Raw genomic sequence first — 144,179 nt, forward strand, 5'->3', positions numbered from 1 at the left:
TAGAATAGCACTTTAGTCTACCTTACCACATAGGAATGCCATGACAGTGTGTATCTAGAGTGTTGAAGTCTTTGGCTGCATGGTTATTTTTTAAAATAACTAGAACCAGAGATAAATGACATGGATGCAGGCTGATTCATAAAGCTATAGAACTATAAAACTAAGTTGGAGGTGGGCTAGTTAAGGACCATACTTTAACAGCTGATGATCTGCCTAGTCCCAAAGTGAGATACAGATGTGTTGCTTTGATGAACAAAGAAGAAACAACATCCTGGAGTTTAAGACATTATGTGGAAAAAATAGTGGAATCTATCAGGATACTAATATGACAGAGCACATTCAAAATTGATTAGCAGGAAGAAAACTTCAATGTGCTTGTACTTTTGAGGTGGCACACCCAGATCAGATGATAATGACTCTTAGGGAAGGTCTTTTAACTGAAAATTTGTGAAATCTTGGAAGTTTCTGTTAGGACATTTTTAATTAGACAGACACTCTTGAATATGTAAGTGCATCAAAATCAGCACACATAAACATTAGTAATGTCATTTACTAACAGTCCATAGTAATTGTTGTGAACTAGTTATCAATACTCTAAATATAGAGGTAATTTTGCATTATGCTTCTCTCTGAAATGACAACATAAAGTTGCTCTAATAAGTAACCTGCTGGAGATATAGAGAAAAGAATGTGCATTTCATGAAAGAGAAAGGAAACTGCCCTTTGATGACCCTTCACCACATGCTTCTTCTACATATCAGATAATGTGATACATTTCATTAACACTAAATTGAAGAATGAAATCCTGAAATTGCAAAAGTTCTAATGGAGAGTCAATGGCTCTCTCTCTCATGTGACTTTGCATATTGCCAATTCCCTTTCTCTTTCATCTGCATCGAATTAGTCAGAACATCTTAGCTGTTCCTTCAGAATGCATTCAGAATCTCATTACTTCTCATCCTCTTTGTTACCATCCTTAGGGTCCTAGCACCATTGTATCTTACCTGGATTGTAAGAGGCTGTTTACTGGTCTCCTTGCTTCTACCCAGCTCAGCTTGTGAATCAGGTCATGATGCTCCACTAATGGAAGTTCTCCAATGTCTCTTCACATCCTGCTCAGAGTAAATGTCTAAGTCCTTGTGATGACCTGTAAGCTCTTTACCATCCCTTTTCCCTCCCCTCTTATAACATCTGTTATTTGTCTGTCTTAGTTCACCAGTGCCTAGAGCAGTGGCTGGCATATAGTAGACTCACACTAAATATCTGTTGAATGAATGAATGAATGGCAATCAATTTATCAGCAGTTCCTGGCATTTACTATATGCTTGGTGCTATGATTGCTTCTTTTAGAAGGTACATAAAAAATAAACATAAATCTTGGTCCTTTCCTCTTAAGGACTCATTGGTTACATGCAAAAGAAATCCCACTCAGACTCAGGAAAAGGGAACTTATCTCCCAGAATCAATATTCAGACAGCACAGGGGTGAAACTGGGACCCATGATGTTTTCCCCCTATTCTGTGTGTTGGCTTCATTCTCTCCACTGGAGTGCCTTGAGTCTGAAACCACAGCCATATGATTTTCTAGGGCTGCTGTAAAAGATTACTGCAAACTCGGTGGCTTAACACAGCAAAAATTTACTCTCACACAGTTCTCGAGGCCAGAAGCCCACAATTATTATCATTCAGCCAAAATCAAGGTGCCGACAGAGCTGGGCTCCATCTGGAGGCTCTAGGGGCGAATCCATGCCTGACCTCTTCCTTGGCTAGCAGCCACATCACTCCCATCTCTGTCTCTGTGGTGGACACTTCACCTTTGCCTCTACTGTGTGTGCGAGATCTCTCTGCCTGCCTCATCTCAACATGCTCAACTTAATCACATCTGCAAAGACACCCCCCCCTCATTTGCCATATGTGGTAATGTTCACCACTTCCAATGATTAGGTTGAGGACATCTTTGGGGCGGGGACATTTTCCAGCCTATCATAGAGATAATCCTTTAACATCCATGATGACTGGAGAAAGAAGAGAAGACTTTTCCACCAGCTCCATTTAGCAAAGTCCTGACTCTGACTGGCCCAGCTCTGCGTCCCATTCCCTGGACCAGTTAAGGAGGGCAAACACTGGGGTCAGGGGCAGGCCCAATCAGAGCTACTTGGTTGGAGTGAGGAAGGGAGCTGTTATTCCCCAAAGAAGGGTGGTTATTAGTTAGAGTTCTCTAGGGAAACAGAACCAACAAGATATATCTGTAAATATAAGATTTTATAAAAGTGTCTCACGTAACTTTGGGGATGCACGAATCCAGATTCCGTAGGTTAGGAAGTGAACTGGCAACTCCGATGAAGGTGTTCGACGAACTCCTTAGGAAACACTTCGCTGGCTAGCCGAAGAAGAAGTGAAGGTCCTCTCTCTCCCTCAACTGATTGGAGTAAATCCAGCTGATCGAATTCTCTCATTGCAGAAGACACGCCCTTTGTTGATGTAATCAGTCATGGGTGCAGTCAATTGACTGATGATTTAACAAACCAGCCACAAATGTTGTTGCAGTAATGGTTAGGCCAGTGCTTGCTTGGCCGGACACCTGGACTTTCATCACCTGGCCAAGTTGACACATGAACCTAACTATCACAGCTAGGAAGTATTCTGGGCAGACAAAACTCTTGCTCCATGGAATGGCATGTGGGAAAACATTAAAATATTAGGGAGCAATGTAAGAAAGTGTTTAATATTTAAACATTAAAATGTTTGCAAATGACAAGACCTCTGGCAGCTCACAGAACTTGGAAGGTGAACGTAGAATGACTTCTTCCTTGGGAACCAGGAGAAAGCTATCCCAAAAGAAAGGCCCTGGAGTTAAGACTTCCGACTTTCGTGGATGCTCAAATTAGGCTAGAGGCCCCAGCCGGGGTTTTACGGTCATGAAAGTTGTGCTTCTGTTGTTTTGTTTCAGAAAAGAGATACCGCCTTTCTACTTTTTCTGTCTGTTAATGATCTAATATTAGTTTAGTTTTTTTTCCTCCCTCTCTGCAGAAAGACATAAATCTGGTTAAGCTTTGGGTTGCCAAGATGGACAGGCTGACCCTGGGGGAGGTCGGGAGCTTCAGCGGGATCAGGTCCGCAGAGCGCGCTGAGCTCGGAACAGGCGGCCTTCCAGCGCAGGTGTCCGCGACGCCTCCGGGGGCGCTCTCAGCCCGTGCACAGGGTCAGGGAGCTGTTCCAAACTAGGTCGGAATCCGGAATCCGGGGATCCTAAGGCAGTGTTAAATGTATAGAAATCCGAGGAGGCGAGGTCGGTTAAGTCCTTGGCCTGAACTACAAAGCCCCCTCACCGACTGCTTCCTTTACAACTAGCGTCACGCGCTGCACAGAAAATGATACCAGGAGCAACAGTGTGTCTAAGGCCATTAAAACAATTCCTTTCTCCGGCGCGCTGGGTGTGTTGGAAGGACGGGGTGAGCCGCAGACACGACTGCAATGTGTAGATGGAGGTGAAGGGTCTTGGCCCTGGCTCCCAACATTCAAACCAGACGTATTTATTCTAGAGGACAAAGCGCATTCCTGGGGTTGGAAGCGATTGGAAACAATGGGCCATTTCTCGAGCCAGAGAACGAGAGAGGTTAGACAAGGGGAGGAACTTCCCTGGCTGCTTGCCCCGGCACATTAACCACGGAATCCTCAGACATACCGCCCCGGCACCCACTCCTTCAGGGGCCCCCGCGCAGCCCCGCGCCATCCCCACGCGCCGGGAGGGGGCGCCCGAGCGCGGCTAGAAAGGCCCGGGCGCGGCGGGGCCCCCTCAGTGGCCGGGCGCGGCGGCGGGGTGCGCGGGCCAGGGCGCAGCGGGCACCGCGCGAAACTGCGCAGAGCTACACAGACTCGCGGCGGGGACCCGACGGCTGCGCCTCGGTGTTCCCGGGAACCCCGGCCCAACGCCCTTCGGTCAGCTGCCCACCCACACCCCGGGCTCTCCGATGGCGCCCGAGGCCGGTGCGCTCCGGCGCCCGCTGTCCTGGGCGACGCTGCTGCTCCTGGCCGCGCTGCTCCCCGTCGCCTCCTCGGCGGGAGTCCCAGGTACGCGCCCCGCCCCAGGGCTGGGGTGCCCTGAGTTCTTCCACACTCTTCTCGCCGCTTCTCTTTCCACCGCTTCATGCACCACCCGCCCCGTCTGTCGCTCCGGGGGTCGCCGCCCCACGTTGTGCTGGCTGCGTGTCTTATTACTAACCCGTGCATCCTCATCGCCCGCGGGATCGGACGCGCGGAGGGGGCGGCTGGGGACAGACGCGGAGTCGGGACACTACGCGCTCTGCGCGGGCGGCGGGCATGGGGACATCGTCCCTGCCAGGGGACCTGGCACCTTCGGTTTTTACCTTGCTGTCTAACGGGGGTGGTGGTGGTGACCTGGGCCATGTCCCTCCCAGGGAGATTCGGGCAACCACACACACAAAAACTCCTTTTTGACGTGGCGGAGGAAAATGCTTTTCTTTGCTCAGAATTTCCCCGGCGACGCCGAGGGCTTGTGTGCCTGTGCGGGCATCCTTTTCCTTGCGTTCACGTGTTCTGAGGCAGGGCTGGTTGTTGGAGGGGGCACTCGGAGACAGAAGGGAGAGAGTGAGACAGGACAGGTCTAGAAGAGCAGAGAGAGAGAGAGAGAAACTGGGATTCTTTGGCGCCCTGGAAGAAGCCACACTCTCGTGGACTTCGTGGGAAGCCCAGCTTGAAGGGGCTGAGGGCACCATCCGCGAGGGGAATTTTCTATCCAGGAGATGTTTGTCTCCAGAGGAGGGAGAGGGTAGTGGGAGAGTCGGTGCAGGGAAAGCTTCCCTTCTCGGGAAGGCCAAGGTTGGAGCAGGGATGGATGCTGTTTGGGGGGGGGCCTCAAATGTGAGCAGTGCTTTTCAGAAAATGCCCGTGTGCTGCTGTTGCATTTCTTGCACATTTCCCAGAGACAGAGACAAATCTGTGGTGGGTTTTTCATCCCTTAGCCTTTGTCAGCCCTTGTTCCCATCATCTGTGCGGGCATTTCATTAAACTGAGTGGCTTTTATTTTGAGCATGTTTGTAGGAATCCAAGAAGTTATGTTTGTTGAAACTCTTCATTCCCAGCTGGGTTATAAAAATTCAGATGCTGTTCCAATGAGGGCTACTGGCTTCGTGATGCTAGTTGATGTCTATAGTGCTCTCTTACTACAATGCAAAAGGGGGAAATGTTGGGGAGCTACTCTTTGTTGGACACATGCATTATGCTTGGTTCAGGTACAAAGCCAAGAGCTCTGATGCCAAATACCACTTTTTTTTCCTAAAAGACAGTGCCAGCTGTAGGTCCCCACCCCCCCACCCCCTTAGTAATCTCTAGGAAAGCATTCACTGAATATTTTGTACAGTACAGGAAGAAAACCATTTTAAAGGCTTCTAGCGTCCACACCTACAATCCAAGCTTTTCTTTCCCCCTCTTGAAACTTTCTGAGTGTTGAAAGAGTTTTTGTTTCAGAGAAGGGATTGAACTTGGAACCAATGCTAAATTGGCTTCCCGGTGATTCCTGCTTTATTCCTTTTATGTATTTATTTAATTTATCATTCCTTTTAGATTATACTCCACCTGCTAAATTTGAGTGTGCTTGAAGTCAGGTTTGTTTGTGATGCCTCCCTGAATCCTGCCATATACTGCACTGCTCCTTCTTTTGCCTTCTGCTCTGTAGATCACTGGTCTGTGGAATGTTGGAACTGGACCACTTGCTGGCACTTCTCTCTACTGTGTTGACGTGGGATTTGCAGTAAAATGATGACCAGACTAGAAATGGACAAAGGAGGACAGGCATATTTTGAAACAGATATCTATCACATTAAAATTAAATCATAGGAGGAACGAAGCAGGCATTAGCAACCTGTGGAGGGCTCCCCATGCTGTGGAAGGAATCATGGGGATGTAATTTATTTCATCAGCTTCTTCAGAAGGCTTCCTGTGTGTCTTGCCAGTGCACAGCTATAGTCATTGCTCTCTGACTTGTTCCAGGTCTTAAGGCCAGGCCCCAGGCAGACTGCTCCCTCTCAGATTGAATTACTGTTTGGAGACCACTGAGCTGCCTGGGTCAGGCGTCCCCCTCCAATGCGTTGGGGCTAGAATCTCTGTAAGAAAATCACTTCAGAGCAACATTTATAGTGGCAGACAATCACAATTCCAGAGGTACTTTCCTTAAGTAGAGGTGACTTACAGGGTACCCTGAAGATCTAAACAAACACTTCAACTTTGGGTAAATTGAAAAGCAAAACAAAATAAACAAGAAATGGTTCCCCACCACCACCCCTGTCCAGCCCAACATGCCTTCCTCTAATGGACTGCTATGCAACCATTAAATTATGATGGTGCTTGCTAGTCTGATAGGATACATTTTTCTAAAAGCATATGGATACCCACCATATATAGTGGTTATCTCAGAGGTGTTATGGGTAAATTTTATTTTATTTTTAAGAGTTTCTGTATTTTGCCAATATTTTACCATTAGCGGGTCTTCATTTAATACCAAAAACACAATAAAGATATTTCAATGAAAATAAACCAAGTCTAAACATAATATTAAATAATTTTTGATTTCCATATTGTTGCTCCTATAATTAATGAATAAATTTCCCTTCAAATGAATGAGAAAGTATTCAGTGAGAGCCCATACATTGACATAGCCCAAGAGCGAGGTTCCTAAGTGAAAACCTGGAGGTTCTGTTTCAGATTTATGCACAGCTCAGTAGAAGAGTACTATTTTATTATTTTCTCCTTTGCGGTGAGATTGGTATCTTGGCATGACATTTCAAGAAAATGCTTTTTAGGGGAAGAATAAAGAGCGAAAGGTTGGGGAGGCATTGGTGATTGTTGAATATCCTTTGGTCCTTTTGGTGCTTGCCAGTCTGATGAACTCACCCACCCCATTGTGTTTGCCTTTTATGGGGGAACAGTTGGCTGTCGCCTTTTTGGCACAGTTGAAGACATGCTAAGAATGGCCCAGATCTTTCCAACAGGACCAAGCCTTGCCTGATAATCCATTATTAAGAGCTGTTCCTCTGGATTGAACAATGCACTTTTAGAATACACATGGCCCAGGGACAGGTAGCACATTAAGCTAAAGCTAGACATGTATATATTGTTGTAAATGTATTTGGTAAGTTGGTTGGGACATTGCAAAAAGGAGGTGAAGAGGAGGAGAACTTTGTGCAGTATGACACAGGAAAGACAGACTTTAGCAAGAGATTTGGCAGTTTGGGAACTTAGTTCCCTGAAGGAGGAGAAATGGGGCCTGAGTAGGAGGTGGGTGGACTAAGAGACTGCAGGTGGGAGGTCACCAAAGACACCATGGTAGCTTGTAATGTAGCAGGTGTTCTTGTGGTATGGCTTGCGGGCCCCTGGGGTGGTTCCCAAGACCTTTTCAGAGGTTTCATGAGGTCTAAAACTATTTTCAAAATAATACCAAGATATTATGTGCCCTTTTCACTGTGTTGGTATTTGCACCGAGGGTGCAAAAGCTTGGGAAGTCAATCTGTTGGTGCCTGAGCACACTGGTAGTTGTTGATTTTTTCACGTCTTTGCCATTAAGAGAAGATGCCAGTTTCAATTAAGAATGGCTTGGAGGCAACCCTAAAATTTATTAATTTTATCAAATCTCTAGACTTGGATGCTTGCCTTTTTAATATTCTATTTGAAGAAATGGGAAATGTGTATAAAGCTCTTCTGCTGGCTACAGAAGTACAATAGCCAGCCCAAGGAAAAGTGCGTGTGTGATAGCTTCCATTACCAGCTGAACTAGCTACTTTTTTCCTGGCACACCACGTTTACCTGAAAGAATGTAACAGTCAAACTGTAATTATTCTTACTTAGGCATGTAGCAAACATTTTCTTGAAAATAAGCACAGTGAGCCTGCCATGTCTAGAAAGAAAATTTTAGCATTTATTACCAGTGACAAAATTGGAGCTTTTAAGTGAAAATCAGAAATTTTCCAAATTCGTTGTCATCACCATGAGCTTCAAAGCTTCCCAAGACTTAACAACTTTTCTGATAAGATTGGTGGTGATATAAAGGAATGTGATTTTGACCTATTGTGTTATAAAATGTGTCAAAATTTGGATGATCTGCATAACTAAGTGAACCAATAAATCCATATACCCAGTGCATGGTATTAGAAAACCATGCATGGGAAAAAGATCCATTCAGAGTGCAAAAGAGCCCAATGGTTTTCAGGGTAACAAAATATAAAAAATTGTTTATATTGTTTTAGATTCTGCATTGCAGCTAATGTTTAAGAATTGCTTCTTGATGAGTTTTGGGGTAGGATAAAAATTTTTCCAAAATTACCCAAAAAAGCTATTAAAATACTTTTCTCTTTTCCATTTACAAATCTCTGTGAAGACTGGTTTTCTTCAGGTACTTCAACTAGAACAATTTATTGCAATAGATTGCATGCATAAAAAGACAGGAGATTCCAACTGTCTTCTATTAAGGGGATTTGTGGAAATATAAAACTGTTTTCCAAAACTGTTTCTCTTTTTTTTGGAAAACAGTTATTTTTCATAAAAAAATATGTTATGTCAACATGTAATGATTTATTATTGTATTTTAAAAATGAATCAATGAATATTTTAAAATTTTCTCAATTTTAATTTTGAATACAGTAGATATTGATAAATAAAATCCATATAAACAAAACTTCTTTGGGCTTCTCATTAATTTAAAAGTACGAAGGAATCCTAAGACCAAAAATTTGAGAACCACTGGAATGTGGTAAGGGAAGTGGGTTAAAAATCAAGACACCTGTGTTTGAGCCTCAGCACTGTCAGTCACCCACTCGGGGCCTTCAGCTTAGTCAATGTCAAGTGAATGGGGTCTCCTCCCATCCCCCAAAAGCCCCTTAGGGGCTTTTCCCTGTGGCCTGGTCTGCCTCCAGCTCTGTAGGGTGAGTGGTAGAGAAGAGTGTTCTTTCTCATTTCTATTTCTGACATCTTTGAGAGCAGGGTGTGGACATACCTCTTCCTTTCATCTTGTGCATTGGAGCCCACCAAATGGAAGACCTGTTTCATTCATCAACCGAGCATGAAATTCATTATGGAATTAGATGTTAAAGTAGAGGTGGATCAATATGGCTAAGACAGTTAACACTGTGACAATTCATGTTATCACCAGATGGTTCCAGAACATTATCAAATGTGTCCTGTCAACCTCTTTCATGTCTATATTTAAGTCATAAAGGCCCACTCCCCCAAAACAGGTAGGGGGGTGCAGGGAGTAGAGGATTGTTTGTTTCCAGTGGCTGTTGTAAAAAATCACCACAAATTCAATGGCTTAGAACAACTCAGATTTATTATCCTAGGTTTCTGGAGGTCGGAAGTCCAAAGCGGGTCTCGAAGGGCTAAAATCAAGGGCTGTATTCCTTCTGGAGGCTCTAGGAGAGAATCCACTTCCTTGCCTTTCGAGTTTCCACCCACATCCCACGGTCCATGGCCCTGCCCTACTCCCACCTCTGCTCTGTCCTCACATCGCCTTCTCCGACTCTGACCCTCCTGCCTCCCTCTTGCACTTACATTGGGCCCACCCGGATAATCCAGTGTAATCTCTCCTTGATTTGATCATATCTGCAAAGTCCCTTTTTGCCATGGAAGGTAACATACAGGTTCCAGGAATTAGGACGTGGACAATTTTGGGGGGCTATTATTCTGCATACCCACAAGGGGTGAAGGTAGGGTGGGGAGCCTGTAAGCAAACATTTTGGGAAAGGCCCCATTACCTTTTGCTGATTAAGGAGCCAGCCTTCTTTTCCTTATTCCTTGTGGAATTTAGGGATTTCTTGAGTTATAATTAAACCTGCTATCAAGAGCTTTTATTTCAGTTGGAAAATATAGAGGTGAGTATTTAAGGATATAAAAGAAAAGGGGAAAAGAAAATATATGTGTGTGTATATATGTATTTGTGAATGCATAAAATTTTATGTTAGGATAGGTAAGAACCGAAACCTTTGGAGAGGAGGGCATGGTGGTGGATAAATTGTTTCATCACAACTTTTATCAACTTTAGAAGACGCCTATAAAAGAACTGGGAATCAGGGAGGTACTGGTAATTCATGTGAGTGAGCATAGCTATTTCCTTCCTCCTTAAAGTTGTCCTTATTTTAGTTACAAAGAATCTGAATTGAATTTAATTTGGGGGAATGGTATTATTTCTTTGTTAAGGGAACCTTTTCGATCTGAACCAGATGGTTAAAATTTAGAAATTCTGAATAACGAATTTTTGCGCCTTTCAGTAGAAGGTGATGTCATTTGGAAGACACACTTTTCCCCAAGCAGCGGTCCGGAGTCAGGTTCTCAGCCAATTCCTGCCTTTTCCTCCCTCGCTCCCGGGCGAGGCGGCGGCGGCGGCGCCTGCGCTCTGCGGCCCTTAGAGGGCGCTCCGGGCCTTCGGTGGCGTTTCCATCTTCCGTTCCTGCCCTAGTTTGAGAGAAGCCATAAGCAGTAGCTGTGGTTTTATAGAGATCGGAAGATGCACACAAACTTTCAGTTATCTGCGTTGGTTTTTTTCCCTTAGAGCTTGCCTTTTTGCAATCTGACTACTCATTGGAACTTCCTTCAGCTATGAAGTTGGGAAGGGCAAATTCCTCACTTAGAGTCAATTTGACAGCATGTTAGTAATGTTCATGTAAGCCTTGTAAGAAAGGATTTTGAAGCCTAAACCTAAAGCTGGGGTCCACATCCCTTTAGGGGCTGGGCACCCCTTGTCTCTGGCAGGCCTGAGCTGCAGCTATTAATCATTCTCAGTTTCTCCCCTCCCTCAATGTTCATTTTTGCATCAAGGGGGAGTAATGCAAATTCTAAAAGCATGTCTGTAAATGTAGCAAAATAATTTGAGAGCTGTGAATGTTGATTAGAAAAGTGATAATACAATTTTCTAACTGAGATCTTCTATAGGTGTAGGAAATGATGGAATGAGAACATCACTGTAATCTATAAAGTACATTCTACGTGATTCCATTTCCATCTCTGTGAGTTTTAGGTGCATGTTTTTATCTGCTTTTACTGATAACAGGCAATTAGTGTGTACCATTTCCCTATATGTGATTTCATTTAATTTTCACAACAATCTTGGGAAATAGGTAATATCCTCATCTTCCTTCTGAAGGAACTGAGTTCGAAGAGGTTAAATGTTTTTTAAAATCTAGTATGTGGTAGTTTAGGATTTGGACCCTGAGCTCTTGGATCCAAATACCATGGACGTTTCTGCAGATGACCCCAGCTCTTGTTGGCTTGGGAATTTATTGTATTTTCCTCGTGTTCTTCATTGGGTTGGAGGTGAGAGCTAGCATTTCTGGTTTGCTCAGAATGCCCTTCTAAGCCTACTCTTGTGACATTGCTGTTGGCTCTTCAGAAGCAATCCTGCCACACACTGAAATAAGTCAACTCAACTGGGACTTAAGTTGAAGCAGAGTGAACCTTATTCTCTGTTACAAAATATATTTGACAGCAAGATCCTCACTGTGGGAAGTGTTCATCCCTTAGTGGGCCTGTTAAAACTTGCAGTGCAGTCTCCTTGAGGCTGAGTGCTATGCCTAACTTGTTACATAAAACTGTAACTTTAATACAGTGATTCTCTGTGACTCTTTGATCCTGCTAATGGTAATCAAAACATTGAATCTGTCCGAGCTGTATTTTAACCAGAAGGCACCCAGAAGTCTCACCTTGTGTCAAGAGATTCAAGTTTATTTACTGAGTACCCTTTAAATCAGGGAACAATGCTGAAAGCATTAGTTGTTAATAGGTAGGGTAGACAAATCTTTCCCTCTCATAGAGGTGGTGACACTATAATTACTAATAGTATTAAAGTGTTTTGCACTGTTCAAAAGAAATGTGTCATTTAAATGCTGAGTTTTGTTTTCCGGAGATATTTTATAGTGTCACATGTCTTCATCTGCTTTATTAGGCTGAACCCAGCCAATAAAGGGTGACTTTGGGCAAGTCATAACTTTCAGACCTCTGCTTTCTCATTTGAAATATGAGGAGATTGACCTAGCTATCCTGCAGGTTCCCTTTCAACTCTAACCTTGGTAGTTTGCATTTGGTTCAGTCAGTCGTCCAGCATTTACCCAGTTCAGACACAGTGTCAAAGAGTGCTAGGTACCAGGATATGAAATCAAATAAACGTAGTACCTACCATTAGAGAGTGCAGGCTGGAGGAGAGGAGCGATGAGAGAAATGTTAGGACGGAGGTATGCACAGGTGCTACAGGAGTGAATCAGGGTGGAATGTCAAAGAAAACTTCCTGAATGAGGTGGTTTCTGAGCTGGTCTTTGAAGAGGGAATAGGCATCAGAGAAAGGAGGTGAGTGTGTCAGATTCCTAGGGCTTCTGTGACAAACTACCACCAATTAGGCATCTTAAAACCACAGAAATGTATTCTCTCACAGTTCTGGAGGCCAGAAGTGTGAAGTCAAGGTGTTGGCAGGAACATGCACCCTGTGAAGGTTGTAGGGAAGGCTCCTTCCTGGACTCTTCCAGCTTCAGGTGTTTGCCAGCCATCCTCAGCAGTCCTTGGCTTGCGGGTACATCTCTGCTTGTGTCGCCACGTGGCCTTCTTTCTCCTCTCCATAGTCACATCACGTTTTCCTCTGTGTGTGTCTGTGCCCAAATGTCCTCTTCTTGTAAGGACACCAGTCATATTGGATTAGGGCCCACCCTCATCCAGTTTGGCTTCATTTTCAGCGACTTTGTTTCCCAATAAAGTCGCATTCACAGAACTGTGGGTTAGGACATCAGTGTATATTTTGGAGGGTGCCCCATTCATCCCATAACGTGAGGAAGGATATTTCTGTGGAGGGACCAGCAGTCTTTGCATGGAAAGGCACAGCGGCCTGGAACAGAGTGATGTGTGCTGGGGACTGCAAGTATTGTGGGCAGCTGCTGCAGCACAGCCGTCAGCAGAAATGGTGGGATTCGGGGTGGGAGGGGTCAGCAGCAGCCAGACCAGGAGGGCCCTGGAGTTTGCTCTTAATTCAAAGCAATGGCCGTCAGAGGAGGAGTTTAAATGTGCACAGTCATTGGGCTAGCGGGAGGCTGTGCTGGTTACAGATTGGAGGGCTGTGCCTGGAATTGGGCCATTGCACAGTCCATGCTTTGGTTCATTGTGTTCAGGACAGGGCATTGGGGAGGGGCTCATTTATAGTTGCTTATTCATTTGGGGCTTTCAGAGTTTCTTATTTATGTCAAGAAACAGCTACCTACTATTCTGTTTGTCTTTGCTTATATCTCCTTTGAAGAATCCTCTTTGTTTCACGGTTTTTGAAATGGCTTATGCATTCCTACATCAATCTTTATTTTTGGAAAGGGTTCCAAGTTACTTTGAGACTTGTGTCCTCTGGGAAGTCCGGTAGGATTTATGATTAAAGGAAGAGCACTGAATAGTTGAGTGAATTAACTTTGAGGGGTGAGGGTGGGATCTGTGGGCAGAAATCAGTGTGGTTTCCAATATGGGAAACCATTCAAGGAATTTTAGGGTTCCATGGGGGTAGAGGGAGAAGGAATAAGTTTGATTTAAAGGGGAAGTCAATGGATACAATTTATTTAGACTTGCAGAGAGCCTTTTATGATGCGCCACTCCAAAGATTATTAAAAAATGGAATTACTTAAGGATTAGAAAGCGGTTTTGTCCTGGATCGATCCTTGGCTTAAAGGCAGGAAGCTCAGTGTGTTGTCCTTGGAGGGAGCATGAACCATGGAGTCCCTTAAGGATCATTTTAGTAAACAGTCTGAGCAAAGGAGTGTGCAGCAGGTGTCCTCATTCGTGATGACACTGCGTCTGTCTGGAGAGGGAATAGTCTTCAGCTCATAGGCAGCCAGAGCTCAGAGACCACGTAGTGGTCCAGGGCAGTCGGTTTGAGCCGTGTGACCCAGGGTGGCCCGGGGCAGGATGGGGTCACCGTGGACCATGCTGGACGGGGGGGTGGGGATGGCGGGGTGGGGATGGGGGGGTGGGAGGTGGTTGACAAAAGCTCCATGAAGCTGGCCTTGCTGGGGGAATGGGGGTGGTGGGGGTGGGGAGTGTGTTCCACGACCGTTCTGAGCAGATCTCTCAGAGTAGCACTCTAGTAGCATGTTAGCAGCATAGCATAATCAGGTTGAATTATAATGTCATAATAAGATATATTAGTTTTAATTTTAGTTTTGTTTCAAAGGATGCATCAAATAATAATTCATCGGTAGTCTGTTCTGTCTGTGTCCTTTTGTCCCTTCCGACCCAAGGCTCAGGTTTTTGGACTTGGCCATAGGCTTAAAAGCCTATTTTAAAAATAGCTTCATTTAAATTTTTTTATTTGTATTTTGAGATAGTTGTCAGTTCATGTGCAATTGCAAGAAATAATGCAGAGAGATCCTTTGTGCCCTTTCTCCCTGTCCCCTGTGATAATGTATGGCGTAACTATGGGGTACTCTCAACATCAATACATTCCACTGACCTTATTCAGACATATTCAGTTTTATGGACTTTTGGGTGTGTATGTGTAGTCTAAGTAACTTCACCACGTGTGTAGATTTGCATAGCCACCACCACAGTCCAGGAACAGAACCGTTCCACCACACCAGGACCCCTCGTGCTACCTTTTTATAGAGAGAAATAGCTGCATCTCTCTTTTCCACCCCCTCCCCCCATAGCACCTGCAACCACAAATCTATTCTTTCATCTCCACAATTTTATCATTTCAAGTTTCAAGAATTTCATATAAATGGAATTATACACTGTGTAACCTTTTGAGATGGGTAAAAGCCTATTTTTAAAAAAGCGTGCATTTTGCCCGTTCTGCTTGGGGTCGCTACGTTGGCTTGCAGATACGTTTGTGTGCACTGCTATTTCACGGCACACATTTGGCAGAGCAGGGAAGGACTGCTTCCCCCAGTCCAAGCCACCTTACACTTTTGCAATAGCCTCTTCACTACCTGCTTCTGCCTTCTTCCCCCTCCACCTCCCCATCACTTTATTCTCAAACCAGCAGCCGTGGTGAGCCTCATGATGCTGGAGCCGCAGAATCTTCCAGCACTTCCCGTCTCCCTCAGGGGACACACCAGACTCCTAACAAGTTCACAAGGCTCCACCTCCCTCTGGGCTCCTGCCTCACTGCCTCTGCCCTTGCTGTGGCCTGGGCCTGAAGAGCTCGCTCCACAAATATCTGCGGGTGGACCCCTCACCCTCTTCACGTGCTTTCTGCAACATCGTCTTCTCATGAGGTCTTCATTTTACAGTGAAACTCTCCCCACCCCCCAGCACTTCTTAGCCCCCCTCCACAGCCCTTATCACCTTCTGATATTTTATAAATTTTAGCTGTGTATTTGGTAACTGCCTGTCTTTTGCCAAAAGGAAGAGCCCCATGAGGGTAGGACACATGTCAGTTTCATTCACTGCCAAGAATGCTGCCCTCAATTATTTGAGTGCTCAGGAAATGTTTGCTGAATGACTGGATGTGCTTTCTTTGGTATTGGTTCCATTAATTCTCTCTGATATACATTAAATATCTTCATTGTGTGTTGACCTGACACCAGCAGGGTGTGCGCTTCAAATTCTCTTCCTGGAGGGTGAGGGTGGTGGGTGATGTGTGTGTGACAGTCCCATGCTTTCTGCTCACTTTACCTGTGTGGGAGCAGCAGGTGCATTTCTAAGAGTGTCAGCTTGTGTTGGAAGTGCAGTGTGCGTCTGTGTGGTATGGAATGCCTCCTTCCATGACTCCTGCTTCTTGCAGTGAATGAGTTCATGAAGCTTCCCACAGCAGGCCATAGTTGATGTGTGGCTACCATGTTGTCTCGTGTGTGCTGCTTGTCCGCCCAGAGTTCCAAAGACTTCCAGGCATTGAAGTGGGCCTAGGTCTTGGATCAAGCCTGGCTAGGTCCTTCATGCTTAAACTAAGTGATTAATTCAGATCTTCTATGAGCCAGTCACTGTGGTAGGTTCTAAGGCACAGGCTGCAAAGATTTGATGATAAAGAAGAAGGGATTGATGTGGCATTAAATAATGAAATTGAATGTGATAAATGTAGCAACGCAGGGTCATCTGGTACTTTGTAATTAACTTCTACTTCCAGATATAGTAAGTGCAAGCTATTTGTATATTGATATACAGATTTGTACATTGATATATATTGATATAGGTTCAGCAAGAGAAATCACCAGATTTGTCTGAGGACTTTACCTGGCAGGAACTCTTTGGTGTTGACTCCATCTATAGTAAAACTTGGGATGTGCCATTGTCTTTATTTTATCTACATTGTATTCTTTGATTGAGATCTTCTAGGTGAATAGAGGAGGGCAGACTTACTCCCCATGAATTCCCATGGGCCATGGGTCCAACCCCCTTTGACATTTTTCATGTTGTTCTGTAGCTGTGATAGCAGCATGTTTCCTTTCTCCTGAAACACATGCACTGGACCCACTCTGTTTTTTCATGCAATTTTCTACTCCACCCACCAACTTCCTTCTATTCTATTCTCATAGACTGGGAGAAGCCAAGCATCATCTTGTGGTCAACAACTCTTAGAATCTTCATAGGCACTAACAGAGCCCTGAGGAAAGCACACCCAAAGGGAAGAGAAGGCAGAGGGCTTACATAATTGTCCTCTTGGAATTCAGCTCACAGAAGGCAGTGACCTGTTGCTCCCACACAGGGACAAAATCATCAGTAAAAGGCTTTCCCTGAGCCCCACCAATGCCAGCCATTGTTCTCTGATCAAATGGGCTGGGGGAAAACTCCCTTTCCCCCCACTTCTCTGGGCCATATAATGTCTATTGTTAGTAGCACTCAGCTGATATTAAATACCTGATACAGATGCGCTTCCTTTCATGTGTCAACATAGTGTTCCCCTCTGTAGATTAAGGCCTGTTGCCTTCTTCATATCCTTAAATTAATTCACTTGTACCCCCAGGGCAGCATCTTGCTTAGCAACTCTGTGTTGCCTAACTGAATAATCTATGAATTGAATATTCATTGATGTTTACCTTTGAAGTTAGGGGAATTTTGTTGGGATTTGGCTGGGTATAACTGCCTAGTCATGAAAGCATTAAAGTCTATTTTGGACACAAAATTGATAGGCAGCTTGAAGACGGGAGGTTGGATCAGGTTATCTAAGTTTCCTTTCAACTCTCAAGATTTTAAAATTGTAATTCAAAGTGTATTTCCCAAGATTGAGAAAAATGAGGATCCAAAGTCATCTGCTGCTGTGTAAGGATGGAGAATTGGTTGAGAGCCAAATTTCTATTGGTTTTAATTGGTGATCTATCACAGCATTATAACTGATATTATTTCACATTTGTGGAGTGCTTTATGATTTTTTTTCATATTGGATTCTTCTCCTCTGATGTAACTAGTGTAGTTGTTAGCTCCATTTATAGTAAAAGTGCTAATTATGTATGATATTTGCAGAGAGACTCTTCAGTGGTATCTTTGCTTTGTTTGGTGTCCTCAAGTGGGGGGTGGGGTGGGTACTCTCCTAGTTACAAAAGGGGGAAAATAGGCTTTTCTCAGCCTTTACCTCACTTGACACTGATGACCCTTGTCTTTCTCCTGAAAATCTCCTGGCTCCTGTTTTCTGTTTCTCCTCTTTAGCACTACTGTAGCTGATTTTAAATGTCTCCTCTTCCCTCAGTCATCCCTGAGACAATTTGTGTTCTGTGGGTGGAGCGATCAGCACTTAGATGGCTTTGTAAGTGCTAACTTAGAGAAGGCAGAGGGAATGCTTGTAGAGAAGAGGGAAGCCCACAGGCTGGGCTCTCAGACACTCTTTAACTTTAGAGCTCTGGTACAGGAGGAGGAGCCAGCCAAGGAGACTAAGAACAAGTGGCTAAAGATGTGAAACTAGGAGATGGTGGCTCATCCTGGAAGGCAGGAGACTGTCCTGCCAGGGAAGACGGGAGAAGAGGTGTTTTTCAGGAGGAGAAGCAGCCAGCTGTTGTTGGAAGTAGAGTACATTAAAAACCAAAAGATGAGGATTTGGCAAGATGGAGTCTTCTTGACATTCACAAGAGCTTATTTAGTGCAATGAGCTCATGGGTACCCATGAATTCAGCTGCCTCTTGTGACTTTCAATTTTATACCTTCTGTTCTGTCTTAGTTTGCCAGAGCTGCTATGACAAATACCATAAAATGGATTGGCTTAAATATCAAACATTTACTGTCTCATGGTCTTGCAGGCTGGAAGTCCAAAATCAAAATGCCAGCCAGGTCATGCTTTCTCTTGCGGTCGGGAGGGTTTTGGTGATGGCAGTCCTACATCACATGGAGATCTCTCTCTCCTGATTTCTGCTGACATTTGGCTTCTGGCTTCTTCCTCTTGCTTTCTGTAACTGCACCTGAATCATCTCTCTTTCTAAGGTCATATGGACTAATGCCCGAGCCTGATTCAATTTGGCCACATCTTAACTAATAGTAACACCTACAAATGGGTTCCCACCCACAGCAAGGGGGGATGAAGATTTGAGCATGTGTTTTATGGGGGACATGATTCAATCCCAGCAATTCTCATTTGTCTCCACTCCTACATTTATCTCTTTGAGCTATAATTATAGCTGCGAGGCAGCAAAGTATAGTAGAAGCACGGTCTGTGGTTTCAGATAAGTCTGGGGTTGACCATTATCATTTACTAGCTGTGTGCCTTTGAGCAAATCACCTAACCCTCTAAGACTCAGTTTCCTCATTAGTAAAAATGGGAATAACCAAGCCTAGTTCACAGAGTTGTTATGGAGATTTAAGAGCTAATAGTTATAAGAAGGTAGACTTCTTTTTCATCACCTGTGTATCCCAAGTGTCTAGCCCAGAATTTGACACAGAGTAGTTACTCAATAGATATCTGCTGGTTAAATGAATGAAATGGCTGGCACTATGTAGGTATTCAACAAATATTCATTTGCATTCTTCTCCTAACTTCCTTACATTTTTTACTTTATCCCAAAGACACCCACTGTAAAAACTTAAATTCTTTGCTTATGAGGTTATGTGTCTTGTGTATTTTTTTCCTCCTGACGGATAGATTGTCCATTCATAACCTAAAAGCAGTGATATCAAATATCAAAAAGTGGTTCATTGGCAATCCTGGTTGTCACTGGGTCCCTGTTGTGGTCTGCCCTGCTCGGTTCTGCTTCACTTACGCTTTTGTACCTACTTCTCCACAACATTTGCTTGGCTTCTCTTCTAAGGGTACTTTTAGGGGAGATTTTTGAGTGAGATGACTGCTGATTTCAGGGACAGTAATGCCCAGGTGTCTAACAGATTTAGACCAAGACTTTCATATTTTGGGAAAAGGAATCAATTTTCAGGTTTTTTTTTTTTTTTTTTTTCCCCCTTGGCTGGCATGTCAAGCAGTTTCTAGTAGGCTGAGTTTAAGTTGGACCAAGAAACAATGGTGATCCTTTGAGAAACTATTTCTCAGTTGTGAACTGAATTTGAAGAATGTGCAAAAGATACCACAAAAACCTGGAAACTGCTGGTTTCCAATTTCTGATTCCCTTCAACAGTAGGGCTGGGTCCTGTATTTCCTTCTCATCCATTAGGCTGTTGCTGTTCAGGGTCCCTTGTTTTGTTTTTTTTTTATTATTGTTAAAACTAAATATATGTATGGATTTCCTCCAATTCCATTTTCCTAAGTGGTTCTGGAAAGGCTGGTGAATTAGATGGGGGAAAAAAATCTTGCCCACCCCCCCACTGACACACACACGCCCGAACAGTAGCTTTGCTTACATTGGTTCCTGAATAAAATGGCCAAGAGCTTTAAAACCTTAAACTCTAACGATCAAATTCTACCAGCTTTGCTGGGTGACTCTATTTTTGGCTGTATCATTTTCTGGATGGAGATACTCACTAAAGTCGATGGCATACTGACAAGTAAACCAATGATATTGGCAAAATTAAGATTCCCAGAGTGGGTCCCTTAAAATCAGTAAGCAGACAGAAATTAAAGTTAAAACGAAGCAGCTCTCATTTAGAAATCCAGTGGAAAGTTATCTTGATTTTATGAATCCAGATATGAAGTGGCAATGGATTGGGCTGCTAAAAACACAATATCTGATGAACAGTGGCATAAACAAATAAAGGAACTGTTCATCTCACTTACCAATACACTTGGAAGCAGAGAGGCCAGAGCTGGTGTAGTGGTCCAACAAGGCTATCAGGGACCCAGGATTTTTCCTTCCCCGGCCAGGTCATCATTCATCATGCTTAGGTTTGTCACCTCATATTCCAAGAAGGCTGCTGCATCTCTAGCTATCATGTTGACATCACAGGCCAAAAAAAAAAAAAAAAAAGGAGAAGGAAATAGGGCCAGAAGTGCATTACAGCTGAGCCTGATTACTTAAAATGCTTTCTTGGAAGTGGCAGGCAGGAACTTCCTCGTATATCTCATTGACTAGAATTGATTACAAGGCCATCCCTAGCTGCAAGGGAGGCTGATGAGTCATGAATTTTGTGTTCCAGCCTCTAGAGTAGAGGATGGCAAGGAGAAAGAAGCTGGGGATGGCTCTTGGGTCATCAATCCACAATGTCTGCCATGGCAGTTTCTGAATTTGATGCAAGCTGCTAAAATGTTATAAATTAGTTGGGAAACTTGACTGGAATGGCCCATTAGAAATCCAACTTAAAATGTGTCAGAAAACGTCTTGAGGGAGGAGCAGATGTGTTTAGCGAGTATCATCTGGGCAAACTACTGTCAGTTCCTTTTGGCCTGAGATTCTGATTTTAGTTTTGTCACTTGCTGTTTATTTTGGAACAGAGTTCCTTAATGCTTCGTTTAATTCTTCTACTTTTGTTTTCCTGCTGTGTAGCTCTTTCTCGAGTTAGAGTGGAGATGGGGGGGTGGGGGAGAAGGAAGATAGTGAAAGGAAATAATGGGAAGTAAACTACATTAATGAATATTCTTTCTTTCTCTCTTCACTCCATTTCCCCCTAAAATAAAAATAAACAAACTAGAATCTTAAACACTTGAGGACACACTTTGTTGGTAAGGAGCCATTAACCCTTGAGGTGATGAGAGAACATCTGCAGGAGAGCCTTTATTTACCAGCACCATGGGATTGTAGCTGCAGGTGGGATTCCAGTGGCCTTGGGTGGGAAGATGTGGAGAAGCCCTGAGGAGAAGGGGGCCAAAGGAGGGAAAGAGCTGTGGATGTGGCATTGGGACTCTTTCCTTGGGGGTTGCCCTGTACTGGCGGAACGTGCCTGGCAGATTTCTGTGCCCACCTTAATGCAAGACCCAGGTGGAGCCAGATGATACCAGGAATTTGAATGGAGTTTACTGAAGCCCAGGTACCAGGACCACCTCTTTGCTTGACATGGGGCCACTTGGAGCTCACCAAAGGTGGAAAATGCTTGCACAGAGACTGGGGTGGGTGGTAGCAGCACTGACAGTCTCGCGAGTCTGGAGATGGACTCTGACAAACTCGATTTAAAGATTAGCCAGTGGCTCCCCTTTTGAGATTTGGACGGCTTCATCATTGGGCTTGTTGGAGCTGATGAAGAAAAATGTGATTCACAATTGTATTCAGTGACCATTAAGTGCCTTTATAAGCACTTTGGCATGTGAACTTGGCCTTTGAGTCTGATTGAAATGATGCTTTGTTAGCAAAACTCTGGAAAATGCTGTGGGTGCTGTAGACCATGGCAGGGGATTCAGGTTTAGCTGAGACCCTCGGCAGGCAGCAGGAGAGGGAGCCCCTGAGAGCCTTGTGGTCCAGGGGGCAGCTTTGCTCACCTGTAAGTGCTGGTGGCAGCAAGTAATGGGGTCCTTCCAGTTCCACAGGCAAGAGCAGCCCAAGGCTTGTGAATGTCTTTAGCTTCTCACTCAGTTATAAGTACACAGCCTCACCAGGTAAATCCAGCAGGGGCGATTTTGGGAATTAATTGATTGGGCTTTTTTTTTTTTTTTTGTAAATCAAAGTCCACATGAAATTTACTTGCACAAACATTCTTTCTGTAAAGCCAAATTACACATATGGAATCAAACACTAAAAAATACACAACTACACTGTAGGCTGAAAAAGAGATAAATGCTAATTTCAGTCATGACCCAAATGCTTTTTGTGTGATTATATCACATACACTAACTGAAACAGACACACATAACCCATCTGTAGACAAGTAGATATGCATACACAATCAACTCACTGCAAATAAACATAGTCCTTTGGATTACTGTCATAACCCCACATGTGGTTTTCTACTGTTTTTTTTTCCTAAGTATGAAGGAAAAAGTCTCACATTCTACTTGGGAAAAAAGGACTATTATAACCTCTCCTTTTCAAATATACTTTACCATATGATCTACCAAGCAGGAAAAAAAAAAAAAAAAAAAAAAAAAAAAAGAGGGGGGGATGGTAAGCAGATAGGGCAAGGATTTTTTTTGTTATAATTATTTGGCAAATGTAATTCCAACATCTATTTGAAAAATTATTAGGAATTCAGGCATTTACCTCCATGTTTTATTCACATGTTGCCCGTCTGGATGTTTCTGAATTTCTGTGCTGCCTGTTATCATATGGATAATAGTCAGATTTTCCCGCCTTTTCTTTGAATAGTCAGAAGTTTTATATCCTCTTTCTTCCTACCCCAAGCTATTCTGGAATTTTTAGTACATCCTAACCTGTTTTGGCTTATCTACTGGATTTTTGGTTATAGATTTGTGATTTCACTGAGATCTGTGTTTTCTTCATTTCAAATTCTGGGGTAGTATTTGGCAGTTTCCAGTGGAAAGTACAACTTGAATTTCAAACAATGATGAAATAGAAAGACTTATGTAAACATGAAGCTTTTGTTGCATTACTTTTTTTTGTTGGTATACTTAAATAATTTTAGCATTTTTGGGGTTTTAAGGGACCAGTTTATTTCAAAAGCATTTAACATTTCCTTAGGTGTTTTCTGCCTAACTAAGGTTGTCCTTACCTGCTCTTCAGCATCTCCTGCCAAAGTGGGTGGGCTGCGGAGTGAGCAGTGTGGAACAGTGGGCAGGACCAGATGGGATTTGCCTTATTATTATTCTTTTTTTGGATGTGTCTGCACTGGTGGCCTTTTGTGACCAAAGGTGCTGGCTGCTGAGGTAGCTTCAAAAAGTCATTTTTGACTTTAGTAGAAGATCTTGATTAATAAGTGTACTAATCCATTTGGCTTTGACTGCAAATGGCAAAGCCGGAGTTGAACCAACTTAAATCCTGGGATTCATTGTCCTGTGTAGCCAAACCATGGAAGGGCAAGGGGTGAGCTGGCCTTGGGAGGACCAAGCCCAGGGCTCTAAACATCAGCCATACTCTCCCAATTTGGTCTCTTCTCTGTGTGATAACTAGGGTTGTGTGACCCCAGCCACAGCAATTCCAGGATTCCACCATCACAGCCTCCCCACCAGAAAGCAAAGACAGCATCTCTCATCCAGCTCCAGGAAAGCCCAATTCCAGGAAAGTCTCCTGGGCTGGCTGGGGTCACAAGGTCAAGGTCAAGAGTCATGGGTCATTAACCAGAAGAATCCAGGAGGCTTTATGGGTAGACAAAAATAATATATGTCCTTTACACAGCTCAATTTGGATTTGCTGCCTTATAGCCATTTTAAGGTTTTGGGAGTCTTTAAAAATTTAGGCCAGCAGGAGATTTTGGATTCATTTATTTTTACTTCAGGGAATCCTGAAGAATCTACTTCAATTCCAGTGAACAGGGGCAGAGGCTAGAGTTACTCTGTCTAAACATTTTCATGAATAAGAAGAGAGGAAAAGATATGTGGGCTTTAATTTCTATAGCTTTTAACTAATAAGAGGATTTTCCCTGGGAATTTTGAAGTGGGAGGGATTTATATTAAAATTGGGGCATTTTTATACTGCTGGTATTGTGTTATCAGACTATCTTTATGCTTTCATTTAATCTCATTGCTTAAAATTTGGTGAGCTCCTTTGGACAACGTGAGCTGGGCAAAGTTTGGGATTAGATTAGAATTGGCCGGGCATGGATTTTCATCCTAGAGTTCAACTTGGCTTCAGGGTTTGTTAAAGCATGAGTCTTACTCATTTTAGAGCCTTCTGGGAGGTGAGGGCAACTCTTACCTATAACCCCAGGAAGATACATGATAGGGCAGGAGTTAGGACTGGGGGAAACTCATGAAGGTGGGCAAGACGGTCCTGAGCAACTCCCCTGAGGGGCAGCCACAGCCCTGCTTGACCACAGCTTGAGGGCAACCTGCTGGGGAATGCCAAGGGGGACTTCCATTTTCTTCTCCTTACGTTTCGCCAAGAGGATGTCACTGGAGTGACACTCTGGTCTCTCTCCTCATGCCCTATTCCCTCCACTCCATGAAGTAAGCTGTATCTGATGGGTGATTTGGGAGAGCCTGACATGCGTTGGTCTACCCTTCCTACCTGGTGGTGGTAATGGATCAGAAGCCGCAGACCCGTGTCCCTCCTCCTGGGGTATGTGTTCCTGCGGAAGGCTGCACCTGTCCACTCCTGGTTCCGTGTGTTAGCACACTGGGCAGAGGCCAGGCCTGTTGTGCTCTGTCCCCACCCTGTGAGGCAGTTGTTCTGGGGATTTGCCCTGCAGGTCTAATCTCCCTTCTTTGTTCATCCAAAGGGCCAGGATTGGAGAGGGGAGAAGGGTAAGTAGGACCCATGACGGTGTTAGAGTCACATTTTCCAATTCAACCTTATCCATAATAAACCTGCTGTTTTGATTTCTACCTGACTACTTTTTCTATTTTCTCAAATTGCTACTGAACTCAAATGTTAATAATAAGCTCTTTTGTGCCCCATGTGTTTAAAATTCAGGAAAAGCTGCTTCATATATTTAGACATGTCAAATAAAATTGATTTGTTATTTATCAGAGCAGTAGAGACATATAGCCCCTTTCTTATTACTTGCCCAAATATATTCCATTTTCTATTTAAACTATAACAGATGTGTTCTAAGACTGATAGGATTGGGTAGTAGAGTATGTATATGAGTTTTGAGATCCAAACTAAGCATAACTCAAGTCTGTTTTTCAAAAATGATTTTCAAATCTACTCAAACTTCTTTTTAGTTTCTTGAGTAATGTTCTTCAGAGGTATTTGGTAGAAAAACTAGGAAATAGCATTCACTTTTCTTGCAGCCATTGCATCAGTAATTGCCTCATTTTCTTGGATTTATCTATCTCAGCTGTGACTTTAGCGTTACTATCTACAGTGATTGTGTGAAGTTAGCTCTGTTTCAGTGCAATCATGGTAATTAAAAGATTTAACCATGTTTATCATTGCTGTTTTGTTTCAAGATTGTAGATTGACTGTAAACCAAACTAGAAGTACTCATTCATTCATCTAATATTTGTTAAATTCCGACTTCATGCCAGCACTTTCATTGGTATAGCGTATTTCGCTTAATCAGTCAACTTCAAAAGTTATAATTGAACAAATACAAATTAAGCATGCCAAGTAGGAGACAGTTCTTTCTTTGTTTCTCCCCAGCTACTAATACTGTCCTAGCCTCTCTCTGTCTCACATCTGCTATCCATCTTCCTTTCTCTTTGTAGCTACCTGGAGAACTTAATGAAGTTAAGTATATGCAATTTAAAAAATGAAACAAAACCAACAGAGAAAGAAACAAACAGAAACAACACTGGATCCAGGAAGGTTCAGTTACTATTTTGAATCATAATCTTCTAAGCATGTTTTCTCCATGAATTGCGTCATTATTGGATTACTTTGATCATTAATTATTTTTATTAATTGATTCTGAGCTTCCCTTATCTTTATTCTGAGAGATAGTTCTTGTCAAAATTTTCTTTCTCGGAAACATATTTAGTTATATCCACTTGAAATATTTTTGTACTCTTGGGGATAGCCGTTAGCATTTAATTTGGCTGCTTGGTGATGCTTGAACCAAGATATGGAGCAGAAAGGTATTGGGTTTAATTTTGAAAAAGTTGAGTTTGAAACTCACATGAGACTGTCAAACAGGCAGTAGGAAATATTGATCTGGAAAATGGTTATCCCGCAGATGAACAAGTGGAAATAAGCAGTATTGTTAGTAGTTGAAGCATGTGTTGCATCTCATATCCCCACCCCCAAAGGAGTCCTGATATGGTTCTTTCTTGTTTCCTTGGAGCCCAGGACAGTTTCTTTTTCTCGTAGACTTTGGGTCTCCCAAAGGAGAGAGGGCGGTCTGGAGATGGGGTTTGACTCCTTGAATAGATCTTTACCTAAAGCTCTAAGGTGTTGGGATAGTTCTAGGTCTTCTCCAGCCTTTGCTTTAATCTTGATCCTTAAACCCTTCCCACTAAGACTAGACTTGAGTCATTTAGGCTCAGAGGAGTTTCAGTATGAAATAGGACAAGGGGAAGTTGTCTTGATAAGCAACCAGAGGGGTTTTTCCTAAGGCCAAGACAGAGGTCATTGACTGACAGCCAGTGGTCAGCTGGTGTGTGTGTGTGTGTGTGTGTGTGTGTCCCTGCATGGTTGAATGAATTACCAATTGTATTAGTCAGGGTCCTCTGGAGAAACTGACAGGGTCGGTCGATCTGTCTGTCTGTCTGTCCGTCCGTCTGTCCATCCTTCCATCCATCCATCCATATGTGTGGGTGTGTACGATTTGGCTCATACGACCATGGGGATTGGCAAGTCCAAATTCCACAGGGCAGCTGCACGTCAGGAACTTGCATAAAGGTTTTGATGAATTCCCAAGGGGAAGCTGGCTGGCTGAAGTAAAGATGGAAATTCTTATTTCTCACTGTTGAAATAATCAGTTCTCCCTATAAGGCCTTCAACTGACTGGATCAGACTCCTCTCATTGCTGAAGGCAATCTCCTTTGTTGATTGTGTATGCAATCAGCTGTAAATGCAATCAACTGACCGATGATTTACATTCAGGAAATATCCTCAGGCCGGTACTTGCTTGACCAAAAACTGGGCACCATAACCTAGCCAAGTTAGCAAATGAACGTAACCATCACACAAATTAATGTAAAACTTGGGAGATTTCATGCAAAATTCATGATTTCTAACTTCTTAGGAAAAAAGTCAGAATATCTGACAATATGGGGCTTGCATTCATTTTTGTCAACAGGTGCCTGGAACAAAGATGGGGTATATGCACTGCTTTTTTTTTTTTTTTTTTATTAAATTCAGTTTTATTGAAATACATTCACACACCATACAATCATCCATGGTATACAATCCACTGTCCACAGTTTGATAACATAGTTATGCGTTCATCACCACAATCTATCTCTGAACATTTTCCTTACATCAGAAAGAACCAGAACAAGAATAAAAAATGAAAGTGAAAAAAGACACCCAAATCATCCCCCCATCCCATCTCATTTGTCCTTTGGTTTTATCCCCATTTTTCTACTCATCCATACACTAGATAAAGGGGGTGTGATCCACAAGGTCTTCACAATCACACTGTCACCCCTTGTAATGTACATTATTATATAATTGTCTTCAGGAGTCCAGACTGCTGGGTTGGAGTTTGGTAGTTTCAGGTATTTACTTCTAGCTATTCCAATACATTAAAACCTAAGAGGTGTTATCTATATAGTGCATAAGAATGTCCACTAGAGTGACCTCTCGACAACATTTGAAATCTCTCAGCCACTGAAACTATTTCGTCTCATTTTGCATCCCCCTTTTGGTCAAGAAGATACTCTCAGTCCCACGATGCCGGGTCCACATTCATCCCCGGGAGTCATATTCTGCATTGCCAGGGAGATTTACACCCCTGGGAGTCGGGTCCCACGTAGGGGGGAGGGCAGCGAGTTCACCTGTCGAGATGGCTCAGTTAGAGAGAGAGAGGGCCACATCTGAGCAACAAAGAGATACTCAGGGGGAGACTCTTAGGCACAATTACATGCAAGTTTAGATTCTCCTTTGCAGTAACGAGCTTCATAAGGGCAAGTCCCATGATCGAGGGCTCAGCACATCAAACCGCCAGTCCCAATGTTTGTGACAACATCAACAGCAGTCCAGGTGAGGATGTCCAACACATCCGCACCTTCCCCCAGATCCTCAGGGCTGGGGAGGGTGAGGCTGTAAATATATTTTTTATTATCTGCCCAAATTACTCTGGGTTGTGTCACTATTTCACTCCAGCCTATACTAACCTACCGTATCTCACTTCCTATTCAAAGTTCCATGCAGTTGTGGTGTTTGAACAAATCAACTGTAGAGTTGTACCGTTTAGAAAATTTAGATCCTGTACCAAATAGATATCTCTTCCCTTGGTCTCATATGGAAGTTGAAGTTTTAAAACACAATCAGTTTCAACCTTTACCCTTTGGCCTAGCTTGCCCTGGGCTTGACCAGACCTGCTTCGTTCATATCACTAATTGAAGTCTGGGCTCTTTTTCATCTTTTTTTTTTTTTTTTTTTTTTTTTGACAGTGGCTGTATGCACTAATACTGACATTATGCACTGCTTTTTGCCAAAGTTTGTTTTTACTTATTTGCTTTATCTTCCTGGTCTGAACCATTTCAGTTTGAGACCCCTGGGTTGCCTTCACTAGTCTAAACCCTCCTAACATCTTTCTCATCAGTCAGTCAGCCATTAGGTGTATGGGTGTGTGGCCAGCACTGGGTGCCGAGAGAGACACCAGGGTGGGAAGGTGAGGATAGGACAGTGAGGTGTTGTGCCAGCACCCACCATGAGAGGTGGGTCAGACCAGGCTGGTCTAAGGGACTTGGTTCTGGCCTTTGGCTTTCTGAAAGTTTCTTGGCTCTGGAGGCTCCCCCAAGGCCACTTTGCAGGAGGTGCAGACACTCTAAGACAATATTGAAATCTTGGTAGCCATTTGAATCCATTCTTTGACCTTGAACCAACCGTCCCTTTGGGGCCATCTTAGATAAGACCTGGAACTTGGAGCTAGACCAAAGTACAAGATCTAGGTGCTGACTATCCCTTATTTTCCATTCCAAGGCAGACCAATGGAGGTCTCACGGGAACCCTGACACAAATGTCTGCCTGAAAATTGCTGGGTAGCTGATAGATCCAAACTAAGCGTAACTTGCCGCTTGGTACCTGGTTAAATATTCTTGAATCTGGATAAAGGTTACTGGTATGAACTATGGAAATGACTTTGTTGTATCAAATTGCTTGAGTCATAACAAACTCGCACTGGCTTCCTTCTTCTGTCTGGAGCATCTTACCATCTGTCTGCATTCACGAAGACAGTCTTGAATGGGTGGAAATGGGCAAGGGCACAGGCAGGAAATTCTTTTTATTTAAGCTAAAATCCCTTAGGCTGCAGCTGAAGCTCGTTTCCTCATTTTTCATACCGCGGAGACGGAAAAAGAGCTTGTCAGCATCCTAACCTGCCATGCATGCTTTTAAGCACAGTGAAGTTACCTTCCAATGTTCCCTGGAGTAGGCTATTTAATTACTGTTATATTTAAGTTTGCAGTTTCCCTTTTTCTTTTAAAAGATAGTTTGTAGGGTGTATAGCTTTAAAAGATGTACCCAGTTTCATTTTCATTGATGAGAATACCAAAAATTATTACAAAATATTGTGTACTTCATTTGTATTTCAGAGAGGACAGCCTACGTAGTTTCTGAGAACACTTAAAAATAAACAAGGATGTGGAGAAATTGAAACACTTGTTCGTTGTTGGTGGGGTTATAAAATAGTATAGCTGCTTTGGGAAACAGTTTGGCAGTTCTTCAGAAAGTTAACATAGAATTACCATGTGACCTAGCAATTCCACTTCTGGGTATATACCCCAAAGAATTGAAAGCAGGGACTGAAAGAGATACTTGTACACCAGTGTTTATAGCTGCATTATTCACAATAGCCAAAAGGTAGAAAAAATCCAAGTGTCCATCAACAGCTGAATAGATAAGTAAAATGCAGTATATACAATGGAATATTATTCAGCCATAGAAAGGAATGAAGTTCTGATACATGCTACAACAAGCATGGATCTTGAAAATATGCTAGGTGAAAGAAGCCAGGCACAGAAGGACAGATATTGTATGATTCCACTTACATGACAAATCTGGAATAGGAAAATTCACATACAGCGAGAAAGTAGATTAGAGGCTTTCAGGGGCTGGGGAAAGGGGAAATGGGGTATGATTGCTTAATGGGTACATAGTTTCTGTGTGGGGGATGGAAAATTTAGGAAGTAGTGGTGATGGTTACACATCGTGAATGTAATTAATGCACTGAATTGTAAAATGGTTAAATGATAAATTTTGTTATATATATATTTTACTTTAAAAAATAAATAAGGAACTCCTTTGCCATATTTCATCTTAGTGCTACCAGAATGCTATATCCTGGATCATAGAACTGAGAATGCAGCCTGCACACCCTGAAACCACTTTCACAGCTTTTGCTTTTATTTCACTTTATGGAATGAAGTTATGTGACCATCAAAACGACCAACAGGAATGGTTCTAATTGCCATACGTCTAGCACCTAATGAGTTTTCTCTTTATGCACATTTGCTTTGTACTGGCCTGGAATGATTATTCCTTGGATAGATGTTGGTTTGAGTTCACTCAGTGCTAAAGGCTCCTGGGGATGAGGATTGAGGTGGAATGACAGAGAACATGGTCTTTTATTGAGCCTTCTGTTCTGTTCTTCTTTTCACCCAGGTCTTTCTGGGCTGGGCATGGATGGTGCTCACTCAGAAGCATCAAAAAATGACAACAAAATATCAGATAAATATCAAAGGTGATGGGAGTGGCAGGGATTGAAAAATATCTCCCAGTCAAGTCGCTGTGGTATTTCCTTTAAGTGGCCAATTTGTAATTTGGGGATGGTGGGTGAGAAGAGGGAATAGTGGTATATTGGCCCAAGGCTTTTTGAGAAACTTAAATTCAGGACTGATCTTACAAGGAGTCTACTCACTGTAAGGCACATTTAAGGTATGATTCAAGATCTGCCAAAGACATTTATATTCAAAAATGGTCTTTGTTAGGTAACTCTCTGTTCTAGTTTGCTAATGCTGCCATTTTTCAAAATACCAGAAATGGATTGGCTTTTATAAAGGGGGTTTATTTGGTTACAAAGTTACAGTCTTAAGGCCATAAAAGTGTCCAAGCCATAAACATGAGTACACCTTCACCAAAGAATCACCAATGGTGTCTGGAACACCTCCGTTGTCTGGGAAGGCACATGGCTTTGCTTCCAGGTTGTGTTTCAAAATGGCTTTTCCACAGGAGGTTTCTCTCTGGGCTTTCTCACAGCGGGTATTCTCTTAGTTTCTCCCAGGGAAACTCTGGAGTAGCAAGAGTCTACTTTCAATGGCCATCTTCAAAATGTCTCTGTTGGCTGCAGCTGCTCTGAAGCCCTTCTGTTTCTGAGCTTTTATAGGGCTCCAGTAATTAAATCAAGACCCAAGCTGAATGCATGGGGCCACACCTCCATGGAACCAATCTCATCAACAAGTGACACCCTAATCAAAGGTGTTACTAGTCACATCTCCATGGAAACAATCAAAAGGTACCAACTCAATCAACACTAATACTTCTGCCCCCACAAGATCGCATCAAAGAACATGGTGTTTTGGGAGACATAATCTAAACCGGCACACTCTCTAAGGCCTAAAATGTCACTATTAGAAAGTCGTTCCTTTGGTTTAAGTTTTGGTGGGAAGAATGCAGATATTCCGAGACAGCACATCATTCACTTATTTCATTCAGTTGGAGAGGGGTGAGGGGTGTGAGGTGGAGGAAGTGAGGACCCTGAACAGGGTGCAACTAACTGCTGGACCTGGGGGCAAGAGTGCCCCCTTCCCCAGCCTCCTCCCCAACACCCCCATAGAGGAGACCAGAATGGGAAGGTGGGATTGGAGGGTGATAGAAATATAGAAATGGGAAACACCAACTCAGGAGGCCTCACAATTTGTTTTAGGATGGTAGTGGTAGTGGCTTCTTCATTAATTTTCAGTGGATTTGGTCATTTATGATCAGGGACAGATTCTGAGGCTCTGAGGGCTGTTGGGAAGGGCATGGCTTTGGAGAATGACCAAGCCAGGTTTGCATTTGCTACCCCCCACCCCAGACTTTGCAGCTCTATGACTCTGGGCAATTCCACTAGCCTCCCTGCTCCAGGCCTCAGCTCCCTCATCTGTGACGGACAGGGTAAATAACATCTCCCAGAGTGTGTTTTATGAGCGTCTCATGCAATGATGTAGGTTTAAATGTTTAGAGCTGTGGGTGGTGCATGGTAGACATTCAATACCCACCACTCCCTTTATGGTCGCTTTCACTCTCTCATCTTTAAGTTTTAGAGTAGACATACGCCATATTCCCTTTTTCTTAACACACAAATGCTGTCACAAGCAATTATTAAGTTGAGATACACTGTTTGATGGTGCTTGATCATTGGCAAGAGGAAAACTTACAAACTCATGCCTGGACACACTTGGAAGTTCTGATTTGGACACACAGAATGAAATGATAGTCATTAAACTTGGGCATCCAGAGACTTTGAGGTATTTTCCCTGTGCCTTTGTCTTTACTTTGTTCATCTTTTCAGAGCTTCTCGATGCTTTTGAATGGCTCCCCTTGTTCTGGGCTGATGCAGCCAATTGAATCTGGAGTCTGGCTGTGACTTGGAAATTATACTATGTTATGTCCAAAGATAAATGCAAGGCACAGCAGGGAAGGACAGTGCATATGTTTATAAGTTGTTCTTTTTAGTTATCAGTGATAAAAGTAGATCATCTCAGGCCAGTTCACCATGCAATCACTAATGCCCAATAAAAATTGTGATAGTGTTTGGATCTCACGTCTTACGTTTCAGAATGCCTGTTGAAGGTCTAACTTGCCTTATAGGAGACTTCGAATTGAGCTGTAAAGAAAAGTGTTATTCACATATTCTTTAATTTGTTTTCTTCCTTGGGAGAAACACCCAGCCATGAGTTCTCCTTTACAAAGTTTTTGGATCTCTTCCTTTGTTTCTTCTGCAAACCTTTTGGTCAGTGGTCAGTGTGAGATGTTTGATTCCTGAGAATGATTTCTGCTGTTGAGGGGAACAGGGATTGCAACTAGAGAAAGTTAGACAGACAGATGGCAGAGAAGCAGGAGAGGCATTTGCAGTGAATACTTGGGAGAAATAAAGGAAACGGAAGGAAGAGAACCCCTCTTTTTTCTGGCAATGAAAATCCTGAAAAGTTTCTTGCAGGCAAGGAAGGTACATGAAATTATGGAAGAATAGCTATTATTGCTAGATTTCTTACCTGTGATTTCTCCCATCATGGCTTACAGGAATCTCACGTCTGGAGGTGGAGGGAATACATTTTGGGTTTTGATCTGTGGCCTTAGCCTAACATGGTACTTTTGTCTCTGAGTTGGGTATTCTTTCCCTAATACTTCAAAAATCATCCAGTTTGTGCTTTTTCCACTCTGTGAATTTCTTTAAGCAGGGGATCAGGAGTTCTGTCCATCTACTCCAGAGGCAGAGGGGAAATTTGGGGAGGAATAACTGATGTATTTTAGAACTATCTGATCTTATTCTGTTCAGAATTTTCACCCACTCTTAAAATCACATCCTAACCAATGTATGTGTTACCATGAAATACCCTCCCTCCCCTTTCTTTCTCCATGAGATCCCAAATTCATTTTTCTTAATGTTACTAAGTTTAAAGGTTTTTGTTTAATTTAGGTTACTTTTTTCTTTCCTGAGAGCACCTTGCATCATTGAATAATCAGTTTCAGATCCAATTTTACTCAAAATATGTTTGAATGTTGCATGAATATTTAGCATATGTTCATATTATATTACATGACAGTATTAGTTACATAGTGAGCTGAGTGTATTTGTCTGACAAATGTTATTTTGAAAATCAACATTATATTTTTGGGAATTTATAACTTAAGATAAAAAATGTAATTGTGCTTCCTAATCACTTGTTTTTCTTCTTCTGGATCCAAATATTGAAACACTTAAATTAGTCATATTTAAGCATTGGATATGTAGATAAAACCCAAGTTTTACCTCCCTTTTAAATTGTTTATGACCTTAGTTTGTTTTTTAAATGGAAATGAACACATGTAATTTCATTTTGACTACAAAATGGATATTACTCCTCAATCATGATAGTTTCATATTATTTTTCTTCTCAGAGGCTTTTAAAGATATTGTCCAGCTGTATCATGCAAGATACTAAAAGTTTATTCAATATATGAATGAATCTAAAGAATATGTCAAACTACTAATTTGTTGTTCTTGCAATAGCAAGACCACACAATCAAGCTAGAGAATGCCTAGCATTCATTTTGATCTATTTCATTTTTGGCTTAAATTTACCACCCACAGTTATCCAAAATTTGTAAAAGCTTGTGGGTTTGGTGTGTTTGCTTCTGTTATACAGTAATGATGTCCAAATACGACTGTACTTAACGTCTTTAGAACCAAACAGATTAAAAAACAGTTAACATTCACAATATCAGAGAGCACTGGAAAAATCCGTCTTCCCAATGTGCCATTACCATCAGTTGATAGTTGCACTGTCTGCATAGTTGATCACCCACTGAAGCCAAGACATGTGAAACTGCTGTCCACTAAAATGGGCCTGAAAGTCACGTGGGACCCACCCAAAGATGCTGCCAGTAGACCCGTGGAGCATTACAACATTGCCTATGGGAAGTCACTGAAAAGTCTTAGCTACATCAAGGTGAATGCGGAGACATACTCCTTCCTTATTGAGGATGTGGGTAAGTGACACCATGATCTTGTTGTCAGTCAGATTTATGTGCAAACCAGCATTCTCAGCTATAATTTTGGGATGACTGTGTGTGAGAAAAAATGTGGCGTGGGCTCATGGTGCCTAGTGGTTTTTTGGGAACCAGCACTCAAGTTCCCAGACTCTCTTCATCAGTGATGTTGTTTAAAGCCCTTTGTTCTTGCCATCAGGACTTTCTCACTGTGCATTTTAACCCTTAAATCTTTTAGGCTCTCTCTCCAAATTGATGGAGGAAGCAACTTTTAGATTTTGAATGTGCTTTTGGAAAATATGTTGATACTTTTTTTTCCTCATAGACACTTGACAACTGGAGAACTTAGCCTAATATTGAGATTTCTAATTTAGAAACCCATTTTATAAGTAGGGACTACTTAAGTAGTATGTCCCTGTAGAGTTGTGTGTGATATGGCATTCTTAGCCATACCTTGTTCAAAGATGTACTATTTTCCTCCATTGACTTTGATTTTAGAAGTTGGGAATCTGTTAAATTTTGCCTACATATGTTGTTTTATAAGTGCAGATGTATGTGGGTTTGAACCCAAGCTTTGACTTGTATCCTGTGGATCCTCTGTCTTCTGCTTTTCTGATCTCTGTAGCCTGAAACTGTTTATGTTACCATGATCTTTTGGTTCAACCTGAAGATGGATCATAAAGAAGTAACAGAAACCAGCATCTATGAAAACCAGGACCCCCTCTACCATGCTAGCATTTTGCTGCTGTCCTTCTGTGGGTCATAACCAACCCACAGCACCTCAGCATTGATCTCCTGACCACAACCCACCACACTCATTCCTTCTCCGCCTCCTGCATTGTGACATTACACTCTCTGGATAACAGAGCAGGAAGTGTCTAAAAGATGGATGAACGAGGCCAGCCCTTCCTGATGGCTTCAGCTACAGGCACATTTATCTGAATCTCTTCCACCTCACTGCAGCTCCCCCACACCCCCAAAGTCCAACCCTGAGGTCAAATGGGGATACTCTCAGACTCAAGGCATGAGCAGGGTCATATTTGCCTGCTTTAAACCCTGGGTTGTTATGATTGTTGCAGAGAAGAAAAACATGTGTAGAGAGAGCTGTAGAGCTCACTGGAAAACAAACAGTGTCTCCCAAGCAACTTTCTGGTGAGCTCACCGTGCAGGAATCAGAGACGTGTATTAAATTTCTTTGAAATACAAATAAGCTCAGAGTGAAGAGAGAAAGTGCCTGGCGAAGCATGATTTTGCATCTTGTCTGAACCTCGAGCATTTATTTCCCCATTAGTCCAGCAGGTCGTGCCAAACCCTAAATGCCACCAGCCCTTGCCTTGGCCAGGCAGAAAGCATACCTCTCTTGAGCCCAGCAGGAGCCCAGCATCCCTGACACCAGCTGTGCCACTGTTCTGCGGCCTCTGGCTTGAAAACTGAAATTTTGTCAAAGGAATGCTTCTCGTGTTAGGAAATGTAATTAATGTTACTGCCTTTGACAAAACCACCTCTTACCTTTCCAACTCTCCGTACCCTCAGATGTCCACGAATGTTCATCTCTTTAAGGAACTGACACTTTCACTTACCTTTCATAAGACACTAATTCATTTTGAGGAAAACCAGTGCTACTAGAGTTTTGCTTTTAGAAACTGCAGGTTCAGGGGCCACTCACTTTGTTACAGGGCATCTTGGTTTCTTTTTGCATCCCGACAGCTTTAGGAGCTCAGCCAAAGTGACCTTTGCTATTTGACCTTGATCCCTAGATGCAAATGAAAAAGTGAAGCCCAATTATCTTAAGATTAGCATTTCTAAGATCCCATGATTTATTTTGCCACCTTTTTGTTGCAACAAAGACAACATGCAGGCATGGTAAGGAGAACATTTTATTGTGAAATGGAGAAAATTTCATGAAGCTTTATGCATTGCAAGGAAAGTTTCCTGTGTGCTAAATTTTATGAATTACATTGACATTTTCTTATTATTTTCTGGAGATTTCTACTTGGTAATTCTATGGGAAAATATTATTTGTAGCTATTGCCACTATATGTCAAAACATTCAGTGGACAGTGCTTTCCTATTTCCTACTTGGAGTTCACATTAAAAAGCTTTTACTCTTGACTGTTCATAAATCCAGATTTGTTACATATGCTGCGTACTTTGTACAAAATAACTTTTCATTTTCTTTGGGTCAGGTGGCTTTTAGTTGCATAAGCAAAATGGGAGCGATTTTGATGAAAAAAGAGAGAAAACTATAGCTAGATTTGCCATTTAATTCAGATTTTTATGTTTTGTTATAACTGAAATAAGAAAGTTACTGAATCTGTGACATTCTTGGAGGTTTGAAACGGTGGCTTGATATAAACCATATGTTTCAGAGCCGGGGGTAGTGTACTTTGTGCTGGTTACTGCAGAAAACCACAGTGGAGTGAGCCGTCCAGTTTACAGAGCTGAAAGCCCACCTGGTAAGTCCTATCTAGAATGGGAGACTCTGTTTTTGTTACTGAGAGTGGAAGAGACATCTCTCTTTGCTTCTTCACGTCAATGCAAATTTAGAATTATTTAAGGGTCCCTGTACAGGAAACTTTTAGACTTGCCTAACAAGCTGAAAGATTGAAAACTAGGAGAGACTTCCCTTCTTTTAAAGTAATTTTAATATAGGTTATTAGGGTTTTGTCTGAAATTTTTGAGTAAGCCCTGTGCAAAAGACAAATCATACGCATTGTCCATAAAGCAGAGGTGTTCAGTCAGGCTGTTGAAAAGATTATTTAATTATATGTATTAGGGATGCACTGAAATGTGGAAAAATCCAATAGTCCTCATTGCTAATTATCAAGTTGCATTTTCCTAATTTAGGAGGTGAATGGATCAAGATTGATGGTTTTCCCATTAAGGGTCGAGGACCATTTAATGAAACCGTCACAGGTACTATTTGCTCATTTGATTTGTGTCATCACTGAAGCACAGTCTCGCAAGAGGGTGGTGCTTCTGTCACACACGTTCTCACAAACCTTCATTGAGTTGCCATCGCTAAACTAACACACACGCCACACATTTTTTGGTCAATCTGTTCTGCTCCTGATGGACCAGATTTAAGTCAGTGTCGCTCATCTCTCTCTGTTCTTTCATGTTCTGATGTGGGGACATGTCTGCATCTTCATCTCTTCATGTGCTCTCTGGAGATACCGTTGTCCTCTTAAGAAGCAAGTATGGTGGTTGAGATGATGGCAGAGCTGGCCTGATTAGGATATCTGTGCTCTTTTATCTGTGAATGGTGGAAACAAATGGGACCCACCAAGCAGTGGCTTTTACTGACAAATATGTTGCATCAAGCCTTGTTGCCTTTAATTAAAGCCTTGGAATATTTTTTGATATGACAGATAACCTGCCTTCCATCTCTGCTCCATACTTGTACATATGTTTGTTTCACCATTTGGATGTTTATTTTGTCTGGTCATATTGTTTTACTTATGGACAGAAGTGTTGACATTTTTTTGTGTGTGTGTTTCTTGGATATGTTTAATTAATGGTGAAAAATTGATGCAAAATGAGTGCAGTGATTTCAGAGTGTGGTTGGGTAATATCCCAAAGGCAATATTGTGAAGAGTTATGTTTTGTTTTCATGCACTATGTTTTTAAATAAATCAGTCTGATATTGTTGACAGGAAGGTGAGTATATTGATGAGACTTATTAACAAATTACCATAACCTGCTTCTCAGATCATATTTGATAGATGTATGTGGTAGTCAAAGTCTCTTTTATGTGAAAAGGGGATGGGAGAACAAAAGCAATCTGAAAAGGAAATCTGTTTTCAAGGAAAGATAAATTTTTTTTTAATTAAATTCAGTTTTATTGAAATATATTCACATACCATACAAGAAGGATAAGTTCTTAATCAAATATGTTAAAATTGAGATGACCATGGGGTGTTGTAGTGGACATGATTTGTAGGTGATTGGAAATGAGGAGTGAAGGTTGTAAGAGAGAAGTAAGAGGTAGGCATGGATTTAGAGTCAGGCTATGGAAGTGATTTGGAGGGAGAGAATTAAGAGAGGAGAAGAAAGCCATTGGGAAACATTCATAGTAAAATGGCAAAGGTAGTACATTTGGGAAAGGTGCAAAATATAACAGGATGCTTATTTTGCAGATTGTTCAGCCCTGACAACACACGTGAATTCTCAAAGACACATATAAATCTTTACTGACAGATGCACTGCACCTTTTCTTTGAAACTTATATTTTGTATTTTAAATTAAAATTCTACCCAATGAAGCTTTCTGAATGATACTAGTTTTAGAATAGAAAATTTTCTTACTTTTCCTTAGTTAATGCATTTTTATGTGTTCTTTAATAGAATCGCTTGTGTGTGTGTCTGTGTGTATGTGTATGTTTGTGTGTGTTTCTGAGTAGGCATGTGTTACAGAAATCCTGGGCATTTGATATCAGAGACATTCTTGCTCCAACTCATCATGGGTTTTATGTACTGTATTTTAATTTAACTTCTCTCTGAAGGAGGCTTTGTGGGTCCTGGATGTCCAAAGAGGGCTCTGCTACCTTTGTCATACATTTTGATAAAAAGATACTAGAAGAAATTAAATTGCTAACTGAAAATATTTGTAGCTTATGATATAAAGGAGAACTTAAAAAAAAATCCACCGTATATCCAGAATGCATAGAGTTGGTTAAAATGCTCCAGGATAAATAGCGGCATTTTGTTGCTAATAAGAATAAGAGGAATAATTTATGAGAAATTATCAATAAACGATCAATATGCACCTATTTATACTTTATTATGTCATTTGCAAATATGCTAAGTTTGCTCTTATTCTCAGAAATTGTCAAATATATGATAATTCTGTACAAGAAAAGAAGTATTCTGAATTCCACATCTTCATTCAAAGGAAGGGATTTGTCCTCAAAATGCACCTGGTGTAAGGCCCAAAGGGATTTGCTTTAGTGCCTTGACTGACAGAATCTCATGTTCTTCTCATATTTTATTTGAAACTGGTGGAAAATCCTTTTTGTTTTCTGCTGGAAAATGTGGCTTCACTTCAAATTTCAGAAGGCCTCCTTTTGCTGGATCAGACGTATCCTGCATACATTGTCTTTGCCTAAATATAGGGCTTTCATTGTTTAATTGTTTCCACAGATATTCAGTGCCTGTGATTTTCTAGGCAGAGTTAGATGCTGGAGATATAACGTTGAACAAGAGAGACAGAGCTTGCCTTAGTGAAGCTTATATTCTATCGGGAAAGAAAGAAATAAAAAAGCAAACAAAAAATAATGCAAATAATGATAAATCATTGCAAGTGTAAACTTGGGCACTGTGACATAGAATAAGCAGGGTGGGGAACCAGGGATTGGGTTTGGAGCCTGGAGGTCCTGATAAGATGGTGGCACCAGGTTGAGGTTATCCCTGTGAGGTTGTGTTAGGAGGAAGAAGAGCTGCCAGGCAGTCCTGGAGGAGGGCAAGACTTCAGTGCTTCTCATCCTGGTCACTGTGGTCCAAATATTGAAAACTGTTGGGGGTCAGAAAATGATAGGGCCAAGCAACAACGCAACTCTTGGGAAGACCTTTTGACATCCTCTTTGGGTAGCTCGGCTCATATCTCTTAGAAAGTTCTTTGTATTGATTGTAAAATCCCTCCTGTTGGGATATAAACCCATATCCCTATGTTCTGTCCCTAGGGAAGAGATGCCACCACTCCACTGGCATCCTTGAGGACTCTCACTTAGCTTTTCTGCAGACTTCTTTGCTCTAGGTTGTTTCACTTCCTCGTGTGGCTGCATTTGGCTCTGGGAGTCAGGACAGGAGGCTCTTTCCAACTCTGCTACCAGCTAGTCTAGCTATGTGGCTGGTCCATTAATGTGCTTTCACCAAAGTCTCTGTCTGGAAAGTGTAAGAGTCCAGTTAATTTCAGCTCTGAATATTATCATAAATGTTTTAAATAATTTTATGGTTTTCTAAGAATCTAGTCCTCTGAGCTTTTCTGAAACTATGGATCCTAAAGTAGACATGGTGCTGAAATAAATGTCTGATTTTATGCCTGATATTTTCTTTACGTTATGTTTGAGTTCATGAAGCTTGGACAGTTAAACTATAGCTCAGACTCAAGTTCAGCAAAGAGTTCACAAAGACTCCTTGGTCATTTTCAGTCAGTACTGGTATGATACTCAGCCGTGGTCCATCCATTCCCTTCCTTACTACAGTCACCTACAGACCTCCAGGTTGCTCCTTACATCCAAATAGCCTGTGGACACTTGGCTCAACATGTGTCTCTCCTCATCAAGTGCGCTGGACACCATCAGCACCCATGACAATGGGTCATTCAATATTCTGGCTTCATGGTTCGTAAGTGCTGCCTCTAACCTCTTGTGATAGAGTTGCTCCCCTCCAAATTTAGAATTATGAAATTTTCCTGACTATAGTCATTTCACTTCTTCAACTCCATTGTTTTCATAAGCTTGCTTTCAGACCTTCTCAAGATTTGGTTCTTTAGACCCTTTCCAGTTCCAGAGTCTAGAAGCCCACTCTTTCTGTTTGTCCCTCACCTTGTCTCATCTGGGCTCAATCATTTCACCCACACTCCATCAGCATATGAATTTGTGTTCTTTGAGCTGCCTTCTCTCTTTGGCTTGCTAACCCCTACCTCAGGAGCACCCCAGCTATCTGTTTTTCCTGCTCCTGCCTGTTGCTTGCTGGACCTTGTGGGAGGAATCAAGACCTGTGCTGACCTGCACCAATCTAACTTGTAACTGGTTTTCTAACCTCATCTGGGCTCTCAGTATTGCTTGACAAGAATCCTCTTGGTCCTTACTCAGTTTCCTTTCCTTCTTACACAGTGGCTGATCCAAAACATTGCCACTTTTCTCAAGCCTTTTCTGTCCCCTGTGTTCTTCTCACTTCTAGCAGATGACCTTGCTTTCTGCTTCCCTGGGAAAAGAGAGGTCATCAGGATGCCATCCCCCAACTTTTCTCTTTTGACTTTTAAGCCTTCATCTCATAAAGCTTCTTTGCAAGCATGATGAGACCTGAGGGCAGGCATGAGTTGCATTTGTCTTTGGAAACCTCTCCTCGTACCTCAGGGCCTGGGTCATAAAGTTGACCCCTGCTGTTGAACAAATTCTTTCACGCCGAACCAATGAAACTATGAAAAACCAAAGTTTGGCATCTTTACTTTCTTATCTGGCACTCATTTCATAGGAATTACCTATGGACTTATGGAAATGGGAACCCCAAGCATGCACCCCTGTCTTTTCTGTCAATATTTCATCAAAATGGGCACCAATCTCCAGGTATATAATCCTGCCTATCTGGTTATTTAAATGTGAATGATGTGGAATTTGAAAACTCTAAACCTGGTGTCTTGAGATGGACTCTTTTCCTAATCCACTGACTTAAGAGCACAGTTAATCCAGCAAATCATCTTTGACACTGTTCACATCTGAATGTCGGGCTCAGGCTCTGACAAATTGCATAGTGGTTACCCAGCACCTCAGCTGGAAAATGATGGGATTCAACAAGAGGCTCTCTAAGCTTCCTTCCAGCTTTGAAACTTCATGAACTTCTAAGTGGACCAATTCCAATACTTTCAATGAGTGGTAAGCCTGGTGTACAATTGGGAACCATTTGTATTACTGAAAAATGGCTATTTACCTATACCTCCACCCTACTTTGAATGTTTTCTGTCATCAAATTCAAAAAATCATATTAGGGAAGGAAAAATCACGGAACTCCAGTTTGTGTGTTGGATATTTGCCTCAACACACGAAAGGTGCACAGAATAAACAGTGGTCTCCAGTGATAAGTTGAAGAGTGCCACTCCCACTGACCCTCTCTTCTGTGCTATCCCTGCCAAATGAGTCAATGGAGAGAGCTGTACTAGTTTATTTTAAACTGACATGTCATCCATGTCACTCTGGGCAAAAGGTGCCAGTACAGTAAATGACAGGCAAATCACATACAGTGCTGCTGCTTCAGGGGCTTCATCAAATAACACTGAAGACAAGGTCATGGGGCTATCGTGTGCTTGGCCTGTGCCTAACGTTTACCTCAATTCAAAATTTTTAATTGATTAATTATGAATCAAAGACTATCTTCTTTTCATAGACGAATTTCAATAAAGACTTTGGCCAACAGGGAATGGATAATCTCTGTGGTACTATTTTCTCAGCTATCTCATTTACAGGGCAAAAATCAGTTTCTAGTTTATGGCCCAGATGGTGAGGTCCTCAAGGGCAGGGCACTTTGATTTACTCATCTTTGTATCTCTGGAGCCCAGGACACACACATAGTAGGTGCTCAAGAGATGAGGAAAGAGTTTGGAGGCTGCTTCTGCTCTGTGGGAGAGGGGCATGAGCTCCTGCACAAGAGCTGGATGATGGCAGAGCCGCATGTAAGTGGATTGGGTTGCCTCTGCCTGGTCTGGGAGCTGACTCTGGGGGTGATTCTGTGCAGGTCAGGTTGTCTCTGCACAGTGGTTTTAACATTCATCGAAGATCTTAATTCTGGTTTCCTGCTCCTCTGAGGGGCCTGGGTGAAGAATGACATCTTATGCATTTGTCAACGGGAATTCCTCAAAGATGGAATTTCTGTGGCTGGTCTGTATAGATGAGCTCTTCATGTCATCAGATGTGTCTGCTGTGAGGTTGCCCAGCTGCCTCTTGGTGAACAGGTGCCTTCATCCTGAGGAACTCGATATCTTTATTGGAGCACCCGTTTCAGCTCCTCTTAAACTGGAACATACATGACTACCCAAACCTCAGAGTCCTTTCTTTCACAACAGAGAACTGGTTGATAGAGTTTTGTGTGGAGATTTGTTTAACTTCACGTAGCCGAATGTTCTCGGGGAGTAGCAAAGAACTCCGGAGTTCCAGCCCATAGCCCCCAGAGAGATGCTGTGGAACAGATTCAGGACTGATCGACCCAGCTGGAAAAGGAAACATTTGTTAGCAGCCTTTCCCCTACACCAGGGCTTAAATCAGCATTTTTGTGGTGTTTTTGTGGTATTTCATCATAGCAGCCTGTTAGAGTCTACATCTATATATGTCAGTATATGGTCATAGATTTTTTTTTCCTTTACATAGATTTTTTTTTTTCCTTCAGTTAATTCTTGGGAAGTGCTCCCTTGGGAGTGAGACCTTTTTTTCTAGTCCAATGCACATGTTTATTTCAGTGGCTAATTAGTGAGCGCCTCACGAGACTGTTGGGGTAGGGGTTGTTGAAAGCGGTGGAGAGATGAATTCTTTCTGTCTGTGTGGGCTTTGAATAAAATGCTTTGCTGACTTGCCTTCCTGCCCTGGGAGAACCTACAGCTGTTTAGTAAAACCTAACACTTGTGATGAGGTCAGCATCTTGGGAGCCAGATGCCCCTTTCTGATGGGTTCTTCACTGGGGGCTTTTCTTTTGATGTCTGAGAGAAAAGGAGGGTGGGAAGGGGACAGTGAAGGCTCTGAAAAGGCCCTTGGGTTCTTATAGAGGATCTTTCCAAATTCTGATAGTAGTCCTGAAAGAAAGCACTTTTTCTTTTTTGAGGTTATCACCCTACTCATATAGTATGATTGGGTCTTGCCTTTTTAATGGTATGTTGGATGACAGTAAAAAATTGAATTAACCAACAGCCCTTCAACCAAACAAGTATTTTTTTCTTTTTAAATTACCAGTAAACAACTGTGTGGTACTTAGCATTCTATTCCCAAATGAAACGAGGGCAGAACGCTAGCGACTAAAACAGACAAATTTAAGCAGCAACAACATAGAAAAAACCAAACCAGTCAACCAACCAACAAAAACCCTTTGCATTGAAACTGGAATGTTTAAGATTCTTTCCTCTTAGCCTATGTAGTCTGTAAGGCTGACTCTCTGTTATACTGGTAGATGCATAAGTGCAGATGTCTTCATTTCAGAGAAATCAGAAAAGAATTATTGCTTCCTTTGCCTTCTGTGGCCCTCATGAGTCCTCGGGAAATGTAGCTGAAAAATAAAGCACCACCAGATGGACGTAGAGTCAATGTTTCTAAAGGCTCTGCAGCCCCTATGTTGCCAATGGAGGAAACTTCCATAGCTGTCTACCTGGAGATGCTTCTCTGGTGTTCCACACTGCGGCAGGGGGGACTGGACTAGCCATGGGGAGCCCTCAGAGAAGGGCTACCCCAAAAGCTTGTGTTGCAGGTGGCACAGGGAAGTCCCTGTAAGAAGTGTGAGACAGCTGAGGACATCAGTGTTGGTCTTCTAGGCTTGTAGGTAACCCAGTGTTCATTAGTAGGACACAAAAACTCTAGATCTATCTACTTGGTAGTAGAATAAGACTATTGGCTTATTGTAAGGAGAGAGTCCCCATAAAAGACTTATAATTTGTCAAAATCAAGAGACACATCCACGGAAGCAGTTGTGAAATCTCTTAATTCTTGCAGTAGTAGCAAAGGCTTCATTGCCAAGTTCCCCAGTCATATTAATATAGTGAATGCATAAATAAATGAAGCAAACAAAGGTTATTTATTCTGAGCTTGCTATAGCAAGGGAGTCAGCCACCAGCCCTTGTGTTTGGCAGAGACTCAAAGGCAGGCAAAGGAGTGGGAAAAATGGGGAAGCCATCATGTGTACACTGACTGGAGGCTGTTGGCAGCTAACTGGAAGCAGAGTCTCCTATGTGACTGATTAGCAGGACTTTCTCTCGTTGGTCCCCCATTTGTTAACACAGCAAAAATTAGGAAGTGTGCCGGTTTGAATGTATTATGTCCCCCAGAAAAAGCCATATTCTTTGATGCAATCTTGTGGGGCAGACATTTTAGTGCTGATTAGATTGGAATCCTTTGAGGGTTTCCATAGAGATGTGACCTACCCAACTGTAGGTGGTAACTCTGATGAGGTAATTTCCATGGAGGCATGGCCCCACCCATTCAGTGTGGGCCTTGATTACTGGAGCACTATATAAGCTCAGACAGAAGGAACGAGCTTGCTACCCCCAAGAAGGACACTTTGAAGAACACACAGAAGCTACAGATGCGAGACAGTTTGAAGATGGCCATTGAAAGCAGACTCTTGCTCCAGAGAAGCTAAGAGAGGACAAACACCCCAAGAGCGACTGAGAGTGACATTGAGAGAAGCTGAAGTCTAGAGGGGAACGTCCTGGGAGAAAGCCATTTTGAAACCAGAACTTTGGAGCAGACGCCAGCCACGTGCCTTCCCAGCTAACAGAGGTTTTCCGGACACCATTGGCCATCCTCTGGTGAAGGTACCCGATTGCTGATGTGTTACCTTGGACACTTTATGGCCTTAAGACTGTAACTGTGTAACCAAATAAACCCCCTTTTATAAAAGCCAATCCATTTCTGGTGTTTTGCATTCGGCAGCATTAGCAAACTAGAACAGGAAGGCTACCAGTTATTGATTAAGTCCTGGCTAGCTTGGGTCAGTTGTTATAGGGATAGGGGTTTGACTTCTTGGGATGTTAGCTACAGACAGTGATCGGCTTCCTGGACTCATTATTGCATGTAGAGGGCCAGACTTCCCTGGTCTGGGTATTGCTGACAGTTGGTCAGAGTTTTCTGGTCATTGTCTGTTTGTAAACAAGGGGACATCTATGAGTCTTAGCTAAGTCTATGGGGAAAGGTGGTTCTTTGCAGTAAGCCATTTTCCAGAACACAAAGGGTAAGGGATTCCTTTACCTTCCCTGTTTTTCAGGATCACAGGGCACAGGTAAAAATTCATCTCAGCCGTGAATGATTGATGTCTCAGGGCCACTTGGCATTTTCCAGTCCAGCCCCATCCCTGTAAAGTGAGATCGATGACATGAAGTCATTTTCATTGACATTCACGGCACTATCCTGTTGTCACTGACAAAGTCAGCAACTGCTTGACCTTGTGGATGACATTCTGAAGCTGCTGACAGGCCTGTGAGTCCCTGGGCTTCTCAAACTGGGTTCTTAGAAGTCGGGAGAATAGGCCTTGCCAAGAGTCCTTGAAGGCATAAAGTAACCTAGCCACATCCAACTAGAAGTTGTTTCCTGCAGTAAGTCCTTTAAAGTGTTATTTTTATTTTAAAACAAATGCCAAAATATTATGGTGTAGACAGCAAAATTCAAATACAATTTGAGACAAAATTAAGTTAGTAAATAAATTGCTGTGCTCCAGGCTTTGGGGGATTGAGCTCATTCTCTTTCCTCTTAGGTGAACTTGGGTTAAAAGTTTGAGGCGCTTTATTAAGTGATAAAGAGATCCAATACTTCTTTGGTGAAAACAAACAAACAAACATACCAAAATTATTGGAAGTGACTGTCTCAGAATGGCTTGAAATATTTGCTCTATTTCTGAGGCATTCCTCTTGGATTTTGAGTATAGCCCATGGGCTGGTCTCTGGCTACACAGTCCCTTTTTATATTCTCTGTCGATGTTTGGATTTCCTGTGGCTTCCCCATCTGGTGATTCTCAGGACATCTCCACAAGATCTTAGAAAGCAGGGTCTCTGAAATACTTAATATGGTTCCATGGGCAGCAGAAATTTTGTACTGAAGGCACTTAGAGTTTTTTAAGTTACTTTTTTTTTTAAGTTACTTTCTAGGCTCTTCGGGCTTCCACAATCCGTAGCATTATCAGTAGTTGGCATTTATTAGGTTTGGGGAAAATCAAGGTTCTCTCTCCTTCCCCTTCCTCCCCCCTCCCCTCTCCCTCCTCTTCTCTCTTCTCTTATTTTTTATTAAGAGGTCTGTCTTCTCCCAAGCCCTGAAAGTGGAGCAAGGTTGTATTGACTACAGGTTTTGGCTCAGGGGTGCTAGTCTTGTGTCCCCGAAGGATGGATGAATGTGTGCAGGTGTGCCAATTCTCTCCTTAGAATCCTGCCTTCTTCCCGATACAAGTCATGCACCTATACCATGGGTAGGGCTGGCCAGCACGAGGCTCTTTATCAGAACTTTCCTCAGTGTACTCGTTTTGTTTTTTAAACTTTTTATTTTACTTGTAAGTTTACTTTCAAACTTACTGGATAGTTACAAGAATAAATACAAACCGCATGCAGAGAACTCCAACATACCCCTATCTCCCCAGATACCCAGATCCACCAATTTTTAACATTGTGCCACATTTCCCATATCATTCTATCTATTCATCAATCTTTTTATGAATCTATCCATTCATCTATCCATCTATGTAGCTTTCTGTCTGTCTGTGTATTTATCAATCAATTTCTGAACACTTGAGTGTAGCTTATATACATCTTGCTCCTTGAACACTTGATACTGCCATGTACATTACCCATGAACAAGGATTTTCACTTATGTAATCACCTTAAGTGCAGTTATCAAGTTCAAGCAATTTAGCGTTGATATAAAACTTACAGTCTATATTCCAGTTTTCCACTTGTCCCAATAATGTCCTTTTTAGTTTTTTCTCTTCCCTTGTTAGATCCTGTCCAGGATCATGCATTGCCTTTAATTGTCATTGTCTCTTTAGTTTCTCTTTCTTTTCTTTTCTTTTTTTTTCTCTTTTTAAAACTTTATCAAAAAATTTAAAAAAACATTTCAAAACAAAACAAAGGAATAAGAAAAACAAATATCCTAAAATAACTACATTGCTTCCAATACACTCCTACCATTCCCCAAGAAAATGAACAAACCATAGTCATTCCTGAGCATTCCCATATCATTAAGATAACTCAAAATCTTATCTGTTCTTATTAGATTATTGTTCTCCCTTCACTACTTGCTATCTATCTCTAGGTCCCCTGAATTCTATAATATAGGACACTTGTTTTACATTTTTCATAGAGTTCACATTAGTGGTATCATACAATATCTTTCCTTTTGTATCTGACTTACTTCACTCAAAATTACTTCCTTTTTTTTTTTTTTTCATTGTGGGAATACATATATAAAATAAACATTCTCATCTCAACCACTCCCGAGCATACTACCATTCAGTGGGGTTAATCACATTCCCAATGTTGTGGTACTTTCACCTTCCTTTACTAAAACTTTCCCATAGCCCCAAACAGAAACCCTACACCCATTCTGCATTAAATCCCCATTGTCCCTGTTCCCCACCCCTGGCAACCTGTACTCTAATTTCTGTCTCTATGAGCTTGCATATTCTCTGATTTTTCCTTTGTAGTTACCAAGGGGCTTAAATTTAACGTCTTAGATCTGCAACAATCTTGTTTGCTTTGATACTAACTTAACTTCAGTAGTATGCTGAGCACAAACTCTGATACTATATGTCTCTGCCCGCCTACCTTTATGCAGTTCTTGTCACAAACTACATTTTTATACATTATGAGTCCAAAACCACTGACTTATCATTGCATTTTATGCATTTGCCTCTTATATCCTCTTATATATTTTAGAAAGTAAAAACTGGAGTTACAAACCAAAAATATAAATTGGCATTTGTATTTACCCCTGTCGTTACTCTCACCAGAGATCTTTATTTCTTCATGTGGCTTTGGTCTATTGTCTATTGTCCTTTCCTTTCAACCTGCAGCACTCCCTTTAGCATCATTTGTAGGAACGGTCTAGTGGTGATGAACTCCCTCAGCTTTTGTTTATCTGGGAATGTCTTAATCACTCCATTAAAAAAAATTAATTAGAGAAGTTGTAGGTTTACAGACAAATCATGCAAAAAAATACAGTGTCCCCTTTTACCCCCTGCATTTGTTAACACTGCATTAGTATTGTACCTGTTAGGTTTTTTGACCAGGAAGAGAAGAGATCAAAGCTCAACTGGAGAAAGTTTTATTGCAGCCATGCACAGGCCGGCTGAAGCTAAGAGTGGCAATAGCCCTGAACAAAGGCGGGAGTGCAGTTTTATAGCTTTTTGGGAGTGGGGTTGGGGGAATAATTGGTGGGTAAGATAGATAAGTAAGGAGTTGAGTCAGAGGATTGGTTTGCTCAGGGTAGGACAAGGAGTTGACGTTAGGGTAAGGTAAGTAGTTGACATCAGGGAGGTTATTACGTTCTGGAGAATTTTTGTTGTTGTCCTTGCTCAGACTGTTATGTTAGCTAAGAGTGGATTTTATGTATACAGTCACATCCGTTGAGGGAGAGCTTCCTGGAATATTTGCTAGGGGTGTGTTGTGTATGTGTTGGGGGTGGGGAGTTTTGCCTTACAGTACCTTTGTTACAATTGATGAAAGAAGATTAAAATTGTACTGTTAACTATACTCCATATTTTACATTAGGGTGTATTTTTTTCCCTATATATCACCTTATTAGTAACACTTTGCATTAGTGTCTCTCAATCTGTTTTTTTTTTTTTTTTCGTTATTAGAGAAGTTGTGGGTTTACAGAACAAGCATGCATAAAATACAGGATTCCTATATACCACTCCACCACCAATACGTTGCACTGGTGTGGAACATTTGTTACAATTGATGATAGCACATATTTATAATTGTACTACTAATTAAGGTCCATGATTTACTTAGGGTTCACTGTTTGTGTAGTGTATTTCCATGGATTTAAAAAATTTTTTACTGTTACCATATACAAAATCTAACATTTCCCCTTTTAATCATATGAAGATATATATTTCATTCCTGTTAATTGTGTTCACAATGTTGTGCTACTATCACCACCATTCATTACCAAAACATTTCCATCATTTCATATAGGAACCCTGTACATTTTAAGCCTTAACTTTCCATTCCCTCTCCCCACCTCATGCACTGGTAATTAATATCCTAGATTCTGACTCTATGAGTGCTTATTCTAATTGTTTCAAAACAGAAAGATCATACAATATTTGTCCTTTTGTGTCTGGCTTATTTCACTCAACATGATGTCTTCAAGGTTCATCCATGTTGCCACATGTATTGGGACTTCATTCCTTTTTATGATGGAATAATATTCCATTGTATGCGTATACCACATTTTATTTATCCATTCATCGGCTGATGGACACTTGGGTTGCTTCCATCTTTTGGCAATTGTGAAGAATGCCACTATGAATATTGGTGTACAACCATCTGTTTGAGCCCCTGCTTTCCAGTTCTTTTGTGTATATACTTAGAAATGGGATTTCTGGGTCATATGGTAGTTCTATACTTAGCTTACTGAGGAACTGCCAAACTATCTTTCATAGCAGCTGCACCATTTTACATTCCTACCAGCAATGATTGAGTGTTCCTGTTTCTCCATATCCTCTCCAACACTTGTTGTTTCTGTTTTATTAGTAGCAGCCATCCTACTGAGGTTGAAATGGTATCTCATTGTGTGTTTTTTTTTTTTTTCATTTCCTTGATAGATAATAATGTTGAGCATCTTTTCATGTGTTTTCTGGTCATTTATATATCTTCTGTGGAGAGATATCTGTTCAAGCCTTTTTCCCATTTTTAAATTGGGTTATTTGTTGTTTTGTTGTGAAGTTGAGGGATTTCTTTATGTATTCTGGATATTAATCCTTTATCAGATACTTGATTTCCAAGTATTTTCTCCCATTGTGTAGGTTGTCATTTTACTTTCATGATAAAGTCCTTTTAGGCATGAAAGTTTTTAATTTTGATGAGGTCCTATTTATCCATTTTTTTCTTTTGTTGCTTGTGCTTTAGGTGTAAAGAAATTATTGCCTAACACAAAGTCTCAAAGATGCTTCCTTATGTTTTCTTCTGGGAGTTTGCTCTTTAAGTCTTTGATCCACTGTGAGTTGATTTTTGTATATGGTGTGATGTAGGGGTCCTCCTTTTTTTTTTTTTTTTTGTAAATGGATATCCAGTTTTACTAACACCATTTGTTGAAGAGACTATTCTTTCCCAACAGAGTGGTCTTTGCCCCATTGTCAAAAATCAGTTGGTCATAAATGTGAGGGTTAATTTCTGAGGTCTTAATTCTATTCCATTGGTCTATATGTCTGCCCTTGTGCCACTACAATGCTGATTTGATTTCTGTGGCTTTGTATTAAGTTTTAAGATCAGGAAGTGTGAGTCCTACAACTTCATTTTTCTTTTTCAAAGTGACTTTAGCTATGCAGGTCACCTTACCTTTCCTTATAAATTTGATGATTTGCTTTTCCATTTCTGCATTGAAGATTGTTGGAATTTTTATTGGGATTGCATTGAATCTATAAACTGCTTTGGGTAGTATTGACATCTTAGCAATATTTAGTCTTCCATTCCATGAACATGAATATCCTCACATTTATTTAGGTTTTCTTTAATTTCTTTTAGCAACGTTTTGTAGTTTTCTGTGTATAAGTCCTTCACATCCTTGGTTAGATTTATTCCTAGATATCTGATTCTTTTAGTTGTTTTTGTGAATGGAATTTTTTCTTGATTTCTTCTTCAGATTGTTCACTACTAGTATATAGAAACCCTACTGATTTTTGTGTGTTGATATTGTACTCCACCACTTTCCTGAATTCATTTATTAGCTCTAGGAGTTTTGCTGTGGATTTTTTCAGGATTTTCTGTATATGGGATCATGGCATCTGAAAACAGGGAAGGTTTTACTTTTTCCTTTCCAATTTGGATGCATTATATTTCTTTTTCTTGTCTAGTTTCTCTGGCTAGAACTTCCAGTACAATGTTGAATAACGGTGATGGTAGCGGGCATCCTTGTCTTGTTTCTGATCTTAGAGGCAAAGTTTTGTCTTTCACCATTAAGTATGATGTTAGCTGTGGGTTTTTCATATATGCCCTTTATCATGTTGAAGAAGTTTCCTTTTATTTCTAGTATTCTAAGGTTTTTATCAAGAAGAATTGCTGGATTTTGTCAAATGTCTTTTCTGCATCAATTGAGATGATCATGTGTTTTTTTCGCCTTTATTCTGTTAATGCTGTGTATTAAATTAATTGATTTTATTACATTGAACCACCCTTGCACACCTGGGGATAAATCCTACTTGATCATTGTATATTAGTCTTTTAAAATGCTGTTGGATTTCATTTTCTACTATTTTGTTGAGGATTTTTGCATCTATATTCATAAGAGATATTGGTCTGATATTTCTTTTTTTATGGTATACTTATCTGGCTTTGGTATGTGAGTGATGTTGACATTGTAGAATGAATTAGGGAGTGTTCCCTCCTCTTCAATTTTTGGAAGCATTTAAGCACTATTGGTGTCAATTCTTCCTGGAATGTTTGGTAAAATTCCCCTCTGAAGCCATATCAGCTGGGGCTTTTCTTTGTTTGGAGTCTTTTGATTACTGAATCAATCTCTTTATATTTATTGTTTTGTTGAGATTTTCTATTTTTTTCTTGAGTCAGTGTAAGTAGTTTGTGTGTGTCTAGGAATTTTTCCATTTCATCTAGGTTATCTAATTTGTTGCTATTCAGTTGTTCATAGTATCCTCTTACAGTCCTTTTTATTTCAGTGGGGTCAGTAGTTAGTCCCTCTTTTTATTTCTGATTTTGGTTATTTAAAACCTCTCTCTTTTTTTCTTTGTCAGTGTAGCTAAAGTTTTTCAATTTTATTGAAGACTTTTGGTTTTGTTCATTCTCTCTGTTATATTCTAATTCTCTATTTCATTTGTCTCCAGTCTAATCTTTGTTATTTATTTCCTTCTGGTTGCTTTGGCTTTAGTTTGTTCTTCTTTTTCTAATTCTTCCAGTTTTGAGATTGCCTCTGATTTGAAATCTTTCTTGTTTTTTAAGGTAAGCATTTAGAGTTATAAATTTCCCTGTCAGCACTGCCTTTGCACATCCTGTAAGTTTTGTTATGTTGTATTTTTCATTTTGTTTTGTTTATTTTCATTTGCCTTAAAATATTTCCTAATTCCCCTTATGACTTCCTCTTTAACCCATTCATTGTTAAAAAGTTCATGTTAATTTCCACATATTTGTGAATTTTCCATTTCTCCCTCTGTTTTTGATTTCTAGCTTTATTCCATTGTGATCAGAGAAGATACATTGTATAATTTAAATATTTTAAAATTTATTGTTACTTTTCTGTTCTGGTTTGCCAATGCTACTGCTATGCAAAATACCAGAAATGGATTGGCTTTTATAAAGGGGGTTTATTTGGTTACAAAGTTATGGTCTTAAGGCCATAAAGTGTCCAAGGTAAGGCATTAACAATAGAGTACCTTCAGTGAAGAAAGGCCACTGGTGTCCAGAAAACCTCTGTTAGCTGGGAAGGCATGTGGCTGGCATCTGCTTGCTCTCAGGTTGCATTTCAAAAGAGCATTCTCCAAGATATTGCTCTTAGGGTGTTTTGTTGTCTCTTAGCTGCAGCTCTTCTTCCAAATGTCACTCTCAGTTGCTCTCTCTTGGCTGAAGTTCTGATCTCCTTCTGTTTGAGCGCTTATATAGGGCTCTAGTAAACTAATCAAGGCCCACACTGAATGGGTGGAGCCATACCTCTATGAAAATTATGTAATCAGAGTTATCATCTACAGTTGGGTGGGTCACACCTCCATGGAAACAACCTAATCCAAAGGCTCCAATTTAATCAACACTAATACATCTGCCCCCCACAAGATAACATCCAAGAATATGGCTTTTTCTGGAGGATATAAAGTATACAAACTGGCACACTTGTCTTATGTCCTAAGAAATGACCTATCCTGGAGAATAAACTGTGTGTACTTGAGAAGAATGTATATTCTGCTGTTGTTCGGTGAGGTAGTTGGTTTAGAGTATCATTCAAGTCTTGTATTTCCTTATTCATCTTTTGTGTAGATCCATTACCGTAAGTGGTGTATTAAAGTCTCCTATTAATGTAGAACTGTCAATTTTTCCCTTCAATTATGTCAGTATTTGCTTCATGTATTATAGGATTCTGTTGTTGGGGTGTATGTATTTATAATTGTTACATTTTCTTGTTGAATTGACCCCTTTATCAGTATACAGTGGTCATCTTTGTCCCTCATAACAGTTTTTGACAAGGTTTATTTTATCTGATTTAATATAGCTACCCCAGCTCTCTTCTGATTACAACATGCAGGATATATCTTTTCCCTCCTTTCAATCTTAATCTGCTTAGGTCTTTGAATTAAGATGAGTCTCTTGTAAACAGCATATAGTTAGGTCCTGCTTCTTTATCCATTCTTCCAATCTCTACCTTTTGATGGGAAAGTTTAATCCAATTACATTTAAAGTCACTATTAATAATGCAGGACTTTCTTCTGCCATGTTGCTCTTTAGCCCTTTGTAAGTCTTATATATTTTTTTGTCCTTCAATTCTTCCACTAATGCCTACTGTCATATTTAATTGATTTTTTAATATTGTAACATATTGAGTTCCTTCTTATTTCTATCTGGATATATTTTTCATCTGTTTTCCTTGTGGTTACCATGAGGTTAAAATTTAACATCCTAAATATATTATAATCATATTTGATTTGATAGCAGCTTGACTTCAATAGCATACACGTTTATTGTTCCGATACCCCTTTGTTCCCCAACTTTTTTTGTATGTGTTAAAAATTATATCTTTGTATATTTTATGTCCCAAACCTTAAAGTTATCAGTACTTTTTTATGCATTTTAGAACCTGTAAGTACTTAGAAGTGGAGTTACATACCAAAAAATACAATACAATAGTACTGGCATTTATAATTATCCAAATATTTACCTTTATCCGAGTTCTTTATTTCTTTATGCTGCTTTGAACCACTGTCTAGTGTCCTTTCCTTTCAGTATGAAGAACCCCTTTAGCATTGCTTGTAGGGCAGGTCTAGAGCTGATGACCCTCAGCTTTTGTTTATCTGTGAGTGTCTTAATCTCTCCCTCATTTTTGAAAGTCCCTTCAGATATAAAATTCTTGGTTGGCAATTGTTTTCTTTCACAACTTTAAGTGTTTCAACCCACTGTCTTCTTGCCTCTATGGTTTCTGATGAGAACTGGCAATTAATCAAAATGGAATGCTCTTGGATCTAACATGTTGCTTTTCTCTGGCAGCTTTCAGAAATCTTTCCTTGCCATTTTTTTCATGGTGTTTTTTTCTTTATTAGAAAAGATGTGAGTTTATAGAGCAATCATGCATTAAACAGGATTCTCATATTCCCCCCTCCACCAACATCTTGCCTTGATGTGGAACATTTGTTACAATTGGTGATGGCACAGTTTTGTAATTGTACTGCTAAATAAAGTCCATGGTTTAACTTAGGGCTCACTGTTTGTGTAGTGTAGTTTGATGTTTGTTTTTTTTTAAATTTTTATTCTGTTACCACATATGCAATCTAAAATTTCCCTTTTTAATCATATTCAGATATATATTTCAGTGCTATTAGTTGTGTTCACAGTGTTGTCCTACCATCACCACCATTCATTGTAGGTATATTTTTGTTGCTGTTTACATTGGTAACAATGCTTGATTCTTTTTTTTTTTTTTAAACAGTTTTATTCACACACCATCCTGTCCATCCAAAGTGTACAATCAGTGGCTCTTGGTATAATCACAGTTATGTTCTCACCACCACAATCAATTTGAGAACATTCTCATTGCTCTAAAAAAAAAAATCCCATGCCACTTATACCCCCTATTACTGGCATTTAACTTTGGTACAGTACCTTTGTTATAATTGATGAAAAAATATTACAATGTTACTGTTAACTATAGTCCTCAGTTTGTGTTAATTGTATTTTTTCCCATATACCAACTTATTATTAACACCTTGTAATAGTGACATACATTTGTTCTAGTTCATGAAAGAACTTTCTTATATATTTTTTTTTATTAAATTCAGTTTTATTGAAATACATTCACACACCATACAATCATCCATGATATACAATCCACTGTCCACAGTATGATAACAGTTATGCGTTCATCACCACAATCTATCTCTGAACATTTTCCTTACATCAGAAAGAACCAGAACAAGAATAAAAAATAAAAGTGAAAAAAAACACCCAAATCATCCCCCCATCCCACCCCATTTGTCCTTTAGTTTTTATCCCCATTCCTCCACTCATCCATACACTAGATAAAGGGGGTGTGATCCACAAGGTCTTCACAATCACACTGTCACCCCTTGTAATGTACATTATTATGTAATTGTCTTCAGGAGTCCAGACTGCTGGGTTGGAGTTTGGTAGTTTCAGGTATTTACTTCTAGCTATTCCAATACATTAAAGCCTAAGAGGTGTTATCTATATAGTGCATAAGAATGTCCACCAGAGTGACCTCTCGACTCCATTTGGAATCTCTCAGCCACTGAAACTATTTCGTCTCATTTTGCATCCCCCTTTTGGTCAAGAAGATACTCTCAGTCCCACGATGCCAGGTCCACATTCATCCCCGGGAGTCATACTCTGCGTTGCCAGGGAGATTTACACCCCTGGGAGTCGGGTCCCATGTAGGGGGGAGGGCAGCGAGTTCACCTGTCGAGATGGCTCAGTTAGAGAGAGAGAGGGCCACATCTGAGCAACAAAGAGGCACTCAGGGGGAGACTCTTAGGCACCATTACATACAACTTTAGACTCTCCTTTGTGGTAATGAGCTTCATAAGGGCAAGTCCCATGCTCGAGGGCTCAGCACATCAAACCGCCAGTCCCAATGTTTGTGACAACATACACTAGGGGATCAGCATCTCAAAGTTTAGAGATAGGCCTTACAATTCAGGGATAGAGTTAACTGCTGTAAGAGCTTACAATCTAGGGACTATTACAATTATTGTGTCCACGTTAGGCTATGAAGAACTTTCTTATATTTATACAATTAACCAGAGTCATCTTCTACAATAAGTTTCACTATGTTATGCAGTCCCATGTTTTATCTTCTACCTTTCCTTCCAGTGACATACATGACCCTAGATTTCCCTTTTCAACCATACTATCACTCAGCATTGTTAATACACTTTCAGTATTGTGCTACGATCACCTGTATCCCTTTCTGAACATTTACAATCAACCTTATTAAGCATTCTGTATACCATAAACATCATCTGCTTCTCCTTGTCATTTGCATTTGACAGTTTGATCATTATGTTACAAGGAATATTTTTCTTCAAGTTTATGCTGTTTGATATTCTCTGGGCTTCTTGGATGTGCATACTCACATCCTTTGCTGAATTTGGGAAGTTTTCTGTCACTATATCTTTGAATGTTTCCTCTACCCCTTTCTCTCTTTCTTCTCCTTCTAGAAATCATATTGTATATTGGAATGCCTGATGGTGTCTCTAGGTCTCTTGCAGTATTTTCACTTTTTATAATTCTTTTTTCTTTTTTCTCCTCAGTCCGACTCATTTCAATAGTCTTGTCTCTGGGTTTGCGGATTCTTTCTTCTGCCAGCTCCAATCTGCTGTTGAAACCCTTCTGGGAATTTTTCATTTCAGTTATTTTGGTCTTCAACTCCTGTACTTCTGTTTGATTCCTTTTTAAAATTTCTATATCTTCACTGTGATTCTCATATTGTTCATTCATTGTTTTCCTGCTATCCTTTAGTTCTTTCTCTTGTTTTTCCTTCATCTCCTTGAACATAGTGAAGATCATTTTTTTAAAGTCTTTGCCCAGTATGTGCACAGTTGGGTCTCCTTTGGATGGGCCATCATTTCCTGTTTGTTTGTCTTATAGTCTGTTTTTGCACACTGTACATTTTAATGCTTTAAAATGTTAACTCTAGGATTTCTTCCCTGAGATGTCTGTTTCTTGAGTTGGTAACAAGCTGGTGATATGACAGACATTACCTTAAGTGTCAGGACTAAGAAAATCAAACTAATTTAAGAAATAAATTTTTACTCTTCCTGCAATTTGGCTTTGCATTGGCTGATACTCTCTGTCAGAGTTCAGCCCTCCTATCAGGCAGGTCAGCCAAGGTGAATGCAAAATGCAGTGCCTCTGTGCCTTTTCTGGGCCTGTGTCTTGTTCTGGGCTTGTGCTTGCTGGTGGCCTTAGGGATTCCCCTATTTACAGGCATTTGAATGCCTCCTCTACTTTCCAGGAAACAGACCTTCTCCGTCTTCCAGATCCTCCACTGCAGGATTTAAATTAGATAATACTTTGCCTCTGGCCATCTGCTTCAGTTGTTTCCTACACTGCTTTCCTTGTCACAAGCTGCTTTTGCTTAGAGGGCAAATTCTGGGAGCGGAAGGCACACTGTAGAGGAGTTTCCCAAGTCAGTCTTTCCCAGCTGGAACAAGGCCTCTGTGGTTTCTAATGAGAAATCTGCAAAGGGAGCACCAGCTGGCTCCAGACTTCCCTGGGGAGGAGGGTGGGGAGAGGCCATGCAGGGTGCCAGGGACGTCTTCCACAGCTCCCAAAGCTGCGTTTTCTTGACTTGCCCCTGCCCAGCCAATGCAGTCCTCCAACTGTCTGCTGCAGCTGGGGGAAGCTCCGCATCTTTAAGTCTCCTCCACAGCCTTTGCCCGGGGTGGGTAAGAACAACAGCCACCCTCAAAAGCAGTGATTAGTAACCACCCGCTCCCAACCTACCCACCCTCCTAATCTTGGGGAAGTGGATTTTTTGTCCTTCATTGGCACCAGCAAGCTACACCAGGAGCCAGACCCCATTGCTGCCTCTGCCAGAATGGGGAATGGGCTCCAGTAACTATTTACTGGTCTTTCCCATAATTTACCAGACTCTTCCTCCTGTGCTTCCCTGGATGCTGTACAGTGTTCTTCTGGACTCTGGAGTTTCAAAATAGTAGATTCAGGCAGTTCCTGCTCATTTAATAGTTGTTCTTGTGGAGGACTGATTACTTGAGCTTCCTGCTCCACCATCTTCCCTTTTACGATGAACGTTAGCATCTGATTTTAAATGGGAAAAGTATTCTGCTGAATTTTGGATCGTTTTTCTTTGTGAAAAGAATGGTTTTGATTCTGTACTATTTCAGAATATTTGACAATTTACTCAGCTGGTGATACAAATCATCAGAAAAGGCTTTAATCCTGCCTGGCTTTTTGCTGTCTGCTACAATCGAGATGGTAATTGTTTCACACAGCTCACTTGCCAAGTGGATGGTGTGTAATAAATTACTGTAGGTCAACTGTTATCAACCAGTTCTGAATAAGATTTACCTGATTATGTGGACTGAGAGGGATCAAGGGGATGTGTTCTGCCAAGTTTAAAATACACTCAGCACTTGCAGATGTGAATTTGATTACTCTTGGCCATTGTGACTTCCTGTTTTCAAGATAAAAGACTTAGAGAGATTTATTAGAAAATTTCAGGCTTTGGTGAAAATATCACATACAGCTTAGAGAAAACACTTAAATAATTTAATTGCAAACAAATTTGAAGCATATGGATTTTTTTTCTTAATGCATGCATCAGCTGCAAAGAGGATTACAAGATGATTTATAAAAGATGTTTGATGGTATATGTGATGCAGAATGTTAAAGAAAGAAGAATTTCAAAAGACTCGAAAGAAATGTGATTGGCAATTCTAAACCCAGAGATTTGAAAGCTAGACTACTGTGTTTAGAGTGATGACATTCTCACTTCAAGTCAGTATGAGCTGTGGTTTTCACAGAGATATGATCTCCAGACATGGACCTCCTTTGTGGGATCACTTCCCACAGGGAAGAGTTCCCTTTTATTCATTTGCTACCTGCTGAGTGTACTGTCTGGTTCACTTAAGAACATTTATTTTTTTCAGTGCCTACTATGCAAGGCATTATGTTTACACTCTAAAGGAGGCCCACCCAGCTCAAAACTTTTGTTTCACACTCTTTAGCAGGAGTGGTTGGGTGAGTGGCGGGGTGGTGCAGGGGGAGAGGGGAGAGCTTGAACGGAAGTGGCATAGTTAAAAGAGATGAAACTTGGAATTAGAGTGATTGTTTTCTGATTCCTGCTTGGCATGTAGCAGTTGGATGACCTTGGGTAAGTTACTTAACCTCTTTGAACCTCAGTTGTCATATGAGGGGTGATAATATCTATCCTGCTTACCTCAGAGCTGTTGTAAGGATAAGGAAAATAAACTATGTGAGAGTTTATTACAGACTGCAAAGTTTTATATAAAATACTTCCTGTGATTGGCTGTCACGACCAGTCTCAGCTCTTGTCCCTGCAGCTCACCCAGCAAGACTGGCCCCGTTCTAGAACTCCGAGATGGCAAGGTCAGAGCCTGGGGTGTGACCCCTCTTGTGCAGTCAGAGGGGTGGGCTACTGTCCCTGCCTTTGGGCTGTGTGTGAGGTGGCTGGTGGGCTGGGGTGACGCCTGCAGGCTCTGTCGGGGCCAGGCATGGCTGGACAACTCCAGCAACTAGTTTGTGCTGTGTTGTGACCTCGGCTCCTTGTCCTTGGAACCACATTTCTTCTTCCTTCTCAGGGACCCCAACACTTGAGGGAATTCAAATGATCTTTTTAATTATTACCGTTTTTTCAACATTTTTATCATTGAATGTGAGGGGTTGCTGAGGTCCGATTCTATTTGTTCTGGAGCAGAAACCTGACACTCTCCCCAATTTCCAGCAGTGACAGTGCGTCTCCAGGAAAATGGTCTCTACTCTGGGATGTAGAGCTGGAACGGTCCGAGGACTGGGGCAGAAGTGTAGGGCAGAGAATGCCCTAAGCTCTGCTCAACAATTTATATTAAAACTGACTCATGTAAGACACATTGTTCTAGTTTGCTAATGCTGCCAGAATGCAAAACACCAGAAATGGACGGGCTTTTATAAAAGGGGGTTTATTTGGTTACACAGTTACAGTCTTAAGGCCATAAAGTGTCCAAGGTAACACATCAGCAATCGGGTACCTTCACTGGAGGATGGCCATTGGTGTCTGGAAAACCTCTGTTAGCTGGGAAGGCACGTGGCTGGCATCTGCTCCAGAGTTCTGGTTTCAAAATGGCTTTCTCCCAGGACGTTCCTCTCTAGGCTGCAGTTCCTCAAAAATGCCACCCTTAGTTGCACTTGGGATATTTGTCCTCTCTCAGCTTCTCCGGAGCAAGAGTCTGCTTTCAACGGCCGTCTTCAAACTCTCTCATCTGCAGCTCCTGTGCTTTCTTCAAAGTGTCCCTCTTGGCTGTAGCTCCTCTTCAAAATGTCACTCACAGCTGCACTGAGTTCCCTCTGTTGGTCAGTTCATTTATATGGCTCCCATGACTCAACTTAGACCCACCCTGAATGAATGGAGCAACACCTCCATGGAAATTATCCAATCAGAGTCATCACCCACAGCTGGGTAGGGCACATCTCCAAAGAAACACTCAAAGAAATCTAATCAGCCTTGATAACGTCTGCCCACACAAGATTACATCAAAGATAATGGTGTTTGGGGGACACAATATATTCAAACTGGCACACCCATGTATGTGATTTAAGTAAATTTGTCTCATTTTTGCTGGAGATATTCCAGAACCCCCAAGGCGATGCGTTTGCTTTCTACAGTGGAGGTGGAGGGTGTTGTGGGGGCAAAAAGAACTTTAAACACGAGTTGTGGAGGGTAACGTTGGGGCCAGTCAGGCCAACAGCAGCTCCATGAACATCTGTCCATTTGCTGCTGCCTGTGGGGAGGCGGCCCGTGACAGGATGGTGATCCTGTCAGTTCCACCCAAAAAACTCAAGCAGCAGGATGTCCTGTGGTGGCCTGTGCAGCACGCAGTTCTCAACCCCACACAGTGAATGGTTCCCTTCAAGATGTTGGAGCTTTTCAGAAGAGTAAATGTCATAGAGATCTCTGTTGTCATCAGAGATCATTTTTATGTTATCAACTTTTTAAAATTTTTACATAACCCTGGCTCCTGCCCAAAGCTAGGCACCCCAGGAAATCAAATCTTAACCCAAGATAGTTGGCCCTCATAGTCACAGATGGTCTGTGGCTGGTAGTTTCAAGCCTCGCTTATGGGATAGGTCTTTTGTTAAAATTTATATATATATATATGTAATTATTATTAACTTTATTTATCAGAAAATAAAAAAGTAAAAAAAAAACATTTCCAGATAAAATAAAACAAAGGAACAGGAGAAACAAATATCCTGATATAACTTCATTGCTTTCAGTATGCTCCTACCATACCACTATAAAATTAACAAACCATAGTCATTCTTGAACTGATGTTCTTGTGTGTGGTGAGTTTGTATTTGAGATACTCAAGAGAAAAACATGACTTAGAAGATGTGAAGAGAGAATGAAGCAAAGGTTTTCTGCTTCCTTTAAAATTTTCTCTCTAGACCTCTATTCTGATGCTCATGGTAGGTAAAATTTATTTCATAACTTTTTATAAATCTGAAAACCACAAACACTGTTCCTGAAAAACTAATCTTGGTTATGTATTTTGTTCTGATCAATGTCCTGCCAAATAAGTTTTAAGACTGTCAAAACTTCAGTTGTTAAATGAGGCTAAACATGCTGTTCCTTTGTTTTTCATAATGTATTTTTTTTACAAGACATTTTCCTCAGTATTTTAAAAAATTATTCTTACCCTAACCCCATACAAGGCCTGTTAAGCAGTGATACCTGCTGATGAGAGAAATACATGTCCACTTCTGTGACACAGTCATGCATGGAGAACTCAGACACTTAACAGGATTTGGCAGCCTGGATCTTTCTAGACATGTCACATATCACATTGTAATGAGTTTGAAACAAGACAGTCCTAAATGGGAATGCATATGGTTAATCAACTGAGCTAATGAGTCATTAATGAGCTGGATAATTAGTACTGAACACTTAATGCAAATTATTTTCTTTGAGCATATTTCTATTTCGTAGTCTTTTAGCAATCTCTGAGTTTTTACAGACGTGAGACCTTGAAACTGAGAGGCCAGCTCTTAACTTGGAATGATATTGTGATCAGATTAGTAAAACCCCCAAGTGATTACACTCATGACACCAGGATGCAGGGCAAAGTTTTACAGTCAGTCTGTTGGCTGTACTACTGGATTAAAATAAAAACCTCCAATAATTACCACTCTGTGTATCTGGGAAAATACCTGTTGAACCAGGTCTTGGTATTTTCTTAGGAAGGGTGCCCAGTGACTGATGAGGTAACTCTAGTTAATCTACAAATGGATATTCCTCTTGGTTAGATTCAGAAGGTTGGAAATATTGATCTGGGCTTTCAGAACAACCACCTCTAATGGCTCCTTATTTATTGTGTAATTGCAGCTCACACTAACTCATTACACTAGTTTTCGTTTTTATGTCTTAGAGTTAAAATGTTAGCTTGGTTGGAAATTTCCCAGCCTCATCAAATCAGTCAGCACTGTTGATGGGGTTAATGAGTAGAGTGGAGGAAGACTGCTTGCGAAGTGACTGACTTAGTGTAATTAGAGAGACAGCGTCTGACCTAACTTGAGGCTTGAATAAGTGCTAGACCCTAGTCCACTATTATAAATGGACAGCATTGTAGACATGTGGCCCAAACCCTTGTTCTCAAACATATCAGCTCTTAATTGATGCAAAAACAGAACTTTAAATACTAAGTGTTGCCCATCAGAATGCATGGTTTTAGAGAAAGTTAGCAATGGGAGCATTGTTTTGGAGATTGAATTGTTTAGCAAGAGGATTTCTTGGAGTTGATTAATTTAGCAAGAAGGAAGCACATGGGATTGAGGGTAGCGGTGATGGTGTGGCAATGACTGGGCTTGACCTAGAGGGACAAGACTTAGACATGTAAGAAAAATTAAGATTAGAAATCAGTTAGTAGTTAGCTGTTGCTGTTTCACTATCAAAGCAACAAAAGCCCGTCTTTTCAACATTACAGTATAAAACGTTTCTGGAGGGCAGTTATAAATAGCACATAATATGTCTCTGCTAGTTTTACACTGACCTTTAACTTTTGCCAGAGAATATATAGTTTTGGCCTGAAGGGAGCAAAAGAAAATAGATGAAAAGGAACATTATAAAACACCAAGACTTCTGGCCGGCAGCCTCAGGACATGGTATGTTTTCATTATCAGTTCCTGAGACTTCCTGGTAAGAAATGTGGGGAGGAAAATGTGGATGGAATAGTGAAACCATTGGAAAAAAATGTTCTTCCTAGAATTGGTAACCAAAAATGGATGTTTTGAGCTTGGCTGCTAATTGTTGAGGCTCTGTGGGTCGATAGACTTTATATACATTATGGTAACATCTAAGTGTTATACTATCTCATGTCCTTTTCCTTAAGAAAGGGAAGTTCCAAACAAACCCTTGCGTGTACGCATCCGATCCTCTGATGACAAGCTCTCCGTCCAGTGGAAAGCACCACGCCTTTCGGGAGCAAAGAGCCCACGCAGATCACGAGGTTTCCTTTTGGGCTACGGGGAAAGCGGCCGGAAGATGAATTATATTCCGCTGACAAGAGATGAGAGAACACACGAAATTAAAAAGCTAGGTGAGTTTCATGTTCATTGGCCTTCAATATTTTGATGATATTTGTGATTGTTTCAAGTTTAAGAAGTTTGTTCAGGACAGAATTTTATATTTTAAGTTGTAATTCTTATTTTTTCAGGTATTACAATTATTCAAAAATTAGACTCTTTGTCCTGTCCTCCTGTTATTTTAAATTTTAGCTAGCAGCAGGATGAGAGTTGCCTTCCAGGAGCCTTCAGTTTCTTCCTGATCCAACAGCCCAAATTCCCTGAAGTCTCATGATTTTTTGGAAGTGAGAGGGGTACTAATGTTTTTCCTGTCTTGGATCTGTCTTCATCATTTTGTTCTTTGAAGCTTTGTCTTAGACTTCTAGGACAGTTGACCTTGGGTCCTCTCTAGATGAGATGAGATTCAACTGCATGAGGCCTGCAAATCAGATCTGCCATTCTCTCATTCCAAATCCCTTATTTGGCAAAGGAAGTGTTGGTTTTAGAACACGGAAGGGGAACATCTGCTATGACTGGAACGGTGACATGTACATTCCCTGTTCATTGGTGGCCTGGATCTGAGAGGGGTGATGCTTCTGGTGTGTCCTTCCGTGTGGGTAGAGCTCCAGGAGCTGTAATGCTCCTGTTTCTGTCTCCATTCCCTCATGCTCCCCATATCTACTGGATGAGTTTCGAGGGAGGCACTGGGTGAACATGGCTGGCCTCTTCCTATCTCCATCTCTTTGGGGAGACCTGGGCTTCAGGAAGCACACATTCTCCTCACTCCTCTGTGTGCTAAGTCTTACAGGGCCCAGGGCTTCTTGGGCAGGAAAGACTGACTAATTCTGGGGTACAGTTTTAGAAAGTGCTTTTGCCCCTGATAAACCACATTCTCCAACTTAGTTTTTATCAGTGTTGTAGTTTCCCAGCTGCAAAGTAAGTGCTATACAATGGGTTGGCTGAACAATAGGAATTTATAGGCTCATGGTGTCAGAGGCTAGAAAGATCGCTTCCTCCCAGGGTTGGTAGTGTTCTGACAGGTTGACAGCTCTTGGGGTTCCTTGGTTTTCACGTCACATGGCAATGTCCTTTCCTTTTTCTTCCTGGCCCCATTGATTGACTTTTCCTCTTTCATATGGCTTTCTTTTCATAAAGGTTCCAATAATAGGATTAAGGCCCAGCGTCATTCAGTTGGGTCACACCTTAACTGAAAATAATTCAAAAGGTCCTGTTTACAGTGGGTTCACACCACAGGAATGGATTAAGACTAAAATCATGCTTTCTTCGGGGTATGTAATTCAACCTACCACAAGCATTAATAAATATTTTGGCCCCCACTGCTTGCTCTTTTCCTCACTGGTTCAGCACTCAGACAAGGAAGAGGCTATTATTCATTGGGCCCTGTGGTGGTTTGAAGTTGTATATACCCCAAAAAACATGTTCTTAAATCTCATCCATTCCTGTGGGTGTGAACCCATTGAAAGTGGGTCCTTTTGATGAGGCTACTTCAGTTAAGGTGTGACCCACCTCATTCAGGATGGTCTTATTCCTATTATTGGAGTTCTTTAGAAACTGAATGAATACAGAGAGGAGAAAGCCATGGAAGCAAGAAGCTGAGATCAACGAAACCCAGAAGAGAAGGGAGAGACCAGCAGATGCCGCCACGTGCCTTGCCATGTGGCAGAGGAGCTAAGGAGAGCTGGCAGCCAGTCTTCAGGAAGAAAGCATTGCCTTGATGATGCTTTGATTTGGACGTTTTCCTGGATTCTAACTCTGAGCAAATAAATTCCCATTGTTAAGCCAAACCATTTCCCAGTATTGCTTTGAGCAGCCTAGGAAACTAAAACAGGCCATCTCAGAACACTCCAGTAAGATCCATTGGTCTTTTCACTTACAAGGTAATCAGGACTCTCTTGGCTTCAAATATCTGCTGTGGTGTGGAGGCTGAAGATGGGAGGGAAAAACACACCAATAAAAACAGCTGCAATAAAAGCAGGGTAAGAGTTGAAGGTCTGTTTGATGTGTTTGCCAAACCCCACTGAGAAGGAAGAGTGGGCTTCCACTGGCTGGTGCCTACTTCGTTAAAAAACGTGAGATCTTCTCAGACACCGTAAGGATGGGAAAATGGGGAGAAATGACTCTGGAGAGACAAGAAGGGACCATAGAAGGGAGAGAAGGGCAGCTGGCAGGCCTATAGCACATTCCAAGGATGTGTGCTGGTAGGGCAGCTGCAATTGCCAGTGGTTTGGGGATCAGAAAACAGCCCAAGGCAAGAAGTAGCTGTGGTGGGAAAGGAGATTTGTTTGTGAGAAGGCCTGGCCAGCTGTACTACCCAGTTGCATATGAGAACGCGGCCCTGCTTTGCTGAAGGCGTGACCACAGAGCATTTTTGGGGTCTGGGCAAACAGCTCCACTCCCCTCAGAACACCCAAGAGGTCTCTCTGGGCCACACTGAAGCCCCTGACTAGTACGGATTTCATCTGGTGGAGACATTTGGTGGAAGGCCAGGCTAAATTCTACTCCCTGAAATACCCTCTGAAGTCTCTGTTGGATTTGCTGCTGCGCTCAGCAGCCTGCTGAAGGCACACTTCCCAGTCAAAGTCAGCCATCTCTCGTGGTGTTCAGTGCTCCACACCAGCACGCTGCATGCCATGGTCTTTACGTGTGGCACAGCAGTAGTGAGCCAGGCAGAGCAGAGAAGCCATCACAAAGATGAATTGCAGACCTTTCCTAGTAGAAAGACACCAGCCACCTCTCTTTGCTCCCATGCCGCACAAATTGACAAGGGGTCGCTGGGAGCAAATGAAGGAATCCAAGCTGTGTGAGCCTGGTGAAGGATGGCTTTAGTACTTGCAACAAGACTCATTTGAAGCCACAGAATAATTCAGAGACTTTTTTTCATTTATTCTTGAGCCCACTCCTTCGCCCGGGATACTTTTGCTGTGCAATGAATGGGCACGGGTCTGTTTCAGTGATGCAAGCCGAATTCTATCCAGAATATCCGAAGAGTAGGTTCATTACTTTTTGCGTTTCTGTCACTGCAGGAGAACATTTTCAAGTGGAAAATTTTCCTTGTTCTGGGTCTTTCATAGATGCCACACATTAAAATGTCATTTAGAGTCAACAGGTTTTTCATCTGCTGGTTCTGCTATCTTTTAGTTTCTTCAGCAGAGAACCTCTGGCTTACTGAGCATAGTGGAGGGATATACATATATAAATTTTTTTTTGCTGCCTGGACTTGAGCAAAAATCTTGCACCTGAGGTCCAGGTTGGGCTCCAGTGCCAGCCTGAATGAATAATGCAGGCTTCTTGGGCCTCCACTTCAGCGTCTTAGCATTTGGATCTTCACTAGGTTAAAAGCATTGGATTTGCCATTGTGAATGATTGCTGGGGCTACTGTGAAGAGGAGGTCTCGATGGCAGCTTGCCCATTATTGGGGAGGAGGCAGTGGTGATGAAGTGAATTCCCTAGGGGGTTGTTGAGGTGGGACTGCTGTGTTTTGGGAAACCCATCTCCTAATTTCATCTTGCGTAGGACTCTTTAATTCTGTTTCTAATCCTGGAGATGCCATTGGAAATGCATAACTGCAGAGAATAGTAACACATAAAGGAAACTTGGAGGAACCTGGGCCTGCTGGCCTGTCAGCAGAAATCCCACCCTCCAAATCATTCATTAAAGATCTCTTATTGGGCATCTTCTATTCAGCATGGCTCCAGGGATTCCAGCAATCCCTCACCAAAGTTACATTCTAGGAGAGAAATACAGATAATAACAAAAAAGGGAGTAGAACATGCTGATTTTAGATGGTGATCAGAGGCCCAGAAAAAATAAAGCAGGCCCAGGCTGCAGGTTTTAAATTGGGAGACAGGAAGGCCCCACAAGAAAGGCGACAGGAGCCAAGATCTGCAGGTGTGAGGGAGTGAGCTGTGGCAATATTGAGGGAGAGTGTCCGCAGCCTTGGAAATAGCAAAGGCAGGGATCTGCAGTGAGAAATCATGGGGAAGTTTTTAAGTCCTTCAGAAAGTGGCAACAAAGCTTTCTAAGACACTAGGTATTTATATTATATCACACACCTGAAGTCAGAGAAATGGGAGGTTTGTGGCTGTGATAAGGGTGCCTGGAGTTCCAGGGCTGGTGATGCAGGGGTCATTTTGGATATTTGATGTCCACCCTCTATTCAATAGTCAGGTGTATTGGAAGAAGGGAATTTTACACCATTGCATACTGTTCATTATATCTCTATGAAAAAGAGACAGATTACTGCAGATCCAGCTGTCAAGGACTTTCTCAGTAGATTGATTTCCAGGTCCTGTCATGGGGCCAGTGTCCATTTAGCTCTGAGTCCTGCACCCCCTCATCTGAATTTATTCAGAGTAGGCTTTGGAGGCACACAGGCCTGGGTTTGAGACCCGGCTCTGCCACCTACTCGTCATGACCTTGGGTGGGTTATCTCAGCCTTCTGAATCTGTGTCCTCATCTGTGAAATGGAGATGATAATGGTAGCTTCATCATGAGACTTTGTTAGGACTAAATGAAGACTTGGATGTGAAATGCATCACAACAGTTAGGTGCTTAAGCCAGTACAGGTGAGCTGTAATTAATATAGTTTACTGAAGTACAAAACTTTCCCATGGTGATAATCTTGAGCCAAGTTTAGTTGCACAGAGCTCTGCCAATCAAGTTATCTGATTATCAAAAAAAAAAAATCTAAGAGCTTTAAGAAATACATTGCAAATATGTAGAAATTTCAATTGTGGGAAATTAGTTCATTTCTTTGTGGTGCTTGATGAATGATGGGACACTGCTTTTTATGTTTAGTTGTTTATACATGTTCCATGATTTTGAGGTTGAATGACAGATTTTTTTTTCCTTTGTTTACCCTTGGCATGCGTCCATTATCAACAGAAGCAAGAACTGAATAGATCTGAAGTGACTCCTCTGTCTAGAAGCTTAGTTTGCTGTTCTGTGAATCCAAGTGTTATAAAATGGGTTCCTTCTTTTGATAAAAAATACATTTCAAAATTCCCTATTACAAGGAGATATGAGTGCCTTAGTCTAAATACATTGCTCATGTCACAGCCTGAGAGTCACCTGGCTATATATATATCAGAGCAGGTTGTCAAATCTTATCCCCATCCCTTGAAATCTCTGATTTGCTGTATAGTGGTTTGTTTCACATAAGTAGGTGTCTTTGTGCGAGGCTTTTGAACCCAAGTCTACTTCTACTTTTAACTTGACAGTTATTGGTAAAAATAAAAGGTTTATTTTCCCACTGCCATCAGAAACTTTGCCAATGCATAAAGGAAGGACTCCAGTGTTATCGATTTCCTTGGGGATCTTAGTGTTGCCTCTGTTAATTTACCTAGGTAGTAGCTGATGATATAACTATTTACATTTGACATATGTTGGGTTGCCTCATTTTTACTCTTTAATGGATTAAGGATGTTATAACAAGCTTGGTCAATAGAGTCAGTGATTTTGGATTCAGCATAGATTACCAATTCTTTTTAGGAGTGTGACCTTGGACAAATCACTAAATTTTTCTGGCTTTCTGTCCTTACTCATAAAATAAGGAGGTCCAATTGAAAGAAAAGCAAGGTCTCTTCTGGGGCTCGGACCATTCTGAGACTCTCAGGTGTGAGGAGCCGAGTGTCCCACCAGAAGGGAGTGATGTCATGGGCTGCTAACTGGCCCGTTGACTTTTCTTTGTTTTCTTCTTTTTGATGACAAAGAAAAACAGAATACCCCCTCTTCTCTGTTTTGGAAGTAAAAAAAAAATGAGGGAATCAACATGGATACATATGCTATTCTTTTTATCTTTTTAAATGTTGTTTGTCTTTCTTTGATGCTGATGAGATAGAAACCATTTCAAGAATCAAGTAAAAATCATTTCGACACTTTTTAACACACTGGTGTTCTTTTGAGTTTAGTTCCTACAGTTCTTAGATTCATCTTTAGCTGTGTTTAGGAATTGGGGATACCTCCAGATAGATGGAGTGGGAGGGAGGGAGGGACAGGGAGGGGTTCAGAACACCCAGTGACATGTGCCCCCGAGAACACCCCGTTGCGGAGCCTCACTCTCGCTGTTTGCTCCTAGCCTCTGAGTCGGTGTACGTGGTGTCCCTACAGTCCATGAATGCCCAGGGCCAGAGTCAGCCAGTCTACAGGGCCGCTTTGACTAAACGAAAGATTTCAGGTATGTTTCTAAGAAGGCGCTCGGTCCAACCGCGATCCAGAGTGAATGCAGTGTTGTTTCCAAATGATGCTGGCTGTGTGATGAGCTCCATGAATTTTCTTCAATGTAAAGGAAACAGCAGGGCAAACTGGTCATATTTTGAGTGAAAAAGCATGTTTCCTTTTTACTCAGAGGCTTCCATGTTCTTGGGTTGTGTTTGTGACTTCATCCCCAAAATATATTTCACCGTATATTTTGAATGGCATTGGGCAGTAGATTTGCCTTGGTTGGAGCAGCCAAACATGTAATCCACTTAAAGGGTCCTCCTGATGCTCCCACAAATTGCCCTTGGTGATGCTCTGTGAGTAGACTGAGAGGTAGACGAATAGGGGTGGAATGGAGTGGCAGGCAAAATATGCTCTTATATGTTATTTCAGCTAAAGTTCTATAAAATGGTATTGGGAAGAGAGAAAAGAAATGTAATAGTCTTTTGTTAACAGCTGATTATTGGTCACCTACTAAGAGACACTTTTTTTTTTTTTAACATGTCCATTCACGGATTAAAAAAATATATTACTCACATATTAACAAATTACCTATATCTTTTTTGGACTATGTGCTTTAGTTTAAGGAGGCAACCTAAGCATAACTATTTCCATGCATTCACAACATAACATGAAATGTATTGTAATTTTCTGCATTGTACAACAAAAGTTCTACGATATCAAGTTTCACTAGTATTATTCATTAATTGCTGCTGTAGAAAAAGTCCCTGATCACTTTCCTAACAGGTTAAATATTTCCACTGGTACTTCCCCTAGTTGTAGCAAAATCCAAATCTTTGAAGCAATTTATCTGAGGGGGAATAAATGAACAAACAAAAAACAGCCAGGAGACTGAAAAGCAAGATTGAAGACATCTTGTGGGTCCTACTTTATGTTAGAGATTGAATAAAAACTACAAGCATTGTGATTGTAATATCTTCAAATGATGACAAAGCTAGACCTCTGTAAGAAACTGGCAACTTAAAATCTGTTTTATATCTAAATATGAATCTTAATCTGTCTTGGAATCACATTTTCTAAAATCTGAAGATATTGAACCTGATATGATTCTTACAGTTGTTAAGAACCAGGATTTTCATTTCATGCCGTGATTGCCACAGAAGTGCTTTGAAGTGAGCTTTATTACCTTCCAGAAACTTCCTGTGTATATTGGGAAAACACCGAGTTACCTGGAGCATCCTTGACCAAGGCAGAGCATCTTGTTTTGAACTGTTCTTTATGTCCCTTGGGTCGGAAAGTTTTAAAAGTGGACTGCCCATTTTTTAGGCTGTGTTTTACAAGCGGAGCATTGGATACTTTGGTTTTGCTACACTGACCAACTGAATAATTGCTTAACTCTCTATTTCATTTTGTCTGCATTAAGCATAAATAGTTAAAAAAATTATACAGGGTGAATAATAGACTCTGATGGCCATAGGAACTCAGGGCAGAGCCTTTTCTTAGAGATGGCCTTTCTCTGCATCCCATGTCCTTTCAGAAGAGGATGAGCTGGATGTACCTGAAGACATCAACGTCCGTGTTATGTCCTCCCAGTCTGTGCTCGTTGCCTGGGTGGATCCAGTTGTGGAAAAACAGAAGAAGGTTGTTGCATCAAGGTACTCTTTCTTACTCCTTTGTCTTTATTTACATATGAGAATTGTGGTTTTTCTAGACCGACAGAGGTATGTATTTATTTTAATGACTTTATTTATGACATATATGAATGCTGACCTCATCTGTAACCAAATGGTGGAATATTCCATGACATTCTAGTTAATCCTGAGTGTGGTCACACATTTTCCATAAATCAGACACTATGTACGCATAATACGCATAGTGGTACTGCAATTCTTACTGGCTCTGAGTTGTGTTTTCTTTCTGGCAATTTCCTAGATTGTGGTTCCTTCTTTGCCCCCATTTGTGTTTTGCTTTGTTTCATTAATGTTCTATTCCTGCCTGGAGGACGTGGGATGCCTTGGGAAGAGTCTCATCATTCTTCCTGTTATCTGGGAAGAGCCACTAGAAGAAGGGTTTTTATGTCGAGTGGTGGATATTTGTCTAATGCCTTGCATGTAGTAGTTCCTCATTAAACATTCATTGAACTCTGAATTTATGTCCAGCTCTTTTGCACCTGTCAAAATGCACCTTATTTTCTTGAAAACCATGATTTCTTGCTTTTCTGGTTTTTATATTCATTGGCAATAGCAAAACCAGAAAAACCAATCATAAGATTAAAATATTTTTTGTCTCAAAAAGGCCACATCTAGTTAATGGTAGATTAATATACTAGCCATCAAAATTTTACTTGTGAAATGACTGAATAGTTTATATAGCTGAGAGAAAGCCAAAGATGTGGTGGTACAGTCATTATGTATTAGCATTGGAACCTGTCCACAACCAGCATGGGGAATGTACTTTAAGATGAATGGAATATAATGCTGGTATACTGTTATTCCTATCAGATACAGTTTTCTTTGCTGTCTGCCAGTAAAAGAATAAGAAAAGAAAAAAAAAGGCTTCTGCTTCTTTTGAAAGACCTCAAAAAATTCACAGTGATTTTCTTCCTAGCCATGTGGCCTTTCCTAGCACGAAGTGTTCCTGATTACCAACTGGTGTTTGATCTCCAACATCTCAATGAAAACAAAAGGAGGCTTGAGTTTTCTTTGCAGAACTCTTGTGTTAATTGGCGTGCCATGTCTTCAACTGAGCTTTCATCCTGACTTATTAAATATAATGAATAGCACATTTCTAATACATCAAATGCTTACTACTGCAAAGAGTCCACAAAGGGAATTTCTTGACAAAGGAATCCAGTAAACAGCCTCTGTGACTTGGGGTGTTGAGGATGTCTGCAGGGTCTGGGATTTTTGAATATCACCATTTTGGTCACATGGTATTTCTTTCCCTGATAATCACACACTAGAGTTCCTTTTATAAGCTCCTCTATCTTGCTCTACTTGTTACACATTTTTGCTGCTTCTCCTGGTGATATACTAGGCAAAACCACATGTTTATTTTCCTCCTGAACTCAGAGAAAACATGCCTGGCTCAGATTGATTTTGTAAGCAGTGAGTCCTTTTGTGTCTTTCTTTTCTGGAGGGCCAAGCTATGTTCGGCTGGTTCCAATTGTGAACGCTGCCCCTTTCCATACCGTAAATATACACAAACACATGCTCACCCATCTACACACATATCCCTGGCAAGGCACCTGCCTCCCTTCTTAATCTCTGCTTGCTCTTGAGTAAGACTTTTTGGCCTTGAAAAGACACTAAGCACCATCTTTCCTGGTCTACTTTAGACACCCTTTGCCTGGAATTTACGTAGATTCTTTGATCCAATAACATAGTCCAAAGTTTAGATTTTTCTCTCTTTGATTTCCCTGCTTACCTCCAAAAGTTATGACTTATGAAAAAAGAAAAACAGCAAAGAACCCAGTGTTCAGTTACAGAGAATTTGTTTAACTGGGTGAATTGTTGTATTGCATTTTTTTGTAGACAGTACACTGTGCGCTATCGAGAAAAAGGGGAGTCAGCGAGATGGGATTACAAGCAAATTTCTAACAGACGCGTGTTGGTTGAGAACCTGATCCCAGACACCATGTATGAATTTGCGGTCCGTATTTCACAGGGTGAAAGAGACGGCAAATGGAGTACGTCAGTCTTCCAGAGAACCCCAGAATCTGGTCTGTATTTAAGTTGGCCTTTTGAATTTTAATCAGAGATCTATTCCTAAAGTAAGCTTTAAAGACTGTTTAAAAAGCAAACAGTGAAAAAGTTCAGCATGGGCATTCTTTTTTAGCCACATTGACCCCAAATTTTGGAAGTTTTCCTGTGTATAAACACGAAGAATTTAAGGAACTGTTTCCTTGGGTACATGTTTCCTCCTTCACTGGACATTCTCATTAGCATGTTATTCTTCTGCCATGTGGAGCACATGAAATCACAGTGTTGCAGCATAAAGTAAATCACCCTTGAAAGTGTGAATGGCCTAGAGTGTAGAAGAGACCATTCTTTCTCAAGACTGAGGTTGTGTTTGATTATGGAGGAGAATTTGCTTTATATCCAAAAATAAAATATTTTCTTTTAAACTCTATCTTTTAAAGCTTTAATGAAAAGGATTTGGAATGAGATTTTAATTTTCTTTGTAATTTTTCAATGTTCAGCAATGAGAGAAATTTCCAATTCCTAAAAGTGTTTCCCTGGATATGTCTAAACTCACGATATGGGTCAGAGCAAGTGTAGAATTGTCTCTTGTGTATAATAAGAATTAACATTGTAGTTCTTCCCTTAAAAAAGTGCATGTGGAGACTATCTGCCATTATTTTTTGAATATCCATTTTAAAAATATTTGATTCCTTGTTCATCTGTAGCTCCTACCGTGGCTCCTGAAAACTTGAACGTCTGGCCAGTTGATGGCAAGCCTACAGCTGTCATAGCATCTTGGGATGCACTTCCTGAAACTGAGGGGAAGGTGAAAGGTAGGGTTCTCACTACTTAGAGAATAAGATGCTGTCGCATGGAGGTGATACACCCCAAGCTGAGATGTGTAAATGGGCTCTTATAAGCCCTGCTCCCAACTAGAGGTCCAATGACTGACAAAAAAATAAGGAAGCAACATACACACAGGATTTGCTCACCTGAAGGCAGAGGCTATTTCATGCAGCAGTTTTTCATTGTCAGTGATACTCAGGTAGTCACAAAGATGACAGATTTTTTCATCTTCTCTTCAGGCAGGCTTTCTGGTGCCACCACAGAGAGATGTTTCCATTTTCAGTGGATATGACACCATAACCTTTATTCATTCAAGAAAGTGCCTTTGTTTTCTTTCCATTGTGCCTATAAGATCACTGAAAGTAGGAGTTAGCAGGAATCCTATGGGACTATAAATATCTTTAATGGGACCATAAGTATTTTGGATGGGTTTTAAAGACTCAAGTAATTGCTGGAAAATGGATTTTTTTCCCCTATTTTTCTTTCTTTTTGTTAAAGGAAAACATTATCTTAAACACACACAAAAGCTGTAGATTTTTAATAATAGAAAGATGCGGGACACTGATTACGTGCTTCAACTTGGCGGGCCTGGGCTGGGGGACCTGATCAGCCCCTGGGGAGGGTGGTGGGCACGGGCGACAGCGCCCTCCGCAGCCCCCCGGGCCTGGGAAAGTGAGGCCGGAGGCAGGCCCCATTTCCTCACCCAAAATACCACTGTTAAGGGAAGCTTGCCGGAGGGAACCGCCTTTTCCCCACCCCCTTATCTTGCCCGGACACTCCCCGTTGCCAGTGCAACTCCCATCACCACCAGTGCGCATACATTGTTGCCAGACACCGTTACCGGAGCAACTCTCGCCCCTTTTCAATCAACCTCCGCGCCCTCTCAGAACCAATCCAAGCCTTTAACCTCTACAGCTACCCCGCCCTCTAAACGCCCGATATAAGCTTGTACTCTCCCCTAATAAAGCTCTCTCTCTCGGTTTCTTCACCCTAAAAGAACCGTGTCCCGCCTGTTCCTTTCTCGCCGCCCTCCATACTTTGCACGCCACTCCGCCGGGGACCTGGCCAAGTCCCCCGCCTCGCCTTCGCCTCCGGGAAAGAGCCCCCGCCGCCGGTACCCTCCGAGCAATCCTGGGAGCCTAGGATTTAGCAACCGGCCGCCACCCCCCCCCCCCCAGACGAATCAACTGCGACCGCAGAAAGAGAATAAAATATTCACAACTAGCTAAATTTAAAAATATAACCTGTGGAGAATACTTAATAAAAATTCAAATCCTCTCTTTTTAATGTAAAAGCACTGAAGAATCTTTTCAGGCATTTTAAACAGCCACATTGAGGCTGTTTCCCTGGTGTTACCTACACAAATGTGGCCTCGGGGTAGGCAGGAGTGGAGTTTTTACTCAAGAAAGGAATACTTTGTGTTGTTATTAGATTTTGAAAGACAACTTTAAGTCTAATAAGCCCAGATCATAAACAGTTTGTGTAAGCTGAAAGAAATCCAGAAAATTACCATTAATCTTCTTTGAGAATTTCTTCATTTAAAAAGATGGAAAGATTCTTTTTTTGTGTCCAATCATATCTTTGCTTATGTGTAGGATGTCTTTTCTTGGAATAGTAGAAGTTAAGGGAGGTAGATGTGAAATGGAAAAACGCATTTTCCAAACTTAATGCTTTCTCACTTTCCAGTTTTTAAAGAATAGACTGAATTATTCTTGCTCTTTTTATCAGTGGAATAAATCAGAAACAAATCAAGAGAATAAATATTTAGTTGGTGCCTCTTAATCATTCTTTTTTACAGCAATTTGAACATTGGCTCTCTCCATAGTGAGTATTGTAAAGCTGTAAAGGCCTCTGAAAATTGAATAAGGACACTTTTTGGCTGACTACTTAAGTCATAAAAAAGTCAATTATTGATCCTCTAGTGACTTTATAAATGCTTATTTCTTTTTTTCCCTCTCCCACATCTTAGTTTGTATTTATACCTCTTTGGTACAAGAAGCTTCCTGGTAGTCAGTTAATAGTATTGTCAAAAATAATTATAGCTACTCAGTTTTTATAGCTAAAAGAACTCATGTATCTTATTCATGCATAGCTAGTTCTCATAAAGATTTAGTTGTGGGATTCAAAGTCCAAAATTACATTGAAGCACTTTCTATGTATGGGAAACACAGAACTTAATAGAAGAATACATTTTGATGCATTACTTTTTTTTAATCAACAGAATCTGTAAAAAACTATCTGAATTACAAAATTTTATTGGCAGTGAGTTCTCTTAACTCTTCCTTTGACCATTCCAAATGACATTTTGTTCATTTCTATTTCCCGTAAGAAAAGAATACTGTGTTATTTTAGACCAATGCTGGAAAAACATTTTTGGTTTAAAGTTTTTTAGTAATATACTTTTTTTTAGGGTTGGAGACAGTGAAAAGAAAAGATCTTCCACAATCTTCTAAAAATATAATTGCTTGATTTTTCTGAAATTCAAAATTATTTTTCTTAGCTCCTACTCAAATTAATTTGATAAGTTTTAAAAATCTTGAGTTAATTGAGAGGAAAAAAAGGCATGGCAATTTTTAGTTGAAAGTGAAAACTATGCTTTAAAATATGACTTTTTAAATGTTACAATATTTCCATGTAAGTACAGAAACATTTTAATTCCTTGTACTGAATTAGTTATGGGTTTCAAACTTCAAGGGCATTATATACTTATAGGTGTATAATCAATTAAAGACGGAAATGGATGTCACATAAATCTATTACTTAGTCCCTTTTCCTCACAGTTTTAAAGACTGTGAACATATCCTATGAACATATATTACATTGAACTTTTATAACTTCTACAAAAGTGAAATTACAATCCAGATATGGAATTTATCTGGCTTCCTGAGCTAACAAAAATAACTCCAGTGTAAGAAACCGGAACTCTTGAAGATGTTAACAGCTACTTAGAATCAGTTCCTAGCAGATGTCAATTCTCTTTCCTTTGTTTCTTCCTTTCAGGAGCTATTATTACCATCACAGCAAATTAGTAAATAAACACAATGGAAAAAAAAAACACACAAATAAACACAGTGTAAATTTTTTTTGTAAATTGTATGAAAACTGGCCCCCTGGGTTCCATATTTTTAATTTGCTTGAAATATGAAACTGTCAACTAAACTCTATAGCCCTGTCCGGTAGCCTGAATGTATGTTAGCTCACCTTCTGCTGTGTCTTTATGCTCCAGCTGTTGACTTGACGTGCATTGCCAGTGTGTTAGTTTTAGTAATGCACGTTCTAATTCATCCTACCCATACAGTCTGTCTGCTGGACACAGGACTGTTTTCAGTTTCCTCCTTCCAACCGTCTGCCAAATCATTTCAGAATACATTCTTTCATACGCCCCGGCTCTCAAACCATTTGGAGCAAAGTCCCTCACCTACCGCGGAGAGACCACTTCTGCCCTGGTGGATGGTCTGCAGCCTGGGGAACGCTATCTTTTCAAAATCCGGGCCGCAAACCGGCGGGGACAGGGTCCTCAGTCCAAAGCCTTCATTGTCACTACGCCAACAAGTAAGCATTGTGTGCCCGTGTTTCTCTTTCAACTCTCTCTTTGCATTATTGCTGGTTGTTTTATGTTACTTTGAATCATGGTCTTGGGTTTAGAACAGCTGCTTGCTGCTTTTTAGGGCTAAGTTCGCATATTGGTTTTTAAAGTGTTTTCATGGCACCTTTATAAATTAGCCTCTCTTGAGACTAAAATTTAATTGATTGCTAATATCAATTTTATTTCCAGTGGTTCAATTTAGGCTTTTTTTTTTGTGGAAAGGGCATTTTTAGAAATAGAATGGGAAACTTTTGTTACCATGCGTAATGCAATCTCTTCAACTTCTAAATAGCGTTGAAAACTTTTAGTTTGTTTTCCATTATTTTGGAGTGCAGCTTTACCAGAGAATTGCTGCTTACCTAGTTTATCTGATCAGTATCAAAACCAAACAAGTTAATAACGACCCAGAAGTGGAGTGTGGAGTCTTTTTGGACTGTGTTTGTTTTATTTCTTTGTTTCTCCATGCTTAAGCCAGATAATTGGCAGCTCTCCATCATGTGCTGCACGAACCCACAGTGTGCAGCAATGTTAAACGATTTTTTCCTGGGAAAAATCTAAAATAGAGGAAGTTTATGTCCTCTGTATTCCACATTGCTTTATGAATTCCCCTCTCCTTGTAGCATCCAGCACCCTTTCCTCATTCAAGCCTATTCTCCATAAAGAGTAAATTGTAAGGTGCATTTATTATAATATTTTGCCAATGCCAGGAGTGTTTTTATTTTAAGCCTTATTGTGGAATTACAAATTTGTCCATTGTTAAAGGAATTTTAGGCAAGAGGGAGGAATCAGTTAAGGACATGTTAGGGGAGATAGATAACTTGTAAAAAATGACAAATTTGCGAAAAAATAAAATAAGACAGATTTGCTGCTCACTCTGATCATTTGCAAGGCACAATTAATTAGCATAATCCTGTATAGTTTTGAATATAGAGCATTCAGTGTTTTCTATCAGCCTTATGAGAATATCTTGCCTACATTAAGAACAGTTGTAATGTAATGCATTTGAATATACTGACAATTAGTTGTGTTAAGAAAATCCTACATAATATTTTGCATTTACAAAATCAATGAGTTACTTCTAAGTACTCATTTCAGAATTCCTTCATATAACAAATCGTGTCATAACCTGACTCAATTTACAGAAATTCAATTTACAGATATACTCTAGGAATATATCTATTAGTGAAAGCAAAATTTAATTTTAAGAGAGATCTTTGATGGTAACTTCTTTAAAATCTTTTACAGCTAATACCGGTGAGTCCAAGGATCAGCAGAGAGCAGACACAGAGGATCATTCCAAACCTGAAAAACCCCAGCCGTTGTCACCCTCTCCCAAAGTTCCTCCTTCTTCAAAACACACAGCCGTGCCTGTTTCTCCCCGAAGTAGAAACGTCAAGAACCCTCTTCCTGACTTGAAGAACAAAATACTGGCTAACGGTGGGGTGCCAGGAAAGCCGCAGCTTCCCCCTAAAAAGCCTGAGGATCTGGATCTCCAGTCGACTGAAATCACCGACAAGAAGGAGCAGGATTCCCGCGCAGACCCTCCGACGTCGTCCTCTGAGACCCAAGACCAAATGCGAGCTCAGCCGCCCCCACCTGCCAGTCGATCCTTCCACTCCGGCCTTGGTCCCGGGAGGACTCCGGTCAGAGCGCGCGTGCCAGTGTGGCCCCGAAGGGACACCGCGGATAAACCCGGCCCGCCGCCCTCCCTGGCTCCTGCACAGTCTCCCGCGACGTCCGCCGCCTCCGCCCGGCACAGCGACCCCGCTAACGCCGCTGACAACGAGTCGGTTGACCCCGACGAGGAGGAGGAGCGGGCTGCAGACCCCCTCCGCCCCAAGGATGCCTCCTCGGAGAAGCATTCTCGGCCGGGCGCGCCCTCCAGCCCCGCGTCAGCCGCGAGCGCTCTGCGGGAGAGAAGCGCGGTGCGCCGTGGGGGGAAACCGCCTTTGCACGCTTGGAGGACAGCGCCTTCTAGGGACGCCGGGGATGCTTCTCATGGCGCTGGGGAAGGTGACAATGACGCAGAATATAAAGGAAGGCAGGCGGAGGCCACTGCCTCTGCGTCTCGGGCCAGGTTGCCCGCCAGTCGGCCTGTCTCTGGACATTGGAGTTTGCTCAGACACAAGCCCTTTGCTGCCAATAGATACCCACACAGGTTTGGTAGTAGTCGGGGACTGCGGTTCCAGCCTTCCAGCTCCCCCCAGTCCACTGTGCCCTCCCAAGTCCTCTCTAGGGTCAATTCTCATCCAACTTCTGATCACAGACTTGACTCAAGTGCCAATAGAGATGATGAAAAAGAGGAAGTGGAAGACGAAAAGCCACTTCCTGCCACTGTCGTCAATGACTTCATGCCTTCCTCCTCCAGGCAGCCTGCCTCACGGGGGCTGGACCATCTAAGAAGGGTCTTCCAGAGAGGGCCCATTATTCAACGAAAAGAGCCCCTCTCAGAAAACCCCAAATCGGCAGCAACTTCATCAGCTTTAGCAGCTGGGCTTTCTCAGGGCAAAGCCCTGTCCCCGTCCTCCGAGGCACAGGATGTTCAACAGAGCACAGACATGGAAGCTCATTCTCCTGAAACACAGCCAGTGTCCACAGCAGGTCAGCTGTCCCCCGCCCGGCCTCCCTCGGTCAGGTCTCAGCACCATCCCGGGTCCAGTGTTCCTAGAAGGATGGTGCCTGGCCAAGGGCAGGGCTCCAGAGCTGCTGCTTCAGAACAGCTTCCTTCCTTACACCACTCTGTGTCCCAGCAGCAGCCCCACAGCCAGCAGCGTGAGGAGCTGGGGCATGCACTCCCCAAATCCGAACAGGTGCCTCCTCAGCTGGGACGTTCCAACTCTGTGTTGCAGGAAAGCACCCAATCCTCAGATCCTTACAGGTCAAGAGCTGGTCAGTCCTTTGCAGCAAACTCCCGCGGAGGGCTCCTTCCCTCGGCCAAGAACCAGAACCAGGATTCTGTCAGCAGCCGTGACAACGACCCAGAGGACAGCACAGAGGTGCCCACACACCGTGCCCGGGCTCAGTTCGGCCAGGCGGAGTCTCAGGCAGGAAGCTCTGATGACAAGCCCCGCAGCAGGCTCGCATCTGCAGTGCCCGCCCCAGGCGCAGGCTCCCCACGGAGACTCAGCAGGCCCGGCGGCCCCCACCCTTACTCCCACCCCAGGGTCCTGGGCAGGGTCCCACCCCCATCGCAGGTGGCGGTGAAAAGAAATGATGCATTCCAGGCCACGCGGTCAAAAACAGAACCTCGGTCCAAAAGGCCCCTGACGTCGAAATCTCAGCAGTCCGTCTCCAACGAGGAGGGCGAAGAGGGGACAGTTTTAAAAGGAGGAAAGAAAGATGACTCTCTGTCTGCTTCAGTGCCAAAGTGGTCCTCATCCTCCGCTGGCAGCAAAGACGCTGATGGAAGCAGAGAGAAGGACAAGCTCAACGCTGTGATCGCACTGCCCCCTCCCAGAGAGACGTCCCAGCCGGAGGAGAACCCCACTCCTCTGAAGCGGCCTCTTCCTCCACCATCTGGTTCCCCAAGAGTCCCCCTCATCCCTCCCAGATATCCCTTTAGCAGCACTGCCACCCCAGCTGTCAGCACCCCAGCCCGCCCACGGTATCCCACCCGCGCCCCTCCTCTCTACTCCTCAACCACCCCCATGCTTTCCCTGCGCCAGCGCATGATGAACTCACGGTTCCGGAACCCTCTCCTACGCCAGCCTGTGAGAACCCCTTATGGACCAGGTAATTTTTTTTTTTTAATTTGTTTTTAAAAATAAACCACTTAACCTTTTTTTTTTTTTAAAGGTGCTCAGTAGTGTTCATAACAGTTACTGAGAGGTGTATTTTATTTTACTTTATTGAGATTCTACTCTGTGCAAGCACTGTATTAAGACTTTTATAAATATGACACAGTGCTGCCCTCTTAACCATCTGGTAGTTTTGATCTATTAATCCTGTTTTTTAGCAGAGGAAGCCAGGGGTCAGAGATTTGAGAGGCTTGTGGGAGATCAGGCAGCTGTGAGGTAGCCAAGCTGCCATTCTAATCCGCAGTGGTCTACTTCCATGGCTGTCAACACTCAACTCTCCCAATCTGCTGCTTGGAATTCTCTGAATTTCTTAATCTCTGAAAATGGGCTGCGGCCATGATGCCAAACTCAGTTTTCTAAATTTAGGTTATTTTTAGTTGTTCACATGCCAGTATATATTTAAGGAATCCACAGTAACTAATTAGATATTTAGGCTCAATCTTGTTCTCATTTATTCTGCATGTGAAATCTTCAACTGCACACACCCTGGGAAAAATGTGAGTGTCTAGGGTCTGAATTGCTCTGACATTGCAATCAGTGAATGTTGTTTGAGGCCTCCAGAAAAGGCATGTTAAAGACGAGCGTCACATGGGGCAGTCACAGGTGGCCATTTGCCTTAGATTTCTGTAACAGAGAATGGAGTTATTTTATACAGCGGTGAACTGGTGTCGACAGGCACCCCAGGGCAGGGTTGAAGGTATTTACCTTAATTTAAACTGACCAGGCAGGTTAAATTAGATAGTGTTAAGTGGTACCTTGTGTGGGATTGACTGGTGCATCATAGAACATTTGGAATGACTATATTAGTGTGTGTTACTCTGTGTGGTGCAGTAATGTAGCTCCCTGTAAAGATATAGAACAAAGTTCCACATGGAGGCCAGGTTTTCTTTAGCATTGACTATTTTAGGCACACCACTATCTTGAGAGTAGACATAAAACTCACATTCTCTGAACATGTAGGAGCTCAATAAACGTCTGATAAATTAAAGAAGGAGTGAGAGAAGTAAGTCCCTCCCATCAAAAAGTTGTCAGGACATCCAGTTCCTTTATCCAGTGGATAACGCTGGACTGCCAAGCCCTCCCAGGAGGGGACTCAAGCCCAGTGTAGCTGGTCAGAAATGGCAGGAGGCGCAGAGAAGGGGCAGGAGAAGGGAACGGATGGAAACAGAACACCTGAGAGAGCAGCTGTTTGTTTCACTGGAGCTTTTTACTTTCTCTCTCTCTTTTCTTAAATGCAGCTTTATTGAGGTATGTTCACCCACCATATAATCCATCCATAGTATACAATCAATGCCTCAGAGTATCATCATTTAGCTGTGCATTCATCACCACAATCAATTTTAGAATATTTTTATTATGCCAAAAATAATAACTAAAATAAAAAAAAAATAAAAAAGAACATCCAAAACATCCCATACCCCTTATCCTCCCCCCCATTATTTATTTATTTTTTGCCTTTATTTTATTGCTCAGCCTACATCTGGATCTAGGGAGTGTCAGTCACAAGTTTTCCCAATCACACAGTCACACCATGTAAGCTATATAGTTATACAGTCATCAAGAATCAAGGCTACTGCATTACAGTTCAACAGTTTCAGGTATTTCCTTCTATCTATTCTAATACACTAGAAACTTAAAGGAATGTTTATGTAATGCGTAAGAATAACCTCCAGAATGACCTCTTGACTCTATTTGAAATCTCTTAGCCACTGAAACTTTATTTTGTTTCATTTCTTTCCCCCCTTTTGGTCAAGAAAGCATTCTCAATCCCACGATGCCAGGGCCAGGATCATCCCTGGGAGTCATGTCCCAGGTTGCCAGGGAGATTTACACCTCTGGGAGTCATGTCCCATGTCAGGGGGAGGGTAGTGAGTTATTTGACGTGTTGGCTTAGAGATACAGGCCACATCTGAGTAACTAAAGAGATTCTCGGGAGTGACTCTTAGGCATAGTTTTAAGGAGGCTTAGCTTCGCCACTGGAGAGATAAGTTTCATTAAGGATGAACCTCTAGAACGAGGGTTTGGCTTATTAAATTGGGAGCCCCTATTACTTAAGAGAATAGCAGGAATTCCCCAGGTAGGGAAGTTTAATAGTTCCACTCAAGGGGACTTTGCAAGTACTTTTTATTTTCTGCTCCAAATATTCTGGGATGTATTGGGGGTGTTATATTACCCTGTACAGAATAACAAGGTCTCATTCCCTATTCTGGGTTCCATGTAATTATGTTGCTTAAATAAACTGACCAGGCAGGTTAAATTAGATAGTGTGCTAAAGAAAACATAAATTTTGTACCAAATAAACCTCTCTTCTTTTGGACTCGCACAAAAGTTGGATTTTTAACTTCCATTACCATTACCCTGTATTCTAACTTACCTTAGTCCTAACCAACTCCCATGTCATTCATATCTCTAATTGTTTTACTTTATCTCTTAGCCTGTACTTCTCAAGCAGCCTTGCGGAGTGCATTTAGCTTTGAAGACAGCACTGTGCATTTATACATGGTGGCTGATGATTGTGGGATGAGTCAGCTAGAAATAGTTGCCATGTTTAGTGTAATCTGGTTTTGGGCAGAGAGGCATGTAGGGCATTCTCCATCCTCCCAACTTCCAACTGCTAAAATAAAAGCTGCAGCTACTAAGGACTTAAGCTTTTTCTGGAAAATTCACTTATGTGAAAGACTCTTATTCTCCCAGTATTACCAGAAAACTGTGACTTCCTTCACTGGGCTTTTAATAGACATTCATGTTTGCAATGTAAAAGGTACCATTTGAGACTATTGCTTCTAATATATATTCACTATTGACAGACTTTTTCATTGTTTCTGTTTGGAATGATGTGTTACTGCTTATATTTTGGTATAAAGCCAATTTTCTAGTTGAATTTACCAGATCTTTTTTTTTTTTTTTTTCACTCTGTAGGTTATAATAATGGCAGACCAAATATCGATGGGAAAGTCCTTCCTAGTAGTAATGGAAAACTAAATGGACAAAGAATTATCAATGGCCCTCAAGGAACCAAGTGGGTAGGGTGAACTTCTTTACACATACCAGTTGTTCTGCTGCTGTTAGAAAGAAACAAATGATGGTCATCCTATAACAATAAATAAAATGATCTTTTTTTCCTCCCCTCTTTAGTTTTAACCACTTATGTGAAGATCCTTGTATATAATTTCTTTTAGTGCTCAGAAAACTCATTCTTCTGAGTAACTAGTTTTATTTCTTCTCATAGCTAATAAGTTAAGGCTTGGGTCTTGGTTTCTTGCTTTGCCTTGACTGGTTAGGAAGTTCAAACAAATTTATGGCCCAACGAAAGCAATTACCTGATGAATGGCCTCTCAAATCAAGTGAACTTATATTTTCCCGGTCCTATTAGCTTATTGTCTTTTTCTTTTTTGTTTACTGTTTCATTAAATATTACATGTATTTTCTGTAAATTGCCTCAATTCCTCTGTAAAAGGAAGCAGAGTAAAAACAAACAAAAAGCCCTGAATCAAACAAGCAGTTTTATCAGCTCACCTTTTGAATCTCTCAGTAGTTATTTGTTTAAAATAATAATCACACATTGATACTTTATGATTGTTTAAACTAAAGGACTTTAACTTCCTAGGGTTACAAGGTTTGGGGGTTTTAGGTGGGGCGATGAAGGTAACAAGGCAGAACACATTGCTTTACAGATTTCAGGAGTTTAAAACATTATTTCAAAGAATCAAAAAAATTTTCATAGTGAAATTCTCAGTCAAAACTTCCTATTTATAAGGATAAAGTTTAGGAAAACATTTTTAAGGGCTTCATGAAATTTTTAAGACTAGGTGATCTAAAGATGCATTTTACCATTTCTCAAAGGATTAAAACATATTATACTAAGACTACATACTAGAGCAAAAATCATTGTAAACAATCTTGAATGCAAAAGGCATGGGGGTGGATTTAAAAAGTAGAGTTGATATAAATTTTATTTTAGTCACCAGATCAGCACCCCAAAAGAGGTGCAGGGTTTCCCCAGGAGGACTGAGAGTGTAAAGCAGTGGTTCTCAGACTTCAGAATAACTGGGGGGCTTGTCAGAGTACAGCTTTGGGGGCAGAGAGGGCTGGTAATTTGTATTTTGAACAAGTCCCCAGGTGATACTCTGGCACTACATTTTGAAAACCACCTGTGTAGAGTACAAGCTTGCTCCTTTCTAGAGATAATACTAGCTTTTTTCCAATTTTATAACTCCTTAGAAGATGACATTTTTGCCTGTATACTATATTAGGCAATTTAATTATAAATTAAATTAATTTGGCCACAGCCGCTTTGATTTTTAACAATGTCAGAATGCCAAAACATATGAAACAGAAAATAAGCACTGCCTCTCCAAACCACTTCTCAAAGATAACCACTGTTAATAGTTTGGGGGTATATCCTTCTGTACTTTTTTTCTCTGCAGTTATAAGCTTATATACACAAATGAATATATTTTTATTTTGTAGAATATCAGTCCTGCGATTAGAGTTTTCTCTTCACCATATCAGTATATGCCCATATATGTAGAATTCCTATATTCATTTTTTTTGGCTGCATAGTATTCCATCTTATGGATGGGCCATAATTTATTTAATCTGTCCCCCCCACTGATGGGCACTTAGGTCAGTTCTGAATTTTCAGCATTAAATACAGTATAATAAATGGTTAAAATATTTTGAACATCTTTTGTACATTTGAGAACTTAAAGCAATTTGCATACTATATGGATAAACAATCATAATAGGAAATAGGACTGCTTTGCTCTCTATTCATCTTAAATGTAATAAATGGTAATGACAATGATTATGCCACCTGCTCACATTATGGCTTTCTTCGGTGGAAGTTTCATGCATATGTACATATAGTGGGATTTATGTTGAACATTTTGAAATGTCCAATATATTCTTTCATCTGTGTCCTGAATTTAGGTTGTGGATCTTGAGCGTGGGTTGGTGTTAAATGCTGAAGGAAGGTTTCTTCAGGATTCACATGGAAATCCTCTTCGGGTTAAACTAGGAGGAGATAGACAAACCATTGTGGGTAAGCAAAAATGGTCTTAATGGAACAAAAGTGTACTGAGTTAGCAGTAGATGAACAAATTCTTTCCTCCTCCTTGGTCCAGTTACTTTTAGCCATTTGGGAAGTAGCATCTCAAAAGAGGCAGACTTGGTCTTACTCTTCCTACACACCCTCTGAAATGTGGGACCCTCTGCTATGTTCTTGAAATTGAGCGGTTTAGAGCAGGAGTCAGCAAACTATGGTCTGCAGGGCAAATCCTGTTTCTGTACGGCCCGTGGGCTAAGAATAGTTCTTGCATTTTTAAATGATTGGGAAAAAATCAAAAGGAGAATAATATGTTGTAGAAATTAAATGAAATTCAAATTTCAGTGTCCATAAATAGGGTTTTACTGGAACATGGAAAGGCTCATTCATGTGTATGTTGTCCATGGCTGCTTCTCCACAACAGCAGCTGAGTTGAGTACTTGAGTCGGAGACTGGCTGGTCCACAAAACCTAAAATATTTACTCTCCAGCTCTTTAGAGAGAGAAGTTTGCCATCCCGGTGTAAAGTAACAGTTTTCCTCTGTAGGTTTAAGTGTGGCGAAGGAGAAAGAATTACTTTTCCTACTAGAGACTAAGAGTTATCTTAAGTAGGGGCATAGAGATAAAATATGTATATATCTACATAAGGTAATACAGAGCAATGGACAATGTAAAAAGCCCAGAAGTTTCTGGATAGGAGCAGCTATTGCTACTTCAGCTGAAATCCTTCTAATTATTCCTTTGCCTCTTAGTGATTCAAATGTAATAATAATAAGCTTTGAGAAGAGACTTTCCACTTGTTTTCTATTGCTTCCAAATCGTTTCCCCTTACTGCATGGGTTTTCTTTGATTTTGTTTCAGATTTGGCAGGGACCCCGGTGGTGAGCCCTGATGGCCTCCCCCTCTTTGGGGAGGGGCGGCACGGCAAACCCGTGGCCAGTGCCCAGGATAAGCCCATTTTGAGCCTTGGAGGGAAGCCCCTGGTGGGCCTGGAGGTTGTCAAAACAACCACCCGTCTCCCCACCACAACCCCTCTTCCCACAACTACGACCCCTCTGCCCACCACCACCACCCCTCTGCCTACCACCACCACCCGCCGCTCGACAACCACCCGCCGAACAACCACCACCCGCCGTACAACCACCCGCCGAACAATTCCCACCCGCCGCACGACCACCACGCGCCCAGTGCCCGTGATCCGGACCACCACGCGGACCACCACCACCACTACCACTCCCGAGCCCACCACCCCGGTGCCCACCTGTCCCCCTGGCACCCTGGAACAGCACGATGAAGATGGCAACCTGGTAATGGGCTCGAATGGGACCCCGGAGTGCCACGCTGAGGAAGGTAAACCGACTTCGTTCTAGCAGCAGCCTGCTTAACTAGCACACTGGGTTTGCGAGTGGGAGCTCAAAGGCTGCAGCGGAGGGTATGTACTGTGCCAGCCGTTTGCAGCCAAATGTTAACTAGAGGCTCTTTTACCCCCAGAAGGTTCATGTCGGACCTACTGTGTCACAACTAGGGTGGCCAGATAGAGCAAATAAAAATATTGCAGGGGACATACTTATATTAAAGATTATTCATTGTTTATCTAAAATTCAAATTTAGATCTGGCAACCCTTGTCACAACGAAGTAAAAAACTTGCTGAACTGTGGGATGACATAAGTCTGGGCTAGCATCTCTCAAAGTGTCTTCTGCTGGATATTAGATTAGTAGTTGTTAAATTAAAAAAAGATTCTGTAATTGGCTATGAGATTTAAACCAGGTTAAATGAATTTCTTGCTGTGCAACTGTTTAGGTCATTGAATAGTCTTGTGAATCTCCAGGAAAAGTAGTATTTCCCAAGCACGTTTGGCAGCTGAACCTTTTTTTCAGTGGCACAGAGAAGTGAGGGTGGTTGCTCCATAGACCACCCTTTGGAAAATGCTAAGCCCTGCATGGCTGAGCTTCCTGTGGGAGCAGGGGTTTTATACTGCATAAGATGGCACCGTTTTTCCAGTTCTGGGTTATCAAAGTTGGGCCATCCTGCTGCCCCTGACCTGTGTCTTCCTACTGAGAGTTGCAAGTTCTCCCTGAAGCTTAGAAGACTATCCTAGACGACTTTTGGTGAGATCGTGGTGGGGCGAGCTGTCATCTCCTTTTCTGCTCGGTCTCTGGGCAAACCGTGTTGAAAGAGATCATCCTAGATTTGCATCAGGCACGGAGAAGACAAATTCATCTTCTTCTGGCTGCATGAATTGTGATGTTGGCTGTAAAGCTTATGTCTTTTTTAGCTAATGCAGAGTGAGGACCCTCATTTCAGGAATGATTTGCATACTCAGAAGTTTTACACAACATTATTCTCCATGATAAGCCAAATCCATTTAAATTTGAATGCTGTATCTCAAGTGGGAATTTTGTTTGAAGTTGTCTTTCCATGGAAAAATTCCAAATAAACAGGAAAATGTGATGAATCTAAAAATTCACACTAAAGGACAAAAGAAAACTCATACCACGGAAGAGGACCATTAAGGAAAAAATTCTTATGCTGTTAATTTACCCGGTGAGTACAAATTTGAATTTACCTTTACATTCCTGATATTAAAATATTATGCTACTTTTCTGATCTCCTAGCTTTTGCATACATTATTTACTTTGGAAAATTGAAGTCTAATTATGACAAATAATTACTTAATAAGAGTGACTATTTTGGATTTGGTTCTAATTACTATTATTATTACTATTATTTGCATTTTATTTATCTGCTTTTATATAGGCCTTATAGCATGTTCTTTTATTTTCTTTGTGTGTTTGGGGTTTATTTGACATGAACATCAATATTTTTGTTTGAATTTTTGTTTCTTCTTTTCTTTGCAAATCATGAAATATGCATATAGTTTTTACTTCATGCATGCCCATTCTTTTGAGTCCCTATCAAAGTCAAAATAGTGTCCAAGCGTTCATAATTTGCTGTAGGCAGCATTTTGAAAATAAGAACAAATCAATACAAAATCTTGGGGAAAAAATAAATTTGGAGACAGCAACACATTTTCATGCAGTATAATATACTATAATTTATTATTTTAAAAATAATTCAGTATGGCCTGTCTTCCGTTTTTTATCTCCACAGCTCCACTAGCAACTCTATTAAACATTTTCTTCTCTGTATTAATTCTAACTATTTTTATTTTTAAAATAATAGCTTTATTGAGAAATAATTCACAAACCACAAAGTTCACCATTTATTGCTTTTTGCTGTATTCACAGAGTTACGCAGCCATCACCCCTGTCAAATTCCAGGACATTTTCATCAGGCCCAAAAGAAAATCATATCCATTAGCAGTCACTCCTCATTTCCCCCCTCCCCACTCCCTAGAAAACATTAATCTACTTTTTATCTCTATGAGTTTGCCTATTATGGACATTTCATGTGCATGGAATCATGCAATATGTGTCCCTTTTTGTCTGACTTCTTTCACTTAGCATGTTTTCAAGGTTCATCCATGCTGTAGCATACATCATTTCTTTTTACAGCCAAATAATAAATAGTATTCCATTGTGTGGGAAAACCACGCTTTATCCACTTATCAGTTGATGGCCGTTTAGGTTATTTATGATTTTTGGCTATTATGAATAATATGGCTATGTATATTTGCATATTGGACATCTGTTTTCAGTTCTTTTGGGTAGATACCTAAGAGTGGAATTGCTTGGGTCCAATGGTAACTCTACATTTAACTTTTTTGAGGAACTACCAAGCTGTTTTCCACAGTGATTGCACCATTTTCTATTCCCACTAGCAATGTGTAAGGGTTCCAGTTTCTCCACATCTTCACCAACACTTGTTATTATCCATCTTTTTGATCATAACCTCCTAGTGAATATGAAATGGTATCTCATTGTGGTTTTGATTTGTATTTCCCTAATAACTAAAAATGTTAAGTTATTTTTTAAACTTTCTGTTTATGGGTTCTGAAAGTAAAAGTGAGTATGATTAATTTTTGTGACTAGGTACACGATGACTTAGAATTGAGCATGTTCATTTGATAAATATTTCATAATTTTATCTTTGTGACAGCAGTTTCATTCTGAGATCATTGATCACCTGCTCCATATAAATTAGGTTCTGTGGGAGATACTGAAAATTAGGCAATAACTGTGCCCCTGATGGTGCTTATGATCTAACTGAAACTGGCTGCTCTCTCATTAGAAAGCCAGATTGTTCATTTTTAAAATAGAGCAAGCCAGGATCGATATCTGTCTCATAGGAATCCCTCAGAGTTCTATAGGCCTGAAGCCTTTGTAGCTATTTGGATGCCTTTTGCTCTTTCGTCTCTTTGTCAGATCTCATCAATTCCCACTGATTCTTCCTCCATCATATTTCTTAGATTTGCTCCTTTCTCTCTTCTCTAGGCTGGCCCTACTGCCTAGAGATGAGAGAATGAAATTCAAATTTTCATTCATTACTGGGCTTCTTTATCCCCACCTCCACTTGCCTCAGATCCAGATGTTCACCCCAACACAGAGTCACATTATTGAATATTACTATGAGCCAGACACTGAACTTGCCTTAGGAACACAAAGCATACTCCTGCTTCATACATCACTGGGGCACAACATGTCAGTGCTAATGATGCAGAAAGACAGAAGATGCAGGAGTCTTGGGCAGGAATTAGCTTCTCAAGGTGGTTAGTAAAATTTGGAACTCACATAGGGTCATAGCTATTCTTGAAAATCCTATACATTGTCTATAATGCATAGCACAGTTTGTTGTTTCTTGGTTGAACTCTTTTAGTGGCCTTGAATTGCAAAAATGCATCTTGTAAGACCATAATTGCATTCAGAGCAGGGATTCTACAGGAGGAGAGGCTGTGAGCCTGGCAGTGTCTGGCCTCTATGTGATGCGGAATCTGGTAGAAACACCTGCATCACTTCTCTCTTCCTCTTGCTCTGGTTTTTGCATTTTCTCTCATGTTCACTCTCTTTTGTTTTATCAAGTATTGTTTAGTACGGAATTTATATTAAAAGTGCTGGGGCTGCAGATATACAAACCCAGTATTTCCAAGCAACATTCGCACATGCACTTTTCAGCTCAGAAGCCTGAAGTGTTTACCATGGTAGTGATTACAAATTAGAACCTGGATTAGTGATCTGTAAATGAGAACATATGTACCCTTCCAAGACCCCTCTCTTTGTCCTATCCCCATCCAGTTGACCATTTTTTCACTACATTGTTTTTGCCAACTCCAAAAATTTTGTTTATAGTCCTCTATTTTAAAAATCATCTCTTCAGATCTCCAAGTCTTGGATCTTTTGTTCAAATCATAACCCCTCTTTCCCTTGAAAACTCTGCTTTAGAATCATGTCCCAGGAAAAACCTTGTGTGGTTCAATCATTCCAATAATTCAACCTCATTTGTTATGGATGCCGTGCTTGTGCGTATATGACCGTAGGCAGAGCTGCATGTTGTATGCTTCTTTTCAGCATATTTTCAGTGTACGCTCAGTGTTCTTTTGTCGTGCTTGATTTGACTTTCCCACTAGATAATAAACTCCTTGCAACTGAGAAAATGCCCTCTGCTTCATTTCTCATTCCTTCTGGTACCTAATTGTGCATCTTTGCAAATCTAAACCATATTTAAGCTATAGGCATTCTCTTTTGTCTAACTGAGAAGTGTTATTAGACAGTAATCTTTTTTTTTTCAGGTTCCTTTTCTTCAGCAGATCTGATGATATGGTGTGTATTTGGAAATGTTGTGAGCCAGCTGAACATCTTCAAGAATTTGTAACATGACCTTGCTCTGTGTTTCAGAAAAGCATCAGTTATTATTGAAAACAGTTCAGCCATGTCACAGATCTCTCTCAAGACAGAAAATACAAAGCAAATATTTGAAAATTCACTTGAGCTGGACCCACCATACGATTTGCAAACAAATGTTCTTGAATTTCAGATGGCTGTCATTTACCTCTTTTCTCTCAACTACTATTGAGAATTTTAGCTTTCATTTTTGGAAAATATCTCTGGAGCTAAGGCCCTATTCTTTGGTGACACTTTGCATTTTTTTTTTTTTTCTTTATGATGATTTGGATAAACCATTTGAGAGAACCAACCACACCCCATGGTTAATGAATGGCAAGTACTTTTATATGAAGAGATTGAAGTTTTGATATTGATGTGTTGACTTACAAATCATCCAGTGTTGCATAGTTCCAAGTGGTTCAAATGGCCTTCAGGTGTTTCAAATTCTCTTGGTCAGCTTTAAAAAAAACCAACAAAACTTGTTAGTGAATTCACTTCGGTACATCTGGAAGTTACAGTTTTTCTTTTGCTTGGAGTCAAGATGATGCTATTTTAGAAAAATTCTGCCCAGCTTGGTGTTAGGAAAAGCGCTAAATCATGCAGTGGGATGTTTACTTATGCAAGAAGAATTGACTGTACTCAACCCAAGAAGCCATCTCAGTTTGCAGCTCACAGGCACCATTTTCCTGGCCACTGAATGCGCTGGACTATTTCACCACCTCAAGGAATCACACTCAACACCATGAATCCGTGAAGGAAACAACAGATTTTCCCACTTCATGTTCACTCTGAGATGTAAAAAATCAGAAAATGTATTCCTTTTTGACCTGGCTAAAAATAATATGCCCAATGAAATGAATCTGAACAAAAAAATGAAGAGGGAAAAAGACGATGCTCCTAAAAGTTAAAGTGATAAGGGACAGAAAATGGTAGCCCAGGAAACACTGGCAAGATAACCCCAAACTTTAGGTGGTGTGATCCTGAAAACTGTCTGATTTGAACTAGTTCAGAAGTAATTCCAGTTGTATCCAGGCATATTGACATTGGAATGCCCTAAAGGAAAATTTTGTTTAGTAATTTGATGAACATAACTGTCCTGACCCATGAAGGATGATAATTTACACCTGCTCTCAGGTTAACCTTCCTTGGTCCCATGAGAACATGTCCAGGGTCATGACCTCAGGGCACAGCAGGTACTGGGGACATCTCCCCAGGGTCTCTGAGTGATGGCTACGGGTCCTTCCACCATAAAACTCAGAGGTGCTGGGCAGGCACCACCAGGTGGCCCATGTCTTCGGCTGGTGGTGTTTGCTTTGGCCCCATGACATCCACGATGCTATTCAAACTAGGCTTAAAAAAGACTGGCAACATTATTATATTGGCATATTTCTGAGGAATGATAAATGATTCCCTAAATTAAAAAATAATTTCAGAATTGGTGCATATAACTTTTTTAGTGAAGGGATTTTATATATTTTCTACTTCAATTTTCCATTTATGAGACTATGATGATTCTAATAGAGCTTCTTAAGGTTTGCAAACAATTTGATAGGCTAGTTCTACTTTTAAAAAGTGGAGGCAGTTTTATGATGTATAAAGTACACGGTCTTTGGGGTCAGTGGGTTTGAAGTTGAAATCTGTTTCAGCTTGGCCACTCCAGGCACATTTTTGGTTTTCTCAGATCCTTGTTCTCCTTGGCTGAGAAGTGGGGATTGTAAGTCCTACATTTTTACACGGATTTTTTATGAGGAGTAATTAATTAAATTAATATATATGTAAAAGTGCTTGGTGCACAGAAGACATTCAGTAAGTTGTGGAGACTTCTTCCTCTCTTCCCCACCCCCACCCCACCCCATTCCACCCCCTCTTAGGAAGGCTTTGTGTTTAAGGAATCCTGTATAATTGCTACGGGCTTCAGGTCAAAAGGAGAGAAGGAATTTCTCTGAAATTTTTGAGTTAGAAAATCTTTTGCCTCAGGATCTTATCAGCTACAGAGTGATGTTCTCCTTTTGAAAGTTTCGTCTACATCTTCTAAACAGATAAAGAGTATAATTGATCTCATTACCTCTTCTCCAAAAGCCTTTTGGTTAATCTACCCAGAAAACTAAGGCAAAATGCCTTTTTTTCTTAAACCACTCCTCGTCCTTGACCTTGTGTTAGCCGTGCCACTATATCACTTCACTCATTACGGGAATTTTACTAATTGTTCTTATAATTAGGGTTTCCTGGAAGAAAAAAAAATCAGTTCTAAAATTTTATAAATTGCATTTAAAGTATAATTCTGTAGTCTTAGTAGATTTAATGGTTTTGTTAGTGAAGTCAAATCTGTCTGAAAAGAGAAATTTGCAGTTATCAAAATACTGTTTCCATACCTCATATACAAATTAAGTAATCTAATTAGAATAGCTTTATCTCCTGGGTTGGTGAGAGAGGGTGGAAGTTAGAAAGGAATAGTGAAACACAAGGAATTCCCAGCTGCTGTGATTTTCCTGAGTTAGAATGTAGGAGAGGCAGGAAATCACCCTGGCTCTAGAATATCTCGGTTGCAAAATTGAGGAGGTTGGCGATAATGAAGGTAGATGGACAAAGGTATTTACAATTCATGTAATTTTTGTCACCGCCATAAACCCCAACCTCCACCTGCCTTTCCATCTTCCCCCTGCCTGTCTGAGATTGTCTCTTTCCCAGCATGTGAAATAAGGACACCAGGGGCCTTCCCTGGGCACCGGAGAGCTGCCTGGGCAGGTGGGCAGGTGGGGAGTGTGGAGACGAAGGCTGGGACACGCCCCACTGTGCTGGAGAGGCTGGAAACACCTGTCCCGGGAGGTGTGCTTCTTGTCTTCATTAGAGGGCATTTTGTTTGCACTTTTCTGAACACACAAGAGAGAAAATCAGCATTCCATTTCAGTGTCGTAATTGTCTTCCTTCTGAAAAGATTGACAAGATGCTGGCATTGGTGACTTATTTCCATGAAACAATTATGGGGAATGAATTACTGTGCCCTGAGGTATGATTCCAGGAGAGACCTGGAGGAAGCACTAGAGCATTTTATGACCTGCATTACCTCTTTCTCAATAGATGATTTCTCGGGATCAGACACCAGCACGGTGATGCCCACAGAAGAAGCGTACGTTGTATATGATGAAGGTACTGATTTTTAAAAATTATTTGGACGATTTCTCTCCATCATAGGATCTTATTTTAATTACTAAATGTAGAGTCTCAACGGCAGGTTCCTTCTGAACTCTGGGCTGGATGGCAGTGCCAAGGGCTGGCTTGGGGAAGGTGGCAGTTCCCCCCTCCCTTCCAAGTTACCCCCAAATAAATATATGATCTAAAGAAAAACAGGGTGCTTGATATGCAGATGCAGTTTCTAAACAAGTCCTCTTGTACCCCCCATTCTCTCTCCCTCAGTCTGTCCTCTAAAGAAATTCTGGGGCTGCTACAGCCTGGGAATCCCCCCTCCACTTCTGTCGTAAAAATACTTGTTTAACATCTCTCTTCCTCGCTTGACTCTCCTCTTTCTCCCTCTTTCCTTTTCTCCCCTTTTCTAATTATATAAAAAAATGTGTTGCTGTAATTGGGTTGATTTAATACCATCTTTTCAGGTAAGGGTAAATTTATAAGATTAAGAATATAAAATGCATTGTTTAGTGTCTGGAACAGTCACTCAAAGGTCACTAATGCTATTATTGTTTTGATTATTCAATTGTTATTATTGTTTTGATTATTTGATTATTGTTTGATTATTGTTTTGCTTTGCACATTTTACAAGTTGACACTGTAGCTGAAGAAATTCATGTAGGAATCTTCTCCCCACCCCAGTGCTAGCCTTTGACCCTTGGGCTCAGAATGTTTTCCCTTGCAGATCGCCTTGCCTGCCATTATCTATAATTCCAATTGTCTCAAACTGCAAATATGTGCATAATGTCACATTTGATGCAGTCATAATAAAGTTTGATGTTGTGGTTTAATCCCAAGGAAAAATTGACTTAAAAGAAAAATAGCAGATATTAAGAAGCAAAGAAAAGCTTCTTAGCTCCTATGAAAATACTAAGCACTGTGCTTATTTTCTTTAAGCCGTTGAAAGGGGAGCCGAGACTTATTTTCTTTTTGAAAGGTTAAAGGATTAGTTCTGTTAACATGATTAATCTTCCCAACCCCACACCTACAAAAATACCATGCCCAGAAGATAGGACAAAAAGAAAAATCAAGTTTATATTTTCTGATGTGACTCTTTTATGAGTGTACAAGAGCAAGTCATACAGGTAGCAAAGGGCCTTGGATCAGTGACATGAGAGCATAAAATCAGATGCATTTGAAGGTTTGTGTCAGCTCTGATTTTAAAACTTAATTTTTCTGGTCATATGAGTTTCTTTTTTCCTGTTCTTCTCTTTCACCTCCAGCTGCTCTTTTGAGAGGACAGAAATGGCAGAAAATACTATTTTATTAGAAACAAATTGTGTTTCGGCATAGAATTTATGTTAGTTTGTGTTTGTGTTGTTTTTTGCTTTTTTTCTTTTTGAGACTAGGATTGAATCTCATGAAAGTATCTTTTGACTGCAAATAGTGCACCTTTCCTGGAAGTGCCCAGTTACAAAACCTTCCGTATCCTTTTCAGATTATGAATTTGAGACCTCTCGGGCACCAGCCACCACCAAGGTCTCCACCACTGTGACGACACCAAGTGTCATTTCACCAGAAGGCTCAATCAGCTCTTTTCCTGAAGAAGAATTTGATCTGGCTGGAAGGAAACGATTTATTGGTAAATATAATTTCCTTAATAAGAGAAACATGGGTTTTTAAACTTGTGCTCTTTGGTGCTTTGAAAAAGAAGAGCATAGCTAATCTCTTGGCCCTGCCAAGGAAGTGTATTTTGTGAGCATGTTTTCCCCAACTAAAGTGTACATTTGGGGTGACCCCATGAGTCAGTCCGGTTGAGTTGCATGTTGCTTTGCTTTCTGTGGAAGTCAGTAGAGGGGTGAATGCAGGAGAACATTTGGTAGCTGGCAGAGGAAGGTTTAGAGAGCTTGTCCTGTTTAGACTAAAAGTAAGGCTCACTTTTTAAAAGTCATCAGGACCAGGGAAAATGAGTGTTTTTAATGCAGCCAACTTTTCTAAAACGAGACTGACCACTCAGCATTGTCTGCACATTGTTTGTTAAATTCATCCAAAAATGAGCTATTTGCTGAACTGAGCCACTAGTGCTTATTATAATATCACAGAACCAATGCTGTTTTTCTTAAGTTATTTCCTATAATTTTCACAAGCCTGGAGGACTTGGGATATGGAAATTCACTTTATTCTTCTCTCAGTTATTAAAACACTTTCAAGTAGGAACTTCTATTTAACTAAAATGTGTTTTATTCCCATGGTGACTCTTCTTTTCCCATGTCCTTAACGAAGTTCACTAATGAGTCAGTTGGATTAATATATTACCGAGCCGAGACAAGCAACAGCTTAAACTAATATTGCACTTTTCTGTTTCCAAGCAAATGTTCTGCTATGAGCAGGGAATGACTCTTGCTAGCCGAGATGTGGTTATTGAGAGCCTAAACCACGTGTACTTGAAGAACAAGAATATTAATCTGAGGTAGCATTCCTGAGGCAAATGCTAATGATGTTCCATGCCGTGTAGCAGTCTGGCTGATTTTACCAAATGTTCTGACTTTCCCCTGTCTAAAGTTCCATGATAGAAATTGAAATGCTTTCAGTGCTATTATTAGCTGTTCCGAAGTACTTTTCTAAGGACTAAAAGGCTGACTATTGTCTGGCTATTTTCATACGTCTATAATTTTATAAAGCAGAAGAGGACTGCGCCCCAAACTTCCTGAGGAGATCCATGGACAAGCTTTAAAAGTCTAATTTTATACGAATTATTGGAAAACAGGGGAGCTAAAAATTGCTTTCAGTCCTAACAGCCACTGAGAGTGAGAACCTCGTACCAAGAGTCAGTGGAACATTTGGAAATTACTAGAAATTATTACTTGAGAGTCTTGCATGTGTAAAGCCCCAAAATCAATGCTTTGGCATTTCTAACTCCTTAAAGAGTGGACTGTAATAAAAAGAACTGTGGACTGGAGCTCCAGAGTCTCCTGTTTGACCTGTGATTAGTGAGCTTCCTCTCATTGTCAGTTGCATTGGCTGTAACATGGGGTAACAGTTCATGTGTTGCCCACTCACAGAGCTTTTGCATCCATTGACATAATGTGTAGAAAAACTGTGAGCCTGTCTGTAAGTGTTAAGGGCTATTATTGTACTGAGAAGTAATGTGGCAAAAGTCTGTTCAGGTCTGGTTTGTGTGTAGATATTCCAGATGGTTGTAGGGGGCTGTGAACCCTTAGCTACACAGGGCTTAGGGATGGTAAGCTAAGGCCTGTACATTTCAATGAGTGTGTGTGTGTATAATTATATTTCCCCCCAAGACAAAGTAGGGAATGAATGGGATAGTGAGAAATCTAGTCAAGCATCCACTAGGCCTGACTCACACTTTTCCAAAGTTTCAGGCATAGGAGTAGCAGAACGCTTTAGGCCTCTATTGATTTATGGTTTGGGGGATTTTTCAAAATCACTTCGAGGACATCATCACTGGTGTTGATAGGGCAGCAGGATCTTTTAAAACCACCAGATTGAAAGACACATGTGGATCCATGATTGATCATTAAAGAGAGCTGGGAGTGTGCCTTTGAGATTGGCATCTGGGCTGGTGGCCCTGGAGCCTCTGTCCATTCGGGAGAGACTGAATGGTGTGACTGACTCTGTGGGGCACATCTTATGTTTCTGTCTCCAGAGAAAGCCTTCAGCTGTCTGATCAGGTATCTCTGCTCTCTCTTTTCCAGCTCCGTATGTGACGTACCTAAGTAAGGACCCATCAGCCCCCTGCTCTCTGACTGATGCTCTGGATCACTTCCAAGTGGACAGCCTGGATGAAATCATCCCCAACGACCTGAGGAAGACTGACCTGCCTCCCCAGAACACCCCCCGCAACATTACCGTGGTTGCGATGGAAGGCTGCCACTCCTTTGTCATCGTGGACTGGGACAAGGCTGCCCCCGGAGATGTAGTAACAGGTGTGCTCAGGGCAGGTGGCTCAGCGCTCCTGTGGATTTGTGGGTGGAAATACAGACAAGAAAGGATGGCTGAGTGAATGTATGGATGTATGGATGGACGCATGGATGCAGTTGTCATCTTCAACAGGAAGAAATATATGCAGCAAGGGAAAAATAGAAATCAGAAGACCTGAATCCTGGTCCCAGCTTTATGTGACCTTCAGCTACTTTGTCTGCATGGGCCGTGGATTCTTATATGCAAACTATTGTAGCTCTGACTAACATTCTTTACTCCTGTAAATGATCAGGGAGCCGAGGAAGCTGCCTGTAAGTTCAGATCCTGTGGCAGGTACATACCATGCCCCGTTCTGTGCTATAGTAGACCCTGGAATTGAGACTCAGCCTCTTCTCCCTTCCCTCACCTGCTGGTTGCACAGCCAGACTGGGTGCTTCTGAATTCCTTATGTGGACATTGGGTAGGATGAAAAAAGGCCCAACAATCTTGAGCCTCCTAGGACCTGTCCTATGAGATGTTCACGAGTTCATGTGACTGCCAAGGATGTTTATGAGGATAAATCTGTTGAAACAAGTATTTGCAGAAGAGAATTGATATTATTTTTTTGAATAGTCCCTTCCTCTGCAAATGATTCCTTCTGGCCCTGTGTGTAGTATGAGAGGAAGGAATGTGTGTGTGTGCTATTGTGTGTGTCTTAGGGGAGACGGTGATGTTATCTCTGAAAATGAGAAAAAAATTTTCTGAGAACATCCAAAGAACATTTTGTTTGTGTAGTCTGCACAACTGCCCAAAAGGCAGGATGAATGACACAGGAAGGAGTTCCCTGGGTATTTTGCCACGGGAGGTGGAAGGGCCCAGGGTTGAAGTGAAGGTGAGGGATTAAGAAGTTTGAGTTCTTGGTGTGACTGAAAAGCATTGATCCCTGAAAGGTGTGCACCGCGTGGGCTGCCGAAACCAGTGTCTGTGAAATCCCAGCATGTTCCTAATAGAAAGCAAATAAATCAATCATGGAAGGAGGAAGGGCATGTAGTCCAAATGGCCAGGAAATTCTTTTATTAATTGAATATGGTTTTGTGAATGGTAATTTTTAAGCAAACAAACACGCACACAGAGAAAATAATTGAAAACCATATCTTTAGCAATTCAGCTTCCGATCTCTCGCAAAACAGGTCTCATGTAATGTAAACATTCCACTGTGCTGAGAGCCGTGGGGCACCTCAGAAACCCTGGCTGCAGGCTGAGAATGCCAGCCACTGTCATCATCCCTTGAGGGCTCATGCAACGAGGAAAGAGGCCTCAGACAGCACAACTCCCACTGACTTACTCCGCAACTTTAATTCAGATGCATTTCCTTATTTTCCTGTAGAGGGCCTGCTTCTTGTTACCTTTGCCATCAGTCATGCATTCCCAGCCTTACAAAGCTCCAGACAGACTTCAGTGTCACCATGTCCATTACATACCGTACACCTAGCCTGAAGCCAGACATCAATGCCCTAATCCTGAGTACTCATGCATCTCACAGAAAGAATTTACATGAGGTATTTATAGGGATTTGGACCCTCCCTAGTCAAGTTATGTCAACCCTTGCCAAGCTGATTAAGGTGGAACTTGTCAGCCAACCTTAATTCCCTCTGGGGAGGAAGAGCAGCAGACCTGAAAAGGTTAAAAGAGGAGACAGTGAGAGCTCTTAATAAGTGAATCAAACACTGGTTCTCTTACCTGCAGAATAAAGAAGCCAAATGGATACAGAGATGCATCCTAAATCTAAATAGAAGGTCACCCTGTCGGGATCCACCTGCAGGTCATTTGCACTCTGTGAGATATTGAGTGCTGTGCTAATTTTGGCTTGCTCTTCTTTCATCAGCAGTCAGGTCACTGTGGTAGCCAAACTGGAAACTCCTGGAGAGTAAATTTGCCTGCCATCAGTTGCTTTCCCTAATCTCTCCTAATGTTTACTTCATTGGGAGTGATTCTATGGGAAATCACCAATCTGATGATATGCTGGTTTCAATTTATTGTGTCCCCTACAAAAGCCATGTTCTTCAATGCAGTCGTATGGGGGCAGACTTATTAGTCTTTTTATTAGGGTGGAACCTTTTGATTAGGTTGTTTCCATGGAGATGTGACCTACCCAACTATAAGTGAGACCTTTTGATTAGATCATTTCCATGGAGGTGTGGACCCTGCCTATTCTGGGTGGGTCTTAATTAGATCACTGGAGTCCTTTAAAGGGAGTTCACACAGAAAGCAGAGAAGACAAAACACCCTGGGATATTCTAAGCCAGGACCACAGAAACTGAAGTTGCGCACACAGACCCAGAAGCTTGGAGATGCAGACAAAAGGAAATTTGGAGATGCTAAGCTAAGAGGTGAAGCCCATAGTTTGCCCCGGAGAAGCTAAGAGAGGACTCCCAGATGCTTAGAGAGAAACACCCCAGGAGAACCAAGCAGAGAGCTGAGAGAAGCTAAGAGAGATGGAAGCCCAGAGACATTTTGGAGAAAGCCATTTGAAACACAGTCCAGGAGCAAAGGACCAGCAGATGCTAGCCATGTGCCTTCCCAGCTGACAGAGGTGTTCCAGAAGCCATTAGCATTCCTTCAGTGAAGGCATTCTCTTGTTGATGCCTTAGTTTGGACACTTTTATGGCCTTTGAACTTAGGTTATTTGTAACCTAATAAGTCCCCTTTATAAAAACCAATCCATTTCTGTTTTTTTTTTGCATATTGGCAGCTTTAGCAAACTGGAACAGATGAACTCTTAGGTTTACAGGTTTTAATAAGAACAGCAGAGAAATCAAGGGTTACTCTGTGCTAGCAGGTACTGTATCAAAATCATGAAGCCCTCAAAATCCTGACACAAGGATGAGAGAGACCCATTTACTGCATGGGAAACACAGACAGCAGTTGAAGGAACCCAAAGGTCAAGGGGTATGGGACCTGCATCAAAGCCAGGGTTTCTGTGGCACACATAGGAGTCTGGATACACCGCTATGTGTGTCACTATTATGGGCAACACCACAGTTGAGCGTGAATGGCTGTGACTTCACTGTCATCACTGGAGGGAGGGGGAATCCTATAGAGATAGCAGCAACACTTCATGGGTTCTCACTAAATGTTTGTTGAAAACCAAAAAAGAATGAATTTTCTTCAAGGGAGCAATATGGAAAGGGCTTCAGGGCCAAATATACCTGGCTGCTGGCCCCAGCTTGCCCTTTTGTTAGCTGTGTGACTCTAATCTAGCTTCTGCTCTTTATGACACCATACTGGCTCTCCTTAAGATGATCAGTGTTCACATGCTGCTAAATAAAGTAGTTGACCTCTTAGATGCATTTGATGCTATTGATCTTTTCCTCTTCCTTGGCTTGTGTGATCCAGTTCTCTCATTCTTTCATTCACTTGCAGGCTCACCCTCTTTGACCCTGACATTAAATGTCGGAAATTGCCAAGGCTTGGTCTTAAGTCATCCTTTCTTCTTTCTCTGTCCTCTTTCCCTATAGGACCTCATCCATGCACATAGTTTTACTGCATCTTCAAGACGAATGTGTATCTCCAGGTCAGGTCTTCCTCTCTTCTGAGTCCCAAATTGACATCCTCACTGGCATATCTCCAAAGCCTTTCACACTCAGCATATCAAAAATCAAACCCATGATCTTTCTGATCCCCAAACCTGGTCCCAGCCATGTTTCCTGTCTCTGAGAATGGCTCTCTTTTCCATCCATTTGTGTGAGACTGAAGCTTTGAAGTCATCTTCAAACCTCCCTCTTCTTCTTCACCTTCATATTCAATTAATCCTTAAATTGTGTGAATTTTACCTTCTAGATTTCTCTTGAACCCATCCACTTCTCTCCATTTACCACCACACCATCTGAAGCTATTGCTCTCTCACCTGAATATTGCAGTAGCCTTCTGGGGCATCCTTGAATGTTGGACAGATTTTAGAGCAGGGGGCCCCATTCACTGAGTTCTGTTAATAGCAAATAAGACAGAGCAGGTGGGAGGTCAGAACGAAGAGCTGCCTGGCCTGCTGTCATTAGACAGTGGGGTCAGGGCAGGCACAGATATTGAACAGCTATAAATAAAAGGATAGCCTTTACCAAATGGGTGAGGGGATTACTGTGAGTCTGGGTCTTCATCAATGGTGTCATCACTGCATGTGAAGGAAAATCATGCACATCTCTATCAGGAAATTCTTAAATATTTGTGTGACGGTCATTACTTTTTCCTTCTGCTGCTTTTTCCTCTCTTCTTTCAAGATTAGCTATGATCTGCTCTGAGGAGATGGGTAAGGCCAAGGAGTGTAGAAGATAGAGAGAAGGAAGACAACTAGGCAGCCCACAAGTCATCAGAAACTATCTTTAATTTTGTTATCCACATTCAGAGTCCAGATTTTGTATCCTGCCTAAGTCACCATGTAGCTTGCTCCTCTTCTTGAACTTTTCCCACAGAGCTGGACCTACACCATCTCCTCACCCCCATTCTTCTACATTGGGTTATATCTCTTGCATGATTTGGTTCCTTGAGGCTCATTGGGTTCTTCCTTATTTCTGTTTGTAGGTTACTTGGTTTACAGTGCATCCTATGAGGACTTCATCAGGAACAAGTGGTCTACTCAGGCTTCATCAGTAACTCATTTGCCCATTGAGAATCTGAAGCCAAACACAAGGTATGATGTGTCAGTCATTTTGAAACAGAAACAAAAGAAACCTTGCTTGCATAGTCACAGATATCCTTACTTGGAAAATGAAAGTATTAATTAAAATGTTTTCATGATTTTTTTTTTGCATTCTCTGTTTCATTCTCACAGAATATCAATGAGATGTATTTTTCTTAAAAGAAAATTACTATAGGTATTGTAATTGTTAGTTTATTTGTTTACATTTTGTTCCCTATTTTCCAAAGACTGAACAGTACCTACCATTGGGGGAAGAAAGGTGGTTCTGTGTGTTGAAAGGAAACTGATCCCTTTTTAGTCACCCATGTGGTGGCATTAGTCAGTGCCACCTTCTTACATTACATTAATGGAGTAACAATTACTAACAATTGCTCAAAGTCCATATGCAGATTTTCAGACCATTCAAGAAAGATGCACCTTACACATTAATATAAGTTACAAGCCTGTCTTCCTAAACTGGACAGTGACCTGTCTGGCCAGAGTGCCAAACTGGGAGCCAGCATAAATGTGTGGAATATGCAAAACTTGTTCCCAAGGGTACAGGAGGGTGAGTGTTCATGTCCTCTCTTATACTGTCTGGTTTTGATGGTAATGATCATCAGGAAACCTTCCCTGGTGGGTAAACACAGGCAAAGCACCAGGCATGTGCTGATTGAGCAGTGATGTGCTGGAAAACTGGCTTTCTTGGAAAAAAAAAAAAGCCCCGATTTACAGTGTTTGCTAATTTCGGTAGTATAATTTCTCCTGCAGTGGCCAATTTCAAGTTACCAATGGGCTTGCAAAATCCCCCAGTATAATAATCACCTGTCACAAGACATGACAAATGGCTCCAGCACACTGCCGTCACCGTATTTACTTAGCAAAGAGCTCGAAGTGCCATGATGATTGGCCTCAGGTCTCATTTTCCACAGTCAGGGGAATAAGGAGCAGGTTGGAACAAAATACTCTTGTTAAACAGAAATGTGCTAAATGGGATTGAATCTGGGCAATAGCCAGGGATGCAGAGAGACTTCTGAACTGGCTGGGGATTTTCTTCAGGGCATTTTCACTTGCCATTTGGGCTTACTTGAACTGAGCTTTGATAAACTATTAGGAATCTTGGGATTTGGCTAAGAAAAATAGGTCGCAAAACGGGAAACAGAAAGCCTTTGTCTTTATTTTCCCCTAGAATAGTGGAAAAAAAAACCAGATTAATTAAAAAAAAACAAAAAACAAATTAGAGAAAATGGGGTCAACATCCGATTGTGTGTATGTGTGTGTGTGTGCTTGTAGAGTGACAATATTAATTTATAGCACAGCTGTGGTATCGAAAAGCTACAAGAGGCCATAGAGGTCTTTTGCCACAAAACTACTTGCAGCAGAATTTGAATCTTACCCTTCTGACCCCCAGGCCAATGGTTTTTCCGCAATGTTTGCAGCCAGAGTGATGCTGAGTTTTAAATAGTCAGGAGATAATTATGTAAGATGATGGTTTATTCATTCTTTCACAGATATTTATTGGGTACCCACGGATCATTCAATAAATCCATATCATTTTTGCTGCCCCGAGCATAGTGCACTGGGGATAGAATGGGGTAGAGGATAGCAAAATACCCATGCCCCTGTCCTCATGGAGCTTCAAGTTTGGCAGAGGAGACAGATGTTTTTTAAGCAACGTAAATATGAACTTCCACTGCTATTATGAGGGAGAAGTACATGTTGCTGTAAGAGTGGAAAATAGGGGGGTTTGTTTCCCCGCTGAGTGTAGGGATTGAGAGGGTGATCAGGTAAGCTTCCTTGCTGAAGCAGTGTCTAAAGAAAAAGTAGAAGGTAATCTGGAGAAGGTGGGGGTGGGATGAGGCAAAATCACTTCAGACAGAGAGGATGCCCCAAAGCTTAGTGTGTTACTGAGAGCAAAGGAGACCCATGTTCAGTGAGGGCTGAGGGCTGAGGGCTGAGAGGAGGCTGGACAAACCACTCCCAGCCTTCCTCCGGATTCTGTTTTCGCTTCTGTTCTACCCTCCACTCACAGTCAGCACCCTGATGTACCATTTGGGAGAAGCATCTGCTAGGGTGGCCTTCTTCCCAGGATGCCTACCCGGTTATTTGCTCTTTTGATGGAAGAGTGCTGGCCGGGACACACAGCACATGGCGCTCCTCCTACATACATTTCCTCAGAGCCCTGGGAGGCTGTGGACAAGATGCAGGGCCACTCCTATTTGTTTATTTTTGGCATCTTTCTAATGCAAAATGGCTTCAGGAGACTCACTTGAATAGACGAATAGACTATATACTGATTCCATGGTGGTTGCCATTTCCCCATTGCTCAGCACAGTTCTTAGGGCTGCTCTTTGGAAAGTGACTTCAGAATCAGTGTTGGAGATACAAGACACAGGTCTAGTTTTAAGAGGAGGCAGCGTGTCAAAATCAGCTTTGGTTTTTTTATAATTGAATCTTGTTTTTGACTTTAAGTGAGCATTATCCACTTTATTCACCAAACAGGGCCCCAGATCACTTTCTGGAGCCTTCCCCCTTTAAATCCCTATACAGAGTACAAAGATGGAACACTGTTGCTCGAAGGAAGGTTCCAAAAGCTTACATAAGAAAGCGAGGCATGCATTACTATTGTTACTTGGATGAGCGAGAGAATATTCTGAGCATGAAATACATGTTTTTGACCATAGAAAAAGTTCCGTGTGCTTTTTTGAAAATGGGAATTTTACTATTTTTCATAATCCTTATTGTTTTCCAGATCAGTATATTTAAATTTACTTTGACACATTGGGTGAAAGTCAAATGGATACATGTCTTTGCAAATGTGACATGTGGCCTTTGCAGGACTAGAATCATGGCAGAAGGAGAATGTAGATCTGGAGTATACTTAGGTTTCAGTGGTAAAATAAATTGATACCAAAAAGAAATCTGAATAGTCTCAGCCTGTTCATCATCTCCTTTGCCATCTCCCTAATTCCATAGCAGCGGTTCCCTCTGTGGAGCGTGGGGAAGAGGTAGCTGGCTGTCTCCAGCTATGGCTTACGAAACTTTTCAGCAGAAATATCCCATGTAGCCTCTTAATATAAGCTCATTCCTAATGTTTTGATTTCCTTTTTTAAAGAAGAAAAAAAATATCTGTACAGTGTGACCTGTATCATTGACAGATGCCAAATCCACTGTTTAAACTGACTGCAGGGTTTGCCTTAAATAACTCCACGATCCCTGAATGAAAGTATGCAAAAATGGGAAAAACACAAACTGCTGAGTAAATTGAGACTTGGAAACTTGTATGTTTTTAATTGTGCACATCTTTTTTTTTTTTTAAATGAAATTGAAAAAAGAATTCTAAATAAGATGTGAGTGACTTTCTTGAAAGGCTTAAAAGAAGACTAATTTTAGCAAGTGGGTTTTTCTTTATTTTGTGTTTAATCAAACTCAAAGTAAAGTACCACTGTATACTCTGAGGCAGAGATATTCTGGGTTATGTTCAGCAGCTGAAAAGTCTTGGTATTAGGGCAGATTGCATAACCTTTGGCCTTCATTCTTTAAATGTAGGTAATTCACCTTTTAAAAATTCAGTGCATTTTAATTAGGACATCTAATCTGTATGTCTGGCCTGATCAAATAAAGTATTTTGATCTCTTAACTTTCCAAACTGACCAGGAATTTCATGAGTATCTACCTTGTCAGGCATGACATTTCCTACAGAATTTTATTAATTCCAAAGTAGCCATGGCCAGCCAAGTGTAACACTGAGGTGCTACATTCTTGCCAGCCAGGAGTCATAGGAAAAGGTTCTTTCTGAATTCTCTACAATGCTGGAGTGGCACCAATCACAGAGATTTTTACCCTGATCCTTCACCTTCAAGTATCTAAGTACTAAGAGAGCACATACACTATCTGGAATCCCAGAGGGAAGGAAAACACAAAAAATTAAGAATAAACATCAGGGATCATTACTGTGATGTTGCTGTCCAGTCTTTTTCAACCCACACACCTTTTGTCTTTTTAGCTCATAAGAGTGAAAAGTAACATGCTTTTGAGACTCCCAACCTACTTGCTTATCAATCTTTCTCTAGATGATCCGACTCAGGCAATGTGGTTTCTTTCTAACACATTCTCTGCTCCAAGGCCAAGTTTAAGCTTCTAGGAAAGCCTCTTTCTCCAGGCCTTTTCCATTTACCCTTCCTGGACTCACTTCTCTTTCCTTGCTGCACAAGAAGCTCAGGCAGTGTGACTCAGTGACTTCTGAGGCCCTCCGTTCCCAGCTCCAGGGCCAACTGTAGCACTTGTCATGCACCCAAGACATCATTGTCATGTTAGTTCCACCGAGGAGGTCAACATCTGGATTTGTTCACTCTCTCCCAACGAGTTACATCATTACTGGGTCAAACAGTTTTGTTTTCCACATGGACTCCAGTGATAAGAATTAGGTTAAGATCTGAATAGTACTCTGTAGTATTTTGCTGCTCCAAGTTCTCTCTCTTGGGCTATGGAGCTCCAGCTGGGTCCTGAGTATAACGAGAGCAGGATCAGAATGGGGCATCTCATCAGTGATGAAGCTAGGAAGAGACTACACAGGGCAGTGGCAACTCTTGATTCTCCAAGTGAACACACACTCTTCAAGTAACCTATTTGCCTAACATACCCTTAACGCAGCTTAGACATATAGCATATGTGAAACCTGTGCTCATGTTGTTAGTTGCATTGTTTTGAAAAGTTTAGCAAAAATGAGAAAGTTCGGAAAAAATGCAAAGAAACACCAGACATGTAGGCATTTGTGAAAATAGCACTCAAACTCTGGTACAAAGTAGGTGTTCAGTGGTTTTGGAATCTGTTTCATTACACAAAAATTAAAGAAATATCTCTTTTCAAAAAATGTTTTTTTTCCTTCTGATTTCAGGTATTATTTCAAAGTTCAAGCCCAAAATCCTCATGGCTTGGGACCTGTTAGCCCTTCAGTCTCATTTGTTACAGAATCAGGTATAGAAGACTTTATGTTCTTGTGTATCTTTTTCCTTTTCTTAAACACAAAACAAATGATCTAGAATAATGACTACGATCAAGAGAAAAGCCAAGGAAGTAATATCCTTACTTTTCTATTTAATGAGGTCACCTTGGATATCTCTTTACAAAATAAACATTATTTTCTCTCTCCTAGGTTAAAATTTGAATAATAAAATAAAATTAAAAGTAGTCTTCATTGGGACTGCCAGGGGAGTTGGGCTGGAGACGTTAAATTGCCATGAAAGGAAAAATCTAGTTTTCAATGTGAGAAAGATAAAAAGTTTGAATGTATCTGAAAATATTTAGTTGCAGAGTTAAAATTTTTTTTTATTACAAAAAGCTGAAGAGCATAAATGTTTCTTGGTTCCAGAAGCAATCAGTAAGTCTCTCTACAAGGAGGCAGAGATGACTTTACTTAGAAATGAGAGTTTAATTAAAATATTTTTCAGTCTTAAAAAACAGTATCACTCAGAGGATGTCCTTGCATTTTGGGATGCTGGTATGCAGACTTCTCGGACCCACAAATAAAATATCCCTGTGGCCCATGGTCTGAGACAGTACACAATAGAGCTGACCCACTTTGACAGTTCTTAGGTTAGTGACCTTTCTGTACAGCAAGTCCAGCTGGAGACTTCAGACTCGCCTGTGGCTCCAAGCCAGGCCCGCTTACAGAAGTCCAGCTGACCCAGCTCTGCAAATGCTCTGGCTTCCATTTGGTTAGATTATTTCCTACATGTAGTTTAATCTCAGAAGATTTGTCATTGGAAAGTATTCTCAAGTGTAATGATTCAAAATCTACTGAATCAAAATGTGTGGAAAAAAATAAAATCCTTTGCGAAAAGATACTTTATACTGGAAATGGGGGCAAAGGACCTCAAAAGTGTTTTTGTACTTATTGCAATTATGAAGTGTTTCTCATTTAGCAGTTGAGAAAGAGCAAGAGACCACCACTATTCTGTGGTTAATTTGCTAAAGTAAGGAGTATCTCTTTATTTTTGCATTAACATGTTGAAGGTCTATAGAAAAATCAGATAAAATAAATCTGAATGTCTACCAAGAAAAACTTGGGTCCAAAAACCCCGGAGGGTAGAAAGTAATATAAAGGGAATTTCTGGGACTGCAATATAAATTTTGAATAGACAGCTCTTTGCTTCTTCTCCAAGAAAAGTTCTCACCATGGTCTCACCCTATCCTGTATGTTCTCCAAGCGGTATGTGATGGAAATCCAGGGGCCCACCCCAGCTCTCCAAATAAGAACCTCCTGAGTGAGAACTGGGAAACTCGTTTAAAATAACCTTCCTGGAGATCCTCATGCACAAAAAAAATTGACGATTATCTGCTCTGGATCTCTCCAGCAAGTCTCCCATTTTGGGTTATGTTGCTGAAAGCAGTTAGGTTAAAAAACACGAAAATTATCAAGTAATTTAATTGTGATATTTGCCAAACATAATAACATAAAAATTAATAAACAAAGTAAAGTCACATAGCATAGGCTGCAGCGTGGGGTATGGTTTTTGTTGTTGTCTGTGTGTTGTTATTTAGATTATTCCCTTCAACTCCTTCAACTCTGCCCCAGGTTGGTTACAGCAGATTATTGAAAGTGAGAAGTTAAGAGCAGGAGGGCAAGCATTTACATGTAAAGCTAATGACATGCCACTTTATTCTATGAATAGAAGATGATGTCAGAATGAATGGTCTGTACAAAGAGACATGCTCTTCCGGAACCTGATTGTGGTGGGGTTCCGTGGACCTATACAGGTGTTAAAATACAACTGTACACCAAGAAAAAGTCAACTTTACTGTATAATAACTTTAAAAATAAAGTATAAACAGAATGGCCTGTGTTTACTTAGCCCATGCCATTTTGTAAAAAGGAACTTTACAGCAGAATTCCTTAAAAAGCTAGTTTCATATTCTCAAAATGACACTATTTGGACTAAGATGGAGACATTTTAAGAAAAAAAAACAGCTTATTGTGGTATAACTGGCATACAACAAACTGCACCTACTTAAAGTGTGCAATTTAAGAAGTTTTGAGGTATGTTTATTCCCATGAGGCCATCAGCACACTCAAGATAGTGAACATATCCATGCCTCCCCCACAGAGTTTCCCCTTGCTGCTGTGTAATCCCTCCCCTTCCCCCTCTCTGTGTACCCCTCCACCCCCATCCCCTGACATCATCCACTGTTCATAAAGTAAAGTGGCATGGCATTAGCTTTACATGTAAATGCTTGTCTTGCTCTCCTGCTTAACTTCTCACTTTCAATCATCTGCTGTTTTCCATCACCGTAGATAAGTTTGCACTTTCTAGAATTCTACATAAATGGAATCATACAGTATGAGCTCTTTTTTTGTCTGACTTCTTTCACTGAGTGTAATCATTTTGAGATTTATCCAAGCTGTGTGTACCAATAGTTCATTCTTTATTGCTGTCTATTTATAAATGTCTATTCCAAAGATAGGCATTTTTAGTAATGACTCTATTGAATTATTTTGTAGCACCCAATGTCAAAACATTATTTTTAAAGGCTCACTGTTTCTATGATAAATAAAAGGCAACATAGCTAGGAAAGACTATTTCTCAAAAGGAAATGACTGGAAAATAAAAACTAAGGAAAAATTTTGGCATCTATTAAATAAACCTTAGTTTTTTCTTTATCTTTTCTAGTTTGGTTAGCTGTTTCCAGTACAAAAAACATTTCAACAATGTGGCATTATTGTGAAATACAACAGTAAAGTCAATTATTTTATTTTTTTTTTCATTCTGCAGACAACCCTCTGCTTGTGGTCAGACCACCAGGTAAGTTTCCCTTCTTGATAATCTTGACCTTCTTGAAATCAAGCTGAATACTGAATATGAGATTGCTGTGATTACTCACAGATATAAATGGTGGACCCTCTTTTTTTATTTTCAAATTTCTGACAACTTTTATGATTTCCTTGTATCCTAATCTTGAACTAGGGAAGATAACTATCTGGGATTTTTTTTGGTTGGGTCATATATGGCAGTCAATATCTATAAAAAATCACGATGGGGAATAGCCAATATCTATGAAAACAGATAATTTTATTTACATAGTTCTTTTGGACACTTCATATTGTTCAAAAGATAGAAAAATGCATTAGGTGTACAACAAATTTTTACTTTGTTTTCAAAGAAACTGGTGAGGCCCTATTGCTTAAGTTCAGAAGAAGCCTTATGAGTGTGTCGAGAACAGTAGAGGTCTATTCTGAGGGATTTCAGGTTGGGTGGGTGGCATGCCCCAAAAGATCAAATGCACCATTACCATTTATTTTTCTTGAGGTTTAGAGGCTTTTTGTTGACTCCAAGGATCCCTTATTGAAATGCAGATACTTTAAATATGTTCAGGTAAAGAAAAAAACAAAACAAAAAAGACTCTGCAATTGTACTCAATACCAGGAAAAAGCAGGAAAGAGAAAACACTGACTTGAGAGGTGGGAAAACATCTGTCACAGTTTGCTCAGAAAAGTCCTGTGAGGGAGGCCAGGCCCAATGCATAAGTCAAATTTTCTGAGACTTTATGCAAAAATATTGTGAAACACCAAAACTTAGATGATATTTTTTGTGCTGTCAAGGTGGTGAGCCCATCTGGATCCCATTTACTTTCAAACGTGACCCTGGCTACACAGACTGTCATGGCCGGCAATATGTGAAGCGGACATGGTACAGAAAGTTTGTGGGAGTCGTTCTTTGTAATTCACTGAGGTATAAGATCTACCTCAGTGACAATCTGAAAGGTAGGTCTTTGAGAATGACTGGCATTGGGAAGGTACGAAAAAATTTGCTTTTCTAAGGTCCCAAATTGACAACCCAGGTGCATCAGAATGTACCGGAGGCAAGAACCTATCAAGTGTCCCTATGGCACAAATACAAATCAGCTTGGTGGGCTTTACTTGGGAGTTGCTTGTTTTCACATTTGGCATCCAAAAATATTTCTGAAAAATCCACTACATTTTAGGAATAAAGCCCAAAGTTCTGTTAGGTTAAGGCCTATTTTCTTTGCCATGAATTCAATAATAGGCACAAATGCAAGCCAGAAATTTTGAGGAAAAGTCATCTCTATCCCTGCCACTGCCACAACTTTATAGAGAAAAAATTGTAGATGGCAAAACATCTCAGAAGTATTATTTGTTTGGTGACGGAATAAAAATCACATGGTTTTCAATGTGATAGGGAATGAATACAAAGAATGACATTAGTTCTTTGAACACCTAACACTTCAAACATGCCATTTCTGCCTGGTATTTGCTCATCCACCTACACAAATTTGTTTTCTATCCCAAAGCTTGCACATCTCTTAATTTTTTAGTGCTTACTTTTTTCGAATGTTCTCTAGGTGTTCTGTATTTTGTTACCGGTCAGTTTTTGTTAGTTTGTTTTGTTTTTGTTTTGTTGGCCTGGCTAGCTGTGATCATTTAAAACTAATGTCAAAAGTCTTTTCTCCCATCTCCCACCTGTTCTCTCTCAGTGTGTATACATACTCTTCTCCCAACCACCACTGCTTATTTGTGTCTTTTTGCTCTTTCCTTTCTCTTCTGCCACCACCCATTTTCTCTCCTGTTTCAGAATTCTTAGGAATGATTCCACAGCCACCTCCACTCTTCCATGATTGGGGGAGACAACTTTGCCCTACTGTGCCCCGGTGGTTCAGGACCATGGACAGCACCACATACCACAGCCACACACCCTCTTTCTAGTTGTGTATGCAAATAGGTTCTCCAATTTTTATAAATCTTCATGTCTTTCACAGTTGTTTCATAATATATTCTCTGCCTACCATAGTTTTACTCATTTACTTTTTTTTTTAACCAAGGAGTAAAAATGTCTACCATATATAGGCTGAAACTGCCTATAATGCTAATAGTTTCCATTTATTGAGCACTTGTTAGGTGTTTAGCATACATGATCTGGCTAATTCCTTGCTACACTTATGTAGTTGGTGTCATTATAGTGCACAGAGCCATGGTAATATGCCCAATTCAAATGGAATCCAAAGCTTGTGCTGACTCCTAACCCCTGGGTCATTCTTTGGCTATTCACTGACTCATTATGTTCTTCTGTGCAGATACATTCTACAGCATTGGGGACAGCTGGGGAAGAGGTGAAGACCATTGCCAATTTGTGGATTCACACCTGGATGGAAGAACAGGGCCTCAGTCCTACATAGAAGCCCTACCTCCCATGCAAGGTAACATGAACTATGCCTGATAGATTACACTGGCAGGGCTGGTGGGAGGGCTCAGATAAGGAGAGAATTCACCGTAGCTCTGCCTTTGATTTACCATTTGAAGATGGATGTTGGCAGCGTTTTGAATCATAAAAATAAAAACTATAAACCAACAAAATACTCCTGCTAAGCGCTGGATTTGGTTGGGCCTTCAGGAGGTTGGTATACAAAGGAATATAAGACCTAATCCCAGCTCTCAAGAATGTTCTCTGCAGCTGGGAAGAAAAATTAAATATGTAAAAAGGTAAATAAGTGTGAACAACTTAAAGTACAAATAATCACAAGAATTATGTGATTGTTGTATTGTCAGTTGGTTAACTGCATGGATTGCAGTCACTATATGAGTTCAAAGGTGGCAGGGAACTTGAGGCTGTTAGGGAAGGTTTTCAGAAAAAGCAAACAGGTCTTAGTTGAATAAAAGACTGGCTGGATATGCAAAGATTGGTAGGGCCTTCCAGGTGGAGAATGGGCATGAGCAAAAGCACAAAGAAGGCAAAGATAAAAATGCAAACCAACCATGATATGCTTCAGGAGAGAGTATATCAACCATCTGATTGCAGCATTATAAGATAAGGACAAATATATTAACCTCAAGGATTAACAATGTATAACATGTTACCAACTCCTCCAATCCCCAAAACAAATAAACAGAACAATTGACTAAAGTCCAGCACTTTATTTTTATGCCCTCAGCTCTAAGTGGTTTGGCATTTTCAGAGTGCAAGGTGTTGTGATCTTCCAGACTTTTAAGTTTGGAAAAAAATACCATAGGCTGCTACACGAATGAACAATTTCAAAGAATTGAAATACAGTAAAACACACGAAACAGTAAAATAAGCATACAGAATATATCACATTTCTTCATGTTTTCAGCATCTTCCAGGGCCCCTGGGTTACTATTCCATGTATTATCGCATTTCACTGTGTTTCTGTGGTTGTGATTATTATATCGGCTCTAAATAGGGTTGCTAGTTAATCAAGTACACTCGCTGGTAGAATGTCAGGGAGCCCTCTATGTAAGCAGGTCGATGGGGTGAGAGCAGTTGTGTTTTGCCAGTGTTTATTGAGACATCATGTCTACTTCAATGGAGAAATGGTCAGAAGTACTACAGCACTTGTTTCATTTGAGAGATTTTCCTGAAAGATCTAAAAGTCTACCACAAAATTCTAAGAATTAACCGTCAGAGGATTAGGTTCTAGGCAAGCATAAAAGTTCGGGGAGGCCATAAGTCCTGTGAGAACCAGATGGGAATCTCGTTCGCCATTGTTTGCCCAGTTCAGGATCTGCCCTGCAGGGAGCACTCAATGTTTGGCTAAAATGACTTCTTTTATGGAGAGAGAGTGCACCAGTGGGCATACTTTCCCACTATGTCACACACATGTGGGGATGGATTATTCCCACAAATCATGCTCCTAGGCTGTTGGGACCACCACACGAAAATATTTGGAGGTACCAGTTGTCATAAGAACAACTTATCTGAAGTCTTCTGTCCAAATGGAGGTTGTGAGGGTCAGATTTTTTCCTTTCGGTTCAGGTGCTTTTGATGCATTTTCTTCCCCTCTCTCTTTTGTCCTTTCAGGCTACTATCGCCAGTACCGTCAGGAGCCCGTCAGCTTTGGCCAAATTGGCTTTGGAACCCCCTACTATTATGTGGGCTGGTACGAGTGTGGGGTCACCATTCCAGGGAAGTGGTAACCGTGGGACAATTGTGCTGAAGATTCGCCCTGACCTACCCCATTGACTTACTTGCACTAGGGGCTGTGGATTGTTGGTCTGGGGAGGAAAATCAAGACAGCGTCACAAGCCCTACTACCCCAGGTGTCGGGACGAACAGGCAATGGATACTGTACATTTCGGACATCTTCAGTCTGGAACTCAGTCTCGCTTCTTGGCCTTGACATTCAAATGGAATTCAATTTTGTTGCTGACTTTGCTTCTCCACATTTTTAATTTTTAATAGCACATCCCCAGAGACATCAGACACAAGCAGCTACAGAGGTTGCCCACTGCTTCAGTGTGCCTTTCAAACCTTTTAGGCACAAAATTCAGATTTCAGTATCTCCAGGGAACGGCTTGCTTGCTTCATGAAATGCTAAGCACTATTTTCTCACTGGCTTCCTCCAAAACTAGCAGAATTTAAGCTTCAGATCACTTTCTATGCAGTAGAACTGAATTATTATAAACACCACCAAAGGAAATATATCCTACTTAAGATTTATTCTATGGACTTACCCAACGCTAGACTAAATGTAACAAATATTATTTGTAAATTCTCAATTTTGATATATATATATATATATGTATATATGCATATACATATACACACTTGTCAGCAAGAACATTAATTAAATTTGCTAAATTTGTACTTGTTCATTAGATAAATGGGTGTGGGATATTTAGAGCAAAGGTGCTGTTTATTAACCTTCTTTAGGAGTGCCCAGGGAATGTGTACTCTGCATAATGTAACAGCAATGGGAAGCAATATGTTCTTCCTGTGGATGCTACTGACCTCTGGAAAGTATTGGGATGCTGGGAGAGTAGCAGGGATCTAGCTATGTGACTCGTCCCTGCAAACAGAGTGTTTTCTGCCCAAGGAGATGATCTTCCCATACCCTTGGGGGAAATGCACTTGATGCCTCTCTGGGGGCATCTCCAGTAGGTTTCCAGATTAAGATTTTAGGTCCCATAAGGTTTAATATTCCAGTTTTTAAAAATTCCTTTTTCCCTTTCCTACCTATCTTAATATTTACTCTTTGAAATATAAACATCTTACTTCTCTGTAAAAGAGGGTTTATTTAAAGACATTTTATTCTAATTATTTTAAAAACATGATGTACTTTCCATGTGCTTGGCCCATCCAAGTCCCTCAGGCAGCTCTGTGGAGTGAAGGCTTTGTCTTTTATCCTATAAAGGTTTTGCTGTGTTAATAATAGAGTGGTATATGGGAACCCATTATTTTATGCATGATTTTCCTGCAAACCCACAACTTCTCTAATAAAAAGGAAAAGGGGGGGGGGCGGAGAGAAAAGCTTTCCTGAAAGAGAAGCAGTGGTGGAAATGAGCTAGAGGCAAACACTTTGCTGGGGCATGCAGACTGCACCACTGCAGTCCAGGCTTCTGGAGCAAATTATTTTCAGTGCCAGCACTGCCCATATGGGCCCCTGTCATCTGTTGAGAGCGAAACCTGGTGTACCTGGTAGGTTTGAAGGTAAAACTTACAAGAAAACAAGTCACTTTGCAATGTCTTTGGGATGTCTGGAACTTTTCTCAAATTCCACAATCCCCTTTCTACAATAAACAACAGTAAAGAAAATGCAAGCATTGAGACAGCCTGGGAAATACTGGAATTCCTTTGGGAGACAGATTAGATACCTAGTTCCTAAATTACCCCCATTTTAGTTTGAAAAATAGGGTAGAAACCTTGAAGCTTCAGGGGCTTTTGTACATGAAAGGGGGGTTATTTTAGAAGTATGTGCAAAAAAAAAAACACCTTATTTTTCACACTGACCACCTTCAAATGTACTTCACCCATGCAAAGCCAAAGATAAGGTCTTTGAATATAACTGAATTTTCCAAATAAGCACATAAATTGCTTCCATTATTCTGTGCACCCTCCATCCCCCAATTTCTGTCTGGTTATCAGCATTTTGGAGAAGAGAGAAAGATGCCAGAGTGAGGCCCTTAAGGGGGAGAGCAGGAGCAGACTGCACATTTCTTCAGAATGTTTCCTTGGGTATAAATAATTCATTACCATATGCTTGAGAAGAGCCATTTGGTTTATGCTACTGCCCTACCTTGGTTATGGGGCCTTTTTGGGGAGGAAATGGGGGTTAGGGCTCAGCATTGACTCAGAACAGACAACATTCCCTTGCTATTCACATTTTTCATATGCTAAAGAAAAAGATTCCCTTGGAACGGAACTGCATATGCTAAAGGGCATGTTTTCCTCAGAAGGGTTTCAGGCTCATTTCACAGAAATATAAAGAATTCACTAGCATTCAGTCATGCAATGATGTTTGAACGTTGCCTGGAGTCTTTAGGCTGTATTTGATTACAGAACTCTGAACTTCTATTAAAAATAAATGTTTGCTGTTTTAGATGGAAAATACTACAACCCCAGATGATGTAGCTGCCAAAACAAAACGAAAAACAAAAACAGAAAGCTGAATCTAGGCTTAGGTAGGACTGTCATCAATAATCGATCCTATTTAGGCTAAGTATTAGTTCAAATGAGTCTATGGTGATCACAAGAAACTTCTAGTGCTGTGTAATTTTTGGAAGCTACATTTTAGGGAAGCCATTAGCAGGGAGATGCCAAGAAGGAGGGATTGAAGATAGTAAAGTGTCTGAAAACCATTTCTTGTAAAGTTAAGATCAAATTAATGGGAATGTTTCCCTAAGGAGAGAAGACTTGATCTGTTTAAAAAGCCAGGAGGAAGAAGAGAGTTTGACAACTCCAGTGGTCAGAATTAGACACAAGTAGGAATTAGAGGAAAAGGAAATTTGGCTCAATATGGCAAAGAACTTGAGAAGAGCCCAACTATCAAATGAGCTTCGCTGGAAAATAGTGAGATGCCCATTACTGAAAAACTTTAAATAAAACTGGAAATGTTTCAAATGGCAGCTTGAAGCACCTAGCTTGTTTTTATGTGGCCTGTGAACGAAGAATTATTTCTACATATTTAGAGGGCTGTAAACAAAACAAACAAACAAACCAAGATTATGAGATAGAGACTGTGTGTGGTTTGCGAAGCCTAAAATATTTACTGTTTGGCCTTTTTGGAGAAAGTTTGCTGACCCATGGATTAGAGTTTTCTTGAGGTTTGAGTGATGTTTTTAAAAAGTCCTAATTTAAAGACAAGCACATAATATTTAACAGATGCTATTTCCCTTTTCTCTTACTTAAATTATGTTTATTTTCTGACCATAATCTCCTAGTGCCTAAAATCTGAACTGTGCTTCTGTGGTTAGATCCTAGGTTCCAGAGATTCCTGTTTGACAAGCCCCTTGCTTGTGCTGTGGCCTCAGAAAATATTATCCTGTTTAGGAGGCTTCATGCGTCTTTAATATAACCCATTTGGTTAAAACATAATTTCCAGGTTTTACCAGATGAATTTTGGCTTGTTTTCCCCCTTTGACCTATTGAAGCCACGAATGTTGGTCAGTTTGGCAGGGTGGAGGATATGACAATGTGAGGCTGAGTTGAGGTTGAAATAGGTTTGCTACTCTCAGCGTGGAAAACAGGTCATGGTTACTGCATAATTACAAAAACAATTCTACTAATTGAATCAGCCCAAGTTTCTGTAACATCTTACGTGTTATGGATGCCTTACAATCATCTCCATAAAATGTAACTCTTTTGCAACTGGGGAAAAGACGTGAGTTAAAAAAGGAAAATGTCTTCCCAATCATCCCCATGTCCCGTTTCTTAGATTAGGCTTAGGTCAGTCAACTGTAGGAAAACACAGAGCATACCTATCATGAATGGAGGCATAGTTTTAAATCATGGTTGTAAGATTATTAATGTTCAAACTTAAAAAATCATACAAGAACTAGGCACATAGGGATTTAAGATAAAGGTGACATAAAATTAATACAGAAAGGGAAGCTGATAAATTTAACACCATAAAAATATTTGGATCCAAATTGGGAAAGCAATACTCTTTCAGGCAGAGATTGTTTGATGGCAAAGAGTAGAAATGCCCTCATGTATTAAGAGATTTCTGTAAGGTTAGCTCAAGGAATCTCAGGGTGGGAAATCATGTTCAGGAGGTTCTGCTAGCCCTATGGGGAAAGACAGGCCAGCAAGCAGCTCCTCGTGCCTCTGTTTCCCTCTAGGCCACACGCTCGCTCTCTCTTCTTACTGTGCATCGCTCTGCTGTCTTCTCTGCAGGCTGGCTTTCTCTGGCCACACATACCCCAATAGTCACTGGTCCCTAGGCTACACACAGGGCTGCCATATACAACTGTGCAGGGTGCAAATGCCACGGAGTGTGCAGAATTCTGTCTATGAGACCTCATAACTCAGTTTCTCTCAACTGACAACCCAAGTCTCTCTGTATCCCAGTCCAAAGATCTGGGGTGAGGTACGGATGGGATCAGTGTGTATCAGGAGTCTACCCCTGGTCCAATCAATTATGTGGAGTTGTCACCTGGCCCAAACATGGCTGCCTAGGTTTGCCTTGCAAGCACAGGTTGTATGTGCAAGGAGATACCGATTGACATCTCCAAGACAAATACCCATAGACGGATGAGAAATAAAATGATAAGAAAATGAGTCATTATATCAGGTGACTGATAGTTTTTTTAAATTCAGTTTTATTGAGATATATTCACATATCATACAATCATCTGTGGTGTACAATCAACTGTTCATAGTACCATCATATAGTTGTGCATTCATCATTCCAATCTATTTTTTTGAACATTTTTTTATACCAGAAGTAAAAATAAGAATAAAAAATAAAAGCAAAAAAGAACACCCAAACCCCACCCCCCCACTGTTTTTCATTTAGTTTTTGTTCCCATTTTTCTACTCATCCATCCATACACTGGATAAAAGGAGTGCAATCCACAAGGTTTTCACAATCACTCTGTCACTCCTTGTAATCTACATTGCTATACAATTGTCTTCAAGAGTCAAGGCAACTGGGTTGGAGTTTGGTAGTTTCAGGTATTTACTTCTAGCTATTCCAGTGCATTAAAACCTAAAATGTGCTATGTACATAGTGCATAAGAATGTCCACCAGAGTGACCTCTCGACTCCATTTGGAATCTCTCAGCCACTGAAGCTTTATTTCGTTTCATTTCACATCCCCCTTTTGGTAAAGAAGATGTTCTCAGTCCCATGATGCCAGGTCCAGATTCATCCCCAGGAGTCATAACCTGCATTGCCAGGGAGATTTATACCCCTGGGAGTCAGGTCCCACTTAGGGGAGAGGGCAGTGAGTTCACCTGCCGAGGTGGCTCAGTTAGAGAGAGAGAGGGCCAGATCTGAGCAACAAAGAGGTACTCAGGGGGAGACTCTTAGGCACAATTATAAACAGGTTTAGTCTCTCCTTTGTAGTAACGAGCTCCATGAGGGCAAGCCCCAAGAAGGAGGGCTCAGTGTACCAAACCACTAGTCCTCAATGTTTGTGAGAACATCAGCAACAATCCAGGTGAGGAAGTTCAACATTTCTGCATTTTCCTCCAGCTTCTCAGGGGGGCCTGTATATATATTTTTATTCACTGCCCAAATTACTTTGGGATGTGTCACTATTTCACACTAACCTGCACAAACCTACTGGGTCTCACTTCCTATTCCTATGTAATTACGGTATTTGAACAAACTGTATGAGTTAAATTGTTTAGGAAATATAGATCCTGCACCAAACAGACATCTCTTCCCTTGGTCTCACATGGAAGTTGAAGTTTTAAAACACAGTCAGTATCGTCCTTTACCCTTTGGCTCAGTTTGCCCTAGTCTTAACCAGATCTGCTTCATTCATATCTCTAATTGAAATTTGGATTCTTTTTCAGCTCTTTTAACAGTTGCTGTATGCACTAATACTTACATTCACATCTGCCGAGGTCTAGCTATGAGTTTCAGGTGTCACACAGATACCCGGTGTTCCAGGGATCAATCAGGTTATACACAAAGGAATCAGCATCTCAGAATCTGGAGACAGCCATTATAGTTCAGGAATAGCTGTGACTGCTGTAAGAGCTTACAATCTAGGGACCATTACGATAAGTGTTGCCCTAATAAGCTGTGCTCTAAGGTTCAATTATGAGTTTACACATTGTAGATAGTCCATATTGGTGAGGCATTATAGCGTTTGCCTTTGTTTCTGGCATACTTCACTCAAAATGCTGTCTACAGGATCCACCTCGTTGCGTCTCACAGCTTCACTCCTCCTCACAGTTGCTCAATATTCCATTTATTCACACATCACAGTAGGTGACCGATAATTTTAAAATGACTTCACTTACGCTATACTGAAAGTATCATGTCTGTTCAATAAACGGCCTTATGTTTTCTATGCTCCAGTCTTTTCTAGCTATCATTGGAGTAACCTTCCTTCTTAAATTTAAAGAAGTTTGAGAACTATTCCAAGTATTTATAATTAAATTATGGGCTCTATTCACTATGTTTTTCAAATTAAAAATAGGTGCATTCTTTCATTTGCTGAGATTTTCCCAAGGAGAATTCTTTTGTGCAGAAATAAGAAAGCAATCAAATATGCAAAGTCTCACTGTAGCTTTCTGTTATCAGATCAACTACAAAATGAAGAGCCAATAATATTCCTGAAAAAAGATACAATAGATTAGCCAGAGGTGGAAAATTCTTGAAAAGCACTGACAAGCAAATTGCCCTGACAGCTCGGGGGTAGGAGGATGGGCTTGGGGGTTGGAGTGTCTATGGAGTAACCTAGAGATAAACCTTGGGAGTTTTGAGGTGCCCGGTTTCCTGACTACAGCCTTCAAGGACCTGCATGATTTGCTCGCCACCCCCCCACCACCACCCCAGCACCTCATAGCACCCTGCTCCACTCCAGCCTTCTGCCTTCCTCCACTCTGCCCACACGGTGTCTGCTCTGGCCACACTGCCCGTCCCAGAGCCTGGCACAGAGTAGGCCTGAAATCCATACTTCCTGTAAGGGTAAATGAATACAGGGAATTAAAAGACAGTGTTTTTCAATCTGAGATTATCAATGAAGTAAAATATACCCTTGCTGGCTGCAACCCTTCTGTGATTCCCAATAAACTGCATTTTTCACCGTGGTGGAAAATGTGTCCCTACTACCCTTGAACTCTACCTCCCCATCACCGCTCACACCCCCAACCCTCCACTTCCCCAGGTGACCTCACTTCACAAAGCAAAATGGAGCCACCATGGGCTCAATCTCCTGCAGGCAAACCTGAGTCTACTCCCACCCCTACCACCCTCTTGCGATGCATTGTCTCTCCTCAGACCCAAGGCTAGTCCTCAGCTCTGCAAGCAAGACATTCTCACATACTTGGATCTCCTTTAACTTCAACGTCTTCCCTCTTTCAAGTTCCTTCCAAACATTCAGACATGCCCTAATCTTTCCCAGCTTTTTAAAAAGAATCTTCCATCCTCCCTTTTGCCCTTTCAGCCAACCCATCATGCTCTCCTTCCCTTTGAGCTGAGTTCCTGAAATAATCCCCTCTCTTTCCTGTCTCCCTTCCTCCTCCTCTTCCCCAGTCATTTCTCTTCCTGCCACCCAGAGCCTTCTGTGGCCAATACCTGATGCACTTGGCTCTCCCCAGGGCCCCCTCACTCCCAGTGGTTAAATTTAGTGGATGCTTTTTCTTTTTTGATTTCCTGGCAGCCCAGTTCTTCTTGAACTATTCTCTAGTCTTGGATTTGTTTCTTCCCAGCTCCAAAATGGCAACTAGGTCTTTGCATACCTACTTTAAGGAGACTTGGTATTTCAAGGTGAAAGCAGAAGGTATCCGAAGGTGCGGTCGCGGTTACTGCTTCTGGGGGGAGTGGCGGCCGGTAGCTGAGCTCTCAGCTCTTGGGGCTGCTTAAAGGGTACCGGCGGCGGGGGCTCTTTCCCGGAGGCGAGGGCGAGGCGGAGGACTTGGCCAGGTCCTCGGCGGGAGGCGTGCAAGGTGTGGAGGGCGGCGATAAGGACAAGACACTCTTTATCCAGTAGGAGTATGCGCCAAAGAGATTTATTCAGGGGTGATTACAGGTTATATAGGCTGGTAAGAAGGGCAGGGCTGGAAAAGAGGTGAAGCAGCCTTAAATGGCAATACTGAAGGGATAGGGGCTAGGATTGGTTCTGAGAGGATGCAGGAGCCGTTGCAGCGGGCGGGAGTTGTTCTGGCCACGGTGCATGCGCGCTGGCGGTGGCAGGAGTTGCCTTGGCACAGGGGAGTGTGCGGGCGAGATAAGGAAGTGGGGAAAGGGCGGTTGGGAGAAAGGCGGTTTCCTCCGGCAAGCCTCCCCTGCCAGTGACATTTTGGGTGAGGAAAAGGGAGCTGCCCTGACCTCGCTCCCCAGGCTCGGGGGGGCTGCAGAGGGCACTAACGCCCGTACCCACTACCCTCCCCAGGGGGTGATATCAGGTCCCCTGGCCCAGGCCTGGTAAGTCAAGGTACAAGCTCAGTCACCCGCAGAAGGCAATTTTCTCCCCTGGCTTTTCTTTCAAAACACATTATGGAGGGAGGGTGGCAGTGTGAGGTGAGTGCTTTGGGAAGCAGGTGGAGTTGAGAGAAGAAGTGGAGAAGGAGAAGAGCAGTGGAGATGGAGAAAAGTCCCCCCTGATTGTGGAGCGGAAGTGAGTTTGGGGTTCTGGGAGGAGCAGGGGCCTGCAGCCCACTCCTTCACTGCCTCTCTGGGGATGTGGTGGACTGAGTGAGGCTGGGCCCCGGGCACGCGGAGATGTCCAGCTCACCATGATCCCTCTCCCACCCCCACTCTGCGTGGAGCAGAAGGGCTGTTTGCCTGCTATAGAAGCCTGGGCATGAGCACAGAGTCAGTGAAGATTCACTCCTCTCATTCATCCAACAAATGTCAGTTGCATCCAAAAATATGTGTCATTCTTCTATATACTGTGGCTGTGGAGTGACCAAAATATACAAAATTCCTGCTCTCATGGAAGTTACATTCAGGCAGCAGCAGACAGAAAACAAATATATAAGATGTAAGGCGGTGAAGTGAATGAAAACAAGTGGGATGGAATGACTGTATCATAGGATAAGACGGTGACGGGGTCCTCAAATGTTCGTTCTGGGAAAGACCTCAGGATACCACATGGCAGGAGGGAAGGGTGCTGGGCTGGGAGGGAGCACCCATAATGCCTGAGATTGAACCTTTTCCACCTCTGCATACGGGATTTCCCACTTGATCTTAAAAAGTAATAATAAAGTAATGCTCATTTCCTGACATTTGAGCTCACCAAGGACGAGCTTACTTGATCCACTATGCTGCTATCCTTGAGAGCTTAAAGGAAAGGGGTCTTGATTCTGCCCCACCCAGGGGACTGTGGAGCTCCAATCCCAATCTGCCCACCCAACTACTCAGTCACCTTCAAGTCCTGTACTTCACTGGGGAAGAGGGGAGTTTCACCAGGGCTCTTTCATCCAGGGATCTGGAGCCCGGTGAGGCCTCCCTGTACCTCCTCCCAACTTGGTACTTACTTCAGATTTGTTTGATTAAAAGGCTCTTTTCTGATTTTCCCAGAACAAAGGATATCTACCTCAAGATGAACTGAAATCTCCCCTCCAATGATAGAAAACTGCTAGCAACTTTTAGAAAAAAAAAAGAAAAATTAATTGAAGTTCTCTTTTTTGCAACCTTGCCATGCCATTTCCAGTGCCCATCAAACCGTAAGCATCGTGAAGGCAGAGCCCAGGTCTGTAATTTTGTTGACTGTCACATCTCTAAACTCCATCCCACAGCCTGACCCATAAGAAGTGCTCAACAAACAACTCTTGAATAAAATAATGAATCAATGAAAAACTAAATGGATGCTATCAGACTTTTGTTTAGCTCTGCTGCTCTCTAATTACATTTCTACATCCTGCTGGCCCTGCTTATGGTGACAGGATCATTTTCTCAAGGCTGTCCTACTGGAATGGAGAAATGTCTGCCAGTGGTCTTCTGTTAGCTTATTTCTAGTGCTGTGACATTTCTTCTTTTTTTGTGATGTTTTCACTTGAAAACTGGAGACCTGATACCTGAGATACTTTATATGCCATTGTAATTTAGAACCTGGAATATAAAAGTTTGGCAGCTTAAGATTATTGTGCTTTCTTCTTTCTGTCAGAGGGCAGTGCTTCAAAGAAAGTGGGAGAACTTGCAGTTAGGAGACATAGTGGTAAGTAGAGGGAAAAACCATGCTAATGGTCCAGAGCCACAGTGACTCCAAGAAGTCTACTCCTTTCCCCAGTCTTCCAGAAGGCAAGCTGACAGGAGGTAGTGGGAGGAGTGAAAGCTGTGCCCCACGGTAGGGAAGGAGTGATGGTGGCGTTGGGGGGAGGGTTCTAGAGATGGATTCTCTACATTAACTGCTTGCCTCTGCAGTTCACCTGTGCTGCTAAGCCAGTACCCCTCAAAGGGCCTGCAAAGTGCCTTCCATCTACTGTCTCTTTCAGAGAAAATAAGTTTTGTGTAGGAGCAAAAACTGGCTACCCTGCCCATGGCTTATTGGACAAGAAAGATGCTTGAGTTAGAGGATGGCTGTAAGGCTGCTCCAGGTAGATCCAAACTTGTCATCTGCTGAGAAAGAGAGTGTATGTTTGTTTGTTTGTGTGTGTGTGTGTGTGTGTGAGAGAGAGAGAGAGACAGAGAGAGAGAGAAGAGATAGAGATTAGAGAGAGACAGAGAGACAGAGAGACAGGGAGAGAGAGAGAAACACTAGTCAAGATTCTGACATTGATGGGTTTGGGGCTATGTGGGAACTCTGTACTCTTTGCATAATTTTTTTTTTTTAAAACTCACAACTGCTTTAACAACAACAACAACAACAAAATGAAAAAAAAAAGATTCTGACAGTGATAACAACAGAGAAGTTGAGAGGGTAAGAGAGATGCCAAAAGCTCCATGCTGGTCTATAAGTGCCCTATTCTTCTGTTTGGTGTGGAACATTCACTCTCATTGACAACACGTCATTCTGCTCCACAATTATTCTTTATCCTTGCTCTCTGCAACCTTAGCCAGATTTCTGCCAAGATGATACAGCCATTTAAACAAGCATAGACCTTGTAAATATTTCGATAATTAAGCAAACATTTATTACTCACTGACTTTGTATAAGGCATTGTGATGGGAGGGCCACCCAAGAGTAAACAGACATCATGTTCAAATTTGGATAATTCAAGGAGATTTAATGCAAGCACTATTTATGTAGGTGTGGGTGGGTACCCCCAGGAATTCTGCTTCAGTGAGCTGTCACTACCCCTAAACCTTAAGGAACACAGGAAGCCAAATCTGTGAAGAGAGTCTTTTGCATAGAGAAGTCCACTTTTACAGACGTGGTGAACTCAGACAAGGGGCCATGCCAGACTGAGATGCCCTGCAGGGAGGAAGCCTGGGTATCCTGGTTCCCACTCTCCTCTCCTCTTCTGCCGTCCTCACCCCCACCCCCACCCCGCCCCATCTTCTCTCCTTCCCTCCTATTTCCCGCCAGCGTTTTCCACTGAGCCAACCCAAACGGAAGCCACTTGGGAACTGATAATACGTTTTTCATAATTGTTAGTTACTTTTTTTAAACTTTATTTATCGAAAAATTAAACCAAACAAACAACAAAAAACCACATTTCAAACAAAACAAAGCAAAGGATTAAGAAAAACAAACAACTACTTTGCTTCCAACATGTTCCTACCATACCCCAAGAAAAGTAGCAAATCATAATCAAAGGCATAAGAAAAACCAAATAACCTAAAATAACTACATTGAAGCTATTTTTTAATGCAATAGCTTTTTTTACTTTATCAAAAAATTAAAAAAAACAAAACAAAGGAATAAGAAAAACAAACAACCTAAAATAACTGCATTGCAGTATTTAAAAATAATACATTTTTCATAATCATTAGTTACTTTTAGCACATTATAATATCATTAGCAAAAATGAGCTAAGCACGATTTTTAGAGAGCTCATTTAAAAGGAAAAGGACCTTCAAACTCCCTTGTCTTCCTGAAGAAGGCAGAGACTTTAAAGGTCATTTAGTTTAGTTAATCATTTTATAGTTAAAGAAAGTGAGACCCAGAAAGCTGAAGTAACTGCCAAAGTCACATGATTAGTTAAAGACCAAGGACTAGAACTTTGAGCACCTGATCTCTCCAGCTTTGAGCACCTCTTTTCTTGCTGACGTGTGACAAACGTTGCTAATTAATCAAGGCATTCTTTCCCAAGGAACCTGGATGCAACTGTAGCATCACTGTCAACATTGAACTCCTGGCAGCCACTCTCAATTGTACAGAACGAGCAGTCAAGTTCAAGCCTATTTATCACCTTTGTACCATATGGCCTCATTAATTGCAAATCTCTCTTGTTTTCTGATTCCTTACAAGAACTAACCTTCTACTCTCAGGGCCCCTATGATATGTGGCTGGAATTGAGGAGAAATTATAATTTGAATTAAATCAGTGTTTTCCACCCAATGGGGTCCAAATTTTTGGTTTAAGCTGACAAGTTTCACTTCCCTGAGAACTAAGTTCTACTGCATACTTGGTACTGTACTAGTTGCAGCCAAGGATCAAGGGAGAAGAGGTGTGTGTTCATGGCCATCCAAAAGCTTAATCAAATTTAGGGGAAAAGACATCTACACCACTCTGGTCTGAGCCTGGGGTTGCTATTTTCCAGCTGCATCTGCAGCCAGCTCCTGCAACTGCTGGTTCCAGACGAGCTGTGCAACTCTCCTCTCCCCTGCCTCTTTCTGGAAGCTACACACATTCTGTTCACAGCCATCCCACCTGGCCCTATGCGAGCACGGTATGAATACCATCCGCCCACCTTAGCGAGACCCCATCACCACCTCCTTAAGTTTCAGAGATTATGGCTTTGCCTGAGGAAGAAAAAGTAGGGGGATTCAAAGATGGATCTTGAAAGGTCTATCAGAGAACTAGCCCTCCTCTAATGAAAGTTTCAGATCCATTCAGGGATGGCAGTGGATGACGAGGTGCTCACAGGGATGTGACAACAGCTGCCCTATGTGCTCACTCCGGACCAGAGCTCTGTGGGAGATGCTGGGAGAGTGAGTGCAATTAAACTTATGCCCTTAACATGCCATGGTTTTTAAAAACAAAGTCTGGCTTTCTTCATCTTTTGGCACTTATTCATCTTTTCTTTAATTTAACAAACATTGAATGCATACTATGTGCTGGGTAGTATGAATCAATCCTAATTACACAGTCTATGCCTGTCTTAGAGTTCAGCTTATACTAAAACACTTGAAAAGTTGGGCTTTTTTAAGGTTGTAAAAATTCTACCTAAATGCTGGCTATTTTTTATTTGTTTCTCTGCGTGCTGTCATCTCTATTGTTCTATTTCCATGTGAAGCACAGCTGCTATGAGACTCTCTAAATTCCATTTGCAACATTTCTGGGTTGTCTTGTATAGGAAATATTTATATGGTGACCAGGGCTCCTATCTGTTTCTGATGTTGAATTGGAAAATGATGTTTATCCATTAGGAATGCTCTAGTTAATGAGAAACAAATGGTGGTGAGAGAGGTACAAAACTTGTTGACCAGTCCAGAAGATTTTCTTGGCATAACTTTAGGGCTCATATGAAGTCAGGATATTTCTAAGTTAATTTGTAATTACTGAGTTGGAAAATAGCTTCTAACCTAGGTCGCAGTTCAAACAGAAGGCAAATATTAATGCACCCATCTTTACAATAATTACTAACTTTAAAAAGTACTTATTAAGTGCCCGGGGGTCTTCTAAGTGCAGATTCATTCTTTGTTTTGGTTTACTTTCTAAAAATTTATGGATGGTAGAACTCATCCTTTTTGGTGCACATGTCTATGCATTTTGACAAATACATGCAGTTGTGTGCACAGCACTATGACTGAAATAAAGGACAGTTCTATCACCGTCCAAAATTTCTCTTCCCCCACACCAAACCCTGTCAACCACTGTGATGTTTTCTGTCTCCTTAATTTTGCCTTTTCCAGAATGCCACGTAAAAGGAATCATACAGTAGTAGCCTTTAAGTCTGTCTTCATTCTAAGCATAATGCATTCGAGATGCATACATGGAGTTGAGTATATCTGTAATTTATTCTTATTACTCCTGAGGATGATTCTATTGGATAAAATGTACCCCAGTATGATTATGCATTAACCAGGTGAAGGATCTGGGTAGTTTCCAGTTTGGGGTAAATATGAATAAAACTACTATAAACATTCATGTACAGGATTTTATGTGAGTAAGTTTTTATTTCCCCACTGCTGTGTCATAAGGTTAAGTGTTGTATGTATGTTTAACTTTGTTAAGAAGCTGTCAGGCTTTTCTAAAGTGGCTGTAGTGTTTTGCACACTCACCAGCAATGAATGAGAGTTTCAGTTTCTCCCTGTCCTTACCAGAACCTGTATTTGTCAGTTGTTGTTTTTTAAATTGTGGGCATTCTAATAGGTGTGGCATGCTGTCTTATTATGGTTTTAATTTGCACTTCCCTAATGAGAAATGATGTTTACTGCCCTTTTATGTGTTCATTTGCGATCTTTATATCTTCTTTGGTGAAGTGTCTTCAAATTGTTGGCTCATTTCTTTTAACTAGGTTGTTTGTTTTCTTATTATTGAGCTGTAAGAGAGTTTCATATATTCTGAAAACAAGTCCTTTTTCAGATATATGATGAACATATATTTTCTCCTAGTTGTCTTTTTAATTCTCTTAACAGTGTCTTCTGTATAGAAGTTTTAAATTTTTCTGAAGTCCAATTTATCAATTTTTTTCTTTTATGGATTGTGCCTTTGGTGTAACATTTAAGAAATTATAAACATTTTCTTCTATGTTTTCTAGAAGTTTTATAATTTTAGCTCTTAATTTTGGGTCTACAACCCAATTTGGAGTTAATTTTTGTACAAGGTGTGAGATAGGGGTTGAAGTTCTTTTTCCTTGCATATGGGTAGCCAATTGTTTTAGCACCAGTATTTCAAAAGACTAGCCTCTCTCCATTGAATCACCTTCGTGCCTCTGTTGAAAATCAACTGACCATATGTGTGGGTCTATTTCTGGACTCTGCTCTGTTCCATTGGTCTATCAGTCTATCTTTATATCATCAGCACACTGTTTTGATTTCTGTAGCCTTATAACAAATCTTGAAATTGGGTGATGTGAGTTCTCCAACTTCGTTTGCAAAATTGTTTTGCCTACTTGAGTTCTTTTGCCTTTCCATATAGATTTTACAATTGGCTTATCAGTTTCCACAAAAAATCCTGCTGGAATTTTTGATTGGCATTGCATTGAGTCTATAGATAAGTTTGGGAGGAATTCATATTTTAACAACACTGAGTCTCCCAATCCATCTGTATGGTGTACAGTGATGCTTCCTCATTCACTTCTGACATAAGTACTTTTTTCCTTTCTTTTGTCTTGGTGAGTCTGGCTCGATATTTATCAGTTTGATTTGTCTTTTCAAATACTAGCTTTTGGTGTCCTTTTCTGTACTGTTTTTCTGTTTTTGATTTCACTCTTTATTGTTTCCTTGATTTGTCTTGACTAAGGTTTAATTCATTCTTCTTGTTCTAATTTTTTATGGTAAAAACTTAGATCATTGACTTGAGAAATTTCTACTTTTTAATATGGACATTTTAGTGATAGTAATGTCCCTCTTAAGCACTGCTTTGGTTGCATCTCACAAATATTGATATATTGTGTTTTCATTTTCATTCCATTCAAAATATTTTCAAACTTCCCTTTTGATTTTCTCTTTGACCCACTGAATATTTATAAGCATGTGGTCTAAATTCCAAATTAATTAAAAATGTAATTATGCTATACCATAAAGGCCTCACAGGCTAGAGAATATGGGGGATGTCCTGGAAAAGAGTAAGTTGGAGAAAGAAATCCCCTATTTCTGTGTGTGAACTTACACAAGCCCCAGGCTCACTTCCAAGCCACACATGTACAATACAGAACAAAAATAACAGCAAGGGCTTTGAGCACTGAACCAAGATTTACCCACCACCGAACTTTCAGACTAATATCAGAGGGATGCATGCATGAGACAGACACAGCACAGTACAGCAAAGGTTCTTAAAAACTGACAATAAGATTAGAACCACTATCTACAGAAGGAGAGTCGGCACTTGCTGTCTGAAACTAACCAGGTTGGTTCACTCTAAAAATATTAACAACATTTTTGAGAGGATTATAGAAGGACATAGGGACCAAATTCTACACAACATAATACTCAAAATGTCCATGATACAATCCGAAACCATCAACATACAAAGAAATGTCCACGAAAGGAGTCAGCTAAAACCAATGTCAGGTCCAGAGAGCTCCAATTCTAGATAACTGTGTTATTAGCAGCCAAGTAAGGACTTCCTTGCACCCCTTCTCCCCCCTTACCTCTTCCCTCTTCCTATAATCCAACCCTGGAGGGAATCAGAAGTTAATAAGGTTAGCAAGGCAGAAGGATAGGAATAAAGCAAAATGAAGCAGAGCTACGTCCTGGCTGTAAGCTTCAAAAGACCTGACTTGGGTGAGAGAAACGATCTCAACTTTAAAAAGTCTGAGACTGAACATTTTTATTAATAAATTGAGACTTCTTTCCTATAAGTAACCATAGGCTTTTCTGTTACCCAAGACGACCAGAGATATCATGCCGTACGATGTAGCTTTTGTCCAAGGGCAGAGAAAGAACTAGATTTACCGAATAGATCTCAAGGGAAAAATCAAAGGAAAAATTGGGGTTTCTTGGTGATTCTATCCCATGAGTCATGCTTGTTCAATGTAATGGTTACATCTTATTTCCTTAAAAAAATGGAATTATTCTATATTTGCCATTGTGTAACTTCTTTTTTCCTCAACAGTATATCATGAATGTCTTCTCATCTTAATAAATATAGGGGTCTATATTATTATTTTTAATGACTATATAGCATTCTGATATATGGGTGTAATGTAATTTACTTAATTTCTTATCATAGGACATTTAGCATGGTTTCAGTTTGTCACCATCACAAACAATACTGTTAATGCATCTATGCTGGTTTGAATCTATTATATAACCCAGAAAAGCCTGTGTTCTTTAATCCAGTCTTGTGGGGGGCAGACCTATTGTCGGTGGAAACTTTTGATTAGGTTGTTTCCACGGAGATGTGACCCCGTCCATTTAAGGTGGGTCTTAATCCCCTTGCTGGAGTCCTCTATGAGGCGATAAAAGGCAGAGACATTTTGGAGAGAGCTCAGAGAAGCTAAGAGACATTTTGAAACCAGAACCCAGGAAAAGGACCAGAAGACGTTGCCATGTGCCTTCTCATGTGACAGACAAACCCCAGACGCCATCAGTTTTTCCTCAGAGAAAGTATCTACCTCTTGATGACTTAATTTGGACATTTTCATGACCTTAGAACTGTAAATTTGCAAACTAATAAATCCCTATTGAAAAAGCCTATCCATTTCTGATATATTGCATTAAGGCAGCTTGAGCAACCTGGAATAGCATCTTTTTGCACTTTTTTCCCCCTTAGAATAAATTTCTAGAGATGGAATTGCTGAATCATATGATGGTTTTCTTTTGAAACATTTGGGGAGCATGTTCTTCTACAAAGTTTTAACAATTTACATTCCCGCCCAGAGTTTGAGGCTTCCTATTTCCTGACACACCTGCCAGCACTGTATTTTTTCCATTTTTTAAATTTTTTTCCAATTTTATAAGGCAAAGAGATACCTGCCTGTTGTTTTAATTTTTATTTCTTTGAATCTTAGTGAGTTTAAATATCCTTTCATATTATTCTTCTTTGGTCCATATTCTTACATATCAACCAGAAAATAAAATTGGATTGTTCTTAATTTTTGCCATAATGAAATATTGTTGCTAATACCTCCTCTTTTATCTTGCTTCTTTTGACCAAAATCATATCAGTTCACTGAAAAAAAAGTAGTTGAACTTAGAGAAGGTCTCTACTTTCTAGTGAGCAAAAAATATGAGAAATAATTTGATGAAACTAATTCAGAAGAGATGGAATTTTTGAAGAGATGGAATGTTATTTGGAACATAATTTAAAAAAATACATCTAATATCCTTGCCTCTACCCCCCTCCTCTTAATTACTTTTGCACCTGGGAAATAAACTTGATGGTGATTTTTTTTTGTTACGCAAAGTGCTGTATAAATAAGGTGACCATATATCCCAATTTGCCTGGGAGAGTCCTGACTTAGCTTATTGTCCCAGAATAATTATTAAATATATTAAATACACCCACTTTCATTCTCTTGAGTGTCTCCTGATTTTAATAGTAAATAATAAGGGATTTATTAAAATATTGAAAAAGGAGTTTAATGCAGGGACTGATTTTAATAATAACAGTTAATGTGTGTTGGTTACTTACTTTGTGCCAAGGATTGTTCTCAGTTCTATTTCATTTAACCCTCACAGCCAATCTATGAAGTAGATACTAAGTTATTATTTCTGCTTAGAAGTGGAAACTGACAGAAATTGCACAAGGCTACATGATAAGGGGAGATCTAGGATTTGAACCCTGGAGATCTGACCTCACAGTACATAGGACCTGTGGCAAGGACAGCAATATTTATCTTCCATGTTTTAGCAGGGCACATGCTTTCCTTGTGACCAGGTCATTAATTTATGGCCAATGGGATAGGAACAGAAATGATGAATGCCACTTAAAGATCATGACTTTAAAAGGAATGGTTATTCATTCCCTTTGAAAATTTCCCCTTCTCTCCAGCTAGGATTCAAACATAATGGCAAAAACTGGAGCAGCATGGATTGAAAGACAATGTCATTAAGATGTCAGTAGAACCCAAAGCAATTTATAGTTTAATGTAGTACTAAACAAAATTCCAACAGCTTTCTTCACAGAAATGGAAAAGCTAATCATCAAATTCATGTGGAAGGGCAAGGGATCCTGAATAGCAAAAACTGTCTTGAAAAAGTTGAAGTTGGAGGACTCACATATCTTGATTTTAAAACTTATTACAAAACTACAGTAATCAAACCAATGTGGTAATGGCACAAAGACAGACATATACCAATGGAATAGAATTGAGAGTATAGAAACAAATCCACACATCGATGGCCAAATGATTTTTGACAAGGGAGTCAAGTTCACCAAGTGGGGAAAGAATTGTCTTTTCAACAAATGGTGCTGGGAAAACTAGATGTCCATATGCATATATACCATACACAAAAATTAACTGAAAATAGATCAAGAGAGGAGCGGAGCTAAGATGGCAGCATAGAGAGGAGTGGAAGCTAGTTACTCCCCCTGCAACAATTCATAAATGACAGAAAAATTAGTAAATAACCTGGAATAACTGTGGGGAGACAAACGTGACTGTCCACTCATCATACACCAACTTGAATTGGGAGAAATGCCCAAGATCGCAGCATAAAATCTGTAAGTAAAAACTGAAGACCTGCACCAAGAGCTGAGAGCCCCTCCCTCACAGAAGCCTCACGGTGCTCAAGAGCAGCACTCTCTGAACAAGCAAGTGTACCTCAGCCCAGATCCAACTGGGGTTTTAATGTTAACTGCTCAATACAGACAGCAAATCCCCTACAAGCAGACAGAGGCTTTTGGTGATGACTGACCTTGGGAGAGTCAGGGGACATATCTGTCTCAGGGTGGGAAGCCCAAAGGATCAGGTGCTATCCCTGGCCGACAGGTGTATCTGGGGACTTTCTGCCCCTTTTTCTCTCTGTCGACCTGGGAGGCTCAGTGGAGAAAGCCTCAGCTGTTTTCAGCTCTCAGTGCTTTGCAGTAAAGAAAATCTCAGCCATTTTAAAATTGCAGCACTCTGATCCAGACAAGGGTGGAGATAGCAGAGTCAGAGAAACAAAGAATCTATTTATAAGCAAATGAACTCTCTCTAGGGGGCACAGCTTCCCAGGAGGAAAGAGGAGGGGCCCAGCTCTACTACCTGCCTTACATTCAGAACCAGATCCCAGAGCCTGGGGGAGGAGAGCCATGGGCCACACCCCCTTACACCAGACCATGACAGGCTGACAGGCGCCACCTGCTGGGCAGAAAAACACAGGGTGTGTCAATCTTCTAAGACACACCATCAGGAAAACTGGATACTGAATATTTCCTTCTTCTGTGACCTGAGCTTGTTCTCATCTGGGAAAACCTGACTGGGGTGGCCTAGGAGGTCAGATGCCTAGACAACAGAAAACTACAACCTATACTAAGAAAAATGAAGTTATGGCCCAGTCAAAGGAACAAACTTACACTTCAACTGAGATACAGGAATTTGAACAACTAATGCTAAATCAATTAAAAAATTTTAGAGACGATATAGCAAAAGATATAAAGGCTACAAAGAAAACACTGCACATACATAAGGCAGAAATTGAAAGTTCAAAAAAAACAACTGGAAGAATCTATGGTAATGAAAGGCACAACGCAAGAGATGAAAGACACAATGGAGACACACAACAGCCTAGCTCAAGAGGCAGAAGAAAACACTCAGGAACTGGAGAAGAAAACACCTGAAAGCCTACACACAAAGAAGCAGATGGAGAAAAGAATGGAAAAATATGAGCAACGTCTCTGGGAACTTAAGGATGAAACGATATACAAGAATGCACATATCATTGGTGTCCCAGAAGGAGAAGAAAAGGGAAAAGGGGCAGAAGCAATAATAGAGGAAATAATCCATGAAAATTTCCCACCTCTTATGAAAGACATAAAATTACAGATCGAAGAAGCTCAGCATACTCCAAACAGAATAGATCTGAATAGGCCTACGCCAAGACACTTAATAATCAGATTATCAAATGTCAAAGACAAAGAGAATACTGAAAGCAGCAAGAGAAAGGCGATCCATTACATACAAAGGAAGCTTGATAGGACTATGTGTGGATCTCTCAGCAGAAACCATGGAGGCAAGAAGGAAGTGGTGTGATACATTTAAGATACTGAAAGAGAAAAATTGCCAACCAAGAATCCTATATCCAGCAAAGCTGTCCTTCAAATATAAGAGAGAGCTCAAAATATTTTCTGACAAACAGACAATGGGAGACTTTGTGGACAAGACACCTGCTCTACAGGAAATACTAAAAGGAGCACTACAGAGTGATAGGAGAAGACAGGAGTGCATGGTTTGGAACACAATTTTGGGAGATAGTAGCACAGCAATGTAAGTATACTGAACAAAGATAACTATGAATATGGTTGAGAGAGGAAGGTTGGGAGCATGTGAGACACCAGAAGAAAGGAGGAAAGATAAAGACTGGGACTGTGTAACTTGGTGAAACCTAGAGTGTTCAACAATTGTGATAAAACGTACAAAGGTATTCTTTCATGAGGGAGAACGAGCAAATGTAAACCTTGCAAGATGTTAAAAATGGGGAGGCATTGGGGGAGGGATGTAATCAATGTAAACTAGAGACTATAATTAACAGAATCATTGTATTATGCTCCCTTTAATGTAACAAAGTTAATACACCAAGGTAAATGCAGATAAGAGGGGGGCATAGGGGAGGGGTGTGAGACACTTGACACTGGTGTTGCTGTCTGATCTTTATTCTACTTTGATTTAAGGTTATCTTTCCTTTTGCTATTACCTAGCTGTTATGTTTTTTTTTTCTTTTTCTTTTCTCTTTTTCTTTTGCCTCTCTACATTCTTTGACTCTTCCTCCTGCTTTGTGGAAGAAATGTAGATGCCCTTATATAGATAGTGGTGAGGGTGGAACACATAAATATGTGACTATACAGGGAACCATAGATTGTTTATTTAGGATGGAATGTATGGCATGTGAACAAAACCGTCTTAGAAAAAAATGGGTTGATGATGAAACCTTGAGGGCAATATACTGAATGAAATAAGCCAGACGCATAAGGACAAATATTGCAGGGTCTCACTGATAGGAACTGATTATAATATGTAAACTCATAGACATGAAATATAAGTTACCAGGATATAGAATGAGGCTAAAGAATGGGGAGCGGTTGCTTAGTATGAGCAGAATGTTCAACTAGGATGAACTTAAATGTTTGGAAATGCACAGAGGTGATGGTAGCACATTGTGAGAATAACTAACAGTGCTGAATGGTGTGTGAATGAGGTGGAAAGGGGAAGCTCAGAGTCATGTATGTCACCAGAAGGAAAGTTGGAGGTCAAAAGATGGGAATGTATAAAACTGAATCCTATGGTGGGCAATGTCTATGATTAATTGTACAAATATTAGAAATTTCTTCCATGAACCAGAACAAATGTATGACAATACAACTAGAAATTAATAATAGAGGGACATATAGGGAAAAAATGTATACCTATTGCAAACTATATACTACAGTTAGGAGTATTTCAACATTCTTTCATGAACAGTAACAAACGTACTATACCAATACTATGAGTCAACAGTGGCGGGGGGGGGTTGGTTAGGGATATGGGAGGATTTGAGTTTCCTTTCCTTTTCTTTTCTTTTTCTTTTCTTTCTCTTTTCTTTTTTTTTCTTTCGCTTCTTTGTCTTTATTTCTTGTCTGGAGTAATGAAAAGTTTCTAAAAATTGAACAAAAATTAATTGTGGTGATGGATGCACAGCTGTATGAGGGTACTGGGGGCAACTGATTGTACACTTTGGATCTTTGGATAATTGTATGGTATGTGAACAATCTCAATAAAAATTAAAAAAAAAAAGAATGAATACTCAGTAACTACTTGAAAGTTATATTTGAGAAGATTCCCCTCTCCACTCAAAAGACAAATTAATCATGCTTTATCTAATTCCTGCCACCAAAAAGCTTCTTTACCAAAATAACAATGTGAAAATAGCAACAATAGCTAATACTTATTGAATGCTTGTTTGCCAGTCCTGGGGAGAATGCCTTTACATGTATTACCTCATTTTTAATCCTCAGCAACCTAGTCAGTATCTGTGATAAAAAAATAAAGGCCACACACACACACAAATAGATCAAGAACCTACATATAAGAAATAAAACTATAAAACTCTTAGAGGAAAACATAGGGAATATCTTCAGGACATTGTATTAGGCAATGGATTCTTAGACTTTATACCAAAGCATGAGTAACAAAAGAAAAAATAAATCAACTGGACTTTATCAATATTAAAAACTTTTGTGCACTGAAGGGCCTTATCAAGAAAGTAAAAGACAACCAAGAGAATGGGAGAAAATATTTGGATGCCATATGTCTGATAAGGATTTAATATCCAGAATATATAAAGAAGTCCTACAACTCAATAGACAAAAAGACAACTCAATTAAACAAATGGGTAAAGGACTTGAATAGACATTTCTTCAAAGAAGAGATTCAAATGGGCAGTAAGCACATGAAAAGATGCTCAACATCATTGGTGTTTCAGTTTCCTCATTGCTAAAGCAAATACCATGCAATGGTTGGCTTAAACAATTGGAATTTATTGGCTCATGGTTTTGATGCTGGAGAAGTCCAAAATCAAGGTGTCATCAAGGCACTGCTTTCTCTCAGAGCACTGTGGTGTTCTGGAGCTGGCTGCCAGCAATCCTAGGTCCTTGGTTTTCTGTCACATGGCAATAACATGGCGGCCTCTCCTGGCTTCCCCTCTCTTCTGGGTTCAGGTGGTTTTCAGCTTCTGAATGCTTCCTCTGTGGCATTCTCTCTCTCTGTGACCTTTCCTATAGGATTAAGACTCATCCTGATTCAGCTGGGCCATACCTTAACTGAAGCACTGTCATCAAAAGTTTGAGTTACAAGAGTTCACACCCATAGGAATGGGTTAAGTTTAATAGCATGTTTTTCTGGGCATATATTTCCAAGCCATGACAATGGCCATTAAGGAAATGCAAATCAAAACTACAATGAGATACCACCCCATATGCACTAGAATACTGTTATTAATTAACAATACACAGAGTGGGGGCAACACGGCAGCATAAAGAAGCATGGAATTTAGTTAGTCCCCTGGAACAACTAATGAACAACCAGGAACAACTAGTAAATAATTTGGAATAACTGCTGGGGGACAACCGTGAATGTCTACACATTGTACACCAACCTGCATTGGAAGGAATGCCTGAGGTTGCAGCATAAAATCTGTAAGTGAGAGCTGCAGAACTGTGCCGAGAGCCCCCTCTCCCCATGAAAGGCTGAGCTGCAAAACCTTGCTGTGGTAGAGAGCAGCACTCTTGCAACAAGAGACTATAGTTCAACCGAGCTCCAACTGGGGTTTTAATTAACAAATGTGGACTGCTGAATACAAACTACAAGTCCCCAATAAGCAGACAGAGGTTTTTAGTGATGATTGAGCTTAAAGAACCAGAAGACTCATTTGCCCCGGGAGGGGGAGCTCAGAACACCAGGTGTTACCTCTGGCTGACGAGTGAAACCGGGGGGCAGTGTACTGGCTCTAAAAGGGGGCTTTGTGTCCCTTTTTCTCTCTCTCAACCTGAGGGGCTCAGAAGAGAGAGCCGCAGCCATTTTCAGTTCGCAGCGCTCTGAACTAGACAGGGGTGGAGATAACAGAGTCAGAGAGACTATTCAAATGCAGATGATAACTCCCTAGGGGGTGTATCTTCCCTAAGATTAAGGAGGTGGGGCCCAGCTTCCCCTTCAGAACCAGACCCCAGAGCCTGGGGGAAAACAGCCAAAACAGAAACTAATGAGGCCACATCTCCTTTACCAGTCAGGAGCAACAGGCTGACAGGTACCATCTGCTGGGCAGGTTAGGAAAAGCACAGTGACTGGAAATGTCACAGAAAAGTCTGTCATTCCTCTAAGATACATCCTGAATATAACCCCGTTCTGAGACCTGAACCAGTTCTAGTCTGGGAAAATCTGACTGGAGTAACCAGGGAAACCAGATGCCTAGACAACAGAAAACTACAATCTATATTAAGAAAAAAGAAGATATGACCCAGTCAAAGGAACAAATTTACACCTCAATCAAGATACAGTTGAGATAGTGTTTCACTTTAATGAAACAATCTGTTAAAGATTTTCAAAGAAATATGCTAAACCAAATCAAAAACCAAATCAACAAGGACAGGGAAGATTTAGCAGAACAGATGAAGGCTATAAAGAAAACACTGGGCAAACATAAGGTAGAAATTGAAAGTTTGTAAAAACAATTGGCAGAATCTATGGAAATGAAAGGCACAACACAAGAGATGAAAAATACAATGGAAACATACAACAGCAGACCTCAAGAGGCAGAAGAAAACACTCAGGAACTGGAGAACAAGACACCTGAAAGCCTACACACAAAGAACAGATAGGGAAATGAAGGGAAAAATATGAGCAATGTCTCAGGGAATTGAATGACAGAATGAAGCGCATATGTCCCAGAAGAAGAAAAAGGAAAAGGCACAGAAGCAATATTAGAGGAAATAATCCACAAAAATTTCCTATCTCTTATGAAAGACATAAAAAACAGATCGAAGAAGCACAGCATACTCCAAAGAGAATAGATCTGAATATGCCTAAATCAAGACACTTAGCAGATTATCAAAGACGAAGAGAGTCCTGAAAGCAGCAAGAGAAAAGCAATCCATCACATAGAAAGAAAGCTTGATAAGACTATGTGTGGATTTCTCAGTAGAAACCATGGAGGCACGAAGGAAGTGGTGTGATATATTTAAGATACTGAAAGAGAAAAACTGCCAACCAAGAATCCTATATCCAGCAAAACTGTCCTTCAAATATGAGGGAGAGTTTAAAATATTCTCTGACAAACAGACAATGACAGAGTTTGTGAACAAGATACCTTCTCTACAGGAAACACTAAAGGGAGCACTACAGATGGATAGGAAAAGACAGAAGTGAGAGGTTTGGAACACAATTTAGGGTGATGTTAGCACAGCAATGTAAAAACAATGAATAAAGATGACTGTGAGTATGGTTGAAAGGGGAAGGTTAGGAGCATGTGGGACATCAGAAGGAAAGAGAAAAGATAAGGACTGTATAACTCAGTGAAATCTAGAGTGCTCAACAATTGGATAAAATATAAAAATATGTTTTTACATGAGGGAGAACAAATGAATGTCAGCCTTGCAAGATGTTAAAAATAGGGTGGTATTGGGGAAAAAAACAATCAATGCAAACTGGAGACTATAGTTAACAGAAACAATGTATTATGCTTCCTTTAATGTAACAAAGGCAATATACGAAAGCTAAATGCCTTTAAGAGGGGGACATAAGGGAGGGGTATGGGACTCTTGGCATTGGTGATGTTGCATGACTCTTTTATTCTACTTTAGGTTAACTCTGTCTTTCCTTTTGTTGCTTTTTAGCTGTCTTTTTTTTTTCTTTCTTTTGCTTTTTCTTTTGACTGTCTACCTTCTTTGACTCTTCCTCCTTCTTTGTGGAAGAAATGGAAATGTTCTTATATAGATAGTGGTGATGGTGGTGAATACATAAATATATGACTATCTAGGGAACCATTGATTGTTTACTTAGGATGGAAAGTATGGTGGGTGAACAAAACCATCTTTAAAACGAAACAATACAGATTGATGAAGAAACCTTGAGGACACTATATTGAGTGAAATAAGTCAGATACGTAAGGATGAATATTGCATGGTCCCACTGATATGAACTATTTATAATATGTAAACTAATAGACATGAAATATAAGTTACAGGATATAGAACGAGGCTAAAGAATGGGGAGCAGTTGCTTATTATGAGCAGAATGTTCAACCATGTTGAACTTAAGTGTTTGGAAATGAACAGAGGTGATGGTAGCACGTTATTGTGAGAATAACTAACAGTGCAGAAGGGTGTGTGAATGTGGTGGAAAGGGGAAGCTTAGAGTCATGTATGTTGCCAGAAGGAAAGTTGGAGGTTAAAAGATGGGGATGTATAAAACAGTGAAATTGTGGTGGACAATGTCTGTGATTAACTGTACAAATACTAAAAATCTCTTTCATGAACTAGAACAAATGTATA

General features: G+C 41.0%; 1 protein-coding gene across 1 annotated transcript; it reads left to right on the plus strand.

The window, feature by feature from the left end:
• The first annotated feature begins 3,925 nt into the window (after positions 1-3,925).
• Positions 3,926-118,678, plus strand: FNDC1 (fibronectin type III domain containing 1). The gene is made up of 23 exons (XM_037820764.1): positions 3,926-4,070; positions 34,454-34,648; positions 37,018-37,104; positions 37,496-37,564; positions 64,564-64,770; positions 70,833-70,931; positions 72,453-72,570; positions 74,449-74,636; positions 75,324-75,431; positions 78,808-78,996; positions 80,276-82,762; positions 85,747-85,850; positions 87,760-87,871; positions 88,735-89,223; positions 96,734-96,802; positions 98,277-98,420; positions 100,495-100,725; positions 105,275-105,383; positions 110,269-110,348; positions 113,144-113,173; positions 113,971-114,132; positions 115,461-115,583; positions 117,203-118,678. Exons 1-23 carry the CDS (start codon positions 3,971-3,973, stop codon positions 117,316-117,318), a joined length of 5,616 nt encoding a protein of 1,871 aa, XP_037676692.1. The 5' UTR covers positions 3,926-3,970; the 3' UTR covers positions 117,319-118,678.
• Positions 118,679-144,179: the final 25,501 nt, after the last annotated feature.

This window comes from Choloepus didactylus, chromosome 2, assembly GCF_015220235.1.
Source record: "Choloepus didactylus isolate mChoDid1 chromosome 2, mChoDid1.pri, whole genome shotgun sequence".
Taxonomy (NCBI): domain Eukaryota; kingdom Metazoa; phylum Chordata; class Mammalia; order Pilosa; family Megalonychidae; genus Choloepus; species Choloepus didactylus.

Excerpts from the sequence above, each read along its gene's own strand:
- FNDC1 (XM_037820764.1), top strand. The coding sequence starts at position 3,971 with ATGGCGCCCGAGGCCGGTGCGCTCCGGCGCCCGCTGTCCTGGGCGACG. Across the intron at positions 4,071-34,453 it reads CTCCTCGGCGGGAGTCCCAG|TTGATCACCCACTGAAGCCA; the intron begins GTACGCGCCCCG and ends CTGTCTGCATAG. Across the intron at positions 72,571-74,448 it reads AAGAAGGTTGTTGCATCAAG|ACAGTACACTGTGCGCTATC; the intron begins GTACTCTTTCTT and ends ATTTTTTTGTAG.